The 144179-nt window shown below is 46.9% G+C and overlaps 4 protein-coding genes and 4 pseudogenes across 5 annotated transcripts; 2 read left to right on the forward strand and 6 right to left on the reverse strand.

Moving 5' to 3' along the window:
- Positions 1 to 20463: 20463 nt before the first annotated feature.
- LOC122462663 (olfactory receptor 11L1-like) lies at positions 20464 to 21485 on the reverse strand. Its single transcript, XM_043526812.1, has one exon. It carries the CDS (start codon positions 21483 to 21485, stop codon positions 20505 to 20507), a length of 981 nt encoding a protein of 326 aa, XP_043382747.1. The 3' UTR covers positions 20464 to 20504.
- Positions 21486 to 45854: 24369 nt separating this feature from the next.
- LOC102941433 (olfactory receptor 5V1) lies at positions 45855 to 53791 on the reverse strand. Of its 2 annotated transcripts, XM_043526813.1 has the most exons (2): positions 53768 to 53791; positions 45855 to 46757 (listed from the first exon to the last, which is right to left on the reverse strand). In XM_043526813.1, exon 2 carries the CDS (start codon positions 46719 to 46721, stop codon positions 45855 to 45857), a length of 867 nt encoding a protein of 288 aa, XP_043382748.1. In that variant the 5' UTR covers positions 46722 to 46757; positions 53768 to 53791. The 2 variants fall into 2 exon arrangements, with proteins under 2 accessions (XP_043382748.1, XP_027685532.2); XM_027829731.2 differs by lacking the exon at positions 53768 to 53791 and having other exon boundaries at positions 45855 to 46787.
- A 10777-nt stretch (positions 53792 to 64568) lies between these two features.
- On the reverse strand, positions 64569 to 65510 carry LOC102941206 (olfactory receptor 11L1). The gene has a single exon (XM_007067498.2). It carries the CDS (start codon positions 65508 to 65510, stop codon positions 64569 to 64571), a length of 942 nt encoding a protein of 313 aa, XP_007067560.2.
- Positions 65511 to 76071: 10561 nt separating this feature from the next.
- LOC102940983 lies at positions 76072 to 77164 on the reverse strand (annotated as a pseudogene).
- Positions 77165 to 88989: 11825 nt separating this feature from the next.
- Positions 88990 to 90026, reverse strand: LOC102940772 (annotated as a pseudogene).
- A 26392-nt stretch (positions 90027 to 116418) lies between these two features.
- LOC102940547 (olfactory receptor 1019) lies at positions 116419 to 117363 on the forward strand. The gene has a single exon (XM_007067497.4). It carries the CDS (start codon positions 116419 to 116421, stop codon positions 117361 to 117363), a length of 945 nt encoding a protein of 314 aa, XP_007067559.3.
- Positions 117364 to 134538: 17175 nt separating this feature from the next.
- LOC102940330 lies at positions 134539 to 135462 on the forward strand (annotated as a pseudogene).
- Positions 135463 to 137494: 2032 nt separating this feature from the next.
- On the reverse strand, positions 137495 to 139216 carry LOC102940107 (annotated as a pseudogene).
- Between the last annotated feature and the right edge of the window lie 4963 nt (positions 139217 to 144179).

Below are 144179 nucleotides of genomic sequence, written 5' to 3' on the forward strand. Positions count from 1 at the left end.
CCACCTCCTGCGAGAGGACCGCCCCAAGCCCAACGCCTGAGGCATCCGTCTGAACAATAAAGTCCCGATGAAAGTCAGGGCTGAAGAGTATTGGGTCACTACACAGCCGCTCTTTGATAGTTCGAAAGGCCGTCTCACACTCGTTGGACCAATGCACCCGGCGGGGACTGTCCTTGGTCAAGAGCTCCGTTAGCGGGGCCGTAATGCTTGCGAAGTGGGGTACAAACCACCAGTAATAACCAGCTAAGCCCAAAAATTGACGCACTTGCCTCTTCGTGGTCAGCACCGGACATTCCTGGAGTGTTTGGACCTTCCCGATGAGGGGGCGGACCTGTCCCCAGCCCAAGGTGTACCCCAGGTAAGTGGTTTCCTCCCACCTGATCCGGCATTTTTTTGGGTTGGCCGTAAGCCCAGCTGCGCGGAGGCCCGAGAGGACTGCCGCTACTTGGTTAAGATATTCCTCCCAGTTATTGCCATAGATGACCACATCGTCCAGGTAGGCCGCCGCGTATCTCGTATGTGGTTGCAACACCCGGTCCATCAACCGCTGGAAGGTTGCCGGGGCCCCATGTAGGCCAAAAGGCATCCGGGTGAACTGGTATAACCTGAAGGGATGGCAAACCCGGTCTTCTCCTTGGACCTGGGATCCAAGAGGATCTGCCAGTACCCTTTGGTGAGATCTAAAGTGGTGATATAACAGGCCTCCCTGAGCCGGTCGAGAGCTCATTGACACGGGGCGTCGGATAGGTGTCAAATTTTGAGATGGCGTTTACCCTCCGGAAGTCAATGCAAAACCGCCGGCTCCCATCAGGCTTCGGTATGAGGACGACGGGACTCCGCCACTCGCTCTGGGAGGGTTCAATAACCCCCAGTTCCAACATCTCCTGGACTTCCTCCCCTACGGCCTCCCGCATTCGCCTAGGCAATGGCCGGGTTGTCTCTCAGACCACCACCCCAGGTTCCGTCTGGATCACATGATGGGTGAGAGTAGTCTGCCCGGGTTTCGTGGTGAACGTCTTGGGGAACGCCCTCACTAGGCAGAGTGCCTGTTCTCGCTGCTCGACAGTGAGTGTCTCTGCTAGCTGGGGTTCACCATTATCCGACTCCTCGGGTGGTTGGGGCCCCAGTTCCGGTTTGGGGGGATATGGGGCCACTAGGAGCCCTTCCCGGTCCCGCCAAGGTTTTAAGAGGTTTACATGATAAATCTGCTTTTCCTTACGGCGACCGGGTTGCCGAATCTCATAAGTTACCGGCCCTACCTGGCGAAGGACCTCATACGGGCCCTGCCAGTGGGCAAACAGCTTTGATTCCTCTGAGGGGAGCAGGAGGAGTACTCAGTCCCCTGGCCCGAATGATCAAGCCTGGGGGCCCCAATCGTAGTGCTGCTCCTGGGCTCTTTGGGTGGTGCTTAAGTTCTCCCTCGCGAGCTCACCCGCCTGCGCCAGCCGCCCCTGCAGTTGTAAGACATATTGCAAAAGACCCTGTGTTGCGGACAGGTTGTGTTCCCAAGTCTCCCTCAAGAGGTCCAACACCCCGCGGGGTCGCCGCCCATAGAGGAGCTCGAATGGGGAGAACTTTGTGGATGCCTGTGGGACTTCTAGAATCGCCAGTAGTAACGGAGGGAGCAGCTGGTCCCACTGGCGGAGGTCCTGGGCGGGGAAACGCTGCAACATTCCCTTCAGGGTCTGGTTAAACCGCTCGACCAATCCGTCACTCTGGGGATGGTAGACCGAGGTCTGCAATTTCTTAATCCCCAATAGGGCGCATACCTGGCGGAACAGCTTAGACGTGAAGTTGGTCCCTTGGTCAGTGAGTCTCTCCCGTGGGAGGCCCACCCTTGCGAAGATCTTCACGAGCTCCACAGCAATAGTGCGGGCGGTGATACTTCTTAAGGGGATGGCCTCCGGGAAGCGGGTGGCGTAGTCCATCAGGACGAGGATGTATTGATGGCCCGCCTTGCTTTTTGGGAAAGGTCTGACCAGGTCCATTGCTACCCGCTCAAATGGCACACCTACGACTGGTAACGGCACCAGGGGGGCCATCCGTACCCCGGCCGGGGCTGCATGTTGGCAGTCCGGGCACGACGCACAATAATCCTTCACCTCTTGGTGGACACCGGGCCAGAAGAACCTGGCCAGGACCCTGGCCGCAGTTTTTTCTTGCCCTAAGTGGCCAGCAGCCGGGATGTCATGTGCAAGCTTCAGGACAGCCCGACGATGGATGCGGGGGAACACGAGTTGGGTTCGGACCCCTTGGGTCTGGGGGTCTCGGTCAAGGCGGTAGAGCCGCTCGTGGTTAAGTTCAAATCTGGGCCATTGGGTGGTGCGCTGCGCCTCCACGACCTCACCATCCACCCGGGCCAGCTGCTCATAGGCAAACCGGAGCGTAGGATCTTCCCTTTGATCTCGGCTAAAGTCCACCAGGTCAGGAGGGGGACCCGCCATTTCCAGGCCATCCGGCCCGGCGGTGGGACCTGGGTCAGCTCCAGGGTCGGAGGTCAAGTCAGGTCCTGTCTTCTTCTCAGGCGGGGCTCCCTCGAATGCGTCTTTAGTGGGTAGGGAGTGGAGCACCTCGACGAAGTCTGGCCAGTCACGGCCCAGGATCACTGGATAGGCGAGGGATGATGCTACCGCCACATTCATTAACTGAGTTACTCCGTGCACCGTGATGGGGACCCGCACCGTGGGGTACGATTTTACGTCTCCGTGGATGCACTGAATCCGTACTTCCCCACCGGTCCGCTTGGTGTCCGAGAAGAGCGCCTGGCGGACAAGGGTCTGCCCACAGCCCGAATCGACTAGACCCATCACGGGGACCCCGGCGACTTCCATGGGAACTGTCAGTTTGGCCACGGAGGGCAAACGGGCCCGTCGCTCCCCGGCGCATACCAGGCCAAAGTTGCAATCCATTGCAGGACAGCCCCGTTGCAGATGCCCATACTCGCCACATCGGAAACAAGGTCCTACCTCTGGGCGCGCCGGCCGCGTGGGGGCATCCGTGGGGCCGCAGAGTGGGCTAGGGCCTGGTGGTCGGGTTGAGCGTCCAGGGCCGGAGAGTGGTGTGGACTCGGGCCGTCGGGAAAACTCGGTCCTGCCGCCTTCTGGTCGTCGGGTACGGTGGGGTGTGTTGGTTTGGGAGGTGGGCCCCCTCCGTTCAGGTTTCTGTGCATTGGGTCCAGGATTTGGGGGGCCAGCAGCCGGTCCTATCGGGGCCTCAGCCTCGAGAAAGTCCTCCATAAGAGCAACGGCCGCGCTTAGACTTTGTGGCCGGTGTCGTAACACCCAAGCCCTCCCCTGGGGTGGGAGGATGTGCATGAATTGTTCGAGGATGACCTGTTCCGTCACCTCAGCTGCGGTTCGACGCTCGGGTTGGAGCCATCGGGTACCCGTGTCCTTCAGTTCCTGGGCCACAGCCCGGGGTCTGGCGCCCGGGGGGTAGACCTTTTCCCGAAACCGTCGCCGAAATGTTTCCGGGGTAATGTCGAAGGCATCCAAGATAGCGGCTTTCACTCGCGCATAAATGCGGGCCTCATCATCTGGGAGCCCACGGTAAGCCTTCTGAGCTAGCGCTGTCAGATATGGGGCAAGGAGTGTCGCCCATTGGTCAGGCGCCCACCCAGCCACTGAGGCAACCGCTCGAAGGTCACTAGGTAGGCTTCTGGGTCATCCTCAGGACCCATCTTGGCCAGACGGATCGGTGGGGCGGGCAGGGGCGGGATGGCTGCCCGCTCCGGTTGAACACCACCATGGCCCGGCCACAGGGTTGCAAGCTGCTGGAAGCACTGGGTTTTTTTGTTCCTGGTGCTGGGCCCCCAGGGTTTGAAGCAACTGCTGCTGGTGGGCGCCCAGCTGCTGCATGAGTTGGTGCTGCTGCTGTTGCTGGCTCTCAGCCAGGAACTTGATGAGCCTTTCTATCTCCATCTTTCCAATAGGGGAGCTTCAGAGGTCCCCTCGCACTAACCCCTTTCTGCAGGGGTAGGGATCGCCTGCCCGCATTCTCCACCACTTGTGACAGGTGTCGGTCAGTCCTCCGAGCCCCTAGGGGCGATGGAGAACAATGGTCTCCGTGGCCGGTCTCGGCCCCACCTCCCGGGCATTGGGGAATTAGCGGGGAGGTGCGCCGGCTGGAGTCAGTAGCGTGCCCCTCAGGCAGGGGAGCGCCGGCAAGGGTCAGTAGCGCGCCCCTCAGGCAGGGGAGCGCCAGCAAGAGTCAATAGCGCGCCCCTCAGGCAGCGGAGCGCCGGGGTAGGGGAACGCAGGCCCACCCAACTCCACTGCGTTCCAGCCCAGGGCCCTGACAGTGGCAGAAGGCGAAGGTCCCGCCACTGGGTCAGCGGGGCAATTCGCACCCACTGACCAAACACACCCACCCCACGGTGTAGTTGCACCCCTGGGCTACTTCCTACCCAGTCTCTCTCAGGCGGGTCGCTCCGGTCCCTCCATTTCCTCCAGGTATTCCACTGCGGGCAGCTCCGGAGCTTCCATCTCCTCCGGGTAATCTGCTGTGGGCAGCTCCGGTTCCTCCGGGTATTCCGCTGCGGGCCACCCCCCGCTCCCCCTCGGTCTCGGACTCACGCTGGCCTGGGCTGCAATCAGGCCCCTCCAGGTCCTCTGGGTATTCAGCGGCCGGCAGCCCTGGTTGCCACAGGCCTTCCCCCCGGTCAGGCTCCTCCTTGCCCAGGGCTTCGCCTGGGTCGGTAGCAGGATCGCGAGGGAGCAGCCAGCAGCCTGTGTCTGTCTCCCTCCCTGGTGCTCTCCTCACTGGGCAGAGGGCCCTGCCCTTTGTACTTCCTGTCCCACCCTTCCCCTTCCGGGGATTGGCGGAAGCTTGGCCTGGCCCCGCCCACTCAGGCTCAGAGGGTGGCTCTTTACCCTCTGGTTCGGAGGGGAGCCACCCTGGCCCCTACAGATGCATACTGTGGAAAGTGTAGAAGATCTTTTTATATACACACAAAGCATGAGAAAATACCTCCTCCCACTCCACTCTCCTGCTGGTAATAGCTTATCTAAAGTGATCACTCTCCTTGCAATGTGTATGATAATCAAGTTGGGCCATTTCCAGCACAAATCCAGGTTCTCTCACCCCCCGCCCCCTCACACACACACACAAACCCACCACACGATCCATCGTCTACAGCCAAGCTCTGCGATACAACCGCTTTTGCTCCAACCACTCAGACAGAGACAAACACCTACAAGATCTCTATCAAGCATTCTTACAACTACAATACCCACCTGCGGAAGTGAAGAAAGAGATCGATAGAGCCAGAAGAGTTCCCAGAAGTCACCTACTACAGGACAGGCCTAACAAAGAAAATAACAGAACGCCACTAGCCGTCACATTCAGCCCCCAACTAAAACCCCTCCAACGCATTATTAAGGATCTACAACCTATCCTGAAGGATGACCCAACACTCTCACAAATCTTGGGAGACAGGCCAGTCCTTGCCTACAGACAGCCCCCCAACCTGAAGCAAATACTCACCAGCAACCACATACCACACAACAGAACCACTAACCCAGGAACCTATCCTTGCAACAAAGCCCGTTGCCAACTGTGCCCACATATCTATTCAGGGGACACCATCACAGGGCCAAATCACATCAGCCACACTATCAGAGGCTCGTTCACCTGCACATCCACCAATGTGATATATGCCATCATGTGCCAGCAATGCCCCTCTGCCATGTACATTGGTCAAACTGGACAGTCTCTACGTAAAAGAATAAATGGACACAAATCAGATGTCAAGAATTATAACATTCATAAACAATTCAATGGGAGAAGTGGGAGAACACTTCAATCTCTCTGGTCACGCGATTACAGACATGAAAGGTGCTATATTACAACAAAAAAACTTCAAATCCAGACTCCAGCGAGAAACTGCTGAATTGGAATTCATTTGCAAATTGGATACAATTAACTTAGGCTTGAATAGAGACTGGGAGTGGCTAAGTCATTATGCAAGGTAACCTATTTCCCCTTGTTTTTTCCTAACCCCCCCCCCCCCCCCCAGACGTTCTTGTTAAACCCTGGATTTGTGCTGGAAATGGCCCACCTTGATTATCATACACATTGTAAGGAGAGTGGTCACTTTAGATAAGCTATTACCAGCAGGAGAGTGGGGTGGGGGGAGGTATTTTTTCATGCTTTGTGTGTATATAAGAAGATCTTCTACACTTTCCACAGTATGCATCCGATGAAGTGAGCTGTAGCTCACGAAAGCTTATGCGCAGATAAATTGTTTAGTCTCTAAGGTGCCACAAGTACTCCTTTTCTTTTAACTGAGTTATGTGCCCACTCCCCAGCAATTGAATTCCAATGACCATTGTGTATCTAAACCCTCTAGATAGTCTTGAAACTCTGAGTCAAAGGTCATAAAGTGTACAGCAATGGATCTAGTGTGTCCTTGTTCAAATGACTAACCCAAGATCTATGGACAACCAAACACCTATCTGAAGGTTTATTGGAAAGTGCTGCACTAGCTTTCTACCTAGGTGTTTAAATTCACCTAGCATGAATAGCATGATGACTGCTGGCAGTTAAGTGGGTTTATCGAATAATTGAGAGAAGGGGAAGGGCAGACCAGGGTAAAAATACTAAATGATGACATCATTAAGGTTTGTGTGGTAGGTATATGCAGATCTTACTGCTCCCTTGATAGAGAGAAGATGATATTATGTAGCTTTGGTGACCAGCCAGACACTGTAAGTATAGCAGGCTGTTGAAGGGAAACAATCATGAATAACTCATTGGTTGAAAATTACTCATCCAATCTACACAGGGATATAAAACAGCCAGACTGGATCAGACCACTCGTTCATCTAGACTCGTTCTTGTGACAGTGGCCAGTACCAGGATTTCAGAGGAAGGTGAAAGAAAATGTAAGAACATGCCCACTTCTAATGTAACATAATCCTTATCACTTTGGGGTTGGCTGATACCTGGAAGCAGGAATATCTCTTCTACATTTTTATCCTAAGAGAATAAATAAATAAATAAATAAATAAATAAATAAATAAATAAATGGTCTCCCAATCTTGCAGCCTATATTCGATTTTACTGAGTCTTCACTGAAGCTTCTCTCTCCTCTTTAAGCCAATGTAGATAAGAAAGATTCCTTGAATTAAAAGAGATGCAGGAACACTAGGATTTGGACCATATACAACATCTATCTATGACTGGAATTACAGAGACTTGGTGGCATAACTCACATGACTGGAGCACTGTCATGGATAGGTATAAACTGTTCAGGAAGGACATGCGAGGGAGTAAAGGTGGAGGACTTGTACTGTATGTAAGAGCGGTATGACTGCTAAGAGCTCCAGTATGAAACTGGAGAAAAGCCTGTTGAGAGTCTTTGGATTAAGTTTAGAGGCAAGAGAAATGAGGGTGATGTCGTGGTGGGAGTCTGCTATAGACCACCAGACCAGGAGGTTGAGGTACACAAGGCTTTCTTTGGACACCTAACTGAAGTTTCCAGATCACAGGCCCTGGTTCTCATGGGGGACTTCAATCACCCTGACATCTGCTGGGAGAGCAATACAGCAGTGCACAGACAATCCAGGAAGTTTCTGCAGAGTGTTGGGGACAACTTCCTGGTGCAAGTGCTGGAGGAACCCCACCTAGGGGCCATGCTTCTCTTCACCTGCTGCTCACAAACAGGGAAGAATTCGTAGGGGAAGTAGAAGTGGGTGGCAACCTGGGCAGCAGTGACCATGAGATGGTTGAGTTCAGGATCCTGACAAAAGGAAGAAAGAAAAGTAGCAAAATACAGACCCTGGACTTCAGAAAAGCAGCCACTGACTCCCTCAGGGAACTGATGGGCAGGATCCTCTGGGAGGCTAATATGAGGGGGAAAGGAGTCCAGGAGAGCTGGCTGTATTTTAAAGAAGCCTTTTTGAGGGTACAGGAACAAACCATACCGACGTACAGAAAGAATAGTAAATATGGCAGATGACCAGCTTGGCTTAACAGAGAAATCTCTGGTGAGCTTAAAAACAAAAAGGAAGCTTACAAGAAGTGGAAACTTGGACAGATGACTAGGGAGGAGTATAAAAATATTGCTTGAGCATGTAGGGGTGTAATCAGGAAGGTCGAAGCACAATTGGAGTTGCATCTATCAAGGCATGTGAAGGCTAAAAAGAAGGGTTTCTACAGGTATGTTAGCAACAAAAAGGTTAGGGAAAGTGTGGGACCCTTAATGAATGGGGGAGGCAATCAAGTGACTATTTAGAAAAGCTGGACTTCCACAAGTCCATGGGGCCGGATGCATTGCATCCGAGAGTGCTAAAGGAGTTAGCGGATGTGATTGCAGAGCCATTGGCCATTATCTTTGAAAACCCATGGCGGTCGGGGGAGGTCCCAGATGACTGGAAAAAGGCTAATGTAGTGCCCATCTTTAAAAAAGGGAAGAAGGAGGATCTGGGGAACTACAGGCCAATCAGCCTCACCTCAGTCCTTGGAAAAATCATGGAGCAAGTCCTCAAGGAATCAATTCTGAAGCACTTACAGGAGAGGAAAGTGATCAGGAACAGTCAGCATGGATTCACCAAGGGCAAGTCATGCCTGACTAATCTAATTGCCTTCTATGATGAGATAACTGGCTCTGTCGATGAAGGGAAAGCAGTGGACGTGTTATTCCTTGACTTTAGCAAAGCTTTTGACAATGTCTCCCACAGTATTCTTGCCAGCAAGTTAAAGAAGTATGGGCTGGATGAATGGACTATGAGGTGGATAGAAAGCTGGCTAGATTGTCGGGCTCAATGGGTAGTGATCAATGGCTCCATGTCTAGTTGGCAGCCGGTATCAAGTGGAGTGCCCCAAGGGTCGGTCCTGGGGCCGGTTTTGTTCAATATCTTCATAAATGATCTGGAGGATGGTGTGGATTGCACCCTCAGCAAGTGTGCAGATGACACTAAACTGGGAGGAGAGGTAGATACGCAGGAGGGTAGGGATAGGATACAGAGGGACCTAGACAAATTGGAGGACTGGGCCAAAAGAAATCTGATGAGGTTCAACAAGGACAAGTGCAGAGTCCTGCTCTTAGGACAGAAGAATCCAATGCATCGCTACAGACTAGGGACCGAATGGCTCGGCAGCAGTTCTGCAGAAAAGGACCTAGGGGTTACAGTGGACGAGAAGTTGGACATGAGTCAACAGTGTGCTCTTGTTGCCAAGAAGGTCAATGGTATTTTGGGATGTATAAGTAGGGGCATTGCCAGCAGATCGAGGGATGTGATAGTTCCCCTCTATTCGACACCGGTGAGGCCTCATCTGGAGTACTGTGTCCAGTTTTGGGCCCCACACTACAAGAAGGATGTGGAAAAATTGGAAAGAGTCCAGCGGAGGGCAACAAAAATGATTAGGGGACTGGAACACATGAGTTATGAGGAGAGGCTGAGGGAACTGGGATTGTTTAGTCTGCGGAAGAGAAGAATGAGGGGGGATTTGATAGCTGCTTTCAACTACCTGAAAGGGAGTTCTAAAGAGGATGGCTCTAGACTGTTCTCAGTGGTAGCTGATGACAGAACAAGGAGTAATGGTCTCAAGTTGCAGTGGGGGAGGTTTAGGTTGGATATTAGGAAAAACTTTTTCACTAGGAGGGTGGTGAAACACTGGAATGCGTTACCTAGGGAGGTGGTGGAATCTCTTTCCTTAGAAGTTTTTAAGGTCAGGCTTGACAAAGCCCTGGCTGGGATGATTTAGTTGGGGATTAGTCCTGCTTTGAGCAGGGGGTTGGACTAGATGACCTCCTGAGGTCCCTTCCAACCCTGATATTCTATGATTCTATGATCTGCTGAACTGGGCAGCACAGTATAGGGAGGAGGTGAGCAGCCCTCAGTGGTGAAAGAACAGGTTAAAGACTATTTAGAAAAGCTGGACATGGACAAGTCCATGGGGCCAGATGCAATGCATTCGAGGGTGCTGAGGGAGTTGGCTGATGTGATTGCAGAGCCATTGACCATTATCTTTGAAAACTTGTGGTGATCGGGAGAGGTCCCGGACCATTGGAAAAAGGTAAATATAGTGTCCATCTTTAAAAAAAGTGAAGAAGGAGAATTCAGGGAACTACAGACCGATCAGCCTCACCTCCGTCCCCGGAAAAATCATGAAGCAGGTCCTCAAAGAATCCATTTTGAAGCACTTGGAGAAGAGGAAGGTGATCAGGAACAGTAAACATGGATTCACCAAGGGCAAGTCATGCCTGACCCATCTGATTGCCTTATATGATAACTGGCTCTGTGGATATGGAGAAAGTGGTGGAAGTGATATACCTTGACTTTAGCAAAGCTTTTGATATGGTCTCCCACAGTATTCTTGCCAGCAAGTTAAAAAAGTATGGATTGGATAAATGGACTATAAGGTGGATAGAAAGCTGGCTAGATCTTTGGGCTAAATGGGTAGTAATCAACAGCTTGGTGTCTAGTTGGAAGCCGGTATCAAGCGGAGCTTTTATTCAACATCTTCATTAATTATCTGGATGATGGGATGGATTGCATCCTCAGCAAGTTCGTGGATGACACTAAGCTGGGAGGAGAGGTAGATACGCTGGAGGGTAGAGAGAGGGTCCAGAGTGACCTAGACAAATTGGAGGATTGGGCCAAAAGAAATCTGATGAGGTTCAATAAGGATAAATTCAGAGTCCTGCACTTAGGACAGAAGAATCCCATGCACTGCTACAGGCTAGGGACCAACTGGTTAAGCTGCAGTTCTGCAGAAAAGGACTTGAGGATTATAGTGGACAAGAAGCTGGATATGTATGAGTCAACAGTGTGCCCTTGTTGCCAAGAAGGCTAACGGCATATTGAGCTGCATTAGTAAGAACATTGACAGCAGATCGAGGGAAATTATTCCCCTCTATTTGGCACTGGTGAGGCCACATCTGGATTATTGTGTCCAGTTCTGGGCCCCCCACTACAGAAAGGATGTGGACAAATTGGAGAGTCCAGCGGAGGGCAACAAAAATGATTAGGGGGCTGGGGCACATGACTTATGAGGAGAGGCTGAGGGAACTGGGATTATTTAGTCTGCAGAAGAGAAGAGTGAGGGAGGATTTAACAACAGCCTTCAATTTCCTGAAGGGGGATTCCAAAGAGGATGGCTCTAAACTGTTCTCAGTGATGGCAGATGACAGAAGAAGAAGCAAGGGTCTCAAGTTGCAGTGGGGGAGGTCTACTTTGGATATTAGGAAAAACTATTTCAATAGGAAGATGGTGAAGCACTGGCATGGGTTACCTAGGGAGGTGGTGGAATCTCCATCCTTAAAGGTTTAAGACCCTGTCATAAATGTACACAGGGCAGCTGTACTGAATTGCCTTACCTGTAAGGGGTTAATCAATTCAATTAACCTAGTTGGCACCTGACCAGAAGGATGAATGGGGAAAGAAAATTCTTTCAGATCTGGGGGGGGGGGGGGGGGAAGGTTTTGTTTGTGCTCTCTTTGTTTGTTCCCTCTCTGAACAGAGAGAGGGTTCAGGCAGGAAAAACATTTCCTAAAAACATACCTGAAATGAGCATCTAAGATTATAAAAATTGTAAGTAATGCATGGAAATGCATGAGATTATCTTTTGTTTTAGCTTGTGAATTTTCCCTATGCTAAGAGGTAATTTCATTCCTATTTTGTAAATGGGAAGCAGAGTCAGAGGGGAATCCTCTGTGTTTTAAATCTTTTTATTTACCCTGTAAAGTTACCTTCCATGCTGATTTTGCAGATGCCATTCTTTTACTTTTTAAAAAAATAAAATTCTTCTTTTGAGAACCTGATTAATTTTCAGTGTTCTAAAAACCAAGGGGTTTGGTCTGTGGTCACACTGTATATTATTCTCAAGCCTCCCCAGGAAAGGGAGTGAAGGGACTTAGGGGAATATTTTGGGGAAACAGGGACTCCAACTGCCCCTTTTTCCTGAATTTTTGTCTAAATCACTTGATGGTGAGAGAAAGTGTATAGTTGTGGAAAAGATATATAGATAAAGCATAGTAAGTTCTTGCCACTATTATTTGTGCATGTCAATTTTTTTGTTGTAAGTGATCAAGAAGAGAGACGGAAGAATGAATTTGATTTGATTTTTTTATGGAGTACCATTCACAGCATGGAGATCATGGCAAAAATAAATAGGGATGTTTGAACTTACCAGTCCCATGAACCGCACAAGTTCTGAGCCTGGTTCTGCTACCTTTAGTCATGGTGAGAGGTCTCATCTGCTCTAAGTGATCCCACTGCCGTTTGGCGGCCATTCTTTGAAATACTGGCCTCTTACCTTTAACACCGGGGACAACTAAAGAGTGGGGCAATTTGACAGATGAGTTGGTTGATTCCCCAGCACTGTAAAACCTGCAATCAAGACTGGGTGTCTCTCTGAATGATATGCTCTACCACAGCAACACACTTTTTGGACTAGATGCAGGAATTATTGGGTGGAATTCCAGGACTTGTGATGTGCCGGACGTCACAAGTGTCTCTTGAAGCATCAAAAATCCATGTAACCTCCACTTTCCCCACTCCATATGCAAAACAGGAAAATGATAAGAACACTACATTTCTAAAGTCCTTTGAAATCAATAGTAGCAAAAATTAGCCATAAAACTGTTAGATACTATCAATGAACTAATGGTTTCTTTCATAATTATGTATGGTAATGTTTTCAAAAGCTCCCATTTTACCTACAGTTCCTGTTATTGCTAAGGGGATTTAATAAATACTGGGTGAACTTGTTATGCATTAATTTAAACCGAGTCAAAAATGATGGCTTTGAAAGTATGACAAAATCTGCCTTGCTTTTAGGGGAGCCTGGGAAAAAGGGAGCAGAGGAAGATTTTTTGTGATAGTCTGGGGACTAGAGAACCACAACATCTGTCTGTTTCCAACAGCCTCAGGAAAGAATCTCCTTTCTACAATGACAGCTGGGTCCTGTCTATACACTAGTACCATGGACACTAAACTTTCAAAGTAGATGTTACTCTCCGTCTCGCTCACTTTAAATTTTTCATTCAGCCTCAATCTCTCCTTGCTTTTCCAACCTATGGCTTTTATCTCTCAGCATTCCTCATTTCTCCCTGTCTTTATGCATTCATTTTTCATTGTCTCATTAACTCCTTTTCCCCCCAAAACTATATTTTTTCTCTACTTTTACTCATCCCCCAGCATTAGTTCCAGCCACTAACATTATACAGGTTTCAGAGTAACAGCCGTGTTAGTCTGTATTCGTAAAAAGAAAAGGAGTACTTGTGGCACCTTAGAGACTAACCAGTTTATTTGAGCATGAGCTTTCGTGAGCTACAGCTCACTTCATCGGATGCTGTAGCTCACGAAAGCTCATGCTCAAATAAACTGGTTAGTCTCTAAGGTGCCACAAGTACTCCTTTTCTTTTAACATTATACAATAGCTTTTGTTAAACATTCAAACCCATGATTTTGGCATAAATTAAAATTAAGGACACAGTGAGTTATCCCTATTGTTAAAAGTTTAACCCACTACAAGAACCTTTTTTTTTTTATAGAAAATCAAAAATTTCCGGCTTAATAATAGTACTTGTTTTTTACAGCACTTTTAATCCATTGATCTCAATGGACATTACAAAATTGGGTATGATTTTATATGAGTATTTATGTCTTTCATGGATGTTTGTTAGGATATAGATATTCAGGTCTGTCTGTAAAGGCCTATACTCTAAAAATTTAGGTGTATTCTTATCACTTGGCTAGTTATAGAGGTATAAAAGAAAGAATCAAAATCACTGTCTGCCAGTGTAAGGTCCTTCTCTTACTGTGACAGTCTGAGGCTCTGTTCTTAGGCTAAGGCCTTTGGCTAAGCAGCAGAGGCAGCCATAAGCTGGGAAGCGACCGGTCACATCCTCACATTCCAAACCAGTCACATTGAAATCAGGTGCTCTTGGGCTGTTAGGAATACAATCCTGTCCTGATAGTGCCTATCACCTCCAGAGAAAGGGAAGTGCCTAGAAAATGTAAAAGGAAACTTAGTTTGATAGCATCCTGTCTGGCAAGAACTCACTTATCAATAGCTGGGATGTGAAATCCTCACTTCTGTATTGTTTTGTCATTAGAGTTCCCACTTTGCTATTGTTTGTCTGTATAATCTCTGTCTGGTTCTGTGATTGTTTCTGTCTGCTGTATAATTAATTTTGCTGGGTGTAAACTAATTAAGGTGGTGGGATATAATTGGTTACATAATCATGTTACAATATGTTAGGATTGGTTAGTTAAATTTCAGGAACATGATTGGTTAAGCTATAGCAAAGCAGAACTCAAGTTTTACTATACAGTCTACAGTCAATCAGGAAGTAGCAGGGTGGGGGTGGGCATGCGGGTGGAGGAAATGGGAACAGGGAATGGGGGTAAGGAAATTGGAATCATGTTTTGCTAAAAGAGGAAATGGGAACAGGGAATGGAGGTAAGGAAATTGGAATCATGTTTGGCTTAGGGCAGGAATGGGAACAGGGACACAGGTGTAAGGCTCTGTGGTGTCAGAGCTGGGAAGGAGGACACTAAGGAAGGAAACTGGAATCATGCTTGCTGGAAGTTCACCCCAATAAACATCGAATTGTTTGCACCTTTGGACTTCGGATATTGTTGCTCTCTGTTCATGTGAGAAGGACCAGGGAAGTGAGTGGGTGAAGGAATGTTTTTTCTGTTTCGTATGTGTAAACACCCAAAGCACAGACATGCTCAAAATAACATATATACACAAACACACTCAAATGTACAAGCACACCATCATGCACACTCACAAATGAATATGTACAAAGAAAAACAAAATGCATACCTTCAGAAAGTGAAACACATGCACAAACACATGTCGTGGGCCGATCCTCAGGTGGAGTAAATCTCTGTAGCTCCACTGACTTTCTCCAGCTGGGGATTTGTCTCTCATTGTTTTGTTTTGTGTGTTTGTGTTTATGCATCTACGTGCAGTGTGCTTGTGTTTGTGAGGTGTGGGTCTTAGGAGTAGGTGTTTGTGTTTACAGAAGATTTACACAGAAGTAGCCATGAAATGCAAATCCAAGCTCAAATCTCACCACACCAAAATACTGGATGGTGTGTTTCACTGATCCATTGACCTTCAGTACTCTTGTGTGTAGTGTGGATTACTCCGAGGTCTGACCTTCCAGACTATAGTCGGGTAACATTCCAAAGCCTGGATCTGGGACTTGAGTGCCTCCTAATGGAAGACAGAACTGGGCTCCAAACAACTTATACTTCAAACATCTCTCTGTCTATGTTCTTATACCATAACGTTGGCACAAAGCACCTTGGAGCATGTATCAGAGCAACACCAGTAGAAAAACCAAACAAAGAGAGTTTTGCAAGGAGCATTTGATTTTAAACAAAAATCTAAGCAAAAATAAAATGTCAGTAAAACAGTCTTAGAATCATAGAATCATAGAATATCAGGGTTGGAAGGGACCCCAGAAGGTCATCTAGTCCAACCCCCTGCTCAAAGCAGGACCAAGTCCCAGTTAAATCATCCCAGCCAGGGCTTTGTCAAGCCTGACCTTAAAAACCTGTAAGGAAGGAGATTCTACCACCTCCCTAGGTAATGCATTCCAGTGTTTCACCACCCTCTTAGTGAAAAAGTTTTTCCTAATATCCAATCTAAACCTCCCCCATTGCAACTTGAGACCATTATTCCTCGTTCTGTCATCTGCTACCATTGAGAACAGTCTAGAGCCATCCTCTTTGGAACCCCCTTTCAGGTAGTTGAAAGCAGCTATCAAATCCCCCCTCATTCTTCTCTTCTGCAGACTAAACAATCCCAGCTCCCTCAGCCTCTCCTCATAAGTCATGTGCTCTAGACCCCTAATCATTTTTGTTGCCCTTCGCTGGACTCTTTCCAATTTATCCACATCCTTCTTGTAGTGTGGGGCCCAAAACTGGACACAGTACTCCAGATGAGGCCTCACCAGTGTCGAATAGAGGGGAACGATCACGTCCCTCGATCTGCTCGCTATGCCCCTACTTATACATCCCAAAATGCCATTGGCCTTCTTGGCAACAAGGGCACACTGCTGACTCATATCCAGCTTCCCGTCCACTGTCACCCCTAGGTCCTTTTCCGCAGAACTGCTGCCTAGCCATTCGGTCCCTAGTCTGTAGCGGTGCATTGGGTTCTTCCGTCCTAAGTGCAGGACCCTGCACTTATCCTTATTGAACCTCATCAGATTTCTTTTGGCCCAATCCTCCAATTTGTCTAGGTCCTTCTGTATCCTATCCCTCCCCTCCAGCGTATCTACCACTCCTCCCAGTTTAGTATCATCCGCAAATTTGCTGAGAGTGCAATCCACACCATCCTCCAGATCATTTATGAAGATATTGAACAAAACCGGCCCCAGGACCGACCCCTGGGGCACTCCACTTGACACCGGCTGCCAACTAGACATGGAGCCATTGATCACTACCCGTTGAGCCCGACAATCTAGCCAGCTTTCTACCCACCTTGTAGTGCATTCATCCAGCCCATACTTCCTTAACTTGCTGACAAGAATGCTGTGGGAGACCGTGTCAAAAGCTTTGCTAAAGTCAAGAAACAATACATCCACTGCTTTCCCTTCATCCACAGAACCAGTAATCTCATCATAAAAGGCGATTAGATTAGTCAGGCATGACCTTCCCTTGGTGAATCCATGCTGACTGTTCCTGATCACTTTCCTCTCCTCTAAGTGCTTCAGGATTGATTCTTTGAGGACCTGCTCCATGATTTTTCCAGGGACTGAGGTGAGGCTGACTGGCCTGTAGTTCCCAGGATCCTCCTTCTTCCCTTTTTTAAAGATGGGCACTACATTAGCCTTTTTCCAGTCATCCGGGACTTCCCCCGTTCGCCACGAGTTTTCAAAGATAATGGCCAAGGGCTCTGCAATCACAGCCGCCAATTCCTTCAGCACTCTCGGATGCAATTCGTCCGGCCCCATGGACTTGTGCACGTCCAGCTTTTCTAAGTAGTCCCTAACCACCTCTATCTCTACAGAGGGCTGGCCATCTCTTCCCCATTTTGTGATGCCCAGCGCAGCAGTCTGGGAGCTGACCTTGTTAGTGAAAACAGAGGCAAAAAAAGCATTGAGCACATTAGCTTTTTCCACATCCTCTGTCACTAGCTTGCCTCCCTCATTCAGTAAGGGGCCCACACTTTCCTTGGCTTTCTTCTTGTTGCCAACATACCTGAAGAAACCCTTCTTGTTACTCTTGACATCTCTTGCTAGCTGCAGCTCCAGGTGCGATTTGGCCCTCCTGATATCTTTCCTACATGTCTTGGGTGTTAATAATTCCTGAGATGATCAACAGCATTCAGATTAAGGATGGGTGAGAATTTTACAAATTTTGATGAGAAGCAACAGATTTTATTTCAAATGATTTTTTTTAAATGAGAGATACAAGGTGGGTGAGCTCTCCAGCTACACAGCACTCTTCTTCTTGTCTGCAAAAAGCAATCAAAGTGTCCCAATTTGTAACCTCTTTTGTCCAATGCCTGCAGAGGTGTTTTAATTGTCCACTTCACTCTAACTAGTTTCCTGCAATACGGTAACCCCTTACCTTTATCAGTCTGTCCCACCTTGTATTTAGCTGGGACACTCTGATTACTTTGTCCAGACCTGAAAGAAGAGCTCTTTTTAGCTCCAGAGCTCATCTATTCCATTGAAGTTGGTTCCATACAAGCTATTGCCTCACCCACCTTCTCTCATTCATATCCTGGGACCAACCTGGTTACAGCACCACTGCAAGCAACACTTTTATATATATATATATATATAAAACACTTGGTGCCCTTCCTATCTTCCCTACTTAATTTCAAATTCATCTGTTCAAGTGTTTTATACTTTGAAAAATACTGACATATTGTCCTGATATAGAATCACAGAATCATAGGACTGGAAGGGAGCTCGAGAGGTCGTCTAGTCCAGTCCCCTGCACTCATGGCAGGACTAAGTATTATCTAGACCCATCCCTGACAGGGGTTTGTCCAACCTGCTCTTAAAAGTCTCCAGTGATGGAGATTCCACAACCTCCCTAGGCAATTTATTCCAGTGCTTAACCACCCTGACAGTTAGGAAGTTTTTCCTAATGTCCAACCTGAACCTCCCTTGCTGCAATTTAAGTCCATTGCTTCTTGTCCTGGCCTCAGAGGCTAAGAATTTTCTCCATCCTCCATGTAACAACCTTTTATGTACTTGAATGATTATTAGTTAAGGTATATAAACATATCCCTGAGTGGCGTAGTTAAGCCAATCTGAGTCCTCGTGCAGACAGTGCTAGGCAGAGGGAAGAATTCTTCCGTCAACAGAGCTCCCACCTCTCAGGGTTGGCGCAGGTAACATCTACACTGAAGAACTTCAGCAGCACAGCTACAGCACTGCAAATGTGCCACTGTGACATTCCAAGTGCAGACAAGCTCTAAGCCTCCCATCACCTCTCGGCAGTGGGAATATTATTATCACCTTCATCCTCATTTTTCAAGGGTAAACTGAGGCACACGGGGCCAGATATTTTGCAGGTATTTAGGCACCTCATGGTGTTTTCTAAAGCATCTAGGCACCTAATTGCCATTGAAATGCTTTTGAAATTCCCACTAGGTGCCTAAATATCTTTATAAACTGGGCCTGAAGTGACCTATTAAGGTAACACCGTGACTCTGTGCTGGAGATGAGAATTGACCCCAGAATCCATGATCCCCAATACACTGCACTCTTTACACGATCAGTTTTTTCCCTGCTTGTGACTCAAATAGTTAAGGTCACTGGATGTCCATAAACACATTAGTTACAGCTTGCAGTTAGGAAAACAATGCAACATGCATCACTCAAAGTTATTGCTGGGAGGCGATACCTGAGGACAGATTCCCAAAGGGATGTAGGTGTTTTGATATTGAGCTTGACAGCACCTAGATTGTAGGGATCTAGGAAATCACTGGGATCCCCAAAGCCTGGGTTAGGCGCCTCAGCTCCCTCTCCAATGAATGAGGAGAGATAGCTGCCTCAGAACGGGATTCACACTAGCCAGCATGCTAGGCAGGGAGCCATCTAACCTAGCCACTGGGAGATGCCAAGGAGGGGGCAGGGGGTGCCTCTGGATCAAGTGAAGTCCACTCTCCGTCGGAGGGGAGAAAGGAGTAGAGGAGGAACCCCCCCCCACCTCTGGGGTGGCTGTCCTAGCCAGAGGCCTGTGGGATATTCTGCTGTAGGTTTCCCTCTGTCTCGCTTGTTGAAGCTGCTCCACAGGCAGCAGGTTTTGTACGTGGGACAGCTCAGCCGTGCCCCTGCTGCCCTAGCAGTGCTACTACGGCTATACTGCTCTTTGTACTCCCACTAGGGGGCCACGCTCCCAGCTCAGATGGCAGATCCACCCAATGAGGATAACTTAGTCCAGGTGAAATCATGCACCAACAGGCCTTAATGGGGCCAGGATTTCACTCAGGATTCCCAGATGATACGTTCATAGACACATTAGAAAGAGAGAGAGAGAGATTGGCTACATGACAGATATATTTATTCATTTAAATTTATAATTGCAAATGACTTTTACAATAGTTAAAACATCTGCTTGCATACATAACTGTTTAAACTACGCAATATGGTATAATAATGGAGGAGAAGAGGATGGTCCAGCAGGGAGGTGTTCAGATATCATGGGTGTAGTACAAGACCCTGGATGGACTGAGAGAGAGAGTCACTATCTATGAAAGGATAGTGGATAGATTATAGTGGCAAACAATAGACTGACAGACAATCGAATAGAAACAAGGCCAGATTTTTAAAGAAATTTAGGAACTGATGGGATTTCCAAATACACCTAGGCATCTAACACTAAGGATTTGTCTTCACTATGGGGCTAAATTGGCGGTGCTGTGATTGATGCAGCGGTGTTGATTTAGCGGGTCTGGTGAAGATGCGATAAGTCGCTGGGAAAGCGCTCTCCCGTCAACTTCAGTATATGACTTCAATGAGAGGCGGAAGCTATGTCGATAAGAGAGCCTCTCCCACCAACATAGAGCAGGGTAGACACTTCGGCGAGTCGATGTAAACTATGTCGACTTAAGTTACGCAAGTTATGTAACATACATCAACTTACCCTGTACAGTAGACAAGGCCTAATTAAAATCTATGACTTTTAGGCACCGAAGTGCTTTTGAATACCCCACTATTTGCCTAAATACCTTTAAAGATATGTCCCTTGGACACTGTAGAAAACAGGTTAGAAAGAGAGAGTGTGGGGGGGGGGGGGGCAGGGGGAATGTTTGCTTGGTGATAGATAGATAGATAGATAGATAGATAGATAGATAGATAGATAGATAGATAGATTTTTAATGCCAGATAATCATTTATGATCATCTAGTCTGGCTTCCTGCATATGAGAGAGAGTGAGAGAGAGAGAGAAAGCCTATAATAAAGTTAGTTAAGTTAAAAGGAATGAAACATGTTGACTTAGAGGAATACTTATTTAACATCACACACACACACGTACTCCCTGCCATACTCAGCTTCACCTTCCCCTCTATTACCAGCCCCTGTTAGGAATGTTCCCAGCCTTGGGCAGCAGTACACACCTTCCCATCACTGCTTTCCTCAGAGCTTCTTTAACCTCCTTGTTCCTCAGGCAGTATATAATGGGGTTGAGCATGGGCGTCACCACCGTGTAGAACATGGACACCAGCTTGTTGAAGTTGACTGAGTCTTTGGAGTAGCTGGAGGTCGGCCGCACATACATGAACATCAGGGTGCCAAAGAAGATGGTCACCACAGCCAAGTGGGAGCCGCAGGTAGAGAAAGCTTTCTGGCGCCCCGGGGCTGAAGGGATCTGCAGGATTGTCACGATGATGAGAACATACGAGACCACGATTAGAAGGAAGGAGCTGACGATGACACTGGTGGCCACAATGAAATTGACTGTCTCGGCCTTGCGGGGGTCCCTACAGGACAGTTTCAGCAAGGGTGGGGCATCGCAGAAGAAATGGTTGATCTCGTTGGGCCCACAGAATGGCAGCTTGCAGAGGGAGACCAGAGGTGGAACATTGACAACAAAGGCACCTACCCAAGAGCATATGGCCAGACGAACACAAACCCTGTTGTTCATGAGGATCGGGTAGCGCAGCGGGTTGCAGATGGCTAAGTAGCGATCATAGGCCATGATGGCCAGGATGAAGCACTCAGCAGTACCCAAGGTGATGAGGAAGTACAGCTGGGCAAGGCAACCGGCATATGAGATGGACCTGTCTGTGGCCAGGAAGACCTGCAGCATCTTGGGAACAATGTTGGAGGTGTACCAGATCTCCAGGAAGGAGAAGTTGCTGAGGAAGAAGTACATGGGGGTGTGGAGGCGGAGCTCGAGACGTACTATCGTGATGATGACAATATGTCCAGACAAGGTCATGAGGTAGATGATCAAGCCCACAAAAAAGAGCAAGAGCTGCAGCTTCTGGAGGCTTGGGAAGCCCAGGATGATGAAGTGGGTTACAATTGTTGTGTTCCAAACCTCCATAGCCACATAGTGTCAGATCTTGGGGTTAATACAAAGAAAAATACACAATGTCTTACTAGAATTAAACACATGATTAATTAAAGTGGCAGGAAATTGGGGTGGATAGATAGAGAGAGAGAGAGGGGAGGAGGAGGAGGAAGAGAGCCTTATAAGCCCTTGTATTAGAGGCCTGGTATGAGGCAGGACCTGCTTACAGAATTTGGCAAGAATAGGGCTGATATTGCAGAAATACATATTTCTAAGAAGTGCTAAGCACAGAGTACTTACACAAACACATTCCAATATTAAGTGGTACCAGAACATTCTGATATCAAGGATGGTACAAAAACATTCCCCCAGGAACACATTGACCCCTCCTAAAAGACAAGGTCAGGATAAAGTATGTAATAAAAATGTTTTAATTGAACCAACATGTATAAGGTGATGAGTAATAACTAGCCAGGTCAGGGGGCAGTAACTAATCTGATTGTTTTGTCCAGCCGAGGGGGGAATGGAAAGTTCCTCCATTCACTGAGCTGTGTCCATTGTCATGGGCATACATATCTTAGTATCCTCGTACAGTCTGCCAGGTGGTATTACTGTGCTTTGGAGACAATAAACCTGGCCTGGTGCTTTCATACCTTAACGAATCTTGTGGTCATTGGGCGGTTCACTCGACGTATGCTCTGCCAGCTGTCTGCACATAGCTGGGGCAGCACACAAAAAAACCCACACACACACAGCCAAACATCTAACAACAGAGAGAGAGAAAGAAAGAGAGGGGGGGCATGTAGATAGATAGATAGATTTGAAGCATTACACTCTTTCAGTTAGGTAATGGAAAGAATGGATATCACTCTGTAAAATCAAAACCAATCAACACATCTGATTCTTTATAATGAATACTTAGATAGACAGATTGCTGCAAACTTAATTTTGTATAAGACTAGAATTGGGCTTTTATCCACAACAGTGGTGATCTCATTTACTTCAGTGAAGCTATTCCTGATTTATAGCAGTGTAAATAAGAGCAGATTCATGTGCTCTGAATGATTGATAACAATTATATGAAGAACAATTCTGAATAACAAATCTACTCAAGAACATAGTTATCTGCTTGGAAAATAGGTCAAATTCTCTAAGGCATAAACTCTGCCCTCAGTATATCAGATAAATCTGGAGGAACACTATCCATTTCAGTGGAATTACTCCTACACTGGTTTGACTGTGGCTAGAATCTGATCCCACATCTTTCCCTGAAGTCCAGATTCTTTCTCTCACAGTACGTTTGAACTTGAGTAACCCATTGATTGCAGCTGAACTATTCACCGATGTCGGTACTACGGCGATGTGACTGAGTGCTGAGCCCCTTCAGCTGTATACCCCTGTAATTCTATTGAAATCCCCAGTGCAAAACTGCAATAGTGGAGTCCTGGATCAAGGTCTTTGTGACAGAGTTGGGATTGGGAACGTTTGTATTTGGAGATTTCATTTTCAGACACTTCTAATTTATGGGAAATCACAGTAAATATCTTTTTGTTATATCTTCTAACATTACATCCAACCATGTACAGTTCAGTTCTGCTTAGACACTGCAAAGGGGGAGAAAAGCACTAATAAAATCATGATCAGGAATTCAGGAATGCTTCATAGGATTGATTCCATTTTAATTACTCTGGTTTACTTTGGGACTGTCAAAGGAACCTCTCAATGAGATATCAGAGTAGCAGCCATGTTAGTCTGTATCCAGGGGTGAAAGTAAGTTAGAGGACTTACCTTTATGCTGGAGTCCGGAGCAGGGGGCGTAGCCTCAACCGGAAGAGGCGTGGCCTTAAATCCCCAGGCCCTTTAAATCTTGATTTAAAGGGCCAGGGCTCCATCTGTGGTAGTGGCAGCTGGGAGCCCGGGGCCCTTTAAATCACCCCCGAGCTACCAGCGGCAGAGGCGGCTGGGAGCCCCGGGGCTCAGGGGCGATTTAAAGGGCCCAGGGCTCCAGCTGCCGCTACCACAGTGGAGCCCCGGGCCCTTTAAATCACTGAGGAGCCCTGGGGGCTCCCGGCTGCCACCACTACCCCGGGGCTCTGGCAGAGCTTTAAAGGGCCTCGGGCTCCAATGTGGTAGCAGCTGCCAGAGCCCCGAGCCCTTTAAATCTCCACCTAAGCCCTGCTGCCCGAGCCCTGGGGTAGGGGTGGGGGGGGGCTCTGGCAGGGATTTAAAGGGCCCTGGGACTCCAGCCGCTGCTACCGCCCCGGCCCTTTAAATGCCCGCCGGAGCCCCACTGCCACTACCCCAGGGATTTGGCAGCAGGACTCCGGCAGGGATTTAAAGGGCCTGGGCAGTAGCAGTGGCTGGAGCTCCGGGGCCCTTTAAATCCCCACCGCAGCCCCGCCGCTGCTACGCCAGGGCTTTAAATTGCCCTCTCAGAAAGCTGGTCCTGGTACGGCGCACCGGCTCTTACCGGTACGCCATACCGGGGTGTACCGGCTTACTTTCACCTCTGACTGTATCCGCAAAAAGAAAAGGAGTACTTGTGGCACCTTAGAGACTAACAAATTTATTTGAGCATAAGCTTTCGTGAGCTACAGCTCACTTCATCGGATTCATGCAGTGGAAAATACAGTGGGGAGATTTTATATACACAGAGAACATGAAACAATGGGTGTTACATACACACTATAATGACAGAGATCAGGTAAGGTGAGCTTTTACCAGCAGGAGAGAAAAAAAAATCTTTTGTAGTGATAATCAAGGTGGGCCATTTCCAGCAGTTAACAAGAACTTGTGAGGAACAGTAGGGGGGGCAGGGAAATAAACATGGGGAAATAGTTTTACTTTGTGTAATGACACATCCACTCCCAGTCTTTATTCAAGCCTAATTTAATGGTGTCCAGTTTGCAAATTAATTCCAGTTCAGCAGTCTCTCCTTGGAGTCTGTTTTTGAAGCTTTTTCTCCTGCTGGTAATAGCTCACCTTACCTGATCACTCTCATTACAATGTGTATGGTAACACCCACTGTTTCATGTTCTCTGTGTATATAAAATCTCCCCACTGTATTTTCTACTACATGCATCTGATGAAGTGAGCTGTAGCTCATGAAAGCTTATGCTCAAATAAATTGGTTAGTCTCTAAGGTGCCACAAGTACTCCTTTTCTTTCAATGAGATTTCGGTGCCTAACTCACTGAAACTGCTTCAAAAATCCCAACCTTCATTGGCTGAAGGCAAATATTTTTAAAGTATTTAGGTACCTAGTGGGATTTTTAAAAAAAACCTTGGTGTCTAGCACCTGTCCTCTATGCCTTTGAAAATTAGGTCCCTAAATACCTTTTAAAAAGTAGCTATAAGTCTTATAGAGAGATAAAACACACATTGCACCACAGTTCAGATGAAACAGAACTAGAAATATCAAAAAGCAGAGTTGTTAATTTAAATACCCAGGCACGCCTTTTGTAGGTGTTGTGCAGATTTCCTTTGAGGATGAGCAACAATGGGCTGAAAATGGAGTGATCCCTTTATGAAAAGTGTTCCCCCACAGGCGATGTGGTGGTTTTGTCTTTTATCATTTTCCTGTGTGACTTCATCCAAGAGCTAGCAATTGCCTGGTTTCACCCACATAGTTTTTATTGGACATTTGATGCACCAGAGGAGTACACCACATGTTATGATAGGCATGTGTAGGACCCATGGATCTTGAAAGATGTGTTGTGTGGGCTGTTGAGCCTAGGAACCTACATTCATAACTCTACTTCACACTAAAAGCCATGGGATGAACAGAGACACTGGCTTTATGGCTCTTTACAACAATTTGTAGCACACCCCACTGCCTGCTACCCATTAATTGCCCTCTTTGGTTCAATTGGTCTCTTAAAGCTTGTGTGAATGCCTTACGTTTAACCATCTGTCCCACCTTGTATTTAGCTTGGAAACTCTAGTTACCTTCTCCAGACCTGAGGAAGAAGTCTGTAAAGCTTGAAAGCATGTCCTTTCCACCAAAAGAAGCTGGTCCAACCTCACCCACCTTCTGCCTCTCTAGAAGTTCTTTGACTCGCTCCAATATCAATATTCTTTAAAGCCTGGTCTACACAAAATTATAGGGCTAGTATAAGTATGTTGATTAGAAGTCTATTTTTTAACTAATACAGTCATAGCTGAACAGCCCCTAATATGGGTGCAGCTATACCAGAATAATGTTGATTGATACCAGTAAATCTTATTCCCCTTCCTGCATGGCTATAGCAGGTATACATACTATATATGTCATAAATATAAAGGGAAGGGTAAAGCCCTTTAAAATCCCTCCTGGCCAGAGGAAAAATCCTCTCACTTGTAAAGGGTTAAGAAGCTAGGATAACCTCGCTGGCACCTGACCACAATGACCAATGAGGAGAAAAGATACTTTCAAAAGCTGGGGGGAGGAAAAAACAAAGAGTCTGTCTGTGTGATGCTTTTGCCGGAGACAGAACAGGAATGGAGTCTTAGAACTTAGTAAGTAATCTAGCTAGATATGCGTTAGATTATGATTTCTTTAAATGGCTGAGAAATTAAGCTGTGCTGAATAGAATGGATATTCCTGTCTGTGTGTCTTTTTGTAACTTAAGGTTTTGCCTAGAGGGATTCCCTATGTTTTGAATCTAATTACCATGTAAGGTATTTACCGTCCTGATTTTACAGAGGTGATTTTTTTTATTGTTACTTCTTTTTTACTGTTACTTCTATTAAAATTCTTCTTTTCAAGACCGGAATGTTTTTTTTCATTGTTCTAAGATCCAAGGGTTTGGGTCTGTGGTCACCTATGCAAATTGGTGAGGATTTTTACCAAACCTTCCCAAGGAAGTGGGGTGCAAGGGTTGGGAGGATTTTGGGAGGAAAGATGTTTCCAAACAACACTTTCCTAATAAAATAAACCCAAATAAACATTTGGTGGTGGCAGTGGAAGTCCAAGGGCAAAAGGTAAAATAGTTTGTACCTTGCGTAAGTTTTAACCTAAGCTGGTAAAAGTAAGCTTAGGAGGTTTTCATGCAGGTCCCCACATCTGTACCCTAGAGTTCAGAGTGGGGAAGGAACCATGACAATATGCAATAATGGTGTAAGCACATTTATTCTGCTATAACTGCATCCACACTTGGAGTTGAACTGCTCTAATTATACCGGTGTAGACAAAGTCTAATTTTGCCATTCAAATCAAAAGGAAACTGTCCATTTACTTCAATGGCCACTGGATTGAACCAAAGAAGAAGGCATCTAAGAAATAAGGTCCAGTGAACACTTACGCTTTCCACAATTTCTACAAATCAGCTATCTTGCTGCAGTGTGGTCTGTCTCCCAAAGATGCACCTAAATAATAAATAAATAATAATTCAAAGACAATGAGGAGTTTTAACATCAAGAAGCATGTAATAACATCAGGAATTGATCAGAAAGGTTAGGAAAAACTCTTGCATTCTCACAATGGTGAACTTAAGAGAGAATCAATGGATATCACTTTGCCTCACTTAGAATGACAGCATGCAGGCATGATTTAAGTGGAGCAACTGAATACTTACTTTTTCGACAATTTAACAGATCAGATATTTTGAGGCAGTGTTTTATGTCTCACAAAGATACACCTATAAAAATAGCTCAGAGCAAGGAATTTCTTCAAGAAACATGCAATATCATCAGTAACAAATTAGACAGTTTAGGGGGAAAAAACATGTATCCACACAATGTTGAATTTCAGAGCTAATTAAGCAGGAGGCTTAAGAGATGATTACAGACCTTGCTACACCTAACTCGAAGTGACAGAAATGGGGAGCATAAAACACTTTTTCTTCTAACTTCCCCTTGGGTCCCTCGTCCCTAAAGAACCATCCAATCATCATAGGATGAGCTCACCAAACAGTTAATTAGCTGTAAAACCAGTTGAGAACACAGAGGGGCGGATTCTGAGCTCAGTTGCTCTGTGAAGACCCAGTCCAGTGTCTGCTGAAACCAAAGCTCGTCTGTCCATTTAAATCAATGGGTGTTGGAACAGCCCCAAAGTCAAGAATAGCTGTGCTAATCTCACTGTAATTACTCCGGATTTATGCAAGTGTGCAAGAGCTCACTAGGGCTTGGGGGATGGCAACTAAGGGCCAGATTTTTTTCTCACTTACAGTGATTCAATATCACTATTGATCTTAGTGGAGAAGCTCCTGATTTACAATGGGGTAAGTGAGAGGGGAATGAGACATCATGGTATTCTCCTGATAGATTTCTGCCACCTGGGCTGACTTGTGGACCTTTTCCCACAGTCAAACAAACCATCTTGGAGTAGGAAACCTGTGCAGAGACTGGTGGGATGTCATCTCAGATACCCTGATACTTTCACAGGGTTTAGAGCTTTCTCTTCCCCCCGAGGATGATGTATGAGCTAATGGGAATGAAGGCAGAGGTGGGATCTGTCCTTGTGTGAAGGGGCATGTTAGTGGATGTGAGCATGGAGACCTTCCATCCAATAAACTTACCAATACACTACGGCTTAGTTCCAATGTATGTATTATGTTCCTAAAAGCTCATGCTTCATGGTTTCAGCCAGCCATCTGCAGGGGTCAGGAAGGGATTTTATTTTTTAGTCTCCTTCCTTTGAAACATCAGGGATGGCCAAGGGCTGGAGATGGGACATTGGATGGAGAAAGCCAGGGCTCTGAGATCGCACCGAGCATTCTCTCACCCAGGTGCTGGGCTGGCTGGTTCTTGCTCACGTGCTCTGGGTCTAACTTTTGGCTTTTGACACAGTCCCACATGATATTCTCATAAGTAATCTTGAGAAAGGTGGTCTTGGGATAGATAAGTGGATAGATAATTGGTTAAAAAACTGTAAACAAAGAGAAGCTATTAATGGAATTGTGTCAGATTGGAGGGAGGTCTCAAGTGGGGTTCCACAGGGATCTGTTCTGGGTCCGGTGTTCTTTACCATCTTTATTAATGACCAGGATGTAGGAATAGAGAATATACTGATCAAATTTGCATATGACACAAAGCTGGTGGGGAAGGGTGCAAACACTTTGGAGGATAGAGCTAAAATTCAGAGGGATCTTGGTAAATTGTAGAACTGGCCTCTAGACAACAAAATGAAATTTAACAAAGACAAGTGTAAGGTGCTGCACTTAGGGAAGAAAAAAACAAATGCCCAAATACAGACTGGGGGGTAACTGGCTTGGCAGCAGCACTGCTGAGAAGGATCTAAGAGCTGTGGTGCATCACAACCTCAAAACAAGTCAGCACTGTGATGCTGTTCCAAAAAGAGGAAATGCAATTTTGGGTTGCATTAACAGAGTCCTAGCATGCAAGTTATGGGAGGTGATAGTACCGCTTTACTTGGTGCTTGCTAGGCCTCAGCTGGAGCACTCTGCCCAGTTTTGGTCACGAATGTAGAGAAAGGATGTAGAGAAACTGGAAAGGATCCAGAGGCGAGTGACAAAGATGATCAAAGGGATGGAATGCAAGCCATATGAGCAAAGGCTGAAGGAACTGTATGTTTAGTTTGGAAAAGAGGAGAGTAAGGGTGGACATGATAGCAGTCTTCAAATACTTGAAAGGCTGCCATAAAAAGATGGAGAAAAGTTGTTCTCTCTTGATACAGAGGGCAGGACAAACGGCAATGGGTTCAAACTACAGCATAGCAGGTTTAGATTAAATCTCAGGAAAAATTTCCGAACTGTAAGAACAGGAGGACAATGGAACAGACACCTAGGGAGGTCATGGAAGCTCCTTCACTGGAGGTTTTCAAAAGAATGCTGGACAGCTGCCTGTCTTGGATTGTTTAGAGACAACAAATCCTCCATCTTGATTTTGTGGATATGTCTACACTGCAATAAAAGACTTGTGACAAGTCTGCGGCTGGCTCAGGTGAGCTGGCTCAGGCTCCTAGAGCTCAGGCTGCAGGGCAATGAAATAGCGGTGTAGCTGTTAGGGTGGGGGATGGAGCCAGGGCTGTGAGACCCACATGACTGGGGAGGGGAAAGGGGCAGATACACTGTATAAGGAACAATATGCGGAAGCAAAGGGGAAAAGATAGGAAGAAGCAGTTATACTGTATAAGGGGTGGCTATACTGTATAATGGGCACTTGGGGACAGCAGAGGGTGGGGATGGGGAAGGGGCGGCTATACTGTATAATGGGCACTAGGGGGCAGCAGAGGCTGGGGATGGGGAAGGGGTGGCCATACTGTATCATGGGCACTAGGGGGCAGCAGAGGGTGGGAATGGGGAAGTGGTGGCCATACTGTATCATGGGCACTAGGGGCAGCAGAGGGCGGGGGCGGGGAAGGGACGGCTATACTGTATCATGGGCACTAGGGGGCAGCAGAGGGTGGGGGCGGGGAAGGGGCGGCTATACTGTATCATGGGCACTAGGGGCAGCAGAGGGCGGGGGAGGGGAAGTGGCGGCTATACTGTATCATGGGCACTAGGGGGCAGCAGAGGGTGGGGGTGGGGAAGGGGAAACTATACTGTATAATGGGCACTCAGGGCATCAGAGGGTGGGGTCGGGAAGGGGTGACTATACTGTATAATGAGCATTAGGGGGAGGCAGCAGAGGGTGGGGGTGCTCCTCTAATTTCACCTTGCAATATTTCCCTAAGAACAGTATTATCATAGTTTCATTATTTCAGCATTACCATCCATGTTTTCAGCCACTGCTCTTTGGTCAAAATGATTCTATTCAGTTCAATGGAGCTACACCAGACTGCATTAGCCAGCTCAGTATGATTAACATCTAATTAATGCCCAGGAGGCTTTGAGTCTGTAAGTCTCAGGAGCTGGTCATATATTTTCACATCAGCCACCCATAGAGGCTACTTATCCCTTGAGTGCCTCACTTTCCTTTGGGAGGAAGGTGGAGATGGAGGAGGGACAGTCAAGGGATGGTCATAAACGGTGTCAAGGAATTGAATCCTTCAGTTCCTGCCATTGTTAGCACAGAGCAGTGTAAATCGCTATTGGCAGAGGCGATGACCAGCCTCAGAACAGCTAAGAGTAGTTACTGTCAAGAGAATTAATTATTCCAAAAGCATAGCCATTCACTACCGTGAATGAAAAATCTCCCGGTGTATTTTGCTGAGCTGTTTGCCCTGCATTTGTGAGTGTGGCCAGGGCAAGAGACATTCCTGGACCTGGCATGGTCCCTGGTCATTGGCCCAATGTTCACATCGGCCCTGGTGCTGAGGCCTCATTGACTTCAATGGGAGCTGCAGCTGATAAACTGGAGAAGAAGGGCATGAATAATTCCCTGGGGGGAGCAGAACCTTTCCCTTCCCACGGTACTCCCGAGACATTTCATGTAAAGCAACAAAGATGATGCAATGTCCTTTAGCTGTCGCCAGTCAACACTTCCCTGCTGAGTTGCTGTACTTTGTGTCTCTAAAAAACAGCAGATAATCCCCTCCCTGCTCTTCTGGGCCTATTTGGCATCCAGAGATTGTGTCCGTTTGTCTTTGAAATGACCATATCTGTACTTGCTTCAACCTAAACACTACAATCGTGTCTCACTGGTGTGGTTAATATTGCCTTGGGTTCCATCACACAGGACCACAAAGTGCTTTAGCAATGCATCAAACTGAATGTGAAATAGAAATGTACTTAGTGGTCTCTGGAACCAAACCCTGAAATGCAGCTACCTCTTACAGGCAAAGATAGGATTGCCAATTTGGGTTGGACATATTCCTGGAGGTTTCACCCCATGGCAAGATCTTTAAATTAAAGGAGAGGCGGAGGGAACTGGACTTATTTGGTCTGCAGAAAAGAGTGAGGGGGGATTTGATAGAAGCCTTCAACTACCTGAAGGGGGGGTTCCAAAGAGGATGGAGCTTGGCTGTTCTCAGTGGTGGCAGATGACAGAAAAAGGAACAGTGGTCTCAAGTTGCAGTGGGGGAGGTGTAGGTTGGATATTAGGAAACACTATTGCACTAGGAGGGTGGTGAAGCACTGGAATGGGTTACCTAGGGAGATGGTGGAATCTCCTTCCTTAGAGGTTTTTAAGGCCTGGCTTGACAAAGCCCTGGCTGGATTGATTTAGTTGGGATTGGTCCTGCTTTGAGCAGGGGATTGGACTAGAGGACCTCCTGAGATCTCTTCCAACGCTAATATTCTATGATTCTATGATTAATCTTTAATTCCTGGAGACTCCAGGACAATGCTGGAGGGTTGGCAACCCTCGGCAAACCAACACAACACTATTAAAAAGATGATGAAGGCAGGAAGGTGAGAATACCTGATGCAAAATGGGAACTCTGTCTACGTCTACACCGAACACGTGTGGCTGGCCCAACTCAGCTGACTCAGGCTTGTGGAGTTTAGACTAGGGAGCTGTAAAATTTCTGTGTAGACGTTCGGGTTCTGGGATGTCTACAAATTGAGAGGGTCCCAGAGCCCAGGCTCCAACCCCAGCCCAAACCTACATCACAGTTTTTAGCCCCCCCAAGCCAGGCCCTGGGAGCCTGAGTCAGCTGACCCAGGCCAGCTGTGATTATTCTGCAGGGCTTTTATTCCAGTGTAGACATACCGTGTGTGTACATGCGCACACGCACATATGCACCACTGCAGCCCCCTGCTGGAAGAAACTATTACAAAATACTGCCACTAGCCAGTGCACACCACTACACCTGTGAACAGCACAACAGAAAACTTGGTGGCAATAGATGGTTTTGCATTATGGTATTGCATCTAAGCCATATAACTTCCACCAGAAATAGCACTGTGACAGCACGGACCAGTGTGTTCCAAACTGAACCCTCCGCCCCTGTTCCCTACAGTGCTGCACTGCCTGGAATGGTGCTGGGACACTGACTTCAGCATGCCCCAAGACAGGAGAGTGCCCCCAACTAAGCCCCCACCCCACTCCCTTCACCTCAGAATCCCCTCACACAGCCCAGGGCGTGGGATCACCACTGACTCCAGAGGAGAGCTCCACCGAACCACACAAATGCTCCAAGCTCTGCAGAGCCCCCAACTGCCTCACTAGGTGGGCATGGACCCCACTTCCTGTAGCGCAGCACCCCCTGGTGGCACACGGGATCATCTGGGGCCAATGCTGACTCTAACGATGGAGTAGGTCCTGGATTTGCAAAGGTTTGTAGGCCGCTGACTTCCATTTAAATCAATGGAAATTTTAGGGACTTAGGGACTTTTGAAACCCTCACTATGAATCTATCTTCTTCTTTAGGCCCTTAGAGCTGTGGTCCCCAACCTTTCTTGTGGGAATAGCATATTGCTATTCCCAGAAGACTGTGGCAGGTGCCGGACACCCCATCGCCGAAATGCCACCGCCAAAAGGCGGCAGCGGCAAGAAGAGTCACCACCGAAATGCCGCTGAGGAACGGCGGCGGGGTGTCCTGCGGGCGCACAAAAATACCCCGGCAGGTGCCTTGGTAGGCACAGTGTTGGGACCCCTGCCTTAGAGTGTGATATCAAAAGCACCTATTTGATTTAGGAGCAAAAGTCTCATTGGCTTGTGTTCCAATATGTCTTTGGCTCTATTGAAAACCCTACCCTAAAATCCATATTTAGACCTCTGGGCTAAGACTTTCATTGGAGCCTAGAGGAGTTAGCTGTCCAACGGAGTATGGATGCCCAACTTCATTAGACCCCTTTGAAAATCACAGCCCAAAATAATTGCCCTGATTTTCAGAGGTGCTGAACCCCCAACAACTCTCACTGATTTAATGGCAGCCCTCAGAGACATGCATCTCCTCTGAAAATCAGAACTATCCCATGCCATGACTTCATGAGGTCTGACTCTCTTCCATACACTCCCTTGCCTTTGGTGGAGGTACCCTGCGTTTATACCATTGGAACTAGGGGAAGAATTAATTTGGCTCAGTTATGTCTGTCTGATATGTTCAAAGGAGACTTAAGCAACCAACTTCCACTGAAATTCAGTGGGATTTGGGCACCTAACTCCCTTAGTCTTCTTTCAAAAACCCACCCTTTCTTCTCAGTTACACCAGTGAACATCCATAGGCGCACCTCTGACTGAAGCTCCGGGGTCAGCTGTGCATAGCTCTCAAATGGGTAGCCCTCCTCATCATGAAACACTATCCCCAGGCCCAGTCATGCCAGCTCTGCAAAAAGATCCTCTCCCCCCAATCCATGTTGGTTTCCTGTGCCAAGCAATGGTGCTGAACACTGTGTAGGTGACCCAGGAACTGGTCCACTTGTTCCAAAAGCATTGGTCAGTCCATGCTGGCTGACAGCAATTCAAAAATGGTGCAAGCTCATCCAGAAAGGAAGAATGGGACAGAGACAGTGGGGGTAGGGGGGAAAGGAATGCACCTGACTTCCCACAGTTCACAGCAAATGCAGTTCCACGATGCACGTGGATCAGCAGCAAAGCAAAAGACCATGGGATACCCTTGGAGAATGCTACACTCTCAGTTTTGGGCAAACTGCTGCCATGTGTTCTCACAATGTAGACTGAAAATGGAACAGGTGTCCACGTGCATGCGACTGGGGCAACTCGTATTTTGTGTATTACCTGAAGCTCATCAAAAAGCTTTGGATTAACACCTCCCCCATGGTGTAGACACACCTTCAGTCTGGGTGGCCAAGGTCACGATTTGGTCCCGACTCCTGTCTCTGTCTAGAAGAGGGTTCCTCAGAGATAATCAAGGGGAATGGAGCAGATGCTGAGTTCAGATACGCTGGTGTCAATCTAGAGTGACCATATCCCTTTAGTTGGGCCCGGAGTCTGATCCTCTTATTCAGATAGTATCATAGAATATCAGGGTTGGAAGGGACCTCAGGAGGTCATCTAGTCCAATCCCCTGCTCAAAGCAGGACCGATCCCCGATTAAATCATCCCAGCCAGGGCTTTGTCAAGCCTGACCTTAAAAACTTCTAAGGAAGGTGTCATAAATATAAAGGGAAGGGTAAACCCCTTCAAAATCCCTCCTGGCCAGAGGAAAAATCCTCTCACCTGTAAAGGGTTAAGAAGCTAAAGGTAACCTCACTGGCACCTAACCAAAATGACCAATGAGGAGACAAGATACTTTCAAAAGCTGGGAGGAGGGAGAGAAACAAAGGGTCTGTGTCTGTCTGTATGCTGCTTTTGCCAGGGATGGAACAGGAATGGAGTCTTAGAACTTTTAGTAAGTAATCTAGCTAGGTATGTGTTAGATTATGATTTCTTTAAATGGCTGAGAAAAGAACTGTGCTGAATAGAATGACTATTTCTGTCTGTGTGTCTTTTTTGTAACTTAAGGTTTTGCCTCGAGGGATTCTCTATGTTTTGAATCTAATTATCCTGTAAGGTATCTACCATCCTGATTTTACAGAGGTGATTACTTTACTTCTATTTCTATTAAAAGTCTTCTTGTAAGAAAACTGAATGCTTTTTCATTGTTCTCAGATCCAAGGGTTTGGGTCTGTGGTCACCTATGCAAATTGGTGAGGATTTTTACCAAACCTTTCCCAGGAACTGGGGTGCAAGGGTTGGGAGGATTTTGGGGGGTAAGACGTGTCCAAACTACGTTTCCCAGTAAACCCAGTTAGAGTTTGGTGGTGGCAGTGGATATTCCAAGGACAAAGGATAAAATTAATTTGTACCTTGGGGAAGTTTTAACCTAAGCTGGTAAAAGTAAGCTTAGGAGGTTTTCATGCAGGTCCCCACATCTGTACCCTAGAGTTCAGAGTGGGGGAGGAACCTTGACAGAAGGAGATTCCACCACCTCCCTAGGTAACGCATTCCAGTGTTTCACCAACCTCCTATGAAAAAGATATTCCTAATATCCAACCTAAATCTCCCCCACTGCAACTTGAGACCATTACTCCTTGTTCTGTCATCTGCTACCACTGAGAACAGTCTAGAGCCATCCTCTTTGGAACCCCCTTTCAGGTAGTTGAAAGCAGCTATCAAATCCCCCCTCATTCTTCTCTTCCGCAGACTAAACAAGCCCAGTTCCCTCAGCCTCTCCTCATAACTCATGTGTTCCAGTCCCCTAATCATTTTTGTTGCCCTCCGCTGGACTCTTTCCAATTTTTCCACATCCTTCTTGTAGTGTGGGGCCCAAAACTGCACACAGTACTCCAGATGAGGCCTCACCAGTGTCGAATAGAGGGGAATGATCACATCCCTCGATCTGCTGGCAATGCCCCTACTTATATATCCCAAAATGCCATTGGCCTTCTTGGCAACAAGGGCACACTATTGACTCATATCCAACTTCTTGTCCACTGTAACCCCTAGATCCTTTTCTGCAGAACTGCTGCCGAGTCATTCAGTCCCTAGTCTGTAGCGATGCATGGGATTCTTCCGTCCTAAGTGCAGGACTTTGCACTTGTCCTTGTTGAACCTCAGATTTCTATTGGCCCAATCCTCTCATTTGTCTTGGTCCCTCTGTATCCTATCCCTACCCTCCAGCGTATCTACCTCTCCTCCCAGTTTAGTGTCATCTGCACGCTTGCTGAGGGTGCAATCCACACCATCCTCCAGATCATTTATGAAGATATTGAACAAAACCGGCCCCAGGACCGACCCTTGGGGCACTCCACTTGATACCAGCTGCCAACTAGACATGGAGCCATTGATCACTACCCATTGAGCCCAACAATCTAGCCAGCTTTCTATCCACCTCATAGTCCATTCATCCAGCCCATACTACTTTAACTTGCTGGCAAGAATACTGTGGGAGATAGTGTCAAAAGCTTTGCTAAAGTCAAGGAACAACATGTCCACTGCTTTCCCTTCATCCACAGAGCCAGTTATCTCATCATAGAAGGCAGTTAGATTAGTCAGGCATGATTTGCCTTTGGTGAATCCATGCTGACTGTTCCTGATCACTTTCCTCTCCTCTAAGTGCTTCAGAATTGATTCCTTGAGGACCTGCTCCAAGATTTTTCCAGGGACTGAGGTGAGGCTGACTGGCCTGTAGTTCCCAGGATCCTCCTTCTTCCCTTTTTTAAAGATGGGCACTACATTAGCCTTTTTCCAGTCGTCCGGGACTTCCCCCGATCGCCATGAGTTTTCAAAGATAATGGCCAATGGCTCTGCAATCACATCCTCCAATTCCTTTAGCACTCTCGGATGCAACGCATCTGGTCCCATGGACTTGTGCATGTCCAGCTTTTCTAAATAGTCCCAAACCACTTCTTTCTCCACAGAGGGCTGGTCACCTCCTCCCCATGCTGTGCTGCCCAGTGCAGTAGTCTGGGAGTTGACCTTGTTCATGAAGACAGAGGCAAAAAAAGCATTGAGTACATTAGCTTTTTCCACATCCTCTGTCACTACATTGCCGCCCTCATTCAGTAAGGGGCCCACACTTTCCTTGACTTTCTTCTTCTTGCTAACAGACCTGAAGAAACCCTTCTGGTTACTCTTAACATCTCTTGCTAGCTGCAACTCCAGGTGTGATTTGGCCTTCCTGATTTCACTCCTGCATCCCCGAGCAACATTTTTATACTCATCCCTGGTCATTTGTCCAATCTTCCACTTCTTGTAAGCTTCTTTTTTCTGTTTAAAATCAGCAAGGATTTCACTGTTAAGCCAAGCTGGTCGCCTGCCATATTTACTATTCTTTCTACACATCGGGATGGTTTGTCCCTGTAACCTCAATAAGGATTCTTTAAAATACAGCCAGCTCTCCTGGACTCCTTTCCCCCTTATGTTATTCTCCCAGGGGATCTTGCCCATCAGTTCCCTGAGGGAGTCAAAGTCTGCTTTTCTGAAGTCCAGGGTCCGTATTTTGCTGCTTTCCTTTCTTCCTTGTGTCAGGATTCTGAACTCGACCATCTCATGGTCACTGCCTCCCAGGTTCCCATCCACTTTTGCTTCCCCTACTAATTCTTCCTGGTTTGTGAGCAGCAGGTAAAGAAGAGCTCTGCCCCTAGTTGGTTCCTCCAGCACTTGCACCAGGAAATTGTCCCCTACACTTTCCAAAAACTTCCTGGATTGTCTCTGCACTGCTGTATTGCTCTCCCAGCAGATATCAGGGTGATTGAAGTCTCCCATGAGAACCAGGGCCTGTGATCTAGTAGCTTCTGCGAGTTGCCGGAAGAAAGCCTCGTCCACCTCATCCCCCTGGTCCGGTGGTCTATAGTAGACTCCGACCACAACGTCACCCTTGTTGCTCACACTTCTAATCCAGAGACACTCAGGTTTTTCTGCAGTTTCATACTTGAGCTCTGAACACTCATACTGATCTCTTACATACAGTGCAACTCCCCCCCCCGGCTTTTTCTGCCCTGCCTGTCCTTCCTGAACAGCTTACATCCATCCATGACGGTACTCCAGTCATGTGAGTTATCCCACCAAGTCTCCGTTATTCCAATCACATCATAATTCCTTGACTTTGCCAGGACTTCCAGTTCTCCCTGCTTGTTTCCTAGGCTTCGTGCCTTTCTGTATAGGCACTTGAGATAACCCGCTGATCGTCCCTCTTTCTCAGTATGAGGCAGGAGCCCTCCCCTCTCACGTGCTCCTGCTCGTGCTTCCTCCTGGTATCCCACTTCCCCACTTACCTCAGGGCTTTGGTCTCCTTTCCCCGGTGAACCTAGTTTAAAGCCTTCCTCACTACGTTAGCCAGCCTGCTTGTGAAGATGCTCTTCCCTCTCTTCGTTAGGTGGAGCCCGTCTCTGCCTAGTACGCCTCCTTCTTGGAACACCATCCCATGGTCAAAGAATCCAGATAGCATAATCCCTTACTCTGCAAGTAGCACTTCGGGCGGGTTTTGCAATTCACTTTGCATAGGAAAATTGGAATCTGTCCCATTGAAATCAAAGGCATTCCCTGCAGAGCAGGGTGCTACCCAGTGGGAGTAAATGGAGCAGAATCTGGATGCTGACTTCAGGCTTGGCTTCTCTAAGGAATCTAAGGGAGTTTGGTGCTCAGATCCCATTGAATTTCAGTACATTCTTCTCAAAACCCCAGGTCAGCTCCCAGACTGCTGCGCTGGGCATCACAACATGGGGAGTAGATGGCCAGCCCTCTGTGGAGAAAGAGGTGGTTAGGGACTATTTAGAAAAGCTGGACGTGCACAAGTCCATGGGGCCGGACGAGTTGCATCCGAGAGTGCTAAAGGAATTGGCGAATGTGATTGCAGAGCCATTGGCCATTATCTCTGAAAACTCGTGGTGAACGGGGGAAGTCCCAGATGACTGGAAAAAGGCTAATGTAGTGCCCATCTTTAAAAAAGGGAAGAAGGAGGATCCTGGGAACTACAGGCCAGTCAGCCTCACCTCAGTCCCCGGAAAAATCATGGAGCAGGTCCTCAAAGAATCAATTCTGAAGCACTTACACGAGAGGAAAGTGATCAGGAACAGTCAGCATGGATTCACCAAGGGCAAGTCATGCCTGACTAATCTAATCGCCTTCTATGATGAGATAACTGGTTCTGTGGATGAAGGGAAAGCAGTGGACGTATTGTTTCTTGACTTTAGCAAAGCTTTTGACACGGTCTCCCACAGTATTCTTGTCAGCAAGTTAAAGAAGTATGGGCTGGATGAATGCACTATAAGGTGGGTAGAAAGTTGGCTAGATTGTCGGGCTCAACGGGTAGTGATCAATGGCTCCATGTCTAGTTGGCAGCCGGTGTCAAGTGGAGTGCCCCAGGGGTCGGTCCTGGGGCCGGTTTTGTTCAATATCTTCATAAATGATCTGGAGGATGGTGTGGATTGCACTCTCAGCAAATTTGAGGATGATACTAAACTGGGAGGAGTGGTAGATATGCTGGAGGGCAGGGATAGGATACAGAGGGACCTAGACAAATTGGAGGATTGGGCCAAAAGAAACCTGATGAGGTTCAGTAAGGATAAGTGCAGAGTCCTGCACTTAGGACGGAAGAACCCAATGCACAGCTACAGACTAGGGACCGAATGGCTAGGCAGCAGTTCTGCGGAAAAGGACCTAGGGGTTACAGTGGACGAGAAGCTGGATATGAGTCAGCAGTGTGCCCTTGTTGCCAAGAAGGCCAATGGCATTTTGGGATGTATAAGTAGGGGCATAGCGAGCAGATCGAGGGACGAGATCGTTCCCCTCTATTCGACATTGGTGAGGCCTCATCTGGAGTACTGTATCCAGTTTTGGGCCCCACACTACAAGAAGGACGTGGATAAATTGGAGAGAGTCCAGCGAAGGGCAACAAAAATGATTAGGGGTCTGGAACACATGACTTATGAGGAGAGGCTGAGGGAACTGGGATTGTTTAGTCTGCAGAAGAGAAGAATGAGGGGGGATTTGATAGCTGCTTTCAACTACCTGAGAGGTGGTTCCAGAGAGGATGGTTCTAGACTATTCTCAATGGTAGACGAGGACAGGACAAGGAGTAATGGTCTCAAGTTGCAGTGGGGGAGGTTTAGGTTGAATATTAGGAAAAACTTTTTCACTAGGAGGGTGATGAAACACTGGAATGCGTTACCTAGGGAGGTGGTAGAATCTCCTTCCTTGGAAGTTTTTAAGGTCAGGCTTGACAAAGCCCTGGCTGGGATGATTTGATTGGGGATTGGTCCTGCTTTGAGCAGGGGGTTGGACTAGATGACCTCCTCAGGTCCCTTCCAACCCTGATATTCTATGATTCTATGATTCTATGTCATGGTGGGTATCTGCTATAAACCACCAGACCAGGAGGACGAGGTACAGGATGATTTCTTTGGACAACAGAAGTTTCCAGATCATAGGCCCTGGTTCTCATGGGGGACTTCAATTACCCTGATATCTCTTGGGAGAGCAATACAGTGGTGCACAGACAATCCAGGAAGTTTTTGGAGAGTATTGGGGACAACTTCCTGGTGCAAGTGCTGGAGAAACTAACTAGGGGCCATGCTCCTCTTGACCTGCTGCTCACAAACAGGGAAAAATTCATAGGGAAAGTAAAAGTGGGTAGCAACCTGGGCAGCAGTGACCATGAGATGGTCAAGTTCAGGATCCTGACAAAAGGAAGAAAGGAGAGCAGCAAAATCCGGACCCTGGACTTCAGAAAAGCAGACTTTGATTCCCTTAGGGAACTGATGGGCAGGATCCCCTGGGAGGCTAATATGGGTGGGAAAGGAGTCCAGGAGAGCTGGATTGGATGAATGGACTATAAGGTAGATAGAAAGCTAGCTAGATCACTGGGCTCAATGGGCAGTGATCAATGGCTCGATATCTAGTTGGCAGCCGGTATCAAGCGGCGTGCTGCAGGGGTCAGTCCTGGAGCCGGTTTTGTTCAACATTTTCATTAATGATCTGGATGATGGAATGGACTGCACCCTCAGCAAGTTCGCGGATGACACTAAACTGGGGGGAGAGGTAGATATGCCCCGAGGGTAGGGATAGGGTACAGAGTGTCCTAGACAAATTGGAGGATTGGGCCAAAAGTAATCTGATGAGATTCAACAAGGACAAGTGCAGAATTCTGCACTTAAGACGGAAGAATCCCATGCAGTGCTACAGGCTGGGGACTGACTGGCTAAGCGGAGGTTCTGCAGAAAAGGACATGGGGATTACAGTGGATGAGAAGCTGTATATGAGTCAACGGTGTGCCCTTGTTGTCAAGAAGGCTAACGGCATATTGGGCTGCATTAGTAGGAGCCTTGCCAGCAGATCGAGGGAAGTAATTATTCCCCTCTATTCGGCACTGGTGAGACCACAACTGGAATATTGCGTCCAGTTTTGGGTCCCCCACTTCAGAAAGGACGTGGACAAATTGGAGAGGACAGGTCAGCAGAGGGCAACAAAAATGATTAGGGAACTGGGGCACATGACTTATGGGGAAAGAGTGAGGCAACTAGCCTGATTTAGTCTGCAGAAGAGAAGAGTGTGAAGGAAAATTTGGTAGGCCTTAACTTTGGACAAGCTTGTTAGGCCTTGACCTTTGGCCAGGCTTGTTTCTGTGGATAAGGGCCAAGAGTGGAAAGTCCCCAAGCAGAATAATTTGTAATAGTGAAAGCTTATGAAATATATAACTGCAACAGTTGTGTTAGAAAGGTCACAGACTGCAAAAGAACAGACAGTGAATAACAGGAGGGGCCTAGTGGGGGAGATGCTTGTTTTTGCTTTTGGCCTGCATTGATTTTCTAATGTAATCCTAATAAGGTGATATATTGCTAAATAAGGAAGTGTGTGTAATTAATTGTGGTTTTGAGCTATATAAGCTTCTGTATTCCTTTTGGAAGGGTCGACAGCTGGGCAGGCTGTTGTCCCCTGAATGCTTGCATGCTTGTAATAAAATGGGCCTCTGGCTTGTTCTGATCCAAACACAACACGTGGTCGATTTTTCCACCCCAAGAGTGAGGGAGGATTTGATAGCAGCCTTCATCTACCTGAAGGGGGGCTTCAAAGAGGCTGTTCTCAGTGGTGGCGGATGACAGAATGAGGAGTAATGGTCTCAAGTTGCAGTGTGGGAGGTCCAGGTTGGATATTAGGAAAAACTATTTCACTAGGAGGCTGATGAAGCACTGGAATGGGTTACCTTGGGAAGTGGTGGAATCTCCATCCTTAGAGGTTTTTAAGGCCCATCTTGACAAAGCCCTGGCTGGGATGATTTAGTTGGGGTTGGTCCTGCTTTGAGCAGGGGGTTGGACTAGATGACCTCCCGAGGTCCCTTCCAACCCTGATATTCTATGATTCTATGAGTTATCCACAATGACTCCAAAATCTCTTTCTTGAGCGGTAACAGCTAATTTAGACCCCATCATTTAATATGTTCTAGTTGGGATTGTGTTTTCCAATGTGCATTACTTTGCATTTATTAACACTGAATTTCATCTGATATTTTCTTGCCCAGCTCGACTTCAATGGAAATAAACTAATAGCCACCAGATGGAGATCTGGCCCCATATTTCCATAGGCCCAGATCCAGAAAGGTTCCGAACCCCCAGATTTAGTTGCCTACGGGCCAAATTTTTTTTAAGTATTTAGGCACCGAGGCCTAATCCGCTTGACAACAAGAGAAGGGTTCTTTTCTGTGGATCACAAACAGAGATAGGGCATCTCCCTCCTGCCCCAATGTGGGCACTAAACAATTGTGAGTGGGCTTGGGTTTAGCTAGCAGACACCTTGTGTGTCATCGGCATCTTGGTGGAAGTGGTTCAGACCATGTGGATCTTCAGCCTGCCCTTCTGTGGCTCCAACCACATCCACCACTTCTTCTGCGACATCCCACCAGTGGTGAAGATGGTATTCACAGACACCTCCAAGATTGAGACTGTTTTCTTGGTCATGTCAGGGCTGTTCATCATGAGCCCTTTGCTGCTGATAATCCTGTCCTACGTCTGCATTATCACCACCATCCTGAAGCTGCCGTTGGCAGAGGGAAGGTAGAAATCCTCCTCCACCTGCTCCTCCCACTTCATGGTGGTAACTTTGTTTGATGGAACGGCCCTTATTGCCTATCTGAGGCCCATGTCCAGCTACAGCCCAAAGAGTGACCCAAATGATTTCCCTCATGTACACAGTTGTGACACCAGTGTTGAACCCCATAATATACACTCTGAGGAACAAAGAGGTGAAAGAAGCCTTTTGAAAAATGGTATAGAAAAGCATCTTTTCATACAGCTGGAGAAATTTGAGAAAGAAAAGTAGAGTTAGTCAGAATGCGAGAAATCCACTAGCATTTTATGGACCTCCCTCCCTCCTCCTGCAGCTCTCATTTATTCATTGACATTTTGCTATGGGAGGGTGATGTGTTCTGTAGGAAAACGAGTAGGGAAAATTGTGTTTTAAAAATCTACTTTTCTAATCTAAATTTTAATGAATTTTTTTTTACCAAACTTCTGAAATTCAAAATCTTTTGACCAGATTGGAAGTTGGTTGAAAAAGAAATGAGAATATTTAGTCAAAGTGCTGTCTCCAAATTATATCTTCCAAATTTGAAATGTTAGAGGAAAAAATATGCATATGTGGTTGAAAATGAGAAGTGTTTCAGAACATCTCCACTTTGTGTGGGGGTGTAAACCTAGCAATTTTCATCAATATTTCAACAGTGTAAACATTCCTACCAGGTCTACGGTACAATCCATTAGGCTTCCTCTGTTCCTGCTCTATCACTCTGTGCAACATTTTTTGGCTGTCTCTTGAATGTATTTCCCCAGACCTCCCTCTGACCTAAGTCTAAGGACTTGTGAATGACTTTCTATCTAATACTCTGATAGAACTTTACAAGCCTAAATTACTTGTGCCACATCACGGTTCTGTGAGGTAGATCTTAATTTCCATCATGTTCTCTGCAAGTGCATATGTCTATGCTAGCAGATCTGATTTTAGCATCAGGATGACATCATAGATTCCTTGATTTTAAAGCCATGGGAGACCATTATGGTCATCTAGTCTAACCTCCTGCCTAGCACAGGCCAGAGAATTCTGTTCAGTCCTGCATCAAGTATGCACCAAATATACTGTTTATTAGACATGTAAAATAATGAATACTCTTAAATACAAACTTCTATAAATACTCTTCTATAAACTACTTGAGGGTCTGAGTAACACAATATTGCACTAAATAACTATGTATACTGTACATATTTGTATAATAATTATCTGTGTCTATTCTGATGTAGAGACACTCTTTTGAGTGCTTGTCTACCTATGTCCCCACCTACACATAACAAACACCACATTTAAAACCTCTGTACCTCGCTGAGCATTCATGTGTATCCCTAAAATGAATCCATAAGCAGCTTAAAACATACACCCACATAAACAAACTGAGATGAATTGATTGTCTCAATTTTTGCCCCATCCCTAAATGGCCCCCTCAAGGATTGAACTCACAACCCTGGGTTTAACCAGGCCAATGCTCAAACCACCGAGCTATGACTCTTTCTATTACTAGACATTCCAACCAGCTAGGTGGAGGCAGAATTATTAGTCTAGCTGAAATTCTAACTGGAAAAAGAGATTTACAGTAAAACCTCAAAGCTACAAACACAAGAGTTCCGGACTTACCAGTCAACCGCCCCGGACACCATGTGGAACAAGAAGTAATCACTCACTCACACTCACTCACTCACACTCACACACACACACACGCAAATACTTTACTGCCTCGGGGCTTCAGCGGGCGGGGGCGGGTGGGGCTAGCGCCGCAGGGCGCGGGCTCCGGGGAGGAGGGACCCAGCCCGCAGGGCTTGAGATCCGGGAGCGCGGGGGCTCAGGTCTCCAGCCCCGCAGGAGGCGCCGGTGCTGGGCACTTGAGCTGGGAGGGGAGCGCCGGTTTCAGCCCCGGGCGGTCCCCAGGCTCAAGCCCCGAGCCCTGGAGCGGCCCCAGCTCTGCTTCAGCCCCGCGGCTCCGCTCCCAGCTTTGCTCAGCGGACACGATACTTTGTCTTGAGAAGTGTGGTCGCCGCAGGCGTTGCTGGTGGCCAGGGCTCCGGAAGGGAAGGCGTGCGGTCCGCGCCGCCGGGCCAGCGCCGCCAGCGCCCCGCGTTCTGCAGCCCGGCCGCGGCGGGGAGAGGCGCAGCGCTGCGCCCCTGGAGCGGGCGGCGCAGAGCCCGAGCCTGGCAGGGGCGCGCGCAGTGAGACCGGGGAACCAGTGGGAGCTTCAGCCAGCCCTGAACCCGTGAGCAAGCCAAGACCCTGGCGGCCTCTAGCCTGGGCTGGGCACCTGCCTCGCTACCCTCCCGGCAGTGGGGGTTAAACAAACGTTGCTCTTTTGCTCAAGCTTTGAGATACCTCCCGGGGTCACGGCCAGATGAAAACGCTGGCAGTTATGTGCTGCTGCCTCCAAAGTCCAAATTCGGAACCGACAGTCTGAGGCCCCGATTCTGAACTGAGCGAGGGCCGGTTTACGCGCGTCAGAAGCCCCCGCGTGCGGGAGCCGCGCAGGGCCGTTGTGTACGGACAGTGCAAGCTGCCAGATTTCTTTTCTGATTTTTATCTATTTAATTTTTCCCAGATGCAGGAAATTACGGGAGGGTTCGACTACAGGGCAGGTCGGAAGATAATTATTTATTGACACTAGACATTGATTTCAAAAACTTTAAGCTTTAGAAGAGTTAAAACAGACATTGTCAACATCACTTGTCAAAACATACAAAGTAAACATCCTTAAATCAAACTCACGTTCTCCATCAGCCTTTTTCTTACATTGCCTATCTATAAATTACAATGGTTATCAATGAAAATATTTTTGTCAGTTTGTGTGTGTACGGTGAAATCCACGTTTCCTGACATTTACCAATAAAAATCCAATCCTCCCAAATTTAGCTATAACGTCTTTGTGTTTCCATGCGATGCACTCGACATTCCTTAGAACTTGCCATGCCTGTGTACAGAAAAGAGAGAGTAAAAAATGAAAAAAAAAATTAAAAACCCAGATATAGTATCATGTTCCCAAATGAATAAGAATTGAATCAATGCTGTTTGTGGGTTCATACTATAAATTATTTGCAAATATTTGGATGATGATGGTGAAGAAGAAGAAGCAGCAGTAACAACAGGAGAAGAAGAGGCAAATAATATTCATTCACATCCTATGTATCATGTATTTCAAAGCTACTTTCACATCCTTGTTTCGCAATGTATAAATAATCGGGTTTAACATTGGTGTTAAGACGCTATATAATACGGAGATCAGTCTGGCGCTATCTGGTGTGTATCTTGAACTGGGTCTCAGGTAGGAGAAGATAGAGCTGCCATAGTACAGAAGGACCACAGTCAGGTGGGACGAGCAGGTGGAGTATGCCTTCCTCTTCCCTTTGGAAGAAGGCATCTTCAGTATAGTTGAGATGATGTAAGTGTATGATAGAAGGATGCAGGCAAAGGGGGTCCAGGCTATGAAGAGGCCAATGCAGAGCAACAGGAGTTTGTTGAGAGAGGTGTCCCCACATGACAGCTCCAGCAGTGGCGGGATATCACAGTAGAAGTAGAAGTAATCAATACGGTTGTCTCCACAGAAGGGTAACCAGAAGGTGAAGACTGTGTGTATTGCAGAGTTAAGGAAGCCAGTTACCCAGGAGGCAGCTGCCAGCTGGAGGCAAATGCTTTTGTTGACAATCAGTGTGTAACACAGCGGGTTACAGATGGCAACATAGCGGTCAAAGGCCATGGCTGCCAGCAGGAGGCACTCGGTGCCCATGAAGGAGAAGAAGAAGTAAAGTTGCAGCGCACAGCCCTTGTAGGAGATGTTGCTCCTCTCAGAGAGGAGATGAACCAGCATCTGGGGGATGGTGGTGGTGGTAGAACAGATGTCCAGAAAGGCCAGGTTCCCAAGAAAGAAATACATGGGAGTGTGGAGTCTCTGGTCCACCAAAACAAGGATGATGATGCAGGTGTTCCCAAATAGGGTAAAGAGGTAAGTAAACAAAAACCCACTGAAGAGTGAGGGTTGCATCTCCCGGAGGCTGGAAAATCCCAAGATGATGAACTCCTCCAACACAGTTTGATTTCTTCTCTCCATGCTTCAACATTCAATGGTGTTACTGCCAAGAAATGGTTATAACATTTTAAGAGTAATCTTGTTATATGATATGCAATTGTTCCACTTGAAAACATTAATGTACCTGAGAGATTTTGGGGGGGATAAAGTCATTACAGAATATGATGCCAAGTATCAGAGGGTAGCAGTGTTAGTCTGTATCCACAAAAACAACAAGGAATCCAACAACAAGGAGTCCAACCTTCCACACAAACTTCCACATGGCTGGACTTTACAAAAACGAGACAAAGCCATTTACAATGCACAATTTACTTCTCTACAGAGGAAGAAGGACAGTAAACTATCTAAACTCCTACATGTCACAGGGGGCTACAACAGTGGTACCCTTAACTCACCCAACAATATTGTTAATCTATCCAACTACACACTTAGCCCGACAGAAGAGTCTGTCCTATCTCCGGGACTCTCTTTCTGCTCCACCATTCCCACACACGATACAGTTCTGCAGTGATCTGGAAGCCTACTTTCACCATCTCCGACTCAAGGAATATTTTCAACACACCACTGAACAGAGCACTGACCCACAGGAACCCTTCTACCAACACTACAAGAAGAAAAATTCTGCATGGAATTCTCCTGATAGTCGAAAAGACAGACTGGACTTCGACACAGAGTGCTTCCACAGATATGCACAGGCTGAAAATGTGAACAAACAGCATCACTTGCCTCATAACCTCAGCTGTACAGAACTCAACGCCATCCACAGCCTCAAAAACAACTCTTACATTATAATCAAAGGGGCTGACAAAGGAGGTGCTGTAGTCATCATGAACAGATCGGATTATGAGCACAAAGCTGCCAGGCAACTCTCCAACACCATATTCTAAAGGCCACTATCCTCCGATCCCACTGAGGGTTACCAAAAGAAACTACACCATCTGCTCAAGAAACTCCCTGCTATAAGCACAGGAACAAATCTACACAGACACACCCCTAGAGCCCCAACCAGGGGTATTCTATCTGCTACCCAAGATCCATAAATCTGGAAATCCTGGATGCCCCATTATCTCAGGAATTGACACTCTTAGAGCAGGATTATCTGGCTATTTGTACTCTCTCCTCAGACCCTATGCTACCAGCACTCCTAGCTCTCTTCGAGACACCACTGACTTCCTGAGGAAACTACAATGCATTGTTTCAGAGAAACAGCCGTGTTAGTCTGTATTCGCAAAAAGAAAAGGAGTACTTGTGGCACCTTAGAGACTAACCAATTTATTTGAGCATAAGCTTTCGTGAGCTACAGCTCACTTCATCCGAGCTTCATCACGAAAGCTTATGCTCAGATAAATTGGTTAGTCTCTAAGGTGCCACAAGTACTCCTTTTCTTTTTACAATGCATTGGTGATCTTCCTGAAAACACCATGGATGTAGAAGCTCTTTACACCACTATTCCACAAGAGGATGGACTACAAGCTGTCAGGAACAGTATCCCTGACAAGGCCACGGCACACCTGGTGGCTGAGCTTTGTGACTTTGTCCTCACCCTCAACCATTTCAGATTTGGGGACAATTTATACCTTCGAATCAGCAGCACTGCTGTGGGTACCCACATGGCCCCACAGTATGCCAACATTTTTATGGCTCACTTAGAACAACGCTTCCTCAGCTCTCATCCCCTAGCATCCCTCCTCTACTTGTGCTATATTGTTGACATCTTCATCATATGGACCCACAGGAAGGAGGCTTTTGAAGAATTCCACCTGGATTTCAACAATTTCCACCCCACCATCAACCTAGCCTGGACCAGTCCGCACAAGAAAGCTACTTCCTGGACACTATAGTGCAAATAAGCGATGGTCACATAAACACCACTCTATACTGGAAACCTACTGACCACTATACTTACCTACATGTCTCTAGCTTCCATCCAGGACACATCACACGATCCATTGTCTACAGCCAAGCCCTCAGATACAACCGCGTTTGCTCCAATTCCTCAGACAGAGACAAACAGCTGCAAGATCTTTATCAAGCATTCTTAAAACTACAATACCCACCTGGGGAAGTGAGGAAACAGATTGACAGAGCAAGACAGGTACCTAGAAGTCACTTACTACAGAAGAGGCCCAACAAGGAAAATAACAGAATACCACTGGCCATCACATACAGCCCCCAGCTAAAACCTCTACAGCACATCTTCAACGATCTACAACCTATCACAGAAAACGGTCCCTCACTCTCACAGATCTGGAGAGGCAGGCCAGTCCTCACTTACAGATAGCCCCCCAACCTGAAACAAATACTCACCAGCAACTACCCACCACACCACAGAAACACTAACCCAGGAACCAATCCCTGTAACAAACCCCGTTGCCTTCTCTGTCCCCATATCTACTCTAGCGACACCATCAGAGGACCCAACCACATCAGCCACCCCACCAGGGGCTCATTCACCTGCACATCTACTAAATGTGATATATGTCATCATGTGCCAGCAATGCCCCTCTGCCATGTACATTGGCCAAACAGGAGAGTCTCTATGTAAAAGAATAAATGGACACAAATCAGACATCAGGAACGGTAACATACAAAAGCCAATAGGAGAACACTTCAATCTCCCTGGACTTTCAATAACAAATTTAAAAGTAGCCATCCTTCAACAAAAAAACTTCAAAAACAGACTTCAAATAGAAACTGCAGAGCTACAATTCATTTGCAAACTTAACACCATTAATTTGGGCTTGAATAGGGACTGGGAGTGGCTGGCTCACTACAAAAGCAATTTTCCCTCTCTTGGTATTGACATTTTCTCATCAGTTATTGGGTGTGGACCACATTCACCCTGACTGAATTGGCCTTGTAAACACTGGTTCTCCACTTGTAAGGAGAACCCTTCTGTTCATGTGCCAGTATATTTATGCCTGTATCTGTAATTTCCACTCCATGCATCTGAAGAAGTGGGTTTTTTTACCCATGAAAGCTTATGCCCAAATAAATCTGTTAGTCTTTAAGGTGCCACCAGACTCCTCATTGTTTTTACAGAATATGAGTCACTCAGATACATTGGTGATGAAACTTGTATATTAATACCTGGAACTTATAGAGTGCCTTTCATCTAATCTCACAAAGTACATTCCAAAAGAGGTAGGAGACATCATCCCCATTTTACCAATGGGAAAACTAAGGCACAAAGAAGTGACCTGACATAACCAAGCTCACAGAGCAGGCCTGGCATCCCTTCCACGAGGACACACTGCTCTCCACTGCCTTTATCAAACTCAGTGGCAATCCTTGAATAGGATTCAGTGGGCTTTGTATCAGGCCACTGATAACCATATAGAGAGACAGGAAGAAAGAACAAGTAATATAATAGTGTGACGTTCCCCTCTGGTGTTATCTGGACCGGTGATCTGCTAGGTCACTCCAGTCCTTGACTCTGGGAGCCAGCCTTACCCTGCTCTGCTGTGAGAACCCCCCCCACACACACACACACACTCCTGGGCTGTTCACGCACAGCCCCTGGCATGTAAGCCACTCCCAGCTACTTGCAACTGAATGACACCAGCCAATATCTCCAGCCCCAGACACAACCCTAGGAACCTCTGTCTTGCAGTGTCCAGTTCTGCCCGCTGGGCGCTGCAAGCTTATATGAATTCATCAATTTAACAAAAAGAAAAGGAGCACTAGTGGCACCTTAGAGACTAACCAATTTATTTGAGCATGAGCTTTCGTGTCCGATGTAGTGAGCTGTAGCTCACGAAAGCTTATGCTCAAATAAATTGGTTAGTCTCTAAGGTGCCACTAGTACTCCTTTTCTTTTTGCGAATACAGACAAACACTGCTGCTACTCTGAAACCTGTCAATTTAACAAAGAAATTGATATGTACTAGGCTTGTTATCCCAAGGGGAGTCTCTGACATGCTTCAAAGCAAATGCACTGCTTCAGGTAGAATAAACAAACACATTTATTAACTATGAAAGATAGATTTTAAGAGATTATAAATCAAAGCATAACAAGTCAGATTTGGTCAAATGGAATAAAAAACAAAACACATTCTAAGCTGATCTTAACACTTTCAATGCCCTTAAAAACTTGGATGCTTCTCACCACATGCTGGTTGGTTGCTCTTCAGTCAGTCTCTCCCCTTTGATCAGCTCTTCAGTCGCTTGGTGGTGATGTCTGTAGATGGAGGTGCAAGAGAGAGGAAGAGCATGGCAAACGTCTCCCCCTTTTATCATGTTCTTTCTTCCCTCTTGGATTTGCCCCCACCCACCCTTCAGAGTCAGGCGAGCATTACCTCATCGCAGTCCAAAACTGACCAAAGGAAGGGGGGTGTTTCACTCGAGAGTCCAACAGATCCTTTGTTGTTGCCTAGACCAGTGTCCTTTGTTCCTGTGAAGCTGCGCTGGGTTTGTCCCATACATGCGCTGATGAGGTGTGAACTACCCCTCTGATTCTGGAGAGTTTTTACCTCGTTTGATTTAAGCCATGAGGACACATTCTCAGCCTCATAACTATATACGTGAAATTACAACCTATAGCATTACTATGACATTACTATAACATTATTATAACAACCATGCTCAGTGCATCACGAGCCTTCTGAAGACACCCGACATGACAAACTTTGCATTGGATACCCACACAATCATATTATAAGGATGAACGTGGGGGTGCTGGGTATTCCCCCAAGGTACAGAACGTCACAACTAGATAGATAAGATTAGATTAGATTAAAAGTGCAGTGTACCGTGTATGCTTGAGTAGGGTTTGTGTGTTTGTAAATTTTTGTGTGATTGTATTATTACTGTGGGTGCAGTGTTTGTTGTGTAGGGTGCATGGAAAATTATGTTTTATTTGACAAAATGTGTACTTTGGTGTGTATCTGTTTACAAAATGTGCACTTCCTTGTTAATTTTTTGTTGTTGTTATGCAACTGGTCAGGCCACAAATTTCTATTTATGTTGCATAATTTTCATTTACACTGAATCAAATTATCAAGGTACCTAGTGCAGTTGAGAACAGAATTTATTCCATTGTATCCACACAGATGCAAGCACAAAATACATAAAAATACACATATACACACACAACAAACCTAGAGAGTGACATCTACACAAAACCCACATTCTCAGGGAAGCCCTTTTAGGCACACAAAAAAAATCCCACTCAAACACATTCTCCATACAGAGACTCAAATAGAAACACACAAGTACAGAGATGTTCAAGTAGATACATTTACAACAGAAAACCCAGCAGACTCACAAATGGAGCCAGGACCAGTGTAGCTGCACTTACACCAACTATGGATCTGGTCCATCAAATTCAACAGAGCTACACGGATTTACGTGAGCTGGGGTTCTGCCCCATTATATTCCTTTACCCATTAGCAAATACCACTAGACTTATTAGAACATTATGGGTAGGACTGGTTGAAAAATGTTCACTGACCCTTTAAAAAAAAATAATGAAAAACTGGATTTTCAAAAACAGTGAAAATATTCATGGGAAGTATCTGCTTTCCTGTAATTGTTTTGATTTTTCACGGGGATGGGGGCTACTAATTTCCAGAGGCTTTAAGCAAAAAAATGCTCATTTTTTTTCAGTTTTTGGCTGAAAATATTGAAACTGGTTTGGGTGCTCCCTGCAAGAATGGGCAGGAGCCATTAAAACCACAGGCTCTGGACTTCTCTTTTCATGGTCCTGAAGCGGAAGCTGCTACGCAGCTCTCGGCAATGGTCCCCTCTCTCTGAGTAACTCAACACACATAAAAAGCCTGCAGCACCGAGCGTCAGAGCCTGGGTCTACTGATTCGGGATGACGGAGCTCACGTTGCAGGATTAAAAACATCAGTGTAGAAGTTCCCGCTCCGGCAGGGGCCCAGGCTTGGAAACCCAGAGTGGGTGGGAGGGTACAGCCCAATAATGTCTATATTGTCCTATTCCCCTCTTAGTGCGAGCCCTGCATTCCCCAGTCAGATGTCCCGGGCTCTGAGACTTGGTGCCAGGGGGGATTATTTGCTGGGTAGCTGTACCCTCTGTGGCTACGTGGGCAGACAGGGTGAAACATCCAATCCATTCTCGGGAACAGACAAACCTCACCTGTGGCACAGCCAGGCACACTATTAATAATTAGGGCTGCAGATTTATCATGGCATTTTTTATCCAGAATCACAGGGTGGCAGTCACGGTAAATTTGCTAAAAGCCAGGGATTTAGTGGCAGCTCCGGGAGGTGGCACCGAGCACCCGGAGCAGTGCCTGGCACCCAGCCCTGACCCCAGCCCTGTGCAGAGGGGAGGTCTGCATCAGCCGGCTCTACCTCTTGCTCTGCTCTGTGCCTGTTTCTATGCTAGCCAGCCCCTTCCCCAGCCTGCTTTGGCTCCTGCCTCAGCCGGCTGACTGGCAATTCTGACACCCTGGCCCACGCTCGCCTCAGGAACATCAGCAGCTGCTGTGTCTGCTCCAGAGGGGCAGCCGGGCCACACCTGAGAGGTGCTGCGACCCCGCGCACTTGGTCACAATGCCTGGAGGGGGGAGCTGAGCCCCGCCCAGGGGGACTGGAGTCGCAGGACCCCCCACTGCTGGGTGAGTCACGGACACACACAAAAAAGTCACAAAGAAATGGGAAAAGAACCTTGGCTCTGACTTCTTTCCTGCTGTGACAGCCTTCAACCCTGTGAATAATGTTTAATGAGCACCCCCACATTTGTCCCCACTTCCCTGCCTCATACAGTGCCATTCCATTAGTGAGAATGAGATCCCAGAGTGCTGAGAGGCAAAGCACTAGCCAAACCAACAACCAACAACCCAGAGTTACCTTGGCAGCGTGACATGATGCATAGTATCTTTGATAAGACCAAGAAAAAATGAAGGACAATTCTGTAGGTTAGATACATAAGAGTAAGTTAGAGTGAGTGATTAGATGTGTGTGAGAGAGAGAGAGAATTCTGGAGACAATTTAGATGTTGATGGCTCCAGAAAATGAACTTGGGGCCATAACAGTAACAAAGGAAAACGCCCCAGACTGTCTTGTACTTGCCTTCCCACTTGTGATCCACTGCATTGTTTCTGAAACCCATTTACCAACAGAAGAGAAGCTTTTCTGCTAGAGGATCTCAGATCTTGATCCTTTCTGTATTGTTCAGTGACCGCTGGGATAAATTCCCCAGGGTTGTCTCTGAATAAGGGTGCCCAGGAGAATTAGTAATTGCATTCTGTCTGTAAACACTTTGATCAATGAAATCAACTCAGCAACGCAGAAACAACCATTCAATTCAGAGATGGCCTAGTCCAGATTGCAAGGCCAATTGTACGTGTTGATCAAAGTGAAGAATATTCTTCATCACTGTTAAGCTGTATTTGTTGCAATAAAGGCCTGAGCCCTTAGAGCCTGGACAATTTACCTAAGTTCCTCAGGTACAAGTACGTGTGATAAGGATGTAACATTTGTATTTATAGATTTCAAGAACAAATATAATTGATTGCTAAGCCAAAAGCTTTTAGCAATTCCTGTTAGTGAAATCAACAGCATAGCTCTTGTTGGAACTGGTGTGAGGTCTGACTAGGCTGTAATGGGATACTGTGTCCACTTCATCATGACCAAACCATCACGCTGGGAACTAATTGCCCTACCTTGTTGGCACTCTCAGGATAGAGCTGAGAACTCACTGGACCATGGGTAGTTCTTAACTCCCCTCTCAGCCCTAGAGTGACTTCTTAAGGACAGAGTTGAGGCAGATTGGCAGGGAGTGGGTGTAGGGAAATTCACAGAGCCCTTGCCATGCTGATTGTGGTCTCCAGAAAGCCAAGGGAAGAATCCTACAGAGAAATCAGCTCTTTCCACTTTGAATTTCTAAATCTCCAGTTCAATTCTATCCCCTGGCAGGAGTGACTCCAGTTTGTTACCACCTGGTGGCTGTCTGGTGTCTCTTGTGAATTGCATACAGTGGGTCTCAGACCAGCTGCCAGTGGACAAGTCTCCATGTGTAAAATGTATTCACCAACAGCCTTGGAATTCATTTGCAAACCTCTTGCTCCATTCATAACAGTGGCCAAAGGCTAGTGGCAAAGTTCACTCCAGTGCCATTCCCACTGAGTGTGACTTTCAGTGTGAACTGGACAATCCTTCGAATATCCCAGCCTAAACCTGCAAAGGCCTCGCGTGTACTTGATGCTGAAGGGTCATGGACCTTGAGCTACCCTGGGACACCTGGATGCAGGCTCCCCAAAGCAGGGATGAGGCAGAATGGCGGGACACTGTGTTGGAACTGTCACTACTTCAGCCTTAGCCTGAGATCTTTGATGGGTCACAGGACAAATTCTGTTCTCATGTGTAGAGCTGTGCTTGTTGGATTAGGGTTTTCTTCCATTGGATCTTGGCAATTGACAAAGTTATGATGCTGACTGGAATGGTCTCAGCCTTTAGAGCCAGTCTTTTCTTGCCTGTGATTTTTGCCAATCGTGATTATTAAGTAGAGCTGGTAAAAGAATAACAAAACCTCTGATTTATAAACTTGTTTTTGAATAACATAGTAAGGACACTTCTCTAATGATTGGAGAGAAGGCTGTTCCAAGACGATTGACTGTTTAGAGCAGGTAGCTGAGCATCAGTTTTTCTGGGTTCAATTCCTCTCTCGGGGAGAGGAGTGGGTGTAGCAGTTAAAGTGTGTGGGGCAGTTGGGAGTCAAGATTCTGAGGTAAAAGGGCACATCAGGGAGCTGGTTCAACGCACCTGTGAATGTTGTAATCTATCTCCACCTTCCTGTGGAGATCAACGGTCTTCTTTAATTGACAGCTCTTCAGGGAAGGGATCATATTCTCAAATATACCCTTGTTGTGGCCATATCATAGAATCATAGGGTTGGAAGGGACCTCAGGAGGTCATCTAGTCCAACCCCCTGCTCAAAGCAGGAACGATCCCTAATTAAATCATCCCAGCCAGGGCTTTGTCAAGCCTGACCTTAAAAACTTCTAAGGAAGGAGATTCCACCACCTCCCTAAGGTAACGCATTCCAGTGTTTCACCACCCTCGTAGTTAAATTTTTTTTCCTGATATCCAACTTAAATCTCCCCCACTGCAACTTGAGACCATTACTCCTTGTTCTGTCATCTGCTACCATTGAGAACAGTCTAGAGCCATCCTCTTTGGAACCCCCTTTCAGGTAGTTGAAAGCAGCTATCAAATCCCGCCTCATTCTTCTCTTCCGTAGACTAAACATCCCCAGTTCCCTCAGCCTCTCCTCAGTCCCCTAATCATTTTTGTTGCCCTCCACTGGACTCTTTCCAATTTTTCCACATCCTTCTTGTAGTGTGGGGCCCAAAACTGGACACAGTACTCCAGATGAGGCCTCACTAGTGTCGAATAGAGGGGAATGATTACGTCCCTCGATCTGCTGGCAATGACCCTACTTATACACCCCAAAATGCCATTGGCCTTCTTGGCAACAAGGGCACACTGTTGACTCATATCCAGCTTCTCATCCACTGTCACCCCTAGGTCCTTCTCTGCAGAACTGCTGCCTAGCCATTCGGTCCCTAGTCTGTAGCGGTGCATTGGATTCTTCCGTCCTAAGTGCAGGACTCTGCACTTGTCCTTGTTAAACCTCATCAGATTTCTTTTGGCCCAATCCTCCAATTTGTCTAGGTCCCTCTGTATCCTATCCCTACCCTCCAGTGTATCTACCTCTTCTCCCAGTTTAGTGTCATCTGCAAACTTGCTGAGGGTGCAATCCACACCATCCTCCAGATCATTTATGAAGATATTGAACAAAACCGGCCCCAGGACCGACCCTTGGGGCACTCCACTTGATACCAGCTGCCAGCTAGACATGGAGCCATTGATCACTACCCGTTGAGCCCGACAATCTAACCAACTTTCTACCCACCTTGTAGTGCATCCATCCAGCCCATACTTCTTTAACTTGCTGACAAGAATACTGTGGGAGACCGTGTCAAAAGCTTTGCTAAAGTCAAGGAACAACACGTCCACTGCTTTCCCTTCATCCACAGAACCAGTTATCTCATCATAGAAGGCAATTAGATTAGTCTGGCTTGACTTGCCCTTGGTGAATCCATGCTGACTGTTCCTGATCACTTTCCTCTCCTCTAAGTGCTTTAGAATTGATTCCTTGAGGACCTGCTCCATGATTTTTCCAGGGACTGAGGTGAGGCTGACTGGCCTGTAGTTCCCAGGATCCTCCTTCTTCCCTTTTTTAAAGATGGGCATTACATTAGCCTTTTTCCAGTCGTCCGGGACTTCCCCCGATCGCCATGAGTTTTCAAAGATAATGGCCAATGGCTCTGCAATCACATCCTCCAATTCCTTTAGCACTCTCGGATGCAACGCATCTGGCCCCATGGACTTGTGCATTTCCAGCTTTTCTAAATAGTCCAGAACAACTTCTTTCTCCACAGAGGGCTGGTCACCTCCTCCCCATGCTGTGCTGCCCAGTGCAGTAGTCTGGGAGCTGACCTTGTTCGTGAAGACAGAGACAAAAAAAGCATTGAGTACATTAGCTTTTTCCACATCCTTTGTCACTAGGTTGCCGCCCTCATTCAGTAAGGGGCCCACACTTTCCTTGACTTTCTTCTTCTTGCTAACATACCTGAAGAAACCCTTCTGGTTACTCTTAACATCTCTTGCTAGCTGCAACTCCAGGTGTGATTTGGCCTTCCTGATTTCACTCCTGCATCCCCGAGCAATATTTTTATACTCATCCCTGGTCATTTGTCCAATCTTCCACTTCTTGTAAGCTTCTTTTTTCTGTTTAAAATCAGCAAGGATTTCACTGTTAAGTCAAGCTGGTCGCCTGCCATATTTACTATTCTTTCTACACGTCGGGATGGTTTGTCCCTGTAACCTCAATAAGGATTCTTTAAAATACAGCCAGCTCTCCTGGACTCCTTTCCCACTCGTGTTATTCTCCCAGGGGATCTTGCCCATCAGTTCCCTGAGGGAGTCAAAGTCTGCTTTTCTGAAGTCCAGGTTCCGTATTCTGCTGCTTTCCTTTCTTCCTTGTGTCAGGATCCTGAACTCGACCATCTCATGGTCACTGCCTCCCAGGTTCCCATCCACTTTTGCTTCCCCTACTAATTCTTTCTGGTTTGTGAGCAGCAGGTGAAGAAGAGCTCTGCCCCTAGTTGGTTCCTCCAGCACTTGCACCAGGAAATTGTCCCCTACATTTTCCAAAAACTTCCTGGATTGTCTGTGCACCGCTGTATTGCTCTCCCAGCAGATATCAGGGTGATTGAAGTCTCCCATGAGAACCAGGGCATGCGATCTAATAATTTCTGCGAGTTGCCAGAAGAAAGCCTCATCCACCTCATCCCCCTGGTCTGGTGGTCTATAGCAGACTCCCACCACGACATCACCCTTGTTGCTCACAGTTCTAAACTTAATCCAGAGACTCTCAGGTTTTTCTGCCACAATGCTCCAAAGTTGCTCCTGAATTATAAATAATGACTATGAAACACACAACAGTTATATAGGTAGGAAGAGCTGATATCTCTGCAGGATGCTGTCCTTGGCTTTCTGGAGGTCACACATAGCATGGCAATGGCTCTGTAATTTACCTACACCCACTCCCTGCCAGTGTGCCTCACCTCTGTCCTTAAGAAATCACTCTAGGGCTGAGAGGGGAGGTAAGAACTACCCATGGTCCAGTGAGTTCTCAGCTCCATCCTAAGAGTGCCAACAAGGTGGAGCAATTAGTTCCTAGTGTGCTGGGGTGGTGATGACATGGACACAGTATCCCATTACTGACACCATCCCTGCTCCACTATGATGTCTGCTGTTGCTGTCACTGACAGTTATTGCTAAAAGCTTTTGGCCTAGGCATCAGAGTCAAGAAAGAGAGACAGAGGGTCAGGAGCTGTAGTGGGAAAGCTGTAATTTGGTGCCCAGAGAGAACAGGGACCACCAAGGCTGGATTATGTCTAGAATCATAGAATCATAGAATATCAGGGTTGGAAGGGACCTCAGGAGGTCATCTAGTCCAACCCCCTGCTCAAAGCAGGACCAATCCCCAATCAAACCATCCCAGCCAGGGCTTTGTCAAGCCTGACCTTAAAAACTTCTAAGGAAGGAGATTCTACCACCTCCCTAGGTAACGCATTCCAGTGTTTCACCACCCTCCTAGTGAAAAAGTTTTTCCTAATATCCAACCTAAACCTCCCCCACTGCAACTTGAGACCATTACTCCTTGTCCTGTCCTCTTCTACCACTGAGAATAGTCTAGAACCATCCTCTCTGGAACCACCTCTCAGGTAGTTGAAAGCAGCTATCAAATCCCCCCTCATTCTTCTCTTCTGCAGACTAAACAATCCCAGTTCCCTCAGCCTCTCCTCATAAGTCATGTGTTCCAGACCCCTAATCATTTTTGTTGCCCTTCGCTGGACTCTCTCCAATTTATCCAGTCTACCTAGCTACTGGCAGGGAATGCCAACTGTAGGAAAGATAATGGTTTATAGGTATTTTAAATCTGCTTTTCTAAGCTTTGGGCACCGTTTGGACAAATCCTCCTGCTTCTGTCTCACTGCAAACTCTTCCTAGCCTCAGGCCTCCAAAGGGGAACTCCAGCCAAGTCAAAGGACATCTGGACCTGCCAGGTAGCCCAGCTGGTGCCCAGGGAGGAGTAACCCAAAGTCCCAGTCAGAGCGGTAGGATTGTGGGGTTCCCACCCCAGAGAGAAGTAGAGGCATGAGTCAACCACATGAAAGGGGTGTGCTCAAGGGACTGGAGAAGGGTTTCAGAAGGGAGTAGCCAACTGAGGACGCTCCCAGAAGAGCAGATAAGTTTTAAAGTCTGGGCTGTATTTTATTACAGCCACATGTTAGGAAAGATGTGGGCAAACAGGAGATAGTCCAGAGGAAAGCAACAAAAAATGCTTAAAAGTTTAGAAAGTCTGACCTATGAGAAAAGAGAAAAAAACTGGGAAAGTTTAGTCCTGAGAAAGGAAGACTGAGGGGGAACTTGATAACAGTCTTCAAACACATTGTTATAAAGAGGACAGGAATCAGTTGTTCTTCATGCCCACAGAAGGTAGGACAAGAAACAATGGGCTTAATCTGCAGCAAGGGAGATTCAGGTTAGATATGAGGAAAAACTCTTTTACTCTCAGGGTAGTTAAGCTCTGGAACAGGCTTCCAAAGGAGGTTGTAGAATCTCCATCACTGGAGGTTTTTAAGAACAGGTTGGGCAAACCCGTGCCAGGATTGGTCTAGTTTTACTTGGTCCTGCCTCAGCACAGTGGCTGGAGTTGATGACTTCTTGAGGTCCCTTCCAGCCTGACATTTCAATGATTATAATTGTCATCCCATAAGGCCAAGCTCCTGATGTTCTGATGCAATTTAGTGAGGTGAAATTCCCATTGACTTCATAGGCTTGGATTTTCCACAAAAAGCTCCTTTCTGAACCAGCCCTAGTAAAGGGACCAAGCACTAGTATCTAACATTGATACATCATACGGTCACACTGGGCATAATTCTTCAGTCACATGTTGGTGTGAGTCCTCTGACATCACTGGAATTATTCAAGATTTGCACGGCAATGAGTATCAATCCTTCTTTGTTTTGTGTTGTTTGTCACCATAATAATTCTTGACCAGATTTAACCTAAAGCAAAGACATCATTTCCTGAAGTGAAGAGGTGCTGAAGGCTCTCCAGGAGGGCACAGCTGGACCTCTCAATTGTCCTCCAGAGACTCCGCTTTAATTCTGAAGAGTAAGGACTAGGGTCACAAGGAGAAATAAGGGGTTTCAACACTCGGGGTCTGATTGCCTCAGTTTCAGATGCTCTGCTGCCTTGTGGAGCTCACACCCCCAAATTAGGAACCCAGGGACAGACTCACAAAACAACTTGGGTGTGGTGAGGCTGAGCATCACCATACTTAGCTTTTAGGAAGCTGGAGAATCACTGGGGCTCACAAAGTGAGAGTCTGGTGCCTTAGCTCCCTATGCAACGGGTGAGAGATTGGCGCTACGAATGTGACTCACAAAAGGCAGCCCACTAGGTGGGAAGATGCCACAGGGAGGTGGCAAGGAGAGGGGAGTCCTCTTTTGTAGACAGGTTCCTAATCCCATTGGCAGGGAGGCACCTCCCTCTGCTTGAGATTCTCAGCTGCCAACCGTCCCTTGGTGTTAGGCACCTACATCATTTTGGAGGGGGTGAAAAGCAATCCCTCCTAACGTTTAGCCCAGTGGTTAGCGTATTTACTTGAGATGTGGGAGACTCCTAGTTCAAGTCCCTCCACCCCGACAATCCCTGAGTGGGAGGGCAGATTTGAACAGATCTTTTAGATTCATAGACTGTAAGGCCAGAAGGGATCATCGAGATCATCTCGTCTGTCTTCCTGCATATTGCAGGCCGCAGAATCTTACCCACCCACTGCTGTAATACACCCCTCACTTCTGGCTGAGTTTATGACATCCTCACTGTGATGGGTTGGATCACAGAAACCCCTTTTGGACTGTCATCTGATGTGCCTAGACTACTTATGAGCCCATTTTCCCTGCCAGCTTGGGACTTCAGTACTTTGCCTTGTTTGAGCCAGACACGCTTGCCTGCTGCAAACACAGATCCAAGTCTGAACCACGTCCCCCACAAGCTGCAGGCTTAACTGAAAACAGTTTAAGAAGTGCTCCTGTCTCTAGCATTCAGATACCCAGCTCCCAATGGGATCCAAACCCCAAATAAATCCGTTTTATCCTGTATAAAGCTTATACTGGCTAAACTTATAAATTGTTCACCCTCTATAACGCTGATAGAGAGATATGCACAGCTGTTTGCCCCCTCCCCAGGTATTAATACTTACTCTGGGTTAATTAATAAGTAAAAAGTGATTTTATTAAATACAGAAAAGGAGGATTTAAGTGATTCCAATTAATAACAGATAGAATGAAGTGGATTACCAAGCAAAATAAAATAAAACACACAAGTCTAAGCCTAATACAGTAAGAAAACTGAATACAGGTAAAATCTCATCCTCAGAGATGTTTCAATAAGCTTCTTTCACAGACTGGACTCCTTCCTAGTCTAAGCCCAATCCTTTCCCCTGGTACAGTCCTTGTTCTAGCTCAGGTGGTAGCTAGGGGATTTCTCATGACTGGAGCCCCCTTTGTTCTTTTCCACCCCCTTATATATCTTTTGCACAAGGCAGGAATCCTTTGTCCCTCTGGGTTCCCACCCCTCCTTCTCAATGGAAAAGCACCAAGTTAAAGATGGATTCCAGTTCAGGTGACATGATCACATGTCACTGTAAGACTTCATTACCCACTTGCCAGCACACAGGTGTACAGGAAGTCTTACAAGTAAACAGAGCCATTTACAACCAGTTGTCCTGGTTAATGGGAGCCATTAAGATTCCAAACCACCATTAATGGCCCACACTTTGCATAATTACATTAGGACCTCAGAGTTATATTTCATATTTCTAGTTTCAGATACAAGAATGATACATACAAATAGGATGACCACACTCTGTAGATTATAAGCTTTGTAATGATGCCTTATAAGAGACCTTTTGCATGAAGCATATTCCAGTTACATTATATTCACACTTATTAGCATATTTTCATAGAATCCTATGGAGGGCAACAACAATGAGGAGTCTTGTGGCACCTTAAAGTCTAACACATTTATTAGAGCATAAGTTTTTGTGGGCTATGACCCATTTCTTCAGATGTATGGAGTGAAAATTATAGTAGGCAGGCATAAATATACAGCACAAGAAAGGATGCCTTTCAAAGTGGGGGGTCAATGATTCAATCAGGGTGGATGTGTCCCATTCCCAACGGTTGAAAAGAAGGTGTGAATGTCAACAGAGTAAAAAGTACTTTTTGTAGTGCTAACGAGATGGATGGCCCATACTCAACAGTTGATGGGAGATTACTTCTTTTAGTAACCCAGCCGTTCCCAGTCTTTATTCAGGCCTAATTTGATGGTGTCAAGTTTGCAAATGAATTCCAGCTCTGCAGTTTCTCATTGAAGTCTGTTTTTGAAGTTTTTTTGTTGAAGAATGGCCACTTTTAAGTCTGAAATCGAGTGTCCAGGGAGGTTAAAATGCTCTCCCACTGGTTTTTGAATGTTAGAATTTTTGACATCTGCTTTGTGTCCATTTATTCTTTTGCGTAGAGACTGTCCAGTTTGGCCAATGTACATGGCAGAGGGGCATTGCAACGTCACACTCACATCATGATTTACAGAGAGTTATAGAGAGAATATAAGTTATAGAGAGAATCCACCTTTTACTCTAGTTTAAACCTGCAAATGGTCCATATCCTAAGCTGCAGAGAAATGTGACCCCCCCACACACACCAAAAAAAGTCTCTGCCAATATGACCTGGGGGAAAATTCCTTCCCAACCCCAAATATAGCAATCAGTTGGACCCTGAGCATGTGGGTGAGACCAACCAGCCAAAGAATACTCTGTAGTAACTCAGAGCCCTCCCTATCTAGTGTCCCATCACGGGCTGTTTGGCAGATTTTCTACTAATAGCCTCAGATATGTCATGCCATTGTAGGCAGTCCCAACAGACCATACCCTCCATAAACTTATTATGCTCAGTCTTGAGGCCAGTTAGGATTTCTGCCCCCACTGCTCCCCATGTGTGGCTATTCCAGAACGTCACTTCTCTGATGGTTAGAATTGTCTACCTATCAGGTAAGTGTCATGGCCACTGGGATCTGAGTTATTCTGGTGCAGGTCTCCCTCTGTCTCACTAGGTGAAATCATCTACTGTGGAGAGATCATTTAAAAAGGCATTGGAGCAGGAAAATCAGAATATTTTTGCAAAATCAAAATTTTCCTATGGAAGATTTAAGTTTAAGATTTAAGTTTTCCAGAAACTTCATTTTCCATCGATAAGTAGTTTGATGGAAAATTACCAATCAGCTGCAGACACAGTATCTGGAATTATAGATCTTCTTAAATAGGAGGGGTGAAAATCTAGCCCGATTGAAATCAACTGCAAAACTCCTGTTGACATCAGTGAATCCAGGATTTTACCCTACGTGGCTGTTGTAGAAATCAGCTTCTACCAGAAGTACAAACAGATAAGCCCCCACACATCTTGAGTTCCAGCCTTGCCTGCATTGTTGTTTACCAGGAGTCACACCATGTCTGGAACTGCATACCATCCACAGAGCCAACCAGTGATTGAATAACATTGTTTTGCATTCATCAAATACTTCTGCCCCCTTTTGAATCAAAAAGTATCTAGTTACATTTTGGGACCCTGGAGACGTTATAGCTGGAAGTAGAATTGCTTCAGTCTGGTATTTTCCTTGATGCAATCTTGTTTATTTACAAGGAAGGTACAAAGTCCTACTTCTCTGAATGCAGGAGAAAACAAGAACAACAAAAAAAGCCAGTTTCTTAGCTTACAGCCTCAAACCTCTTTAGTCAACACCAACCCAAAAACTTTCTCTTTCTAGCTTTTCCCAGGGTCTCAATAGGCTCACGGGCTACTGCTTGGCTTTCTTGCTTTTTTGCCTCTGCCTCTCTTTCTGTTCCTGTATGTTATGAGTTTCTGTGTGTTCTGCATTCCCCTCCCCCTCCCCCCTGGACTCTTTCCCCTCCACACACACATACACACAATACACAAACAATACTCAGCATCAACCCTCCATTCACTCAGTCCAAACTCCTGGGCAGGATCACAACCTCCTTTTGCCTTAGGTGGGAGGCTTCTGATGAACTCATCCTAACTGAAGGGTGCTTCCCACCCAACCTCAGAGAGATTTGTGATTGATGTAGTTCCTGGTACCCCTCCACATAATGAAGCCACCCGGGGAAAGTTCTTCCTTAGACCCTAAATAATCCTAAGGTTGTCATTGGTTTCCTCAGTGCCTCCTTCACCATGTTGTTCCGTAGGGTGTATATTATGGGGTTCAGCAGTGGGGTGAGGACACAGTAGAAGAATGACACCACCTTGTCCATGTCAGAGGACTCCATCACAGGCGGCCGGGCATACATAGAAAGGGCTGAGCCATAGAATATGCCTGTGACCGCAATGTGGGCACCACAGGTGGTCAGAGCTTTCTGGAGACCACTCTCTGAAGGCATCCGCCATGCTGTCCATATGACACAGCTGTAGGAACCGGCGGTGAGGAGGAAGGAGCTCCCGGCTATGGCCCATGTCAGGGTGAAGCACATGAGCTTGCTGAGATGCGTGTCTGAGCAGGAGAGCTTGGCCAGGGGGACAAAGTCACAGAAGAAGTGATCAATCTCATTGGGTCCACAGAACGACAGCCTGGACACGGCCACGGTGAGGATGGAGGAGGCCAGGAAGCCAGACACCCAAGCAACCACCGACAGCTTGAGGCACAAGATGTTGCACATGATGGTGGAGTAGCGCAAGGGGTGGCAGATGGCCAAGTAGCGGTCATACGCCATCACCGCTAGGAGGAAGAACTCAGTGGAACCCATGGAGAAGAAGAAAAACATCTGGGTTATGCATCCATGGACGGAGATTGACCTGTTCCCCAACAGAAGCCCAGCCAGCATCTTGGGCACCGTCACTGAGGTGTACCAGATCTCCAGGAAAGAGAGGTTGCTGAGTAACACGTACATAGGGCAGTGGAGGCTTGGACAACTCCTGACTATGGCAATGATGGAAGTGTTGGTGGCAATTGTCAGGAGGTAGATGATCAGGAACATCACAAAGAGGATCCACTGCAGCTCCGGGAATGCAGAGAAACCCATGAGAATGAACTCAGTCACTTCAGTTTGGTTAGCCCCTTCCATGGTGCTTGCAGCCGTTTGATCCACGGGAGAAAAAATACATATGTTAATATGAGGATTTCCAGAGCAGAGCCAAATCCTGAGAGGCACTGAGATAGATAGATAGATAGATAGATAGATAATGAGTCTGAGCGCTCTGACTGGCTTTGTTTTTTGACAATTGCCCTCACAAAAGTCATTATATAGGACGTTAAAAATCTAATTGCATGTGCTCTTTAGTAGATCAATAAATTAATGAAGAGCTAAAATTTCTAATGCTCTGTGAGAATCTGGTACCTTAGATTTACCCTGCATGCACTCTAGATACTTCTTCTTGTGTCAAATTAATGCCCTCCAATTAAATACCAGCTCATTGTCACCAGTATGATTGTCAATGTCTCTGCTATCTCTTCACTCAGGAATGGGGTTTGGAGTTGCAAAGCAGCACTTGAGCTTCTCCGCATGCCTGAAGCCTGTCTGTCCCAAACTGGGACATTTATAATGAGTGTAGGACACATCCAGGGAATGCACTGGGAATCTGAGAACTGAGGGATGTATCTGCTGTTGCTCTACCTAATTACAATATGATGTGTGCATTTTCCCCAGCTCCTACTTTACCTCAGAGATGGATGAGTCTGCCACAGCCAGAGCTAATAGCCTTTGGGATTTTAGCTCAGCCCAGAGGGGTTCAGAACCCAGAGGTCCTGGGTTCACTGTGCCCACCAGACCCGAGACCCTCGCGTAATATGTGGCAAAGCGAACAAGGGTTTAAGCTGTGATGTGGGTTCCCCAGCCCCACTTCTCAGTGCCACAGGAAAGAAGGGGGATTCTAGCCTACTTGTGCAGCTTTTAATTATACTGGGGCAGATGCAGGTGGATGGTCCATTGGGAAAAGCTGCAAGGCAAGAGGCTGGGATTCTGTCCCCACACGTGTCCAGTTGCTTTCCTGGATGACCTTAGGCAAATCACGTCAGGCGAGATTTTCAGACATATGGATTCATAGATGCCAAGGCCAGAAGGGACCAATGTGATCATCTAGTCTGATCTTCTGTACAACCCAAGCCAGAGCACTGCCCCCAGATGATTCCAGTCTTCATTTAACAATTATCCATGATGGAGAATCCACCAGAACACTTGGTAAACTGTCCCAATGTTTAATTACTATCCCCATTAAAAATGTAGGAATTTGTCTACCTTCAACTTCCAGACATTTTGGTGCCCAAAGATACATACAGGTGTCTAGTGGGATTTTCCAGCTGCCTTCACTGATTAGCCACCTAACTCCCATTGAAATCACATGTATGCCCACCATACATGGCAGTGCCAAACACAGGAACAAACCTCACCCCCCCCAGACACCTAAACAGCTCTGCCATATACCCAAGCAGATACACCCTACAAATCCAGCACCCATCTCCATCTATGTCCAACACACACCCCACTCCCCAAAGGCCTGGTCTAAACTTAGAAGTTAGGATGTCATAGCTACATCAGTTGGGGGCGTGAAAAAAACACACCCGTGACTGACATGCTATGCAGACCTAACTCAGGCAGCTACGCTGATGCAAGACTGTTTCTGTCAACGTAGCAAGTGGTGTTCCTTCACTGATGGAAAAACCCCTTACACTGGTGTCAACTGCATCTATTCTGTGGGTTTACACTAGCATAGCTACACAAATGTAGCTGTGCCAGAATAATCTGTCTTGTAGACACAGCCTCAGTCTGAATTCTTCCAAGCCTGTTTGTGTTTGCTACTCATGGCACTAACTGAACTATTTATTAATTAATATTTCTCATTTTAAATATATTTCTGGGTCTTTTATGTAACACAGACACGTTCATTTGCCAATGCACCCTATTCCTCCCCCCCCCCCCCCACACACACACTCACTCTTCCAACCCACATGCCCAAATCTAACCTACCTATACAAACATGGACACACAAATATCTCACCCATACAAAGTCATACACACACAAATGTGTAACACACAAGTCCATCTATCTTCTAAGGACACAGACAAAAGTATTATGCACAAAACTCACTGTCTCTCTCTCACACACACACACACACATACACACACACATATTTATTAGACAAAACCACATCTGTAAAAATTAAACAAAGCTTTCAAATACACAAAATAACCTGCAAACTTGCTTCTTCTTCAGTCTCTGTTCTTTGTTAAATAAACTTCTTCGTGCTTTTACTGTAAATATATCCAGGTGCGGTGTGTTGAGCAGAGCATGAATCTGAGGTAAGTGGGCACTGTCCCTTTGGGACTCACGGAGCTGTGAATTTGGGGAGTGTGCACTGGAAAAGGGGTTGGAGGCTAGGAGGGCTTGTGGGTTGGCAAATGCCTATCACTAGCCCGTGAAGGGAGAGCAATGTCTGCGGAGGCCCTGCGTTGCTAGAGGCTGCTGGGGTCACACAGTTGACCCCAGCAAGTACAGGCAAGCCTTCTTCACACTCAAGGCAGGTGGTAGCCAGGTGCCTCGCAATCCTGGAAACCCCTGGGAAGTGTGACACACACAGTAACCAGTCACACCAAATTCCTACACACTAAAGTCATTCATACCCATGCACACACTCCAGTGTGACTGCTAATATGACCAAGAACTGCCAGACAGGACACGCAGTAGAGAAGAGAAATGGAATTTTCTTTGTATAAAAGTAACAGACTCTGAGGTTGCTCTTGTTGAAGTCAACAGGAGTTTTGCTTTTCATTTTTGTGGGAACAGGGCTGGGCCCATGGACTGTTCTGGAAGATGGCCTTTTGTGTAACACTACAATGAGAACACTCCAAATAGAATCCCAATCTTAAACTTCCTTTAAAAAAAAATATCTGTGTGGCAAATTGCCAGCACTACTATGATGGGTCTCACGCTTTCTCTTCTTCTGGGCGTGGGGGCGGGGATTCAGGGCGCCATTTCTTGCCCCTGAACTGGGGTATTAACTGCCCCACTAGTGTCCTAGAGAAGGGGAGTGGAGAGGGGGGGACCCAGGCCTGCCCTCTACTCCGGGTCCCAGGCCAGGGCCCTAGGGGTAGCGGTAAAACACTTGAACTAGCAGTTCCTTCCCCTGGGCTACTCCCCTCTCCTTCCCTTCAGCTTGTGGGGCTTCCTGCCCTCCCGCTGCACAAACCACATGTCCCTTTACCTAGGGTCTTTGTCTTCTTAGCCCACCACAGCACTTCTCCAAACTCTCCTCTGCTTCCCTCCAAACTGCTGTCTGCTCCAACACCAATCCACTCTGCTTCAACTCCTCCTCTTGATTGAAGCAGGGGGGGGTTTTATCAGGTGACTGACTTCAGGTGCTCTAATTGGCTTCACGTGCTTTAATTGGCTTCAGGTGCTTTAATTAATTGATAGCAAACTTTCTTCCCTCTACAGGGAATAAGGCTCCCTTCTAACCCTCTCCTGCTGCCCTCTGGCCATGCTGTATCACATATCCCCGCCCCCCCCACTCAACACCATGGGGTTGGGCTACTTGGGACGCGAGGCAGTGCTGTCGTGATAGGTCATCAGCGTTGCCGTGTTGGCTTCCAGCCCTATGCTGTACCTGGAAATGGAAGGGCTGCAGGGATAGGAACCACCTAGTCATTCTTGTGTTCTTCTCCTTGTTTCTGTGCATCCACTGGAGTGGGGCATGGCCTGTCACGAGGGTAAACTGCCGCCCCAGTAGGTAGTAGCGGAGAGTCTCCATAGCCCATTTTACTGCCAGACATTCCTTTTCAACGATGGCGTTCTTTTGTTCCCTGGGGAGGAGTTTCCAGCTGAGGTACAAGATCGGGTGTTCCTCCTCCCCTACCATCTGCAAAAGGACGGCTCTTAGCCCTACCTCTGAGACATCTGTTTGTAGGATGAATTCCTTCTCGAAGTCTGGGGCTATGAGTACTGGAAGGCAGCAAAGGGTGGTCCTTAAATCTGCAAATGCTCATTCTGCCACATCAGTCCATTTTACTATCTCGGGGCCCCGAGCCTTGTGGCGAAATGAGGGATGAAGCTCATATAGTATCCTACTATCCCTAGAAAAGCTCTGACCTGCTTTTTGCGGACTGGTCGAGGCCAACCTTGTATTGCCTCCACTTTGTTCCTTTGGGGTTTCACCAAACGTCTCCCTACTATGTACCTGAGGTATGTGGCCTCAGCTAGTCCTATCACGCACTTGAGAGGATTGGCAGTGAGGCTGGCCTTCCGCAGGGCGTCTAGCACCGCTTCTACTTTTCTTAGGTGCGTTTCCCAGTCAGGGCTATGGATAACTATGTCGTCTAGATAGGCGGTGGTATACTTGGCATGGAGTCGCATCAATTTGTCCATAGGTTGTTGGAATGTTGCAGGGGCCCCATGGAGTCCAAAAGGGAGGACAGCGTATTGGAACAGGCCATCGGGTGTAGAGAAGGCAATTTTTTCCTTGGCATTCTTGGCCAGGGAAATTTGCCAATATCCTTTGGTCAGGTCCAGAGTGGTTAGGTATCAGGCCTTGCCTAACTGATCAACTAGCTCGTCAATGCGTGGTATCGGATATGCATCGAATTGGGATACTTCATTCAACTTCTGGAAGTCGTTGCAAAATCTCAGGCTGCTGTTAGGATGTAGATATTCAGGCCTGTCTGTAAAGGCCTATACTCTAAGAATTTAGGTGTATTCTTATCATTTAGCTAGGTATAGAGGTATAAAAGAAAGAAACAAAATCACTGTCTGCCGGTGTAAGGTCCTTCTTTTACTGTGACAGTCTGAGGCCCTGTTCTTAGGCTAAGGCCTCTGGCTAAGCAGCAGAGGCAGCCATAAGCTGCGAAGCGAACGGTCACATCCTCACGTTCCAAACCCGTCACATTGAAATCAGGTGCTACTGGCCTGTTAGGAATACAATCCTGTCCTGATAATGCCCATCGCCTCCAGAGAAAGGAAAGTGCCTAGAAGATGTAAAAGGAAACTTAGTTTGATAACATCCTGTCTGGAAAGAACTCACTTATCAATAGCTGGGATGTGAAATCCTCACTTCTGTATTGTTTTGTCATTATAGTTCCCACTTCGCTATTCTTTGTCTGTATAATCTCTGTCTGGTTCTGTGATTGTTCCTGTCTGCTGTATAATTAATTTTGCTGGGTGTAAACTAATTGAGGTGGTGGGATATAATTGGTTAAATAATCATGTTACAATATGTTAGGCTTGGTTAGTTAAATTTCAGTAAAATGATTGGTTAAGGTATAGCAAAGCAGAACTCAAGTTTTACTATATAGTCTGCAATCAATCAGAAAGTGTGTATGTGGGGGGTGGGAGAATGGGAACAGGGAATGGGGGTGGGGAAATTGGAATCATGTTTAGCTAAGGGCAGGAATGGGAACAGGGCCACAGGTAAGACTCTGTGGTATCAGAGCTGGGAAGGGGGACACTGAGGAAGGAAACTGGAATCATGCTTGCTGGAAGTTCACCCCAATAAACATTTAATTGTTTGCACCTTTGGACTTCGGGTATTGTTGCTCTCTGTTCATGTGAGAAGGACCAGGGAAGTAAGTGGGTGAAGGAATAAGCCCCTTAACAGGTGCCGTCAGGCTTGGGGACTAGGATGATAGGGCTGGACCACTGGCTGTGGGATTCTTCAATAACCCCAAGTTCCAGCATCTTCTTCACTTCTGTCCTAATTTCTTCCCTTTTAGCTTCCGGTATTCGGTATGGTCTTATCGTCACCCTTACTCCAGGACTGGTAATAATATGATGTTGGATCAGTGTCGTACTGCCCGGCTGTGTACAGAACACATCCTGGTTTAGTTGGATCATATCAATGACTTCTGTTCGTTGTTCTGGAGTTAACTCAGGAGATATCTTCACCTGCCCCTGTTGGTCGTCTGTCTGGGGTGGAGCTCCCCGAATGACCAGGCACATCTCTCGGTCACGCCAGGGCTTCAGTAAATTGATGTGGTAGATTTGCTCTGGCCTTCGGCGGTCTGGCTGTCTGACCTTATAGTCCACCTCCCCAATGGCTTCCACTATCTCATGTGGTCCATGCCAGCTGGCCAGGAGTTTGCTTTCTGCTGTCGGCACTAGCACCATCACCCGTTCCCCCGCTGAAATCTCTGTACTTTCGCCCAACAGTTGTAATATTTCCGCTGGGCCTCTTGTGCTTTTTCCAAATGTTCTCATACTATAGGGGTTACTCGAATTATTCGCTCTCTCATCTGTGTCACATGCTCAATGACATTCTTTCCTGGGTCGGGTTGTTCTTCCCAATCTTCCTTGGCAATATCTAATATTCTGCGTGGGTGGCGTCCGTATAGTAGTTCAAAGGGAGAGAAACCAGTGAACGTCTGGGGGACTTCCCGTATAGCAAACATTAGATACGGTAGAAGGGTATCCCAGTCTTTTCCGTCCTGTGCTACCACCTTCCAGATCATACTTTTAATGGTACGGTTAAACCACTCGACCAGTCCATTTGTTTGTGGATGGTAGATTGAGGTCTGTATGGCCTGGATGCTGAGCAGGGTACATAAGTCTTTCATTAATTTTGACATGAACAGGGGTCCTTGGTCTGTCAGGATCTCCTTAGGGATGCCCACTCTGGCAAAAACCTGGAGTAGTTCTTTTGCTATTATCTTGGATGTGGGGTTTCTTAAAGGAATGGCTTCTGGATATCGCGTGGCATAGTCAAAGATGATTAGTACATTTCGGTGGCCCCATGCTGATCTTTCCAGTGGGCCCACTATGTCCATGGCTATCCTCTCAAAAGGGACTTCAATAATAGGCAACGGTACTAATGGGGCCCGCAAGTGAGGTCGGGGGCTATGCAATTGGCATTCAGGGCAAGAGGCACAATAGCGCTGGACCTCTGCACATATTCCTGGCCAATAAAACCTTCTGAGGACTCTATTCAGTGTCTTGTCTACTCCTAGATGTCCCCCAAATAGATGACTGTGAGCTAACTCTAGTACTGCCCTTGTGTGTTTCCGTGGGACTAAGAGTTACTCCACTCCTTCCCCTCGTATTTGTGCTATCCTGTACAACAGATCGCTTTTGAGCACATAATATGGCCTTGGACCTTTGGTCTTTCCCTCCACGGGTACACCATTTACTTCCACTAACTCCTCCCTTACATTTGCATATAGCGGGTCATTGGCTTGGTCCTGCCCAAAATTCTCATGTGTGGTACTGACCTGACCTAATTCCAAGAGGTCTGTTTCTACTCCGCCCCCTGGGTTGCCCTACTTGGGCTGGGAATCCCCTCCGAGTCCTCACTGGCCTGAATTATCTCCTGGCCTCCTGAACGGGTTCACCTATCAACAAGGGAGGTTTTCTGGTTCTCTGCTAGAATCCTCGTCCCTAATCTTTTATCTGCCCTCCTTTCCCGCCTAGACTTTCAGGGTTTTCCGGGGAATGAGAATAACTCTGGGGCAAATTCGTCAAACATTGGGGTGAGGCTATCTGTAGGTGCCTCCGTCTCAGCCCGGGGGGTTGCTACCCTCCCCTGGCTCTATTGGTGGGAGTAAGCTCTCAAACCCGGGGAAGTCCCTACCAATTAAGACAGGGTAGGGGAGCCTGGGGACTACCCCTGCAGTCACCCTGGTAGTATTCCCCCGGATCTCAATCCGTACTGGGATTGTGGGGTAGAAATTTACGGTGCCATGAACGCACATTACCCCTGTGTTTTTGGCCCAGGTTAGTTGGTCTTGCCCCACCAACTTCCCCGAGACCAGCGTGACAGCACTCCCAGAATCTACTAATGCTATGATCTCAATACTATTCATTTTTACTGATCTTGTATACCCATGCGAGGTCATTGTGACCCCTACCAGGCCGATTAGGCCACATTGCTCCCCGTGATCTCCCAGATTACATTGCATAGGCTCTTCCCTGTTGGGGCATTGGGCTGCTATATGCCCCAATTCTCCACACTCGTAACACTGCCCCCTTATTCCAGTTGCCACCCTCTGCCTGGGGCTATTTGGCTGGCTCACCCAGCCCTCTCTTCCCAAACCCCCAGGTCCCTTCTTGGCCTCGGGCCATTCCTCGATGTCTTTCCTTCCAGTTATGGTTCTGGAGTTCTTGACAGTCCGGGTCCTTGAGTTTGGGACTGGCTTCCTGGTTTACTGTGTCTCACCCCCTGTGGTCTGGAACAGTTCGCGGGCTGCCAGCTGTCTTTCCACGAGGGAGACCAACTCATCATAGGTGGAGGGGTCATTCTGGCCAACCCAAGCCCCAAGGCCTGGTGGTAGCCCCCTCATATACTGGTCCAGTACCAGGAGCTCCATCATCTTCTCAGAGCTGAGGTCCTCAGAGCACAGCCATTTCCAGGTCAGGTGGATCAGGTCAAATAATTGCGATCGGGGTGTCTTGTCCTCTGTATACTGCCACTCATGGAACCTCTGGGCTCGCAACACCGTTGTTACTCCGGATCTGGCCAGGATCTCTGCCTTCAGCTGGGGGTAATCTGCTGCAGTCTCCGCGGCCATATCGTAGTAGACCTTCTGGGCCTCCCCACACAGAAATGGGGCAAGGATATCAGACCACTGATCTCGGGGCCAGGCATCCCTCAGGGCTGCTCTTTCAAAAGACAGAAGGTATGCCTCCACATCATCCTCCCGTGTCATTTTCTGTAGGCAGTGGCTGGCCCGTATGGTCCGGGTCCCATCGTAGTTGTGGTTCAGCTCCATAAGGGCCTTCATCTGGTTCACCAACTCTTGGAGCAGGGCTCGGTCCTGGGCAGCCTGACTCATCAGCAGATGATTAGTCTCCTGCTGCATCCGAGTTGCCTCCTGTTGGGCGGTTGCTTGGACCTGGGTAGCCTCCTGCTGGGCTGTGGTGGCTTGTATTAGGGTCTTGACCATGTCGTCCATCTTAGGGATGGGAGGGTTTTGGCTAACCCTGGTTAAAATCCTCAGCGTGTAGATCCCACCCCTAACACCATGTGTGGCAAATTGCCGGCACTACTATGATGGGTCTCACGCTTTCTCTTCTTGGGGGGTTCAGGGCACCGTTTCTTGCCCCTGAACTGGGGTATTAACTGCCCCACTAGTGTCCTAGAGGAGGGGAGTGGAGAGGGAGGGACCCGAGCCCACCCTCTACTCCGAGTCCCAGCCCAGGGGCTCTAGGGGTAGCGGTAAACCATTTGAACTAGCGGTTCCTTCCCCTGGGCTGGGAATCGATCCCAACACACTCAATCTAACCAGGTGAGTTATTACTCTACAAATGAGCACTGAAATCTGTGGGCCAGATTCTGTGTCCTGGCTGGGCTCTCCTTGGCCGAGATGAGCATATGTGACCTTGAGCCTCCAATGTTCCAGTCTCTGCCTGGATGGGGATTTGTGTTGGTCAGAAGGGGGTGTTCACAGGTCCCTATCCTATAGAGAATAGCCTATTTAGCCTAAAGCGGAAAAAAAGTATTATAATTCCACTTGTTTTATTGCTTGTCCAGGATGGGAGTTCAGCTAACTTAGTGACTATCTCACAGGACTGGCAATCAAAAGCAAAGGGTTATATTCTTGAGGCTTCTGGGAAGTCACTTCACAACCTTCTGTCTCAGTTTCCCCCATCTGTCAAGTGACGTGAATGTTATTTATCAATGTTTGTAAAGTGTTTTTAGATGGTTATATGGAAATTGCTATCTATGGACTAAGTATTATTAACAAAAGACCTTGCAAGAGATATTAGAGAGACAAAGTGGGTGAGGCAATATCCTTTATTGGACCTACTTCTGTGGGCGAGACAGATAAGGGTGTGGTTTACATTATAGCATTAGGTCAACACAAGGTAGCTTTTGTTGACCTAACTATGGAAGCGTCTACTCTTAAATTTCGCTCCCGGCTGACTTAACTGACCCACTACATTGAATTAACAACTCCACCTCCATGAGCAGCGTAGAGTCAAAGTCGATGTAGTTAGGTTGATGCACCATCAGTGTAGACACTGCATTGCTTATGTCGACTATTACTGCCTTTCAGGAGCTATTCCACAATGCTGCACATAGCAGTACAATCAATACAAGCACTCCTGCTGAGGACGCGCACCAACTATACAAGGATCAAAGTTTAAACACACACTAGTGATGTAATTACTGTGGCAAAAGTATGCCGACATAAGTTAGGTCAACTTAATTTGGTAATATAATATAGACATGGCCAAGCTTTTGAGCTACACAGAGCTCTTCCTTGGGTCTGAGAAAGGTACTCAGAGTGTCACAGCTAAATACAAGATCAAACAGATAGTTTAGAATAAGTAGTTAGCACATATTCTAAGATATTGTTTAAGGCGAAATGGCCCATTAACACAACACTGCATATTGCAAGAGATACATAGATAGATAGATAGATAGATAGATAGATAGATAGATAGATAGATAGATAGATAGATAGTCAGGCTTGACAATTAAGGTCTGGCTTGACAAAACGCTGGCTGGGATGATTTAGTTGGGGATTGGTCCTGCTTTGAGCAGGGGGGTGGACTAGATGACCTCCTGAGGTCCCTTCCAACCCTGATATTTTATGATTCTATGATAGATAGATAGATAATTGGTTTTCTTGGAGGGAAAGGATGGTTTCTATCATCCTATTACTCTTGTTTAATTTCCACTTCTTTTCCACTCACAAAACCCATTCAGAAGTGAAGATGATTCCTTTAGAAGTTCACGCTTCTCTTCAAGATGGCCCTCAGGGCATCTTTAATCTGTTCATGCTGAAGATGAAGGGGCTTATGGCAGGCTGTTCCTCAGGCTGAAGATGAAAGGGTTACTGAGAGGCGTCACCACCGTGTTGAGCAGGGCCACCAGATTGTTGAGCAAGGCATCGCTTCCCGGAGGCTGGACATACATGAAGATGCAGCTGCTGTAGCCCAGGGTGATGATGATGAAGTGGAAGGAGCAGGTGGAGAAGGCCTGGTTGCGTCCTCTGGGGGATGTTATCCTGAGGATGGTGGCAACAATGTAGGTGTAGGACACCACCATAAGGATCAAGGATCCCAACAGGATGGCAGAGGAAGCCATGAAACTCACCAGCTCCACAAAACTCATATCCGCACAGGACAGCTTGACCAAGGCCATGTCATTGCAAAAGAAGTGGTCAATGCGGTTGGCACTTCAGAAGGGCAGGGTGATGACCTGGATGGTGGGGATGATGGGGGACAGGAAACCTGCTGCCCATTACCCCCAAACCAAGCTGGAGGCAGAGCTGAGAATTCATGAATGTGGTGTAGCACAGTGGGTCACAGATGGCCACGTAGCAGTCATAGGACATGGCGGCCAGCAAGGCAAACTTGCTTCAGCCCAGAAAGAAGTAGAAGTAGCATTGAGCAATGCAAGCCAGGTAGGAGATGGCCCTGTTACCCCTCAGGAAGCTGGCTATCATCTTGGGTAGGACGGAAGATGTAATAAGGATCTCCAAGTGACAGTTTTCAGAGGAAGAAGTTTATGGGGCTGTAGAGGTGATGCTTTAAGAGGATGATGGCGATGATCATGATATTGCCAGATAAGATCAGCAGGTAAGAGGCCAGGAAGCCAACAGCAATGAGGCATTTCCAGATGATGTGGGTAGAGGAAGCCCACGAAGATTAATTCAGGCACGGTGGTTTGGTTCTGCTTGGTTACATAGGAGCTTTCTGTGTTGGGGCAGAGGGAAGATGGTGGGAATAGGGAACAATGTGTTAGATGAACAGGAGAAAAGAAAAGAAGAAAAACAGAAGAGTAGGGAAGAGGAAAGAAAGTGGAAGAGAGAAAATTTTAGACAAAAAATTTTAAAAGAGCAAAGCTGGATGGAATTGTTTCCCTGTGGAAATGTTCAATTCTTTTGAGGGTGTGAGGGAGAGAGGAAATTTTATTTCCTCAATGAAAAGTCAAAAATTTTCCACAGACAGCAGACACTTACCACATTTTTTTATGTTAGTTGAAAACCCAATTTTTTGTCAAAAACCAGTTTTGATAGAAAAGTTTGGACTAGACTTAAAAATAAGGAAAGAAAGAAAAATAGTAACTGAAGTTACTAGATCACAGGCCCTGATTCTCATGGGAGACTTCAATCACCCTGATAACTCCTGGGAGAGCAATACATCGGTGCACAGACAATCCAGGAAGTTTCTGGAAAGGGTAGGGGACAATTTCCTGGTGCAAGTGCTGGAGGAACCAACTAGGGGCAGAGCTCTTCTTGACCTGCTGCTCACAAACCGGGAAGAATTAGTAGGGGAAGCTAAAGTGGATGGGAACCTGGGAGGCAGTGACCATGAGATGGTCAAGTTCAGGATCCTGACACAGGGAAGAAAGGAGAGCAGCAGAATATGGACCCTGGACTTCAGAAAAGGAGAGTTTGACTCCCTCAAGGAACTGATGGGCAAGATCCCCTGGGAGAATAACATGATGGGGAAAGGACTATAAGGTGGCTAGAAAGTTGGCTAGATTGTCGGGCTCAACGGGTAGTGATCAATGGCTCCATGTCTAGTTGGCAGCCGGTATCAAGTGGAGTGCCCCAAGGGTCGGTCCTGGGGCCAGTTTTGTTCAATATCTTCATAAATGATCTGGAGGATGGTGTGGATTGCACCCTCAGCAAGTTTGCGGATGACACTAAACTGGGAGGAGTGGTAGATACACTGGAGGGTAGGGATAGGATACAGAGGGACCTAGACAAATTGGAGGATTGGGCCAAAAGAAATCAGATGAGGTTCAACAAGGACAAGTGCAGAGTCCTGCACTTAGGACGGAAGAATCCAATGCACCGCTACAGACTAGGGACCGAATGGCTAGGCAGCAGTTCTGCAGAGAAGGACCTAGGGGTGACAGTGGACGAGAAGCTGGATATGAGTCAACAGTGTGCCCTTGTTGCCAAGAAGCAATGGCATTTTGGAATGTATACGTAGGGGCATTGCCAGCAGATCGAGGGACGTGATCATTCCCCTCTATTCGACATTGGTGAGGCCTCATCTGGAGTACTGTGTGCAGTTTTGGACCCACACTACAAGAAGGATGTGGAAAAATTGGAAAGAGTCCAGCGGAGGGCAAGAAAAATGATTAGGGACTGGAACACATGAGTTATGAGGAGAGGCTGAGGGAACTGGGCTTGTTTAGTCTGCGGAAGAGAAGAATGAGGGGGGATTTGATAGCTGCTTTCAACTACCTGAAAGGGGGTTCCAAAGAGGATGGCTCTAGACTGTTCTCAGTGGTAGCAGATGATAGAACAAGGAGTAATGGTCTCAAGTTGCAGTGCGGGAGGTTTAGGTTGGATCTTAGGAAAAACTTTTTCACTAGGAGGGTGGTGAAACACTGGAATGCGTTACCTAGGGAGGTGGTGGAATCTCCTTCCTTAGAAGTTTTTAAGGTCAGGCTTGACAAAGCCCTGGCTGGGATGATTTAGTTGGGGATTGGTCCTGCTTTGAGCAGGGGGTTGGACTAGATGACCTCGAGAGGTCCCTTCCAACCCTGATATTCTATGATTCTACGATTCTATGAAAGTAAAAGTTAAAAACAGGAATACAGAAAAAAGTAAAGGATATGAGAGGGTGAAAATGAAAGGAGAGAAATGAAGAAAGAGAATAAAAAGGAAAGAAGGAAAAAGAAAGCAAAAAAGTAAAGAACAAAATTAAGAGAAAAAGAAAAGAAATTAGAAAAGAGGAAAATAGAAAAAGGAGAAATAAAACAAGGAGAAAAGGAACAGAGAGAAAAAATAAACATCAAAGGTAGGAACCAAAAAACAAAGTAAAAGGAAGGAAAGAAAAGAAAACAAGGAAAAAAAATTATGAGCGCAAGCAGAGTCAGGATGAGCTCTACCCTGACAGCTGGTGGCGAGTCATGGTGGGTTGTGGAAAAGAACTTCAGGGGCTGATCTCATTTGCATAGACACACCCACCCCACCTAGCTGGTCACTTTGGCTGCTGTAGGAGCCCCAGTTTCTCTGTTATTGGGGCAGGAATAAACTGTTATTATCCTGATTATGTGAATCAAGGACAGTGGAACTGTACTTGGCCTTTTGTTATGCTGGAGAGACTCACCATCAACTAAGCAGCACTCACTAGGCAAGGGTCATGGGTTCCAAAACCCAGTGAATGAAGAGAGGTTGGGGTTAGGTATTGATGTCTAGTGGTATGGGTCTGTTTGTGAGGGCTTTATGTGCTAATTGCACTTCTTTCTACTGTAGAATATTAGAGCTAACTTTGATTCTATTAGGAGTCTACTTGCAGGTTGTTGAGCTGAAGTTGTTTTGGGCCAATGGTACACCAGCAGTGAGGCTCTCCTACTACAAGCTGAAGTTACAAAAGAGCTAAACTTACTAAGAGCTGAAATCACTGAGTGTTGTGTTAAGTAGCAGGGGAGCCTGAAGATATGGTGTGGAACAGTTTGCGGGATGGCTGGCAGAGCAGAGTGGCTTTTGGAGCAGAGCAGTTTGCGGGATGGCTGGAGCAGCTCATGGGATGGCTGGCAGAGCAGAGTGGCTGGTGGAGTTGAGCAGTTTGTGGGTGCTGGAGCAGCTCATGGGGGCGGCTGGCAGAGCGGAGCGGAAAGATTTGTGGAACAGCTGGTGGAGCAGAGCCCCATGGAGAGGTGGAGCGATCGGCTTTGGACCATGTAAGGTGCCCCTTAAATCCCCCCCCCCCCCGCCCATTTCCACCCAGGTTGGGAGGTAAAACTCTGCAGATAAACTTTCAAACTCTGGGGCTGCACTGACCAGGGACAGAGACCTTTGGGTTGTTGGACTTTTGGGACTTTGGGTGATTTTGGGTTGCTGGACTCAAGAACCAAAAGGAAAGGACACAGCCCAATTTGCTTGGGATGGGTTTTTTGCTCATGGGTTGTGTTATGAATCCTGTTGGTGGTGTTTCCCCAACATAATGCCACATTGTTTCTCTCCGTTATTAAAAGGCTTTTGCTACACTCAGACTCTGTGCTTGCGAGAGGGGAAGTATTGCCTCTTGGAGGCGCCCAGCGGGGGTGGTATATATTTGTCCCAGGTCACTGGGTGGGGGCTCGAGCCAGTTTTGCATTGTGTTATTGGAATGGAACCCCTATATACTGAACCCGGCCCTTGTTGCTGCCAACTCTGATGGGCAGAAGGGTTACATGAGTGAAAAAAGAAAGGAGAGAAAAGAGAGGAAATGAAAAGATAAGAAAAAAAGGTGATTAAAAAGGAGATAATATTTTTAAAAAGGGAAAAAGGGAAAAAAACAAAAGGAAATAAATAACCGGAAGTAGTGCATGTGGGTGGGGGGGACAGCTACTTACATTAGTCTGGGTCTGTGATGCTAGGAAGATGCCATAAAGACAAGCCAGATAGGCACAGATTGAGGCATGTGCTGCAATCATCCCCAACCCCTGTAAGACAAATTCTTCTGGAGTAATTTTTAAATTCTAGTCCCAGCTCTTTTGGATTAAATACTAAAGTAATTTGTTCTGAACTGCTTCAAAGACTGACAAGAAATAATCTCTGATTTTTCCCTTCATGTCAAACTACGAGAAGCTGTCAAACAGCACCTGCAATGTCCGGATCTTTTGACTTGTCTGACGGGCATTGTCACATCTCAACAACTTGTCCTTTTATATGTTGATTCTAGTTCTCCTGGTCTGATGAATAACCCCCCTGCCCTTCTCTGTGAAGTAGGTCTGCCTTGACTGGGTGAGGCTGAGTAGTGAAAATGATCGCAGGTACCCCAGAGGATCAACTATTGGAGAGTCCCAGATCCACTTTCTGAGATGTACGTGGAAAGAGGAAAAAACATGACACTCGCTTTCCAAGAAATGCTAACTAAGTTACCATCTGTGACCAACTACAGGCACCTTTCAGAATGTTTTAGTCTTTGCCCATATGTCATAGGCTCACTTGTGATGCCAGAGATCTCTAATGTGCCATCTAATTCATTGCATGTGACTCCAACCATTTAATTATTGTGTTCCTTACACTTCTTGGTAAGCAGTGTAGTCCAGTGGGTTATGCACTGGTCTGTGCAGCAGGAGATCCTCACTTCTAATGATCTCTATGTCGCTTGCTCAGGGCAGGTCCTTTAGCACTAAGCCCCCGAACCACAAAATGCCTAACTCCTGTTGTGACCATTGGGCCATTAATTGTTGCCCACTTGCGAGTTAACTAAGGAGAGTAGGCCTGTCAAGGTTCCTTCCCCACTCTGAACTCTAGGGTACAGATGTGGGGACCTGCATGAAAAACCCCCTAAGCTTATTTTTACCAGCTTAGGTTAAAACTTCCCCAAGGTACAAACTATTTTACCTTTTGCCCTTGGACTTTATTGCTGCCACGACCAAGCATCTAACAAATATATAACAGGGAAAGAGCCAACTTGGAAATGTCTTTCCCCCCCCCAGAATCCTCCCAAACCCTACACCCCCTTTCCTGGGGAAGGCTTGATAAAAATCCTCACCAATTTGCATAGGTGAACACAGACCCAAACCCTTGGATCTTAGGAACAATGAAAAAGCAATCAAGTTCTTAAAAGAAGAATTTTAATTGAAGAAAAAGTAAAAGAATCACCTCTGTAAAATCAGGATGGTAAATACCTTACAGGGTAATCAGATTCAAAACATAGAGAATCCCTCTAGGCAAAACCTTAAGTTACAAAAAGGCACAAAAACAGGAATATCCATTCCATTCAGCACAACTTATTTTATCAGCCATTTAAACAAAACAGAATTTAACGCATATCTAACTAGATTGCTTATTAGCCCTTTACAGGAGTTCTGACCTGCATTCCTGCTCTGGTCCTGGCAAAAGCAGCACACAGACCGAGAGAACCTTTGTTTCTCGCCCCCTCCAGCTTTGAAAGTATCTTGTCTCCTCATTGGTCATTTTGGTCAGGTGCCAGCGAGGTTATCCTAGCTTCTTAACCCTTTACAGGTGAAAGGATTTTTCCTCTGGCCAGGAGGGATTTTAAAGGTGTTTACCCTTCCCTTTATATTTATGACAAGGCCAAGTTGTTTTCACTAATAAATGTGATAAACAGGTTAAGTCCCAGTCACCACCTCAGATGAAACAGGATTGAATTTAACAGTAACAGCTCCTGCCCATCTGAACTCAGTTCACTTTCCCCCCAAGGACAGTTAGGACCATCTTTGATGCCCTCTAAGATGCGGTCCCATGAGGGTTGTTTTCCTTTCTAAAACTCTCTCTGGCTAAAGAGACAGGGAACAAGGGATGTGGCTGAAACAAAAACCTTGTCTAATACCTTACATTTCAGATGCTGTAACTGCTCTTTCTTATTTTCTTTGTCTTTAATAAAAGGTTAAAAGGATTTTTAATGATGTGTTTGCCATAGGAACTAAGCAGGCTGATGCATGTGCATACCAAACTCTGAACCTTGTTTAACACTGTTTGATGTTGGACAGTGATTGGGTGATGCTAACACCTTTGGGCCCATGTATTCCATCTAAATTAAACCAATGCTACTATTTTAGACACCTAAGTTCAAAATTTAGGCACCACTGAGCTCCTCAAAGCCCACACTTAGCTGTTGCCAAGCCCTATAAGTGCCTTAATTCTCTCAATGCCAAAAGTTTTGCTGCAAACGTCCCCTAAGTACCTATGTTTCTGCCATGATGCATGTGAACCACAGCCTCACTAGAGGTGTTTGGTTGCCTGTCTCAAATCTAAGCCCCAGCCAGAACCTCAAACCAGACAAACATTGACATGACTGCACTTCTTTCTCCTGTGGAACCTGACCTGATAAATGGGCTCTGAACACACCTAAATCCACATAAGATAGCGTAGGGTACTGTGAGGATTTCCCTCATATCTAAGCTGGAAAGGAATAGATTTTTATCCATAAATATCAGTTAACGGTGATTTCACCAAACACACAATATGACGAAAAAATGTTTCCATCGCTAATCAAAATTGACTGATAGGCAAGGTAAGCAAAATGCTACCTGAGCACTGATTAGAGTTTGATTTAAGGATATTGATTTTGTATATCATGTTGCCAATTTGTGTTGTAACATTTTATAAAGCTTTAACTTTCTGAATCCCAGCATCTTTCCTCATTAAATAATTATCTGATCCCCTCCCTCATAATTTCCTGCAACTGTGAAAATTTAAATCGATAAACATTGAGGGGGAAATAAAGCTTAAAACCTGTGATTTTGCACAACTGTGAAAACTAAAAAAAAATAAAAAAGCTTAAAAATAAGCATCAATAATATCTGCCAAAACAAATTTTTTTAAATTGAATTCTGCCAACCCTACTCATAACTTGTATGTTAGGGCACATAACAGTGGTTAGGACACACTCGGGGGCCAAGGATTCCTAACCTCTTATTTTTGGTTTTCACTGTGCGGCTAAGGCCCAGATCCACAAAGAGACTACAGCATTGCAATGTGTCTTAAGACCTAACTTTAAGACACCTGGCAACCAGTGGAATCAACAAATCCTGAGTCACGCATCTAAGCTCTCTATGCAAGGAATGGGGAGAGAGGGACACCTAAGAATGGGATCCACAAAAGCCAGCATGCTGGGTGGGGAGCTGCCTAAATTAGCCAAAGGCATATGCCAATGACAGGGATGTGTCTTAAAACCAACCGTCTCGGGAAGTTCAGCTCCTAAATCTGGGCTGGAGGGAGACACCTAGCTCTGCTTAGAATTTTCTGCTGTGAACCATCTCCTGGAGTTAGGGGCCAATGTCATTTTTTTCAAGACATGCCCAGGGAGAAGAAGCCCACCGGGTAATGCACTCACCTGGGACGTTAAAGACCTGGGTTCAATGTCACCCTCTACCCAATGTGGAGAGCAATTCTGAACAAGGGCATCCCATATCCCAGGTGAGCACCCTAATGACTGAGCTAAAGGTTACAATGGAGTTCCTCCTCCTGCCCTCTGCCATTTTGTGTGGCGTTGGGCTACTTCAGAACACTCTACTAGATCAGGCCCTGCAGGTGAGATCAACTAAGAATTGCCACTATGAATGACAATGGATAATTAATGGGCCAGGGACAGGGGCATGAGGATGACTCTAAAGCCAGGTATTTGGAGCATTCACCTAGGATGTAGGAGAGGTAAATTCATGTTCCTGTTTGTTATTTATACATAGTGGAGCAGCTTCAACAGTAAAGCCTTAGAGAGAACTCTGCACCAGACCACCCCATAATCCAATGACTAGGGGTCTATTCTGCATCATAGAATCATAGAATATCAGTGTTGGAAGGGACCTCAGGAGGTCATCTAGTCCAACCCTCTCCTCAAAGCAGGACCAAACCCCAACTAAATCATCCCAGCCAGGGCTTTGTCAAGCCTGACCTTAAAAACTTCAAAGGAAGGAGAATCCACCACCTCCCTAGGTAACGCATTCCAGTGTTTCACCACCCTCCTAATGAAAAAGATTTTCCTAATATCCAACCTAAACCTCCCCCACTGCAACTTGAGACCATAACTCCTTGTTGTATCATCTGCTTCCACTGAGAACAGTCTAGATCAATGCTCTTTGGAACCCCCTTTCAGGTAGTTGAAAGCAGCTACCAAATCCCCCCTCATTCTTCTTTTCTGCAGACTAAATAATCCCAGTTCCCTCAGCCTCTCCTCATAAATTATGTGTTCCAGTCCCCTAATCATTTTTGTTGCCCTCTGCTGGACTCTTTCCAATTTTTCCTCATCCGTCTTGTAGTGTGGGGCCCAAAACTGGACACAGTACTCCAGATGAGGCCTCACCAATGTCGAATAGAGGGGAATGATCATGTCCCTTGATCTGCTGGCAATGCTCCTACTTATACAGCCTGTTAGGGGGCTTATTCCTTCACCCACTTACTTCCCTGGTCCTTCTCGCATGAACAAAGAGCAACAATACCCGAAGTCCAAAGGTACAAACAATTAAATGTTTATTGGGTGAACTTCCAGCAAGCATGATTCCAGTTTCCTTCCTTAGTGTCCCCCTTCCCAGCTCTGACACCATAGAGCCTTACTTGTGGCCCTGTTCCCATCCCTGCCCTTAGCTAAACATGATTCCAATTTCCCCACCCCCATTCCCTGTTCCCATTCTCCCCCCCCCCCCCCCCGCCCCCACACACACATACACACTTCCTGATTGACTGCAGACCATATAGTTAAACTTGAGTTAGGCTTAGCTATACCTTAACCAATCATTTTACTGAAATTTAACTAACCAAGCCTAACATATTGTAACATGATTATTTAACCAATTATATCCCACCACCTCAATTAGTTTACACCCAGCAAAATTAATTATACAGCAGACAGGAACAATCACAGAACCAGACAGAGATTATACAGACAAAGAATAGCGAAGTGGGAACTATAATGACAAAACAATACAGAAGTGAGGATTTCACATCCCAGTTATTGATAAGTGAGTTCTTTCCAGACAGGATGTTATCAAACAAAGTTTCTTTTTGCATCTTCTAGGCACTTCCCTTTCTCTGGAGGCAATAGGCATTATCAGGACAGGATTGTATCCTAACAGCCGAATAGCACCTTATTTCAATGTGACTAGTTTGGAATGTGAGGATGTTACCGTTCGCTTCCCAGCTTATGGCTGCCTCTGCTGCTTAGCCAAAGGCCTTAGCCTAAGAACAGGGCCTCAGACTGTCACAGTAAGAGAAGGCCCTTACACCAGCAGACAGTGAATTTGATTCTTTCTTTTATATCTCTATACCTAGCCAAGTGATAAGAATACACCTAAATTCTTAGAGTATAGGCCTTTACAGACAGGCCTGAATATATATATCCTAACACAGCCCAAAATGTTGTTAGCCTTCTTGGCAACAAGGGCACACTGTTGACTCATATCCAGTTTCTAATGCACTGTAATCCCCAGGTCCTTTTCTGCAGAACTGCTGCCTAGCCACTCGGTCCCTAGTCTGTAGCAGTGCATGGGATTCTTGATACAGACTGCCAACTAGACATTGAGCCATTGATCACTACCCGTTGACCCCAACGATCTAGCCAGCTTTCTATCCAGCTTCTAGTCCATTCATCCAGCCCATACTTCTTTAACTTGCTGGCAAGAGTACTGTGGGAGACCATATCTAAAGCTTTGCCTCATAGTGCAGACAACCCAGCTTCATGGATCTTCTCCATATCAGGCAGAGTGGGGAACTGCTGGGTTGTCTGTATCACCTGAACCAAAAGCATTTCTTGTGGTTAACAGCCACTGGTAAAGCAATAGATCATGACAGATAGGCAGGAAAAGGTTAGGACCAGCTAACCTTTTCCAGCTAACCTTCTCCGGCGGCATAGGCAGGTCATGATCGATTTCTCCTATGATGTTCCAACTACCCCCTTACATGGTAGTGTATTTATACATACATATCCATGTTACATATTCATGATATTTCTTGCAATTTGCATAAAGCATTTCACAGGTTCCAATTCATATAAAAAACACACATGATATTAGTCTTTTCATTGGTTAATTGTTATTAACCCATAGATGGTGACCACTTCCTTTACTGGCTACTTTTAGTGCAGAATTGTTTTTCTCTACTATACTTTCCGTAGCTCTACTTTCCTGTTTACCTTAACTTCCCTGGTCTTGTGGTCACCAGTATGGGTGGGGCCCTCTTGCACACACAGTGTTATTGGTTATATAGCAGCAATGTACACATTTTATCTTGGATACATTTTGAAGATTTCACACAAATTTAGAAACTTCTCATCACAGAAAGGCTAAAAGGAGGCCCCCTTCTCCCACAACTCCCATGATATTTCGTGGATCCTTTCCTTTAGTCAAAATGACTGAAATCAAAGTAAAATTTGTCTAGTTTGATTGAAATGAAATGTTTCACTTCAGCATTACTAAAACATTTTGATTTTTTTTTTCAGTTTGCTCAAAACTATTTGGTCAATGTGACACACATGTTTGAACAGTTTGAACAGTTGACACCAAAACTGAATTTTTTTGGGTGAATAAACTCAGTGCTATTTGCAAGAGGTCAGTCTGTTGGTTCCGTAGAATTATTTTGTTTCATAAAACTGGCCATACTGGGATAGACCAACGGTCTATCAAGACCACTATCCTGTCTTCCAAGAGCACCTAGTGCCAGATGCTTCAGAAGAACAGAACAGGGCAATTTTCAAGTGATCCATCCCCTGTCATCCAGTCCCAGCATCTGGCAGTCGAAGGCTTAGATCATCTGTAAGCGTCAGCCATCAGGAGATAATGACAGATAATAAGTGTCCAAGCTGGGTTTATAGAATGTAGGAATAGGTCTGTGTTCTGTTCCTAACTCCTCCCTTGATTGTGTGAACTAAGAGATTTGGACTCTACATGTTACATCAGGGAGGCCTATTAGTTTGCATTCCTGGGTAAAGCTGGGCAATTTTTTTCTGATGAATATTTTTTTTGTCAAAAAAATGCAGTTTCAGGTCAACCAAAACTATTTATGAATCAAGGTCAAATTTTGGTGAGTAGTTTTGGCTGCAAAAAAAATTTCATGTTCACATTTTCTAAATGCAACATTTTGAATTTTTTTCAAATGACATTTTTAGATGGTTAGTTAGATTTATTAAAAAACAAACAAAATGCAACACACACCCCCCCCCCCCGAACAAAATGAAACAAACAACATAACAATAATAATTTTGGTCAAATGAATTATTTTATTTGACCAAAACAAAAATTAAACGTTTCATTTCAGATTAACCAAAATGTTTTGGTTTTGGTTTAGTCCAATTATATTTTTTTTTCCATTTGGGTAAGAAAAGAAATCCATTTCTGGTTGACACGATTTTATTTTTATTTTTCCATAGTTTTTGGGTTGGCCACTGAACCAAAAAAATCAATGAGTTAGTCAGCTCTACTTTTGGCTTCTATTCCCAGCTCAGGGATTAAAGTGGGATTTAGTGGTTAAAGCAAGGGGGCACTGAGTGTCAGGACTCCTGGCTTCTATTTCCGGCTCTGGCAGGAAGAAAGTCTAATTGTTTAGAGTAGTGGACTGGGAGTGAAGACTCCTGGGTTCTCTTTCTGACTCACTGTATGACTTGGAGCAAATCGACTCACCTTTCTGTGCCTCAGTTTACACATCTGTAGAGTGCTGATTATAGAGAGGATCACTTTCACACAAGGGATATACTGTGACCAAATAAATGATGCATACATTGTATTTTCCTTTTTAAATGCAGAACATTTTATTTTATATATTCTGATTGGAATTTTTTTTATATTTTTCCCTTCTAAAGGCAGCTTCTTCTGCATTACTGACATGAAAGGAGTGATTTTAAAAAAAAAGAAAGAAAGAAAACTTTTATTTTATTCATACTGGTATATTTTTTCATATTTCCCTCCTAAAATACCCACTTCTTCTGCACTGGTCACAGAAAATGATCAACATCTTCAGCACTGTTTTTGTTTCTAGCTGAGATGCTGTAAGTCCCATATTGGTGGACCAGTGGAATGCTGCTACTGTGGGGCACTCACAAATCACGTGTCAGTTTATAACTCAGCCATCAAGTACTGCAAACACAAGGAGCAGCTAAACGACACAATGGGAAGCTTTGAAAAACAAAACTTCTTGGGAAATACTGAGCATCCTCAAGGACTGCAGTGGGAGTTGTGGGTGCTCAGCCAATTCCGGGAGGTTGTCTGCACCCCAAACAATCACGCCTATGGGCAGCTTGCATTGTGAAGCAGAAGTACTAGGTAATACCAATCCTCAATACTTCTGCACTCTCTCCTTCTTAGCCCAGCTCAGAATGTGTATTTGATGAGCCCCAGGCACTTGGCGATTGAGTATCTCAATGCCTCCTTGACCTTCTGGTTCCTGAGGCTGAATATGAGTCGGTTGAGCATGGGGGGTCACTGCAGTGGTCATCAGAGAGACGACCTTGTTGAGGTTCATGGAGATGGCTTGTGAGGGCCTGACGTAGATGAAGATGGAGGTGCCGTAGCCGATGGTGACCACAATGAAATGAGAGCGTAGGTGGAGAAAGCTTTCTGCCTGCCCTTGGCAGATGGGATCTGGCCGATGGTGCAGATAATATAAGTATAGGAGATGACTGTCAGCAGCAGGGAGCCTAGAAACACAGGCAGTGAGATGATGGAGTCAATGAATTCCACCAGACGGACGTCAACACAGGCAAGGTGCAACAAGGGGGCGCTGTCACAGAAGAAATGGTTGATGATGTTGGGGCCACAGTAGGGCAATCCAAGTTTGATCATGGTAGGACCAAGATAGAGAAGAATCCCCCCATCCATGACCCCACCACCAACCAGACGCAGACCTTTCCATTCATGATGGTGCTGTAGCTCAGTGGATAACATATGGCCATGTACCGATCATAAGATATCATGGCCAACAGGACATACCCAGCAGGAAATAGAAGTAGGATTGAGCCATGCACCCATAAAAGGAGATGGTCTTCCTCTCCGATAGGAAGTTCTCCAGCATTTTTGGGACCACAGTCATAGTGATGAGGATTTCAATGATGGACAGGTTGCAGAGGAAGAAATACATGGGTGACTGCAGGCAGTAGTCAGTGCATATTAAGGTGATGATGATGGAGTTCCCAATCATCGCCACCACAAGGATGATGAAGAATAGCATGACAAGGACAATCACCACCTCGCGGGGGCTGGGGAAACCTATCAGAATGAATTCAGTCACAAGTGTCCTGTTCCTTGCTTCCATACGTGCTACGACCCTTACCTAGACAGAGAACAATAAAATAATGAAACCAACACATTTTCAAGTGTTATTGAGAACTTTACTCAGAATTGCAGTGGGAAACATGAGGTTTAATTAATAGATAACAGTAAATAATAATAGATAAGATGCAGGAGAGGATGGAGAAGAAAATGATGAAGAAGAAGATGAAGATGAAGAACAAGAATATAAAGAAGAAGAAGAAGAAGAGCCTCTAAAACAAGATTGGATCATTGGGATTGATACATGAATCACTTGGTGAGGTTCTTTGGTCTGTGTTATGCAGGAGGTCAGATTAGGTGATCCCTATGGTCTCATCTGGCTTTGAAATCTATGAATTTATCAAAAAGAAGACGACAACAACGAAGACAGAGAAGCAGAAGTTAATGACGATACAAAATAACTAAATCACAAAAGTGGAACGAGGCATATTTTTATTTTTTTTTCTCCCAAGCATATGATGATCTGATCTGAACACGTAGGCTGATATTTTCAAAGCAGGCTAAAATTAATTGGAATTGGCCATCTAAATCTGCTATGTACTGTGACAAAGTTCCTCCTCTACCTTGGTGGGTCTTGCGCTTATTGGCCTATTTGCTCGCCTTGGAGCTTCACGGCAGCCCTCAGTTTGGCCGTTTTCGTGAACCCACAGTCCAGGTCAACTCCTCCTGTGTCTGACCAGGAGTTGGGAGGTTTGGGAGGAACCTGGGCCCGCCCTCTACTCCGGGTTCCAGCCCAGGGCCCTGTGGAATGCAGTTGTCTAGAGTGCCTCCTGAAACAGTTGTGCGACAGCTACAACTCCCTGGGCTACTTCCCCATGGCCTCCTCCCAACACCTTCTTTATGCTCACCATAGGACCTTCCTCCTCGTGTCTGATAGTGCTTGTACTCCTCAGTCCTCCAACAGTCCACGTTCTCACTCTCTTGCTCCCAGCTCCTTACACACGCACCACAAACTGAATTGAGCTCCTTTTTAAACCCAGGTGCCCTGATTATCCTGCCTTAATTGATTCTAGCAGCTTCTTGAGTGGCTGTAGGTGTTCTAATCAGCCTGTCTGGCTTAATTGTGTCCAGAAGGTTCCTGATTGTTCTGGAACCTTCCCTGTTGGAGGACGGACCGTCCCTAGCTCGCTCCTTAGCTATCTGCTTTCTATTCTTTCCTAAAGCCCCCTGGCCTGGATTTTTCTTACTTTCGGACCTTGCATAGTTCCCCCCGAACGGGCCGGATGCTTTTTGTGTTTTTTTTTCTTTTGTTTTGGTTTGGTTTCTGCCGCTTTTTGCTTTTGTCTGAGTGCTGATAGGCTGCCATCTTACAGCCGGCACCACTCCCCCCCCTCGCCTGCTTTCGGGTGCAGCTATTTGTTCCAGCTGAAACCCCCGGAGGAGGGGGGGAAGATTGCCGATTTTGCTATCCGGAGGGGGGAGTGGAAGCCCCCAGACCCAGCCGTTTTGCTGGCGGCTCGGACTTTATTTCTTATCTTTAACATTCTTAGCATGCCGGAAGCCTTGGAACACAGCCAACATGGCCGGAGAAGAAGATTTCAGAAGACAGGAGAAATAATTTACGGAAGTTACAAGTCATCGGGAAGGGGCCATAAGACTGAGTAATTTTTTGAATTCTATTCTCATGGGGGGGAGTTTGACTGTGTTTTAATTGCGTTTGTGGTGGCACAGGGAGTGTGGCACAGAGCCGCCTTCCGATCCATCGGTGCCCCCCCACCCCCCCCACTGTTACTACAACTGTCACGGCCCCCCGTCATTCGTCCCTGCTGGCAACCTGCCATCTGCCCTCGGATCCAGCTGTTTGCTTTGGACTTTGCCTTTCGGACCGGACATAACAGCTGACCAAACGAGACTCTTTGGACAAACGTGCGTGGGTCTACACGCCCCCGTCCCCGGATTGCTTATTTTACGGCTTGCCCCTATTATTGGATTCCTTTTTGTTTTTCCCCCCCTCCCTGTCCAACCCTTTTGGCATTCCCCCCCTCCCGCCTGCAGCCTAGCAGGGAGGAGTGGTTAATTCGCTTTCCCCTCCCCCTTCCTCCTTTCGGTGTCTCCCCGTCTCTCCCTGCTCACAATGGCGGGGAATGAGAGGGGCGAGGCCCCTTTAGCAAATTTAGTTGTTTCTCCCCCTCCCCGCCCAACCCCCAACCTCCCCCCCCGCACCACGATTGTTAAAATACTTGCCACCGCCCCCGCTGGGGCACCGGCAGCAGGAGGCACCAGAGTGATTACTGCCGCTGCTGCGCCCACTGCCCCTTCAGGTTCTAAGAACCCCCCGCCAGCTGGCCACAAAGGCCAGGGTGGGCAGAAAGGAAAGGGCCCCGCTAAAACATCTGGGCCCTCCATGGCAGGGGCTGCCCCCACAGCCGTGGCCTCGTCATCGACCGCGGCGCCCCTCCCCGCAGTTCCCTCCACCAGCTCTGCGAGTGCCTCTCCCCCGGGCCCCAGGACGTATGCCCGGGCGGTGGCAGGCTCCCCCTTGCCTGCCGCCTCGTCATCTCGCCCACCCACTGCCTCCGCTACCATCACCAGCAGCCGGGGCCCTTTCCCCATCTTGACCAGGAAGCACGGTGTCCGTTGCCTCCTGGTGCCCACCTCGCCCCACATGGAGACATACGTGCAGGCGTTGGCGAGGGTGGTAGGACCCACGGCTATTGTGGCGGCCTCCAAGATGTATGGGAAGGTCGTTTTTTTCTTAGCTACGGAGGCTGCAGCCCAGGAGGCGGTGGAGAGGGGCCTGGCGGTGGGGGGGGTGTTCGTCCCCCTAGAGCCGCTAGAAGACCTGGGCGTTCGCCTCGTCCTCACCTCCGTTCCTCCCTTTTTACCCTGCCCTGTTACCCGCTCTCTCCGCCCTGGGGAAACTTACCTCTGTCATCAGCCCTCTCCCGTTGAGCTGCAAGGACCCCACCCTCCGTCACGTCCTTTCGTTCCGCCGGCAAGTGCAGCTTCTACCGCCGGCGGGGGTGCGTGACGGGGAGGCGCTTGAGGGGTCCTTCCTAGTCCCCTACCAGGGAGCCCGCTATTGGGTCTTTTACTCCACAGGAGAGGCCCGGTGCTACCTCTGCTGCTCAGTGGGGCATGTCAGCAGAGACTGCCCTTTGGCCCGGGGGGGGAGGGGCACCCGAGACCCCCGAGACCGGCAGGACATCGGCCCCGTTGTTGCCGATGCCCCTGGCTGCCCGGCACCTGAAACCAACCCTCCTCCTACTCACTCCATCGCTGCTCCCGTCCGGGCCCAGGAGACTCCTTCCCTACAACGCCCGGGCGAGCAAGGGAGTCCCACCCTTGCTATTTCCACTTCGGCAGAGCCTATGGAGGAGGGTGCGACAAAGATATTATCGGGCATAGGAGAGGGCCCGCCCCAAGGAGAACCCCCCCTCCTCATGCTGCCTCACCGCTACCCCCCTGAACCATTGCCTCCGCCCCCCGACACGACCCCTGCTAACCAGCCCCCAGACGACGCTATGGAGGGCTGGAACCTAGTCCAGGGGAAACGAGGCAAGCGGAAGGCTCGAGCTCCGCTGCATTCATCCGACGCGGAAGGCCCCCGGAAGACCAGGAAGGGAGGCACTGATATCGAGCCCTCCACTGCGACCACGAGTGAGATCCATCCGCTGGTGTAGGGAGGGGAAGACAGACTGGCTTTGGAGGGCAGAACCTCCCCTCCACGGGAGACCCTCCCCTCCGAGACCCCTGAGGACGCCCCTTCTGCCCGGATGCCATCCGAACCCCCAACGAACCCCGAGGTGACCGCTGAGGCGGGCCCTAGAGGAGAGGCCCCCGGGGTAGCAGGCGTTGGCCTCTCCTCCATGTACGCGGAGATTGAGGCCCTAGATTTGACCCCGGTCACCCAGGGAGAGGATGATCTACTCCCGGCTGGCCTCGAGCTGGGCAACCTCACCCCAGCCCCCCTTTCCCCATGCTCCCTTCCCCTGATTGCCTTCCTGGGCGAGCACCCTGCAGAAGGTGGTCCACCACCTGATGCCATGGCCGCCAAGACCACCACGGAGCCAGCGCCTAGCATTACTGGGAGCCCCTTCCCTTAACCCTCGACTCTGCTCAGGAGGCACCTTCCTTTAGCTGCTTGCCTCCTGAATCCCAGAGCCTTACCTCTGCCCCTGCCCCCTCCCCTGCCCCCGCCCAGTTTACCCCCTCCTGCAATGCTATTGCCGCCCCTGGGGTCGTTTTTTTCCCGCCTTTTGCAGATTCCCCCAGGGAGCAGTCTTTGCACTTTCCAGTCGCGACCCATTAGGAGTTGCAATTTTTCCTCCGCCATCCCCTTCCACTCCAAGGCATGAAATGGATTTAATAACCCCAGCCTGTCAGACGCCCCGTCGGTGGTCCGCACCCTGCCTACCCGCCTTAGCGGAGCACGAGGCTGTATTAAGAGCCCCACCAGGGAATACTCCGGGAACCGTAACCCCACCCCCCCATGAGCTGCGGCATGCACTACGGAAGTTCTTAGAACACACCCGTGGTGCCCGCAATAGGGTACAGCTAGCTCTTCAGCTCTGGGGGGACTTTGATCAAATTTTTCAGGCCACAAGGGCCCTTATAAAGGAGGGCAGAGGGCAAGGCAGGCACGGAGCTGCGGCCTACGAGCGGGCCCGCGGCTTCCGAAGCGATCTACTCATCTACGGGATGGGTCACGGGTTGCTGCGCAACCCGCCGGGGGCCACGAACACCCCCGCCACTGAGAAACCCCCACCCCCCCAGCCCTCCGCATGATGCCTTTCATTATTGCAACCTTGAATACCAGGGGCTGTAGGATGGCTCTCCGCAGGTCCCAGGTGCTCTCTTACCTTCGGGAAGGGGGGTACTCTGTAGTTTTCCTGCAGGAGACCCATACGGACCCGACCGTTGAGGACAGGTGGCGGCTGGAGTGGGGGGACGGGGTCTACTTTAGCCACTTCGCGACTTGGCAAGCTGGAGTGGCGACCCTGTTCTCCCCCACCCTACGGCCCGAGGTGCTAGGGGTCACAGAGGTCGTGCCGGGCCACCTGCTGCACCTTCGAGTCTGTATGGAGGGGCTCGTGGTCAACCTTGTTAATATCTATGCCCCGCAAATGAGCCCAAATTGGCCACAATTTTACCAGCAGGTGTCCGACTTTCTCGGCACCCTAGATTCGCACGAGTGCCTGGTCCTGGGAGGGGACTTTAACACCACCCTCGAGGAACAGGACCGCTCAGGGGCTGAGCCGAGCCCAGCCGCCGCGAACATCCTCCGGGAAATAGTTGAATATCACTCCCTAGTGGACGTCTGGCGTGACCATCACCCAGATGACACCTCCACGTTCACTTTTGTTCGGGTGGAGGCCCATCGGTCACACCACTCTCGTTTGGACCGTATTTACTTATCCCGTTTCCATCTTTCACAGGCTCACTCCTCCACCATTCGGCCGGCCCCTTTTTCTGACCATCATTTAGTTACTATAACGGTCTCCCTCCATGCAGAGAGACCGGGACCGGCCTATTGGCACTTTAATAATAGCCTGTTGGAGGACGAGAGCTTTGTGACGTCCTTCCGGGAGTTTTGGCTGGCCTGGCGAGAGCAGTGGCGTGCCTTTCCCTCGGTGCGGCGATGGTGGGATATAGGGAAGGTATGCGCCAAGCTCTTCTGCCGCGACTACACTCGGGGCACCAGCCGAAGGAGAAATGCGGCGATAGAGCAGTTGGAACGGGAGGTCTTGGAGCTGGAGAGGCGCCTGGCCTCCGACACCGAGGATCCGTCCCTCTGCGGAGCGTGCCGGGAGGAGCGGGAGGAGCTTCGGGCCCTCAAGGACCACCGGGCCCGAGGTGCCTTCGTCCGGTCCCGCATCCGCCTCCTTCGGGAGATGGACCGCGGCTCCCGCTTCTTCTATGCCCTGGAGAAAACGAGGGGGGCCAAGAAACACGTCACCTGCCTTCTAGCAGAAGACGGCACCCCCCTCACGGATCCGGAGGAGATGTGTGGGAGGGCCCGCGACTTCTACACAAGTCTTTTCTCCCCGGATCCGACCGATCCTGGCGCTTGCAGGGTGCTCTGGGAGGAACTCCCCACGGTCAGCGTGGGCGACCGAGACCGGCTAAAGCTGCCTCTCACCTTGGCCGAGTTCTCGGAAGCCCTCCGCCGCATGCCCACCAATAAATCTCCGGGCATGGACGGGCTGACCGTGGAGTTTTACCGTGCGTTCTGGGACATCCTCGGCCCAGACCTAGTCACTGTCCGGGCTGAGTCTTTGCAGGGCGGGGTCCTCCCTCTGTCGTGCAGGCGAGCGGTGCTCGCCTTGCTGCTGAAGAAGGGGGACCTCCGCGATTTACGAAACTGGCGTCCCGTCTCACTCCTTAGCACGGATTATAAAATAGTAGAGAAAGCAATTTCGCTGCGGCTAGGGTCCGTGATGGCGGACGTGATCCATCCAGACCAGACCTATACTGTCCCAGGTCGCTGCATTTTTGACAACCTATTTCTAGTCCGAGACCTTTTGGAACTCGGGCGGAGAGATGGTCTGTCGTTCGCCCTCCTGTCTCTTGATCAGGAGAAGGCGTTTGATAGAGTAGACCATGGGTACCTCCTGAGCACTCTGCAGGCGTTTGGATTCGGACCTCAGTTTGTGAGTTTTCTCCGGGTGCTGTATGCCTCCGCGGAGTGTTGGTTAGGCTCAACTGGACCCTGACCGAACCGGTCAGCTTCGGGCGAGGAGTGCGACAGGGGTGCCTCCTCTCGGGCCAGCTGTACACTCTTGCGATCGAGCCTTTCCTCTGTCTCCTCCGCAGGAGGTTGACTGGGTTGGTGCTGCGGGAGCCGGAGCTGCGGCTGGTCCTGTCGGCGTACACCGATGACGTACTTCTCGTGGTCCAGGACCCGGGCGACCTGGCGCGAGTGGAGGCATGCCAGGCCATCTATTCGGCAGCCTCCTCTGCCCGAGTCAACTGGGTCAAGAGCTCTGGCTTGGCGGTGGGGGACTGGCGGCAGGCAAGCTCCCTCCCACCCGCGCTTCAGACCATCCGGTGGAGCGCGGGTCCTCTGCTCTATCTCGGCGTTTACCTTTCCGCCACGCACCCTTCCCCGCCGGAGAACTGGCAAAATTTAGAGGACGGGGTGATAGAGCGGATCCGGAAATGGACGAGGCTACTCCGATGTCTCTCCCTCCGAGGGAGAGCACTGGTGCTTAACCAACTAGTCCTGTCCACGCTCTGGTACCGGCTCAACACCCTGGTTCCGGCCCCGGGTTTCCTGACCCACCTCCGGAGATTGATTCTGGAGTTCTTTTGGTCAGGAATGCACTGGGCCCCTGTTGGGGTTCTTCATCTACCCCTGAAGGAAGGAGGGCAGGGCCTGAAGTGTCTGCACACTCAGGTCCGTGTCTTCCGCCTCCAGGCCCTGCAGAGGCTCCTTTATAGTGCAGGTAGTTCGACGTGGAGCATATTGGCGCACACCTTCCTGCGCCGCTTCCAAGGGCTCTGATACGACCGGCAGCTCTTTTATCTTTGTCCGAGAGGTTTTCTGCGAGACCTCTCTGGGCTGCCGGTCTTCTACCAGGACCTCCTCCGGACCTGGAAACTGTTTTCAACGACCAGGTCCGTGGCAGCCACCATGGGAGCGGATCTCCTCGCGGAGCCCCTGCTACACAACCCCCAGCTCCGTGTGCAGGTGGCGGAGTCCCGCTTGGTGCGCCAGAGTTTGGTCCTGGCAGAAGTCACAAGAGTTGGAGACCTCCTGGACTACGACCAGGGAGACTGGCTGGATCCCCTGACGCTCGCTCGGCGCATGGGGCTCTCCAGACCTCGTACCCCCTGGCGCGTACTTCAGGAGGTGAAGGCCGCCTTGACGCCCACTGCTCGGGCTTATCTCACCCGAGCCCTGCGTGAGGGCGCACCCCGCCCACCCTCTACCCCAGGCCCGCTGGATCTTTCAGTTGGGCCCTTACCCCATAGATCCCAACAAACCCCTCACCCTTTCACTGCGAGCCGGCTGCATGAAGTGCAGCCAGTCAGCTTCCAAATCGCGCCACGGAAATATCTATACACGCTCACGCTTCACACCCTTCACGCCCACACCCTGGTGTCCCGCCCCGATACAAAGTGGCGGGACCTCCTGCCACCTTTGGAGGGTGAGCAACCCCGGTGGGCCAGCCTGTATTCCACCTTGACCCCGAGGCCCGTTGGGGACATTAGTTGGCGGTTCCTTCACGGAGTTGTGAGCCCGGGCATCCCAGATACTTGACGCGGTTCACTCCCATCCCAGATACTTGCCCTTTTTGCAACGTGAGGGAAACCCTGGCGCACGTATATTAGAGTGTGCCAGGCTGCAGCGCCTTTTCCAGCTCCTCACGAATATTTTATTACGCTTTTGGCTACACTTTTCCCCTCACCTTTTTATTTACACACTCCCCATCCGTGGCCCCACAAAGTCGCGGGATCTCCTGGTTAACCTCCTCCTAGCCCTAGCTAAAACAACCATCTATAAAACCAGAGAGAGGAGGTTGGCCACTGAAGTGTCCTGCGACTGTAAGACCGTTTTCTGATCCTCAGTACATTCACCTATCCAGGCAGAGTTCCTCTGGGTGGTGTCCATCTACTCCCTTTATGCCTTCAAGGAGCGGTGGGCACTGTCCGAGGTTCTCTGCTCGGTGACCCCGTCCGGTTCCCTCCGTTTGACCTTTTGATTGAGGGGAAGAGCGAGAGACCCCAGCCCCAGCCGTTGCCGCTGTGGATACCATCATCACTGTCATCTAGGAGGGGTCCTATAATACGTGGGTGTACGTCCCCCCACCCCCAAACCGCCCACCCCGCAGCCGTGCCCATCTTGTCGGGCACTCTCAGGAGAGGAATGATCAGTGACACTGGGCGTGGCACTAGGTAACTCAAGGGGGTGGAAGACCATGAGTGTCAAGGAAGCCCCCCCGCTCTAGGCCACCAGGTAACTCAGGAGGGTGGAAGACCACGAGTGTCGAGGAAGCCCCCCTCTCTGGGCCCAGGCTAGCCTGAACACTTCTCCCTCCTGAAGGCTGCTGTGTTATACCTTGCGTTTGCTTTTGTTTTGTTGCATAGTTTTGTTTTATCCTTTTTGGTGATTCTTTGTAAGTGTTACACAAATAAATAAATAAACAAATAAACAAATAAAACTCTTTTCTGCTTCAAAAAAAAAATCACTCTCCTATAGCCCCCTGGCCTGGGCTTTTCTTACTTTTTGCCCCTGCTTCAGCTTCCCCCCCCCCCCCCCCCGCCCCCAGCCGGGCCAGACGCTTTTTCTTCGTTTTGTTTTTTTTTGCTGTTTTTCTGCTGCTGTTCGAGTGCTGGTCGGCTGCCAGCTAGCTGCCAGCCCCCCCCACTCCTGCCCTTGGACGCTGCTACTGCTCCACCTGAAACCCCCAGAGGGGGGTGGACTGCCGACCCTCTCCCCGGAGGAGGGGAGTGGAAGCCCCCAGACCCAACCATTTTGCTGTTTGTTTCTGGACCCGTATCGGGCCGAGAAGAATCTTATCCCCAAAATGGAGAAGAGTCAGAACCTTAGACACATTTCTATGGACAAACTATTTTATGTCAAAGATGCTGAGATAGGTGTTGGGAAGCAGGATAAAGCGAGAAGAGACGCAAAGGGAAGAGAAGAGACATTTTTACACCTCTACAAAAAGAATATAAAGTAGTTGCCAGAGATTACTATAAGTAAGAAAGGAATTTGGATTTGGTACCATTTTACACCCAGTTTGCATTTATCATGCAACAATTCTTAACATATGGTGTAAGGCATGGGAAAATCAGATCTATTGATAGCATTTATTGAATGGCATGTTTGTGTATTAGGCATTATTTTACACTACTTAATAAAAGAGTGACCTAAATTGCGGTTTTTGTACAGAATCTGACAGAAGTGGCTTTTCTAGTCTCTTACATGAGAAATGTGATATGTCCGTGTTTCTTAGATTTTTAAGATCTACAAGGCTTAGAAAGGGTTTTGCTCTATGTTTTATGAAGCATCATGTAGGTTTGTGGTATGAAATAAAAGAAACTGAATAACAGTGGGGCTGATATTTCTATGTGGTGTAATTCCTCATTCAACAGGGCTGAATCCCCTCTCACTCAGCCTGGTGTAAATAAGGTCAACAGAAGTCAAGGGATAAAGGCAACTCTGCAGTCCCACTGCCTGCCGTGGTTCTATAAGTTAGAAGCTGGCCAAGTAAATGAAAATTGCTTGGCAATGCAAGAGCCAGAAGATGATCTGTCTCTCGTCAGTGCATTGATTCAGGAGGATGACCAGAATGAAAAGTCACACAAACTTGGCACTGTCCCTTCAGTTAGCAGATCTGAGTCTGATAAGCATGGGGGGAAGTGGGGGAGCAGTGATGCAAAGGAGGAAGTTGTTGGTTTAGCCAGGGAATGCAATATAATTCCTAGTTCGGTATGACGATGCAACAGTCAGGTAAAACTCCTGGGTTTACGTCTCTCTTTACAAGGTGGAATTTCCTGGACAACATACCAAACTCATGGTCCAATTCTCCATGCACTGCACCTTCTGTTCTCATTTACAGCAGAGCAAAATGTGTGCAAAATGCTACAAAAGCAGAATGTCAGTGAGAATCTGGGGTTTCTATTCCCGGGTTTGTCATGGGCCTGCTGTGTGGCCTTGTGACAGTTCCTTCCCCTCTCTGTACCTGTCTTTCTCCTCTCAACCTTTCTTTGTCATTTCTATTTAGACTGTAAGATCTTTAGGTGGGCACTGGCTTTCCCTATATGTATGTGAAGTGCATAGCACAGTGGGACTTCATTTTTGTTTGGCGTTTCCAGGGGAAAAAATTATTATTGTTGTTGTTGTTGTACACCCATTTTGCACAAGAATAAATGGCAAAACAAGTTACAAGGCAACAGAGAAGCAAGCCCTATACAAAAACGCCTTGATGTGACCCCATACAAATAACACCAGAAAGCTGTGAAATACACAAAATACAACAATCAGAAATACTCACTTCATCTCCCACACATCATCATCAAGGAGCTGTGTCTGGGTCTATTGTCCTTTCTCAAAGGAGAGAGGTCCCATCCAGCCTATATGGACTCCAGAATGCAGAGTTCTCTTCTTTCAGGACATCTTCAGCTAACAACAGCTGCGCTCTTCCTGCCTATACCCAGACCGTGGGCTTCCGTACAGATTTTCCAAGCTTGGAAATTTGTGTGAGAGACAACTTCGTTGTAGGAGTTATGGAACCACTGAGAGTAGACTCACTAATTCAACTGTTCACTACTGTACTGACAAAAACCCAAATCTTAACCTCAGCAGTATGTACTGGCAGGATGCGCCAATTTGGCTGCCAGTGAGAACCTCCTAATAGCATAATCTGCTTCAGTATCCAGCCACCATTTGGCCAACATGACAAGATCATGGGTTCCAGCGGAAAGATATTTGAAGCATCGGTGCTGAGCAAGAATAATTTGTGTGCTGCTTGAAATTATCTCCCCTGGCAGCAAAGAAGCATGTGGGAAATAGCCAGTTCTTTTCTGGCTCACGATATGTATTTTTAGCCAACTGATTAGTATGTTCCATAACATTATCCTCTGGGGCCCAGTTATAAACATTTCTCCTGGTGGAATGAGAAAAAAAAGTTTCCAAAATACTATTACAAAAAATATCTAAGAACTGATATTTAGCAGTATTGATCATCCACAGCAGATTAGATAGATAGAGAGATAGATAGAGAGATAGCAAGCACATTTCTTCTAGACTCCAATACCAGCATGGGCAGGCTCCTTTCCCTAAATTCATCAGTCATGTCTCCAATCATTATCATTCACCTTGGCTTGAGGAGTCATTTTGGCCTGGATCAAACTGGGGTTCAGCCATTGACAACTAAGGCCTGATCCATATTACAAAGTTAGGTCAACATAATCCAAATTGCATCAACCTATTCTAATTTGTCTCTGGTTGACATAAGCACCCCATTACAGTGACACAGTGAAATCACCTCCCCAAACGGTGTTGAGTCTTGGTCAACCTACTAAGGTGGATGCAGTGCAAGTGTAGACACTGTGTGACCCAATAAGTTCTCCAGCAGCTGTCCCACAATGCCCCATTCCATGGTCTTAATTGTGAACTCCACTATCCAGGGGTCACAGAGACTGGAAGCCACACACCAGTAGAAAACACCCAGCGTATTTTTGAAATGCCTTTTCCTGATCACCCAGTTTGGCAAGCACACCTAGGAGCTTTCCCGTGGCATGTATATACCTCTGTGAAATCAGCAATGAGCAATAGGTACCAGTTCTAATAGACTGAGCATTGGGATGGGACTCACACATCTGGCTCCTCCTGGGCACTCAAGGACAAGCTGTTAGCTAAATCACAAATTCAGCCTTCTGTCTATCTACTCCTATGGTTCTCAGCACCATATGACCCCTCCTAATTGTGAATGGATGGTACCCTCAAAACACCCATGTGAAATAGGGAACTATTACTCTAGTCTTACAATGGAGAACTGAGGGATAGAGAGATTAAGTGACTTCCTCAGGCTACCCAGGCTGTCTAAGGAGGCACAAAGAATTGAATGCAGGTCTCATGAATACAGGGCCAGTGCCCTATGCAGTAGATGATGGCAAGCCCTGGATTCTGTGAGCCTTAAGGTCTTGTCTACACTTACATTTTATAGTTCTCTAACTTTCTGGTGCTGGGGGGTGAAAAATCACCCCCTGAATGCAGCAATTCTGAGCGCTTTAAAGCGCTAGTGTAGACAGACTCCGAGCTAATCCCCTTGTTCAGGTGGATCACCAGGAGTGCTGGGAGAACCCTCTCTCCCAGCGCTCGCCCGTGACCACACTCGCACTTCAGAGCGCTGCCGGAGGAGCGTTCCCGTGACAGCGCTGTGAAGTTTCCAGTGTAGCCATGCCCTAAATTGTTTGTTTGTTTTGTTTTGGTGATTGAAAAGTCAAAAAAGCTTTGAGCTTGAAACTAACAGATGCATTGGTCATGTCAAAGTAAAGTGTTTCGTTCTGTATCAACCTGAAAAAAAAGTTGGTTAGACTTTCAGGCATGTTGCAGAAAGCAAAGTAAAAGGTTCAGAGAAGGGCTACTAGGATGATCCGAGGAATGGAAAACCTGTCTTATGAAAGGAGACTCAAGGAGCTTGGCTTGTTTAGCCGAACCAAAAGAAGGTTGAGGGGAGATATGATTGCTCTCTATAAATATATGAGAGGGATCAATACCGGAGAGGGAGAGGAATTATTTAAGCTCAGTACCAATGTGGACACAAGAACAAATGGATATAAACTGGCCATCGGGAAGTTTAGACTTGAAATTAGACGAAGGTTTCTAACCATCAGAGGAGTGAAGTTTTGGAATAGCCTTCCAAGGGAAGCAGTGGCGGCAAAAGACCTATCTGCCTTTAAGATTAAACTCGATAAGTTTATGGAGGAGATGGTATGATGGGATAACATGATTTTGGCAATTAATTGATCTTTAACTATTCATGGTAAATAGGCTCAATGGCCTGTGATGGGATGTTAGATGGGATGGGATCTGAGTTACTACAGAAAATTCTTTCCTGGGTATCTGTCTGGTGAATCTTGCCCATATGCTCAGGGTTCAGCTGATCGCCATATTTGGGGTCAGGAAGGAATTTTCCTCCGGGGCAGATTGGAAGAGGCCCTGGAGGTTTTTTGCCTTCCTCTGTAGCATGGGGCACGGGTCACTTGCTAGAGGATTCTCTGCTCCTTGAAGTCTTTAAAGTATGATTTGAGGACTTCAATAGCTCAGACATAGGTGAAAGGTTTTTTGCAAGAGTGGGTGGGTGAGATTCTGTGGCCTGCATTGTGCAGAAGGTCGGACTAGATGATCATAATGGTCCCTTTTGACCTTAATATCTATGAATCTATGAATCTATAAAAGATTCCCCAAACCCGAGAAGGTGAACACCATCGTGGTAGGGATAAGCTTCACCCAGTGGTCACGGCATTCACCAAAGAAACCTTGATTCATCCCTCTCCCCAGTCCCCACCTGATGATGATAAAGTAACTGAATGTTGGACTAAGAACATAAGAACGGTCATACTGAATCAGACCAAAGATCCATCTAGCCCAGTATCCTGTCTTCCAACAGCGGCTAATGCCAGGTGCCCTGGAGGGAATGAACAGAACAGGTAATCACCAAGTGATCCATTCTCTGTCTCCCATTCCCAGGTTCTGGCAAACAGAGGCTAGTGACACCATCCCTGCTAATAGCCATTGATGGACCTATGCGCCATCATGAACTTATCTAGTTCTTTTCTGAACCCTGTTACAGTCTTGGCCTTCATAACATCCTCAGGCAATGAGTACCACAGTACCACCTTTTGTTTGTTTTAAACCTGCTGCCTATTAATTTCATTGGGTGACCCCCTAGATCTTGTGTTATGAGAAGGAGTAAATAACACTTTCTTATTTATTTATGTTCTTATTCTGTATGTTTTCCCCCATTACGGAAAAACACCTCTGACACTGGGCTTTGGGATCATCTGGGTTGAGTTCTTCTCAGTCTTTCCTCTAGAAGCTGTTCAACTTTTTATATAAATAATTAAACAGCTAATAAAGCAGCACCTTGAGTTTGGGTCTCCCACATCTCAGGTGACCACCCTACTGATCACGCAATAGAGCAATACTCACTGTCGCCCAGGCCAGAGGGTATATATTGTAATGCATAGTGGTAATTCACAGTCATTCACGATGATTCTGGAGAGTCATTAGTTCAGGGAAAGAGAGTGAGGCATCCTTCCAGCACTCTGTCCATCTTAAACACTGGCATCCTCTTACCCTTAAACCTCTCCCCTCCAACTCCCCTCTACAACCGCGTCCCTTTTACATTCGGCCTTCAGTGATCCTCTGTACCCTTCGCATCCGCCCTTGCTGATCACCGTGCAGCCCCCATCCCGCCCCTTCACTCTGTGTCACCTCTGTTGAATACCATTCCTTTATTATTTTTATATTTCAGTTGACTTCATTCATTATAGACAGGTGTAACTGGTCTGAAATGCATTGACAGTGAGTTTTTTTAAAGTTATTACTGTCAGACCCAGCTTACAGCTATTTTCTCAGGGCTGTGTTAGTTCAGGAGATCTTACAGGTCTATAGATAGTTATCACGCATTTTGTGAACTGAAAATCTAATTCTGATACACAGGGAGTGTAGAACTGTTCAGGAAGAAGTGCCCAGTTTTCCCTAATATTTTTCAGTGGAGAACAGCCTCATTAGTACTTAAATTTTGAAAATACAGAACTCGTTGGGAAAGAAAAAGAATCACAATATTCTTTGGAAATTTACAAAAATATTTTTATTTTGAAACTTTTTAAAGAACTGTGTATTTCTCATCGAGTAAAATTTCCATAAATGTTTCCTTTTTATCTAAATGTCTTTCTGTCTTTTTTTCTTAGGGAGAAAAAAGAGGTAAATGTGAAAAAAAAAATCTAAATATATTTAGAAAAGTTATTTACTCTTTTATTTTTCTTTAAATTAGAGATCTGGAAAATGTGCGGAGGGATTTTTTTAAAAGTTATTTATCTATTATGAATAAAAATGCCAGTTTAAAAAATAACAACGAAAACAGAAACATCTTTGCATCCTCTCTTTATAATTGTATTTTTAATCAGAATTAGCAGAAAAGGTAACCAAAAACAAGTCTAGTTTAACCTGTGACATTAGAGATAGAAATGTCCTGTAAGAAAATTAAAACCAATTCCTTGTAATGGAAGCCATGTAGTAAGACATGTCCATTTCCACCAGTTCTGGCCCATTTACCCTCGTGGAGCCATGTCTGATTTACACTGATGGTTGGTTTGGGTTTTTTTTACTTAGATGGAGGTGTCACACTGCCTAGGGTGGCTCATGACTGTAAGAGTGCACATCAGGGCAGACTGTCCAAAACAGGGCAGATTCCTCAAACCGGTGGGATGCTCTGTAATTAGATTTCACAAAGCTGGTAACAACTGTGAATTCCTGGGTATGAAGTTTAAGAAATGTATCCAAATGAACTGAGTGAGACAAGGTGGGTGCTGTAATATCTGTTATTGGACCAGCTTCCATTGGTAAAAGAGACTAGCTTTTTAGCTCAGCAAAGTTTCTCTCTTTCACCAACAAAAGTTGATCCAATTAAAGATATAACCTCACCCACCTTGTCTCGCCCATAACCTGGGACTGACAGGGCTACAACACCACCGCACACATCCAAATGAAAGCAAAAGTTTCATTTTAGTTTGAAAGTTTTCTCATGCAACATCACAAATTTTCATCAAAAATGACATTTTCCCATCAAATCTTTTGATTCCAGCAAAACCTCTTTTTTTTACCTTGACATTTCTTTCGACAGAAGAAAATTTTGATTCAAAATGAAAGAAAAAAAATAATTTGTCTTGAAATTTTCTGATGACAGATGAAATCAATAAACAAGTAAAAAAATAGATTTTTCCCACTCATGTTTACTGCCAAACGCTGCAGGGAGATGGATTTCATTTCTGCCCTGCTTTGGACATCTTCCGTGACCATGGGTAACTCACCCCATCCCTCAGTCTGGGATTTTCAAGAGAGAGGAAGCTAGGTGCCCAATTCCCATAGAATTTTGCTGGGAGTTTGATGTCTGAGCCCCCAGGATGCTTTGAATATTCCAGCCTCAGTTCTTCTGTGTGAAGTAAGCTGATTTTAAACAATTATGGATCTTAGGGCTAGATTCCCAATAGTACTCTGACTTTTAGACCTGTAAAAATCTCTCCGATTCACCAAAACTGAATTTGGTGTGCAGGCTCCCTATCCGATGGGGAGAGGTAGAATCACAGAATATCAGGGTTGGAAGAGACCTCAGGAGGTCATCTAGTCCAAGCCCCTGCTCAAAGCAGGACCAACCCCAACTAAATCATCCCAGCCAGGGCTTTGTCAACCCTGATCTTAAAAACCTCTAAGGAAGGAGATTCCACCACCTCCCTAGGTAACCCCTTCCAGTGCTTCACCACCCCCCTAGTGAAATAGTTTTTCCTAATATCCAGCCTAGACCTCCCGCACTGCAACTTGAGACCATTACTCCTTGTTCTGTCATCTGTTAAAATAAGACACAAGGCCCCAGTTTGATTTGAACTCATGACTATTGGTTTATAAGACCAGTACTCTAATCCCTGAGCCATGGAGCCAATCTTGTTAGTGCCTACAAATGGGATTCACAGAAGTCAACAGGATGAACAGCTCCCTGCCTATGCTTATGATGGGATGTGCCTCAGGGAGGGGTGTGTGCTAAAGATGTTACTACAAGAAGTAGCTTGTAGCTCTTCTTTTAGGGCTGGGTTAATTAGGAGGTCATACAGGAGTATAAATAGATATAACTCATTTTTGGATCTGAAAATCCAATTTTGATACACATAGAGGGTAGGTCTTTTCAGAAAGCAGTGCCCATTTTTAGCTAAATATTTTTCACCGAGGAGCAGTCTCTTTAGTACATTGAAAATATAGAACTTGTTGGGAAAGAAAAAAATCACAATATTTTTGAAAAGTTACAAAAATATTTTTATTTTAATTTTTTTGAAAAAGAACTGTGTTTTCCTCTCATTGTAAAATTCCATAATTTTCTTTTATCTACATTTCCATTTCTTTCTTTCTTTCTTTCTTTGAAAAAAGGAGGAAATGTAGAAAAATTAAAAAACTAAATATAGTTAGGAAAGAAATTTTCCTTTTTTCTTGAAAATAAAAATCTGGAAAATATATGAAACTATTTTAAAATGTTATTTACATATTGTCAGTGAAAAGGACACGCTAAAAATATTCCAAGAAAAAATGTCTCCCTTCCCTATTGATAACTACACTTTTAGATTGGAATTAGCAGAAAAAGCTAATGAAGACGAGTTTAGTTTAATTTGTAAAAGTTAAGAGGCAGAAATGGAAATATTATGTAACAAAAATTTAAACCAATTCCTTGTGAAGATGAGATCTCAGTATTATTCAACCACTTTGCTATGAAGTTATATGGTAAATGCAGATAAGTGGTATATACATATAAGGGGAAAAAGAATGAGCCATAAAACACAAGAAAGTCTGTATTCCCCTATTGGAAATATCTATAGCGATTTCTTCACCACAATCAGTACATTAGTTATGATACATAGTTTATTGAAAAGACATTTTCTCAGAGAAGATATTGATTTTCATGGATTTCCAGGTCTATCCATAGCTAAAGGGGTTGGGTGTTGGTAAACCTGACCATTACTGGTAGAGCATTTAAGGAAGCCAAGGACTGTGTAAACATAGTGACTGGATTGCAGTTACCTTCTCACCCCTAGAGGTGATCCCACATTGGCAGATAAGTTTGTGTGGTGGTGGAGGAGAACTGCTCTGTCTTCTGAGCCCTTTTGCCCACCACTAAGAACCTGATATTCAGAAGTACTAAACACTCACAACTCCAACTTAATTCAATAGCAGATGCACATACTAAGCACTAGATTTTGTCAAAGAAAAAAAAGGCGTGCAGAAAAGTTTTCCTGCTGAAAAATACATGTTCATCAAAACCAATATTTTCCATGGAATAATGTCCTATTTTGGTTTTGCTGCAGGAGTTCATTTTCATTTTGAATCAATTTTGGGGGGAAAAACTGATTAAAAGTTTTTTTTAAAAAAATGAAAATGAAAAAAAGGTATGCGGCATTTTCAATCAAAATGAAATTAAAATATTCACTTGGCTTTTAAATGCCAATTCAAAACGGGAATGTTCAGTTTAAATCAATTTGAAACTTCCTGTGGGACAAATGAATTTGTTTCATTCAGAATTCCCAGCCATCTGTACTGATTAATACTCAATATCTGGCTCTTTTAATTTGGGACTTCAGGGCATCAACAACAACAAAATTAGGAGGCATCTCTCTCTGTCCCTTTCTCTGTTTCTCTCTGTCTCCCTCTCTCCCCCCATCCCCCCACCCAGGTGAGCATTTCCTGCAGAGGTAACAATGGAGAACCAGAACATATCTGTGACTGAATTCAACCTCCTGGGATTCCCTGGCACCCACAGCTTCCAAGGCCCCCTCTTCATAGCCTTTCTTAGCTCCTACATGGTCACCTTGATGGGCATCATGGCATTGGTCTGGGCTGACTATCGTTTCCTCACCTATATGTACCCCTTCACTGCCAACCTCTCCCTCCTAGATGTCCACCTCACCAGTACAGTCATGCCCCAGATGTTGGCCAACATGGTGAGTGAGAGGAACACCATTTCCTTCACCAGGCCTACTTCAACTTCATGGTGGGCTCTATGGAGTTTTTCCTCCTTGCTGTCATGTCCTTCGACCTCTACTTGGCCATCTGCTACCCACTGCAATATGCCACCCTCATCAGCACTCACGCCTGCTTACAGCTAGTGGCTGCCTCATGGATGTGCGGGTTCCTGGCCTTGCTTCTGCCCACCTTCCATATTGTGGCCCCAAGGTCATCAACCATTTCTTTTGCAACGTGATGCCACTGCTCAAGCTCTCCTGCTCTGGCACATGGACCATCAAGGTGGTGGAATTCTCTGTGTCAGCCTTGCTTCTCCTGGATTCTCTCCTAGTGACAGTGGTGTTCTACACCTTCATCATCACTACAGTGCTCAGGATCCCCTCTCTTAAAGACCGACAGAAGACCTTCTCCCCCGGCAGCTCACACATTATCGTGGGGATGCTCTTTTATGGGAGCTCCATCTTCATCTTGTCCAACGCAGGAAAAGCCACTCCTTGGACCTCAGCAAAGTGGCCAGCATACAGGACACCATGGTGACACCTTTACTGAACCCGTTCATCTGCAGCCTGAGGAACAAGAAGGTCAAAGACGCCTTGAGAGACTCCTTCAAGAGGAATCTGTATTCCATAAAGGAGCCCCACTGGGTTTCTAAAATGGGAAATTGTTTAAAAGGTGAGGTAAAATTTTCAAAATAAGAACATAAGAACTGCCAGACTGGGTCATACCAAAGGTCCATCTAGCCCAGTTTCTTGTCTTCCGACAGTGGCAAATGCCAGATGCCCCAGAGGGAATGGACAAAACAGGTAATCATCAAGTGATCCATCCCCTCTCTCCCATTCCCAGCTTCTGACAAACAGACATTAGGGACACCATCCCTGCCCATCCTGGCTAATAGTCATTGATGGACCTATCCTCCATAAATTAATCTAGTTCTTTTTTGAAACCTGTTATACTCTCGGCCTTCACAATATTCTCTGGCAAAGAGTTCCACATCTTGACTGCGTATTGTGTGAAGAAATATTTCCTTTTGTTTGTTTTAAACCTGCTGCCTATTAAAATCAACTAAATTACTTAGAAGCCAAAGTCCCATTTTTAAAAATATGTTTTAGTCACTCAGTGGGACACTCCCCAGAGTACAATTTGGACTGCTGGATGGCTGTGTCCCCTCAATACTCCAGCATGGGGCGCCTTTTACACTGCTTTGCTGTGTTGTCTTCCACTCCTGGCTAGTTCTCTCTCAGCCTCTAGTATGCAAAATCACTCCCAGCTATACTGCATGAGTGCTATAGCCAGTCACTTATGAATGACATACAGGGAGACAGCAGAAAATTCCCAGATCTTCCCCCAGAAATGTGCGTCTTCTACTGACCAGCACCCACTGGACTATACAAGCTCATATAAAGTCCACCAGTTCATCAATGGAAAATGATATGTACAAACCTTGTTATCTCAAGTGGAGATTCCTAACACATCAATCCAAACACATGCTAGTTTAGATAAAACAATAAAAGCAAGTTTACTAACTCTAGAAAGATAGGTTTTAAGTGATCACAAGTAATGACGCATAAAAGTCAGAATTGCTTACAAAGCAAATAAAAAGATAAAATGCAAGCTAAAGCCCTAACATAACAAGCTAAATGAACTTAAAAGCAAAAGGTTTAATCTCCCCATAAGCTTATAGAAGTCTGTATTGGCTGAAAAGCCTCCCAGCTAAAACTCCTTCCCCTTTTCAAAGATGTTTCCTTTGTCTTTCAAGCATTGAAACTGCTGTGCATAGGGATGGGGGGAGAGAGGTGATTTGTGGTGTGTGTGTCCTCCATTCTTATATCCTTCTCCCTTCTTTGAGGATTATCTCCAGCTGGCGTTCAGGTGACAGCCAGTCTGTTTCCATGGGACCTCTAGCTGTTTTCACTGCCAATATGTAAAGTTGTCACTCACACCCTTCTTTCTACCAAAGAATGGTCACGTAACTAAGTGATAGACCACTTGACTTTGTTGATACCTGTCTGGGGTGCCAGTATGTCTTTGTCCCTGAAAAACTGGTTTGGGCCAACCTTTCTAACTGTGGAACATGTTATAGCAGTGTTATAGAGTAGAGTCTTATAACTTTTCATACAATGTTGCCACACGTAGTTTACCAGGACAATAATGTTCAGCAGATTATGATTTTTCACTGATCTACAGCTGTGGGACAAGAAAAGCCCCCTATTATTCAGCACTTAGGCTGTAATTGGACAGCACGTTTGCATTTGTGAGAACGGGATCCCAGCCAGCCTTGGTTGGAGACGCTGCCCAAGGCTTGGGGTGGGATTCATCTAGGTCTGGTCTCCAGGATACGTGTATTGACTTTGTTTGACATGGAACCCTTCTGTTTCCATTGGCCTCAGTCACTAGCTCCTGAATCTTGACCTCTGACAATAAACGTCTGATTGTTTCCCCCACAACTAGCTCTCAGAGCTGCAGGATTGTCCAAAGAGCTGAGCTGAATCAGACAACCTGGGGTGTGCATGGTTCCCTGGGGACAGCAGCTATGGTGTTTCTGTGAGTGCCCCCTGGAAAAGGGGCTGGATGCTGCAGGGGAACACTCCAGCGGGGCTTGTAGAGTGGGGTGCACCTAATGCTAACCTGCCAGGAGGAGTGAGGGTTGGCAGAGCCCAGAGGTGGTTGTTTGGGTGGCCTTGGGGAGCTGGCACCCAGGTAGGTCTCCCTCTCATGGAAGACAAGGAGATTTCAAGGGGATTCACAGCCCTGGGCACCCCGAGAACTGTCCCAGCCAGTGTAGTTATCTCCCTTTGCGAAGAGGAATGAGCTCCACCTGCATAAGGCACCTCCATATTGGGACAGCTGCCCCCAGGCTGAGTTTGTGGGATGGATACAGAGCAGATGTAGGGCTGGGTGCTCTATTGGGCCCTGCTTGCCAGGTGTTTACCCTATAACTCTGCTGGGATGGATGGACAAACAAGCAGGAAGAGCGAGGGACAGTCCTGGGCAAACACTGGAAGGTGGGGAAGGGACCATGCCTGGACTGTTGGCTGGGAAGATCTGACCTCATCAGCCGACAGCCCAGGAAGGCAGCAGAACTGAAGGACTGGTAGGGATTTCCCCTACCAAGAAAGGGGTTTGGGGGAACCAGACTGACACACGGGGATCCACTGGGGGTATCTGAATAAGCCAGGCCTGCCTAGGTGCCCAACAAACCAGGGGAGGGCTTTGTCTGAGAGGGATAGCTCAGTGGTTTGAGCATTGGCCTGCTAAACCCAGAATTGTGAGTTCAATCCTTGAGGGGGCCATTTAGGGATCTGGGACAAAAATTGGGGATTGGTCCTGCTTTGAGCAGGGGGTTGGACTAGATGACCTCCTGAGGTCCCTTCCAACCCTGATATTCTATGAAACTGTGTGGTTTTAAACAGCTTTCTTGAAATGCTTTGTTCTTACTGTTAAAATCAATCAGACTGGGATAAGGAGGTTTCATGTGAGTCACTGAATTCACTGATCCCCGACTCCATCAGGGAAAAGCAGCAGGCCCCAAACCCAAGTCTGCTGGCTAAGCACAGTGAAATCACACCCCTAATAGACATTGTTACACCAGTGCAGAATCTGTATGGGGCCGAGAGACAGCAAGAGAAGTTGCTCAGTCTAGCTAGAGCAGGCCTTCTCAGAAACCATTTTTCCATGCAACATTTTGCAAGGAAATGAACAAATTTGGAAAATTTTCACTCCCTGCCCCTCACAGCTCCCCCCTCCCCCCCCCAAAAAAAATTAAAAATGCCATTTTCTTTATTTTTAAAAGAAACAGATATTGTCTTGGCTCCTTCAGAAAGACATTATTAGATTTGAAAAAATTCTTTTCAACTTTTTTCGTCAAGTAAAAAAAAGAAAAAAAGTGTAGAAAGTTCTGACAGTAGCATTCACTCTCAATTTATTTGACATTTTTGCACTTTAAAAAAGTGAGAAAAAGTGAAGGAAACAAAAAACAATTTTATTTCACTTTCTACTGTTTTCCCAATGTTTTTCAATGGGAAACAAATAAGTGAAAAGGATTTTGTTTTCTTACTTTCTCCAAATTTTTACCTTTTACTCTCTTATTTTCAAATAGTTTCTAATTGTCTGAATTTTCCTAATACTTTTGTGGTTTGAAACATTTTCAGAAAACTTAAAAAAATCTCAAATGACTTTTTTCATGATTTTTTTCATTTTTGATGAACTCCCATATTTCAAAAAAAATACTTTTAGTTAAAAATAAACCAGTTTATAGGAGAGAAAGTTTCTTTTTGCTGAACTGGCCTTAAACAGGCCAGCTGAAGTTTTTCAGAGCTGCCGAGTGGCTTTAGACACCCAATTCCCACTGGTTTTGGTGAAATGACCCTGATTCCCACCAATGGGCAGTCTGACCTTAGGAGTTGTGTACTGCCCTAGAGCAGGGCTAAGGCAGAGCTCAGCCCAGCGCTGCCTTGTGACCCTCCACAATGTGGAAAGTGGCTAACCATCAACCTCTGACATCTCAGGCTCCCCAGCTGAGGGTCTGCTCGTGTGAATTAGTTAAGGGCTGACACAAGCTCACTGCTTAACACCTGATTTTTCTCAGCACTCTAAAATCCACAAGCTGAATCACATTGCCTAGAAAATTGCCCTGTCTCCTTCGCATCTGAGCTAGGGTAAGTGGGGCAAACTTGGAGTGTCTTGGCCCAGAAGTTCCTGAGACACAACACCTGTAAACAGGGGACCTGAGAGTGAAACACTGCGGTTTTCTCTGGCTTGGCTATGGTTTGGTTTCAGATGGGCATTGATCCTGTGTCTTTTTCCTCATGGCCAAGGATGCTGATTGTACGAGGCAAATTGGCCTCCCCAGGGATGGCCTGCAGTGACGTCTGTAAGGCACAAAGGATGATTCCCCAGGAGATGGCTCTGCAATATCTGCCAATCCCAGCACCCCTCAGCTGGGCTGTGTCTCTCACTGGGCACAGAGCAGGGGCTGGGCTGTTGGTGGGAGAGGGGCAGGGAGGCGCTTGCTGCCCAAAGCTCTCATCAGGACAGGATGGCAGACGAGCTCTGGAGGGAGACAGTGAGGCAGGCACCAGGCGACAAGGCGATTCCTGCAGCGGATGGGCTGAGGATTGCAAGCTCATATCTCAGATCAATTTCCTGCCATAGGAAGGTATGTACCAGGCTGGCTCATCGGCCCCTCTAATCTGGCATTCCCTGCCCCCCCATCACACCCCAGGATCAATCAGGCCTGCTGTCCCCCTTGTCCCCCCACATTAGACCCCTGAGTCATCCAGGCTAGTCCGGGAACCCCCAGCTCTCTGCTGCACCAGAACAGACCCAGGGTCTGGACACTGCAGCCACGTCCCCCGCAGAGCTGCTCTGCGTACCTCAGACTAAGAGGGAGACTGCAAACCAAAACGCTTTTGTTAATTTTTTTCCAGCAGCTCAATATTGGAGCCATAGCCAGGGCAACGAGAGATGAAAGACCCAGGTACTGATGAGATATTTATGGGGAACGAGCAAACGACAAAGCAAAGGGAAACAACATCGAGAACATGAAGAACAGGCTTCTCTGTTGTGCCCTGTTATAATGTAGCTAGCGTTCAGAGGGGAGTGGGGTCCAATGAGGTGTGTTTCTAGCCCTGGCTCGGGGTTGGGCGGAGTGGGGAGTTTAGTGGTAGAGCCGGAGGGATGGGGAGCCAGGACTCCTGGGTTCTATCCCTGGCTCCAGGAGGGGAGTAGGATCTCATAGGTTAGAGTTGGAGGGCTGGGAATCAAGGCTCCCAGGTTCCATCCCTAGACAGAGCAGGGACTTGTAGCTGGGTTTACTCCACCCCAGGAAAGTGCCCCAACTCCCTGGCTGTTATGGCATCTCCTTGTCACCCAAAACTCCTCCCTGGAGGTGGAGAAACCTTCCCAGTGATAGTTTTTGTTGGAACCATTCCAATGCCAATAAACTGTTTGGTCTGGACAAAATGACATGTATGTTCACGGAAAAAAGTTTTGCCAATTTTTTTTTTACCAGTTCCATCTGGGCACGAGAGGCTGCATTTGTAACAATGTTTTGGTGCCAGGTCAGAGTTTCTAACACATCTAGGTGCCTAACTCACTTTGTTTTCTATGGTGCAGGTGTCTCGGAGGTTTGAAAATCCCATTAGATGCCCAAATGCCTTTGCAATCTGGCCTTTAAACATCTCTGCAGGTCTGGCCCTGAGTCACTGTGTGGCAGCACTGGGAATGCAGGCTCAGTCTCCTAAGGGTCCCGCCAGCTCTCTGCTGGTGGCCCCTGTTGTGTGAATGTAGGTGGACTAAATGGGCCAAGGTGCTAACAGAGCCCATCACTGTCCAGCACTAGACAGTGTGAAACAAGGGGCAGGGATTGGGACCCAGAGACCTCCCCCAGCTCGTGCCATGGCAAACATGCCGAAAACAGCCCTTAACCTTTGATTAACGCCACAGGAAAGGAGGGGAAAAGCCCAAATCTTTGAACTGTGAAGCATTAAATCCGGCTGTAGTTTGCACAACCCCCCTAGTTCCCTTTCCCTTGTGCTGGGACAGTCTGGGCAGGAAATCCGGCTTGTCTGCCAGTCTCTGAGATGGTATCTGTGCTGGTGATAATGAACCTCACGGGGGGAGAGAAGTGAGCTGAGACAGGCTGGAGCTGCTGTTGTCGGAACTGCTGTTGTTAAAGTCGATCCCGTTTCATCCCAGGTGGTGTTTGTGGTTCTCCGGAGCAGACAGGGGGTGACGATGTTATCTGGGTCCCTCTCTCTGGCCTGGATCAGGGATGGGGTGGGGAGCAGCCCTGATGGTGAATTTCACTCCAGTAGCCCCCATCTCTTCTTCCTCATTCCTGCCCCCCCCACCCCAAGTCTCTGTCGTGAAGGGCCCCGAAGGGAGTGGTAGGCAGAATGGTCCCTCCCTCACTGATTTGTCCCCCAGTTTCCAACACACAATTTAGGTTAACTGATTTCTGGCCCAACAGTCCTCTCGTTTCCCAGACATAAGCTTGTCACAGGCCTTGAGGGACACCCGGAGGCCTTTTGTTTGGGCCAATTCAATCTCCATCTCCCTTTCATACCCACTGCTGTTAGTGTAGGTTGCTGTGACCGTGTAGGGACTTTCCCTCACTCTTTACAGTTCAGCTCACAAGGAGGGTAAATGTCTCAGGCCAACTCTCACACCACTGACCTTCCTCTGCCTGCAGGGGATGGACCCCCTGGAGCCAATGGGGAGGGAGAACGACACCTCAGTGACCAAATTCATCCTCCTTGGTCTCTCCAGCAACCCAGCAGAGCAGCTCATCCTCTTTGGGGTCTTCACAGCCATCTACCTGGTGGCCCTGATGGGCAACATGCTCATCTTACTGCTGGTCAGCCTGGACTCCAGGCTCCACACACCTATGTACTTCTTTCTGGTCAACCTCTCGATGGTGGACATCGGCTACACCAGCTCCACCGTGCCCAAGATGCTGGCCAATTACCTGTCGCAGGACAAGTCCATCTCATGGGCCGGTTGCCTCTCCCAGATGTTCTTCTTCATCTCCTTTGGGGGGATCGAGTGCCTGCTACTGGGGGTCATGGCCTACGACCGCTACGTGGCCATCTGTCACCCGCTGCACTACGCTGCGTTCATGAGCCGGCGGGTGTGCGCCCTGCTGGCTGCAGCCGCCTGGGCCATGGGCTTGACCAACTCGGCCGTGCACTCATCCCTGATGTCCATCCTCTCCTTCTGCCGGAGCAACATCCTCCACCACTTCTTCTGCGACATTCCCCCACTCTTCCAGCTCTCCTGCTCTGACACCCAGACCAATCAGGCTGTCACTTTTGCCTTGGGGGGTGCCGTGATCCTGGGCTCCTTCCTGGGGACTCTGGTGTCCTATGTGTACATTGTGATGGCCGTTCTCAGGATCCGCACGAGGGAAGGGCGCCTCAAGGCCTTCTCCACCTGCGCCTCCCACCTGACTGTGGTCAGCCTCTACTTTGGCACCATTATTTTCACCTACATCCGCCCCAACTCCACCTACTCACAAGACCAGGATCGGGCACTGCCCGTGCTCTATGGCATTGTCACCCCCATGCTCAACCCCATCATCTACAGCCTGAGGAACAAGGATGTGAAAGGGGCGCTCCGAAAAGCCCTGGCTAGGAGCTAGGGAAGGCAGGTGCACTGGCTTGGGAGCCAGGACTCCTGGGTTCTCCCTCTGGTTCTGGGAGGGGAATGGAGTCTAGCTGGGAGAGCAGGGTGGCGGGAGTCAGGACTCCTGGGTTCCACACCCAGTTGCAAGGAAAACTTGGGGTGGGGGGTGTACATACAAGAGATTGTTTTTCCAATTGCCAAATCCAAAAGTTTTTTTCTGGTTTTCTCTGAACATTTTTCATTTTTCAGCAGTATTGTGTGTAACATTTTGGGGTTTCTGGCATAAAAGGTTTTTGTTTTTCTTTGCTGAAAACCTTTTAAAAAATGAAAAGAAGTCCAATTTCGGTTTTTAGACAAAACGTCAACAATTTCTGAGTCATTTTCCCATTAGGAGAAAGAGTGGGTAACAGAGTCATGAGAAACCCTCCTGCTCGTTCCTGCTTTGCTTGCTTGAAATTTGTACCTGGGAAACCGCAATCCAAAAGGCTTCAAAAGACACCATAATGGTGTATCCATCGTCTATATGTATCATCTGTTATGAAGCTGTTTTGTTAATTGCAGAAATCACAGAACTGGTTGAAAAATGCCAATTATTTTCACGTGAAATAAATAAATAAATAAAAGCTTTGTTTTGTAGAAAAAAATCCTACAAAAATATTTTTGGGTTTTTTTGTTTGGTTTGGTTTTTGCAACAAAAATAAACCCCCCAAAATATTTTTTTCAAAAACAGTTGTTTGTAATATTAAGTTATTAATTAAAACATCTAGTGTTTGATAAAAATCTTCAGTTTCAGAAAGCATTTTGGGTGAAATGTTTCAGTTTTTGGTAAAAGCATCTACTGTTTGGTAAAAATGCTCAGTTTCAAAAAACTGTTTTGGGTAAAATGTCTCAGGATATGGTCAAAACGATTGCTTTTAAAAACATTTATGATCAAAAATATTGTTTTTGAAAACAGTTGGTTAAACAGGCATTCTTTCAAAAAATTGAAAAACTTTCAGTCTCTGAGTTTTCAATGGAAAACTGGAAATTGTCCACAAAAATGACATTTTCCTGCAAACGTTCCTGATTTGGTCAAACACCCCTTTTGCTCCTTGGAAAAATGGTTGGGTGAAATATTTTTTGCCAAGAGAGGATCTAATGACCAATAATTATGGGTAGCTGACAATTGAGAATTGATTATTATTTCATCGTTAATTCATAGCCCCAGTGACCAGAGTAATGGACCAGAAACCGCATTGTGCCGGGTGCTGCACAGAATTGAAAGAAAGTTCCTGCCCCAAACAGCTGATTGTCTGTCCCGTCCAATGTCCGTGATGATTTTCTGGGTGGACCTATTGCAAGGTTCCTGTGACTGTAACTTTGGGAGGGTGGGGTGCCACTGGGTGCTTGCACATTAGTGACCCGTTAGGTGTGTGAGGCGATCCCTGTGGTGATAGCAATATTCCGGGGGGAGAATCCTGGCTGTGACTGCAGCAATGACTGATTTAGCTGGGGTGTTTTAGACCTTATGGTTGGATCCAATACTTCTTCTCCTAGATTCGTCTCTATCTCTGGTCCTTCCTTAATGTCAAACCCCAGAAACGAATGTTATAATTTTAACACGTGGAGCTGGGCTCAGTACAGGAGCCAAGGGGAAGGTTCTCTGGCCTAGGATATGCTGGAGGTCAGGCAGCATGTGCCGAATGTTCCCTCTTGGCCTTATAGTCTATGGGTCAGACCCCAGGTGGTGGGAATCAGCCATAGCCCCACTGGAATCAATGGGCCAGACCCCCAGCTGGTGTGACTCAGCCATAGCCCCATTGGAATCAATGGGACAGATCCCCAGCTGATGGGAATCAGCCATAGCCCCACTGGAATCAATGGTCCAGACCCCCAGCTGGTGTGACTCAGCCATAGCCCCATTGGAATCAATGGGACAGATCCCCAGCTGATGGGAATCAGCCATTGCCCCATTGGAATCAATGGGCCAGACCCCCAGCTGGTGTGAATCAGCCATAGCCCCACTGGGGTCAATTGGCCAGACCCCCAGCTGGTGTGAATCAGCCACAGCCCCACTGGGGTCAATTGGCCAGACCCCCAGCTGGTGTGAATCAGCCATAGCCCCACTGGGGTCAATTGGCCAGACCCCCAGCTGGTGTGAATCAGCCATAGCCCCACTGGGGTCAATTGGCCAGACCCCCAGTTGGTGGGAATTTGCTGTACCTCCACTGGGGTCAATGGACCCAATCAGTAGCTTGTGTGAGTCAGCAGTAGCTACACTGGAGTCAATGGGCCAGCTCCCCAGCTGCTGTAAATCGGTATCTCTTCGTTCGAGACAATGGGCCAGAATTAGGTCCCCAGGTTAGTGTTGTTCCTAGCTCCCTCATGCTCTATTGACACACCAAGATGTGACAAACCACAATCATTCTCCATTTTATTCCAGCTTTGTGTCACCAGATACGCCTGGCCAATGGGGTATGTCCTGTCCCACATTCCAATTGTCCTCTCGATTGGAAACCTGGTGGTCAGAGACGACACTTAGTCTTGTCTCACTGATGCCAGATTTGGTTTTCTTCCCATGGTTCCTATTTTATCTTCATATTTTTGTTGAATTAATAAAACTCTGGTGAGTCTTCTGGTCTGTTCTTTAGGCAGCCAAGCCAGGACAATCAGCACATGCAGACTGACTCTTGTGCAACTTTCTTGTCATCCCATTTCAACTTTCTCCTGCCCTTTCTTGTCATCCCATTTACACTTTGTAGTTTCAGACTCTTGTCAGATAACCCAAACCACACAAATCCCAAGACCTGACGTCCTGACAGCTCTTTCAGATGGGATGGAAAAGACAAAAACAAACAGGAGTCAAACATTAAATCCAGATTTGGAGTCACACAGCTACGTTCTAGGACCTTTGTAAACAGACTTGGAGCTTCATAGGTTTTATGGCTAGAGAGGACCTCCTGTCTGACCTGTATAGCACTGGCCATTAAATGGCCCCTGTTCCCCCTGTATTGAGCCACATAACTTGTGTTTGATTGAAACACGTTCCCAAAGGGCCTGCAGCCTGGACAGGCAGACATCAAGCAACAAAGAATTCTCTTGGGAATTGATTCCCATGGTTACTCACCCTCAGTGTTATAAAGTGACACCTAATTTCTCACTTGACTGTCTGGCTTGAACTTTCACCCATTGGTTCTTGTTCTTCCATTCTCTGCTCCATTCCAGAGCCCTTTACTGCCTGATGTTTTCTCCCCAGGAAGGTGCTTTTACCCTGCAATCAAGTCACCTCTCAATCTTCTGTTTGATCCGTTGAACATCTGGAGCTCATTAAGTCTCTTCTTGGAGGTATTTTCTCCAGTCCTCAGATCTGGAGAGGGTGCAGAGAAGAGCGATGACAATGATTACAGGATTAGAAAATATGCCTTATAGACTCCAGGAGCTCAATAAATTTAGCTTAAGAAAGAGAAGGGTAAGGGCTGACTTGATCCCAGTCTATAAATACTTACCTAGGGAACCAATATTTAATAATAGGCTCCAATCTAGCAGAGCAAGGTCTAACATGATCCAATGGCTGGAAGGTGAAGAGAGACAAATTCGGACCGGAAATAAGGCATATATTGTTAATGGTGAGAATAATTAGTCATTGAGACAATTTACCAAGGATCACGGTTGATTCTCCATCACTGATCATTTTTAAATCAAGATGGGATGTTTTTTTCTAAAAGCTCTGCTCTAGGAATTATTTGGGGGCAGTTCTCTGGCCAGTGTTATACAGGGGGTCAGACTAGATGGTCACAGTTATCTCTTCTGGCCTTGGAATCTATGAATCTATTAATATCTTTTATAGCTCTCCTCTGCAAATTTGTGTTTATTTCTGAGCACATGGAATTTTCTTGGACACTTTGGGTTCCTGGCATGTGTTGACAGAAGCAGAGATTGGCTAGGAATTCCTTTCACTGGTATATATTCATTTTTATGTCACAACATAAACATCCAAAAACTGATATGTTTATGAGAAATCATGGTCTCTAAGCATCATAGAATCATAGAATTGTTGGACTGGAAGGGACCTCGAGAGGTCATCTAGTCTAGTCGCCTGCACTCAGGGCAGGACTAAGTATTATCAAGACCATCCCTGACAGGTGTTTGTCTAATCTGCACTTAGAAATCTCCAATGATGGAGATTCCACAACCTCCCATGGCAATTTATTACAGTGCTTAACCATGGGCATGAACAGAACGGCAAGTGTCAACTAACTTCATAGAAGGTGAATACAAGTTTGTAATAACTTAGAATTATAATAATATATAACAGTAATTAGAGCAAGGTGAAATTTTTCACTTGAATAGTTTATTCACTGAAAAAATGCAGTTTGGGGCAACTGAAACTATTTGTGTATTTAGGTTGAATTTAATTAATAGTTTTGGCCAAATAGAAAAAAAATAATTGAAATGGTTCGTTTGGACAGTTCTTAAATGAAACCTTTCTACTTTTTGTGTCAGACTGACATTTCATTTATAAATTTAGCTAGATTTGTTTTTAAAAATAGAAATGGTAACAACCCCCTCCCCCCATGTAACTAAATGAAAAAAAAAGTTCCATTTCCATTGAACAAAACCCTTCATTCAGCCCCAAATGGATTGTTTTTCCGTTCTTTATTTCAAATAACTCACTTTCAACCTAAGTTGGGTACCAATTTTCTTTGACTTCTTTGAAACCCCACCCATGTCTGAGAGGTTCAAAGGGATTCAAATTAAAGTGAACAGGTATTCATATCTGACCTGGCCCCCAGGAAGCTTCCTCGATCAGAGGGATGGGGAACAGGTTAGGTGGGGCGGGCTATGATTTGGACCCAATGTTGGGATACTGGCTAACTCACAGGGGCAAGGAATAGAATCTGGAGTCTTTCCCCTCAAGGGACTCTAGTCCAGTATTGTGCCTCTGACTTTGACCAGTACCTGCTGGATGCCTCTAGCACACACAAGATGGGGAGAGGGGAGCACATCACAGCAGCCCCCTTTAACGAGTGCCTCAATGTATAACAACACTGCGAGCCAAGCAGAGACGTCCGGGGCCAGGCCTGGAGAAGCTTCATTGTGGGGAAGGGAGGAGACTGGAGCCCCCACTAGGGTAATTTATGCACCAAGGGATGGACTCTGCTGCTCGGTCCTGGCTTCTCCACCTCTGGATCTGCCCCACACACACTGCCACACTGACCTCACCTGAGCTCTGCCCACTCCCATCAGCTGGGGATCTGGCCCCATTGACTCCAAAAGGGCTTAGTCTCCATTATATAGATGGGGACACTGAGGCATGGAGAGCAGCAGTAACTGGTTAAAAGATAGGAAACAAAGGGTAGGAATAAATGGTCAGTTTTCAGAATGGAGAGAGGTAAATAGCGGTGTCCCCCACGCGTCTGTACTGGGACAAGTCCTATTCAACATATTCATAAATGATCTGGGAAAAGGGATTAACAGTGAGGTGGCAAAATTTGCAGATGATAAAAAATTACTCAAGATAGTTAAATCCCAGGCAGACTGTGAAGAGCTACAAAGGGATCTCACAAAATTGGGTGACTGGGCACAAAATGGCAGATGAAATTCAATGTTGAAAAATGGAAAGTAATTCACATTGGAAAACACAATCCTAACTAGACATATAAAATGATGGGGTATAAATTAGCTGTTACCACTCAAGAAAGAGATCTTGGAGTCATTGTTCTCTGAACACATCCACCCAATGTGCAGTGGCAGTCAAAAAAGCTAACAAGACATTGAGAATCGTTAGGAAAGGGATGGATAATAAGACAGAAAATACCATTTTGCTGCTATATAAATCCATGGTACGGCCACATCTTAAATACTGTGTGCAGATGTGGTCGCCCCATAGCAAAAAAGATATATTGGAATTGGAAAAGATTCAGAAAAGGGCAACAAAAATGATCAGGGGTATGGAACAGCTTCTGTATGAGGAGAGATTAATAAGACTGGGACTTTTCAGCGTGGAAAAGAGACTGCTAAGGGGGGGTATGATAGAGGTCTTTAAAATCATGACTGGGGTGGAGAAAGTAAATAGGGAAGTGTTATTTACTCCTTTTCATAACACAAGGACTAGGGATCACCAAATGAAATTAGTAGGCAGCAGGTTTAAAACAAACAAAAGGCAGTATTTCTTCACACAATGCACAGTCAAACTGTGGAACTCTTTGCTAGGGGATGTTGTGGAAGCCAAGACTATAACAGCATTCAAAAAAGAACTAGATAAGTTTATGGAGGATAAGTCAATCAATGGCTATTAGCCAGGATGGGCAGGGATGGTGTACCCAGCCTCTGTTTGCCAGAAGCTGGGAATGGGCGACAGGGGATGGATCACTTGATGATTACGTGTTCTGTTAATTTCCTCTGGGGAACCTGACATTGGTCACTGTCAGAAGACAGGATACTGGGCTAGATGTACCATTGGTCTGACCCTGTCTGGCCGTTCCTATGTTCACGTACTGCAGTGGTTTGCAGATGGCGACGTATCATGAAACTTCATGACAGGGAATAAGGCAAGCTCAGATGTAGCAAAGAAAACAAAGATAAAGTCTTGGGCAATGCATCCAGAGTAATAAGTTGATCTGCTGCTGGTTAGGAAATTGGCTGTGGATTTGGGGACTATGAGACATATGTGGCAAAGGTCTATGAAGGACAAGCTGACCAGGAAGAAGTTCATCAGAGAGTGAAGATGGTGTTCGTGAGCTACAACTGTGATGATAAGAAGATTCCCCACCAGGGCTGCTAGGTAAACAAAGTGCAAAATCTGAAGCTCCCGAACATCAGAGAATACCAGGAGAAGGAACTCGGTCATGGAGGTTCAACTGGACCTTTTCTCCCGAGGAACTCGTGTGACTCCTGTGGAGGGAAGGAGAGGGCGAAGGTTGGGATTCGAGTGGCAGAGGGAACAACCCTAGTGCAATGCTGCAGGCCCATGTTTACATGGTTAATTCACATTGATTGCCAATACAACAGAGAGATTGAATCAAAATGAAAGGCTGGATTCCCAGCTGGTTCAACTCAGCACCATTCCAGCGCGGTCAATGGGTCAGATTCCCAGCTGGTGTGAATTGGCAGGGTGCTATGGAGCTGCCAGTTGACAAGAGCTGAATGTCAGTGATGCCTGGTTATATGTTTGTTCCTATGTTGGAGCATCTCGTTGCATAACCCCACCTCTGATTTTCTTGCCCATGGAAGATTCTAGAGCTATGGCCTGTCTCTATCATCATTCCCAAATCCATGGCCAGTTCCCGCAGGCTTTGTTCTTATTTTGGATGGGTTTTCCAAATCTTTCTCCTCTTCTTCAGCAGAATTTGCCTCACTGACTGTCACAGTCAAATACAAATCTGTCTTTATGACAAAATTAGATTATTGCTAGGTCAAGGACTGGGCCTACCCCTTCTCAGCTTGGATGTGACTTCATCAGTGGTCCCCAAACTGTGGGGCATGGAGGAACAGTCAGGGGGGCATGGCAGGGCCTGGCCCAGCCCCCATGGTGGGGAGTAGAATGAGAGCTACCCAGCCCTGCTCTGCCCCCAGCCACAGCCCTGGCTTCCATCCCTAGCCCCATCCCCAGCCTTGGGCCCTGACCACAGCTCCAATCCCAGCCCCAGCCCCACCCCCAGCCTCAGCACCTGGCCATGACTCCACTCCTGGCCCTGTTCCCGGCCCTAGAACCTCCTCCAGCCCCTTCCCCTTTACCCGTCTGCCCCCCCGCCAAGCTGCAGCCCCGCTCCTGGCCCCAGTTCCGGGGGCGGGGGGCGGGCATGTAATGGGCCTTTACCACTTACACCAAGGTTACTAGGCTTGGCAGATGTTGATTTTTGTTCTTTTATAACTGTGACGGATGATATCAAGGTTTATTTTTCAGTATTTTTTCCACTTCGTATTTATTTAAATTTTCACAGTTGTAGGAAATTATGGGGACGGGGTCAGAAAATAGCTACTTAATGACCGGAGAAGTTGAGATTCAACAAGCTGAAGTTTTATCACCACTGAAACGCAAATGATCAACCTCACACGTCAAAAGAAAGTGGCTCTAAGAAATGCTCAGGCAGTACTTTTCTTACTTTGCCTACATTTTGATTCCTATTGATGGAAATATTTGTTCTAGGCTGGCATGTGTGAGGCACAACCCAAGTTTATTGGCATTTAACCAATTAAAAGCTGATCCTTCCAAGCCCACCTATAATACAATGACAGCAGATAAGTGACTTCCACCCGTGTTTACATCACTATTGAGCTTAGCCCCGAGTCTCTGGGCCAGAAACTCATCAGCATTACACTGCTGATTGATGTGAATGGAGATACTCTACGCTGGCACTGGTCCAGCTGAGCTGAGAAATCTGACCCTCACAGCTCTGCCCCCATTCCAGGGTGCTCTTAGCCAAATCTGGAACTTTGGCGGTGTTAGGTCGATGTAATTGGTCACTTACCTCAGTGGGAGCACCATTCTAGTGTAGACACTGACTGGCACTTACTAGGTCGATGTACACTGCCTTGCTTATGTCCGGGTGCACACACTCAGCTCGTGGAATCTGGCATAGCTCTATAGCACTCTGCCAATTTATGCCAGCCAGGGATCAGGCCCCACTGATTCCAGTAAAATGATAGCCACTTTACACACCAGATGGAGATCTGTCCCATTGATTGCAGCGATGCAATGGCTGATTTAGACTCCCTGGGGATCTGGGCCTTGGTAGCTGTTCAATCTCTCTGACATACCCACAACCAAAGGGAATTCCACATTTTAAAAAATAGCATGCAGAATTGGATCTGCAGCCAAAGGAGCCGTTTATCTTAGTGTTTTCTGCAGAAAGAAAGAATGTAAGTTGGACCATTCATCCCCATAGAGAGTGAAGATCAGCTACAGAAAACCTCCAATACACTGAGGTTCGCCATTAGAAGTTACACTGTAATTAATCCCCAAGGACAAGGAGCTAGGAAAGGGCAGATGGGTTGGGTACTTTTGACTCTTCTTCAAGTTCAGTTTCACAGACTAAAAAGATATGGATTGGACCCTGTGTAATGGACTAGATCCCCAGGTGGTGTAAATTGAGGTAGGTCCATGGATGTCAATGGGCCAAATCCCAGCAGGTGTAAATAGCCCTGGCTACTCAGAAGTCAATGGAACTGTATCAATTTACACCACTTCAGGATCTGGCTCTTAGTTTTCAGTCTTTGGCTCTGGGTACCTCTGAGTGACCAACCTCAGGCAGCCTGAGCTGTGGGCTCCTCTGGTGGCTGCATCCCAAGAGCTGCTGACGCAATGCAGGAGAAAAAACATCTCTGGGCCCCTCTCCCCAGAGGTCATTAAGTGGCATTAACGAAGCAACAGGCTGTTCCAGGAGACCTGAGGTTATGGAGGTTTATTTCTGCAACCTCCTGGGACCCCCTTTGAGCATCAGCCCTGCCTTGTTTTTAGCCAAGGGTCCTTCCAGGAATTCAGCCATTGTGTGAGATCCAGGGCAGGTGCTGCTCCCCATCTGCGGGGTTAAGGGAGACTAGGGCAGGTTGTCAGGGTGCTTTGCTCAGAGGTAAGATCAAAGCTGGGCTCATGGTCCTGGAGACCAGATTCAGCTATGTAACCCCAGAGCAGGGACATCCTGGGCTTTGTCAGCGTCTGAAGCCTGCACAAGCCAGGGTCAGTTCTAAATCTGGGAGGGGCATCAGTCCCAGTTAGTCCTTCACCTCTCAGCCAAGCCTGCCCAAGCTAGGGGAGCAGGGAGCCCCCATCTGTGGAGTGGATCCTGGTCTTCTAGGAACCTCAGAGAGACTCGGCAACTCAGGACATCGAGGGACTGGACAGGGCAATGGCAGCTGGATAATACAGTGATGGGTGCTAGATAGACAGACAGTTACTGTCCAAACAATTCTGATGCTTGAGAATTGAATACATCGCAAGCTGAGACAAATTCCACAAAGCCCAGTGCAGTAAGTTTGCTATTTCAGGTATAGATTTGGGGGGATTCATATACAGGGATTTTGAAGAACATAAATGTGAAATTACAATATGAACTCCTTTAGACTTTTAGTGTCAATTTAATGAAGACATCTGCTGCTGGCCAGAATTGTTTTCCCCCTCTGGAAAATTATGAATTTTCACCATAAACACTGAACATGACGTTTTTTCCCCATAGTTTTTGGAGAATTCAGCTGAAGACTTGAAATTTTAAGTTGAAAACTAAGGATTTCTTTCTTTTCAAGAATAATAAAAATTTTCCATGAAAGCAGACTGAGCACTGGTCTACACTACAAGTTTAGGTCAAATTTAGCAGCATTAGATCAACTTAACCCTGCACCCAGCACTAACAAAGCCATTTTTTTCTACTTAAAGGGCTCTTAAAATCAATTTCTGTACTCCTCCCCCGATGAGGGGATTAGCACAGAAATCGATCTTCCCAGGTCGAATTTGGGGTAGTGTGGGGTAGTGTGGTCTCAATTTGATGGTATTGGCCTCTGGGAGCTATCCCAGAGTGTTCCATTGTGACTGCTCTGGACAACGCTTTCAACTCAGATGCCCTGGCCAGGTAAACAGGAAAAGGCCCGCGAACTTTTCAATCTCATTTCCTGTTTGGCCAGCGTGGTGAGCTGCAGGTCAGTGCAGATCTCATCAGCAGAGGTGACCATGATCGAGTCCCAGAATCGCAAAAGAGCTGCAGCATGGACCGAACGGGAGGTACGGGATCTGATCGCTGTATGGGGAGATGAATCCGTGCTATCAGAACTCTGTTCTGTGACAGGGTCGAGCCAGATGGCTATAGGATAGTAATAGAAGGCAGATATATTAGCCCCAGGCTAAGTAGGTCCCTTTTCCCTGGGTAAGGTAACAGGGAAGGTTCCAGAACAATCATTGATGTAGTCCAGGGTGCTCTTTTAACTGACCTCGATGAGGTCAAGGGTGCCTGGGCAAACATGGGAGTGACTCAGCCAGGTCATTTCCTTTTTAAGTTTTGTCTCATGGCGATTCAGTCCTACCAGCAGTGCACTGTCTTTTAATCTTCAGCCAGCAGAAGACGATGGCCAGCAGTCATACTGCACCGTCTTCTGCCAAGCACCCAGGAGATGATGATGGCTAGCGGTCGTACTGCACAGTCTGCTGCCAGCAAGATGTATAAAGATAGATAAAGTGGATCAAAACAAGAAATAGACCAGATTTGTTTTGTATTCATTTTCTCTTCCCTCCCTCCGTGAAATCAACGGCCTGCTAAACCCAGTTTTGAGTTCTGGCCTTGAGGGGGCCATTCTGTTTCTCGCAAAGCCACCCCCTTTGTTGATTTTTAATTCCCTGTAAGCCAACCCTGTAAGCCATGTTGTCAGTCACGCCTCCCTCCGCCAGAGCAACGGCAAACAATCATTTCGCGCCCTTTTCCCTGGATTGCCCGAGCAGGAGCAGACGCCATAGCACACCAAGCATGGAGCCCGTTCAGCTCACCACAGCAATTATGAGCATTGTAAATACCTCGCGCATTATCATGCAGTGTATGCAGAACCAGCACCTGAAAAACCAGGCGAGGAGGCAACAGCAGCACGGTGATGAGGACATGAACACACTTTTCTCTAAAACCTTGTTCCCCCGCAGTTTGGAGATCATGGTGTTACTGGGGCAGGCTCATGCCATGGAACGCCGATTCTGGGCCTGGGAAACAAGCACAGACTGGTGGGACCGCATAGTGTTGCAGGTCTGGGATGATTCCCAGTGGCTCCAAAACTTTCGCACGAGTAAAGGCACTTTCATGGAATTTTGTGACTTGCTTTCCCCTGCCCTGAAGCGCAAGAATACCAAGATGAGAGCAGCCCTCACAGTTCACAAGTGAGTGGCAATAGCCCTGTGGAAGCATACAACGCCAGACAGCTACCGGTCAGTCGGGAATCAATTTGGAGTGGGCAAATCTCCTGTGGGGGTTGCAAGTAGCCAACGCAATCACTGAGCTGCTGCTATCAAAGGTAGTGACTCTGGGAAATGTGCAGGTCATAGTAGATGGCTTTGCTGCAATGGGATTACCTAACTGTGGTGGGGTTATAGACGGAATGCATATCCCTATCTTGGGACCGGACCACCAGGGCAGCCAGTACATAAACCGCAAGGGGTACTTTTCAATGGTGCTGCAAGCACTGGTGGATCACAAGGGACGTTTCAGCAACATCAACGTGGGATGGCCGGGAAAGGTTCATGACGCCCGCATATTCAGGAACTCTGGTCTGTTTAAATGGCTGCAGGAAGGGATTTACTTCCCAGACCAGAAAATAACTGTTGGGGATGTTGAAATGCCAATAATTATCCTTGGGGACCCAGCCTACCCCTTAATGTCGTGGCTCATGAAGCCATACACAGGCACCCTGGACAGTAGTCAGGAGCTGTTCAACTATAGGCTGAGCAAGTGCAGAATGGTGGTAGAGTTTGCATTTGGACATTTAAAGAGTCGCTGGCGCAGTTTACTGACTCACTCAGACCTCAACGAAACCAATATTCCCATTGTTATTGCCGCTTGTTGTGTGCTCCACAATCTCTGTGAGAGTAAGGGGGAGACGTTTATGGTGGGGTGGGAGGTTGATGCAAATTGCCTGGCTGCTGAATACGCACAGCCAGACACCAGGGTGGTTAGAAGAGCACAGCAGGAAGCGGTGCGAATCAGAGAAGCTTTGAAAACCAGTTTCATGACTGGCCAGGGTACTGTGTGACACTTCTGTTTGTTTCTCCTTGATGAAAACCCACCCCCTTGGTTGCCTCTAATTCCTTGTAAGCCACCCACCCTCCCACCCTCAATCAAAGCTTGCTTGCAAAGGAAATAAAGTCACTATCGTTTAAAAAACATGTATTCTTAATGTATTAATTGATTATAAAAACAGGGAGATAACTCACAAGGTAGCCCAGGTGGGGTGTGGGAGGAGGGTAGGAGGGAAGGAAAAGGCCATTTTAAAATTTGTTCAATGCCAGCCTTCTGTTGCTTGGGCTGTGTCAAGTTTCCTCCCCCACTCTGAACTCTAGGGTACAGAAGTGGGGACCTGCATGAAAACCTCCTAAGCTTACTTTTACCAGCTTAGGTTAAAACTTCCCCAAGGTACAAATTAATTTTATCCTTTGCCCTTGGAATATCCACTGCCACCACCAAACTCTAACTGGGTTTACTGGGAAACATAGTTTGGACACGTCTTTCCCCCCAAAATCCTCCCAACCCTTGCACCCCACTTCCTGGGAAAGGTTTGGTAAAAATCCTCACCAATTTGCATAGGTGACCACAGACCCAAACCCTTGGATCTGAGAACAATGAAAAAGCATTCAGTTTTCTTACAAGAAGACTTGTAATAGAAATAGAAGTAAATAGAAGTAAAGGAATCCCCTCTGTAAAATCAGGATGGTAGATACCTTACAGGGTAATTAGATTCAAAACATAGAGAATCCCTCTAGGCAAAACCTTAAGTTACACAAAAGACACACAGACAGGAATAGTCATTCTATTCAGCACAGTTCTTTTCTCAGCCATTTAAAGAAATCATAATCTAACACATACCTAGCTAGATTACTTACTAAAAGTTCTAAGACTCCATTCCTGTTCTATCCCCGACAAAAGCAGCATACTGACAGACACAGACCCTTTGTTTTTCTCCCTCCTCCCAGCTTTTGAAAGTATCTTGTCTCCTCATTGGTCATTTTGGTCAGGTGCCAGCAAGGTTACCTTTAGCTTCTTAACCCTTTACAGGTGAGAGGATTTTTCCTCTGGCCAGGAGGGATTTTAAAGGAGTTTACCCTTCCCTTTATATTTATGACAGGCTGTCCACTGGGGTGGAGTGGTTGGGTGCCCGGAGCCTCCCACCCCGCGCTCTTGGGCATCTGGGTGAGGAGGCTATGGAACTTGGGGAGGAGGGAGGGCAGTTAAGCAGGGGCTGCAGTGGCAGTCTGTGATCCTGCTGCCATCCATGAACCTCCACCAGATGCCGGAGCATGTCTGTTTGATCCCGCAGGAGCCCCAGAGTTGCCTCCTGCCTCCTCTGATCTTCCTGCCGCCACTTCTCCTCACGTTCGTCGGCCACCATCCTGTACTCTGCTATTGTGTCCCTCCACACATTCTGCTGAGCTCTGTCAGTGCCGGACGACTGCGTGAGCTCAGAGAACATGTCATCGCAAGCGTGTTTTTTTCGCCGGCTTATCTGAGATAGCCTCTGGGATGGAGGAGGGAGGCTTGAAACATTTTCAGCTGCTGGAGGAAAAAAACGGAGTGAAGTATTTAAAAAGATACATTTTACAGAACAATGGCTATACTCTTTCACGGTGAACAACACTATTCACATTACATAGCACATGTGATTTTGGTACAAGGTCGCATTTTGCATCTTATATTGAGTGCCTGCGGCTTTGGTGTTAGAGATCACACACGCAGGGCCGGGCGACAGAATTCAGCTTGCAGGCGGCCATGGTAAGACATAGCCTTTCAGCTTCTGCAACCTTCATAACAGCAGCCCCCTCCTTTCCCATACTAAGCAAAGCCCGTTGACAATTTACTGCTGCAGTTTTCCTGTTAACGTGCAGCAGCAGAAACCAAACTAACCTCCTCCCCACAATCCAATTCTCTGGGATGATCACTTTTCCCCTCCCCGCACCGTCTGGCTGGTATCAGGGAAGATCCCTGCTAGCCAAACGCGAACAGCTCAGCGCCAATGGTCCCCCTCCCCCTATTCCCCCCACCGTGTGGCTAACTGCAGGGAGGATTTATTTTCAGCCACAGGCAAACAGCCCAGTAGGAACGGCCACCTCTGAATGTCCCCTTAATCAAATTCCCCTATTTCAACCAGGTTACCATGAACAATATCACTCTCCTGAGGATAACACGGAAAGATAAAGAACGGATGTAGCTTGAATGCCAGCAAACACTGGGACCATACGCTGCCAGGCTTTGTCATGCAATGATACCAGATTACTTGCTCCAAGCATGGCGTGGTAAAGTGTCCTACCATGGAGGACGGAATAAGGCTGCTCTCCCCAGAAACCTTCTGCAAAGGCTTGTAGAGTACCTCCAGGAGAGTTTCATGGAGATGTCCCTGGAAGATTTCCGCTCCATCCCCAGACACGTTAACAGACTTTTCCAGTAGCAGTACTGGCCACGAATGCATCCCAAGTCCTCAGGGCTACTTAATCATTAAAAAACGCTTGTTTTTATAACATGTATTATATTTTAAAAGGTACACTCACCAGAGGTCCCTTCTCTGGCTTCGTTGGGTTGGGAGGGTATTTCAGGCAGGGTGATAAAAAGATCCTGGCTGTTGGGGAAAACGGTGTGTTGTGTGCTCTCCCCAAGCTCGTCATCCTCATCATCATCTTCCCCATCTGCAAAATCCTCAGCCATGACGGAGAGTATCCCATCCTTGGAGTCCACAGACAGGGGTGGGGTAGTGGTGGTGGCCCTCCCTAGAATTGCATGCAGCTCAGCATAGAAGTGGCATGTCTGGGACTCTGTCCCGGAGCGTCCATTTGATTCTTTGGTTTTCTGGTACACTTGTCTGAGCTCTTAAGTTTCATGAGGCACGGTGTTGCGTCCCTAATGTAGCCTCTGTCCCTCATGGCCTCTGAGATTTTTTGAAATGTTTTGGCATTTCGTCTTTTGGAACATAGTTCTGATAGCACGGATTCCACTCCCCATACAGAGATCAGATCCAGTACCTCCCGTTCGGTCCATGCTGGAGCTCTTTTACAATTCTGGGACTGCATGGTCACCTGTGCTGATGAGGTCTGCATGGTCACCTGTGCTGATGAGCTCACCTGGCCAAACAGGAAATGAGATTCAAAAGTTCCTGGGCTTTTCCTGTACACCTAGCCAGTGCATCTGAGTTCAGAGTGCTGTCCAGAGCGGTCACAATGGTGCACCTGGAAAAGAATGTGAACCAGTCACTCCTTGATCTGCACAAGCTGGCAACTGACACGAATGACCCTCATTTGTGTGACTTCACTAACCCTAATTCAAAACGGCGATGTCGATTTCAGAGCTAATCCTCTCGTTGGTGAGGAGTACAGAAATTGGTTTTAAGAGCCCTTTATGTCGAAAAAATGGATTCGTTGTGTGGATGGGTGCAGAGTTAATTCCGATTTAATGCTGCTAAATCCAATATAAACTCATAGTGTAGACCAGCCTAAGAGGGTGGTGAAGCACTGGAATGGGTTACCTAGGGAGGTGGTGGAATATCCACCATTAGAGGTTTTTAAGGCCCGGCTTGACAAAGCCTTGGCTGGGATGATTTAGTTGGTGTTGGTCCTCCTTTGAGCAGGGGATTAGACTAGATGATCTCCTGAGGTCTCTTCCAACCCTATGTTTCTATGATTCTATTATATGCATTCTTATTTCCATTTCAGCAGGGTAGCTGCCAGATGGCTGATAGCAAACAGAATTTGTTTGGTACAGACTAGTAATTTTAAATTCAGAGCATGAGTGGAACCAAGCAGCCAAAGCCTGTAGACCCTGCCATGGAGGACAGATGGACTTAGTGGAGGTCAAGAGGGCCAGAACCCAGACCTCTTGGTCTAGTACCATATCCAGTGTGCATTACACTGCTGCCAGATTCAGCAAACCTCCATGTTGTTCATAAAGAGAGACCACAGGCAGTGAAGGCGTTCAGCCAGGTTTATTGTCATCAAAGCATGGTCCTAGCGCCCTGTCAAACAGGTCACAGGGACACTAACATATAGAGGCCCATGACAAGGCTTAGTCAACATAGCAGGATGCTGTCCCCTCAGCCGCTACAAAAGTGCTCCTCCTATGACTTCTCCTTTTATACATGGATACAAACAAAATACATATCACACTCCAGATGTTGTTAGTTACCAACCCTACACCTGGTACCGGCTAGTTCGAACAAAATTTCCTCATCTGTTATCCTGTCATCCCTTCCTTATCGTTACAAGAGGTCAGTGTGTTCATTGTTCAATCTCTTGGGAATTCATGTAATTACTCAAGAACTCTGAGTGTTCCTGTACCATCCTCTCTGGTCAGGAGAATGCTTGCTTCATTAGCCAATACTTGGTGTGTTATTATTCTGCCAAGGCAAGGCCTACTTTGGTTAGCAGCCTTTTGTTCATACTGTTAGTGATGCCTAGGGCTCCAGCAAGGCCTACACTGGCTGCAATGGACCCTGACCACTGTTTTTGTCCTTCCAGCCACAGGCAGTAAGCAATGAACTGAGGAAGAAAATGTCCAACTGTACCACGGTGACCGAGTTCCTTCTCCTGGGATTCTCTGACGTTTGGGAGCTGCAGGTTTTGCACTTCTAGTGATGTACCTGGTAGCCCTGACAGGGAATTTCCTCATCATCACAGCCGTAGCCCTCAACCCCCACCTTCACACTCCCATGTACTTCTTCCTGATGAATATGTCCATCTGGACCTTGGCACCATCTCCACCATCGTCCCCAAGTCCATGGCCAACTCCCTCATGAGCACCAGATCCATTTTGTATTATGGATGCGTTGCCCAAGTCTTTCTTTTCCTTTTCTTCTCTACAACTGAGCTCCCTTTACTGACCATCATGGACTATGACCGGTACGTCGCCATCTGCCAACCACTCCACTATGAGACAGTGATGAACAGGAGAGCATGTGTCCGAATGGCAGCTGGCATCTGGATCAGTGGGGTTCTCAATTCTGCCCTGCACACTGGGAACACGTTTGCAATAATCTTCTGTGGAGACACTGAGATGGATCAGTTTTTCTGTGAAATCCCCCAGCTACTCAAGCTCACCTGCTATGACTCCTATCTCGGTGAAACTGGAGCTATTGTGGTTAGTGCGTGCTTTGCCTTAAGCTGTTTTGTCTTAATAGTTGTGTTGTATATTTTGATATTCAAAACTGTGCTGAGAATCCCCTCGGAGCAAGGCTGGCATAAAGCCTTCTCCACCTGCCTCCCTCACCTCACTGTGGTCTCCTTGTTTGTTTCCACTGCTAGTTTTGCCTACATTAAACCCACTTCCAACTCAATCTCAGGTCTGGATCTCCTGGTGGCTGTTCTCTATTCTGTGGTGCCTCCCATGATGAATCCCATCATCTACAGCATGAGGAATAAGAGATCAAAGCTGCACTGTGGAAAATGATCAGGTCAAGGCTATTCTCCAAAAAATAAATTGGCCGTTTTTCTCCCGTGACCATTGTCTCATTCCATGTTTCTTTATAAATATAATCAACTGATGACATTATTGTTTCCTTGAGAACATAACATGCAATCTGTTTATGCACATTGAGGTATTTACACTGGTAAGTATTTAGGAAAACTCATCTTAGGTCAATATAATTTATAATGATAATACACCTGTATAAATAAGATCAAAATCTACCTCCCTGTCCCCTTAAATATCTGTCTATCTAATCTATCTATCTCCATACACCCCAATCTATCATCCATCTATCTATCCCCATACATGCTATCTATCTATCGATCTATCGATCTATCTATCTATCTAGAAAAGCTGGACATGCACAAGTCCATAGGGCTGGAAGCAGTGCATCCAAGGGTGCTGAGGGAGTTGGCTGATGTGATTGCAGAGCCATTGCCCATTATCTTTGAAAACTCATGGCAATCGAGGGAGATCCCAGATGATTGGAAAAAAGCAAATATAGTGCCCATATTTAAAAAAGGGAAGAAGGAGAATCCGGGGAACTACAGACCAGTCAGCCTCACCTCAGTCCCTGGAAAAATCATGGAGCAGGTCCTCAAGGAATCCATTTTGAAGCACTTGGAGAAGAGGAAGGTGATCAGGAACAGTCCACATGGATTCACCAGGGCAAGTCATGCCTGGCCAACCTGATTGCCTTCTCTGATGAGAAAACTGGCTCTGTGGATATGGGGAAAGTGGTGGACTTGATTTCAGCAAACTTTTGATACGGTCTCCCACAATATTCTTGCCAGCAAGTTAAAGAAGTATGGATTGGATGAATGGACTATAAGGGGAATAGAAAGCTGGCTAGATCATCAGGATCAACGAGGAGTGATCAACAGCTTAACGTCTAGTTGGCAGCCGGTATCAAGCGGAGTGCCCCAGAGGTCAGTCCTGGGGCCAGTTTTATTCAATATCTTTATTAATGATCTGGAGAATGGTGTGGACTGCACCCTCAGCAAGTTTGCAGATGACATTAAACTGGGAGGAGTGGTAGATACGCTGGAGGGTAGGGATAGGATACAGAGGGACTTAGACAAATTAGAGGATTCGGCCAAAAGAAATCTGATGAGGTTCAACAAGGACAAGTGAAGAGTCCTGCACTTAGGATGGGAGAATCTCATGCACTGCTACTGACTAGGGACTGAGTGGCTAGGCAGCAGTTCTGCAGAAAAGGACCTGGGGATTACAGTGGATGAGAAGCTGGATATGAGTCAACAGTGTGCCTTCGTTGCCAAGAAGGATAACAGCATATTGGGCTCCATTAGTAGGAGCATTGCCAGCAGATAGAGAGAAGTGCTTGTTTCCCTCTATTCAGCACTGGTGAGGCCACATGTGGAGTATTGCGTCCAGTTTTGGGTCCTCCACTACAGAAAGGATCTGGACAAATTGGAGAGAGTCCAGTGGAGGGCAACAAAAATGATTTGGGGGCTGGGGCACATGACTTATGAGGAGAGGCTGAGGGAACTGGGATTATTTAGTCTGCAGAAGAGAAAAGTGAGGGGGGATTTGATAGCAGCCTTCAACTTCCTGAAGGGGGGTTCCAAAGAGGATGGATCTAGACTGTTCTCAGTGGTAGCAGATGACAGAACAAGGAGTAATGGTCTCAAGTTGCAGTGGGGGAGGTCTAGGTTGGATATCAGGAAATACTATTTCACTAGGAGGGTGGTGAAGCACTGGAATGGGTTCTCTAGGGAGGTGGTGGAATCTCCATCCTTTGAGGTTTTTAAAGCCCAGCTTGACAAAGCCTTGGCTGGTATGATTTAGTTGGTGTTGGTCCTGCTTTGAGCAGGGGGTTGGACTAGATGACCTCCTGAGGTCTCTTCAAACCCTAATCTTCTATGATTCTATGAGTCTATGAATTGCACTAGTGGAACTGAGATCAGAATCAGACCTGTTTTTGTGGAAACTGTTTGGTCCTGGAAATAATTGACATCAATAAGAAGATGCTAATTGAGCAAACTTTTATTAGAGGAATGCAGAAAATGAACTTTTGATGAATTACCTCCACCCAGTCAGTCACCTCAGGGCAGCTTTGATCTCCTTGTTCCTCAGGCTGTAGATAATTGGATTCATGATGGCCGGTAATACGGAATAGAGAACAGTCACCACGAGATCCAGACCTGATGTAGAGTGGAGGTGGGTTTCAGGTAGGCAAAGACACCAGTGCAAACAACCAAGGAGACTACAGTGAGGTGAGGGAGGCAGGTGGAGAAGGCTTTATGCTGGCCCTGCCCAGAGGGGATTCTCAGCACCGTGGTGAAGATCTGAATGTATGTCACAATATAAAAACAAAACAGCCTAAGATTAAACACGAACTAAAGGCAAGAACCCCAAATTCGCTCAGATAGGAATCAGCACAGGCTAGCTTGAGCAGCTGGTGGATTTCACAGAAGAACTGGCCCACCATGTTGCCACCACAGAAGGTCAATGCAAATGTGTTCCCAGTGTGTAGCATGGAGTAGAGAACCCCACTGATCCAGGCCCTGGCTGCCATTTGGACACAAGCTCCCCTGTTCATCACTCTCTCATAGAGCAGCGGTTGGCAGATGGCAACATATCCGTCATACGCAGTCAAGGTTCCTTCCCCACTCTGAACTCTAGGGTACAGATGTGGGGACCTGCATGAAAACCTCCTAAGCTTACTTGTACCAGCTTAGGCTGAAACTTCACCAAGGTACAAACTATTTTACCTTTTGCCCTTGGACTTCCACTGCACCACCAAACTTCTAACCGGGTTTAATTTTGAGAGAGCGTTGTTTGGAAACATCTTTCCCCCCAAAATCCTCACCAGAACCTTGCACCCCCCTTCCTGGAGATGGTTGGATAAAAATCCTCACCAATTTGCATAGGTGACCACAGACCCAAACCCTTGGATCTTAAGAACAATGAAAAAAGCATTCAGTTCTTGAAAAGAAACATCTTAATAGAAGAAACAGTAAAAAGAATCACCCCTGTAAAACCAGGATGGTAAATACCTTACAGGGTAATTAGATTCAAAACATAGAGAATCCCTCTAGGCAAAACCTTAAGTTACAAAAAGACACATAGACGGGAATATCCATTCTATTCAGCACAGCTTATTTTCTCAGCCATTTAAAGAAATCATAATCTAACACATATCTAGCTAGATTACTTACTAAATTCTAAGACTCCATTCCTGTTCTGTCCCCTGCAAAAGCATCACACAGACAGACCCTTTGTTTCTCCCTCCCTCCAGCTTTTGAAAGTATCTTGTCTCCTCATTGGTCGTTTTGGTCAGGTGCCAGAGAGGTTATCCTAGCTTCTTAACCCCTTAGAGGTTAAAGGGTTTTTCCTCTGTCCAGGAGGGATTTAAAGGTGTTTACCCTTCCCTTTATATTTATGACATATGCCATGATGGTGAGAAGGCAAAAATCTGCTGGCTTCAAGAAGAGGAGGAAAAAGACTTGGGGCAACGTATCCAGCATAGGAAATCAACCTGGTGTTCATGAGGGAATTGGCCATGGATCTGGGGACGGGGACAGAGATGGAGCCGAGGTCCAGGATGGCCAGATTCATTAGGAAGAAGTACCTGGGGGAGCGAAGGTAGTGATCACAGGCTATGGCCATGAAGATAAGAAGATTCCCCATCAGGGATGCCAGGTAAATCCCTAGAAACACCACAAAGTGCAGAATCTGCAGCTTCCGAAAGTCAGAGAATCCCAGGAGAAGGAACTTGGTCATGGTGGTTCGGTTGGACATTTTATTTCTCATGACATTATGTGATGGCTGCGGAGGGGGATATGAGCAAGAGGATTAGATCAGTAAAATAACTCTCCTCTTGTGAGAACCACCTTAATTTCCTTGAGTCAAATCCTGAGCTTGTGAAGATTGGCCTAACATGGGAATGGGGGGAGTGGGGGAGAACAGCCCACTGACTCCAGTGGAGTTACTCCTGGTTTACATTGGGGTGAGAGAAAATAGAATCAGAGCAATGGAACCCAATGGAGTTACTTCTGGTTTACACCAGGGTGAGGGACAGGAGAATTGGGCCCAATTGCTTTTGAGGTACTTGTATACCTCTGTTACCCAGAGGTGGGTGAGCTCTGGATAATGGTGTATAAATGGTACAATCCTCAGTGTGCTGAGGGGAATCTGGGAACTAATTGGCCAGATTCTGCTGTCAGGTGTATAAATGGCCACGAAATTATTCCCTAGTTATACTGCTCTAAATGGGAGCAGCACCTACCACAGAGGTGAATGAGCCCAGTCGCAATCATAGACTCGTCAGACTGGAAGGGACCGTGAGAGGTCGTCGAGTCTAGTCTCCTGCACCCAAGGCAGGACTAAGTATTATCTAGACCCTCCCTGACAGGTGTTTGTCTAACCTGCTCTTAAAAACCTCCAGTGACAGAGATTCCACAACCTCCCTAGGCAATTTATTCCAGTGCTTAACCACCCTGACAGGAAGTTTTTCTTAATTTCCAACCTAAACCGCCCTTGCTGCAATTTAAGCCCATTGCTTCTTGTCCTATCCTCAGAGGTTAAGGAGAACAACATTTCTCCCTCCTTCCTGTAACCACCTTTTATGTACTTGAAAACTGTTATCATGTCCCCCCTCAGTTTTGTCTTTTCCAGACTAAACAAACCCATTTTTTTCAATCTTCCTGCATAGCTCATGTTTTCTAGACCTTCAATCATTTTTGTTGTTCTCCTCCAGACTTTCCCCGGTTTGTCCACATCTTTCCTGAAATGTGGCACCCAGAACTGGACACAATACTCCAGTTAAGGCCTAATCAGTGTGGAGTAGAGCACAGGAATTACTTCTTGTGTCTTGCTTACTACACTCCTCCTAAGCCATCCCAGAATGATGTTTGGGTTTTCTGCAACAGTGTTACACTATTGACTTATATTTAGCTTGTGAGCCACAGATCCCTTTTCCAGTACTACTTCCTAGGCAGTCATTTTGCATTTTGTATGTGTGCAACTGATTGTTCCTTTCTAAATGGAATACTTTGCATTTGTCCTTATTGAATTTCATCCTATTTACTTCAAACCATTTCTCCAGTTTGTCCAGATCATTTTGAATTTAAATCCTATCCTCCAAAGATAGATAGATAGATAGATAGATAGATAGATAGATAGATAGATAGATAGATAGATAGATAGATAGATAGATAGATAGATAGATGTACCAAGAAACTAGTAGAGAGAGAAAAGTACAAACAAACAGATAAGGCATGCAGAAATAACAACAAACAAATGCATACAGAGGGAAAAGTGACAACCGGGTGTCATAAATATAAAGAAAACAGTAGCATAAAATCCCTCCTTGGCAGCTGTACTGAATCACTTTACCTGTAAGGGGTTAAGAAGTTCAAATCACCTAGTTGGCACCTGACCAGAAGGACCAATGAGGAAAGAAGATACTTTCAAAACTGGGCAGGGGAGATTTGTTTGTGGCTCTCTTTGTTTGTTCCCTCTCTGGATGGAGGGCGAGACCAAGCAGGTGCAACATCTCCTGAAAACAGACCTTGAATGATCCATCTAAAATCACAAAAATTGTAAGTAAGTCAAGGAAATGTGTTAGGTTATCTTTTGTTTTGGCTTGTGACTTTTCCTATGCTACAAAGGTAGTTTTATTCCTGTTTTTGTAACTGTGAAGCTGACTCCAGAAGGGAGTCCGCTGTGTTTTAAATCTTTTTAATACCCTGTAAAGTTACCTTCCATCCTGATTTTGCAGGTGTGATTCTTTTATTTTTTTCCTTATAATAAAGTTCTTCTTTTAAGAACCTTATTGATTTTAAGGAGTACTTTTGGCACCTTAGAGACTAACAAGTACTCCTTTTCTTTCTGTGGATACAGACTAACACGGCTGCTACTCTGAAACCTGATTGATTTTAGTGTCCTAAAGATAAAGGCTCTGGTCTGTACTCAGAATGCTAAGGCAATTAGTTGGTATATTATTCTCAAGCCTCCCCGGGAAAGGGGGTGAAGGGGCTTGGGGGGACATTTTGGAGGGATAGGGATTCGAAGTGACCTGCCCTTGAATTTTTGTGTAAATCACTTGGTGGTGGCAGCAATACTGCCCTAGGACAAGTAAAGGAATTTGTGCCTTGGGGAAGTTTTTAACCTAAGCTGGTGAATATAAGCTTAGGGGGGTCTTTCATATGAGTCCCCACATCTGTACCCCAGAGTTCAGAGTGGCAGGGGGGGCCCTGACACCACCTGATAGTGTTTGTCACAATTTTTGGACAATTTTCATTTACACTGCTGAATCCATTCTAAAACATGTGAGCATCAAACTGGTCAATTCCCCCACTACTCATAGGCAGGAATATTCTGCCCTCTCTTTCCTAAGCTAACTGCTTTGGGCTGCCTCAGTTTCCTATGCCTAAAGTGAGTTAAGAGTGAAACTCTGAAAAAATACATATCATCATTTACAATTTTGTCCTGAAAATGCCACTCTGTGACCTCCCAAATATATTTCACTGCAGGAGCAAACTTACAGTGCTGGGCTATGTGGAATCCTCCCAGAGTGAGATGTCTTTTCTCCTCCAGCTACAGACTGCGATTGGTTACCGCTCCCTCTCCAGCCCCAAACACAGCCCTCCATCAAACTGTCTAATGCCCCAGCATTGTATTAGGAGAGGCCGTTCCCCCTCCCAGGGAGGCTGGCCTGCTGGAAATACGCTGAGATCTGTGTTCTCTGCAGATGAGCTGCGTGTCGGTGATTTATTCACATCTGTTTTCTAAGGGCTGGTCGGACAAACTACCTGGAGCCCTGCACAGCCCAAAGCAGCAGCCTAGAAGGAACAGTTCATTTCTCTTGCCCTCTACTTCCCTGCAGAGTTTCCAGAACATAAAAGAATCACAATTACAATGAGGCAGCAGGGTCTAGAGGCAAGATTCTGAGGCAAACTCCAAATATAAATTCCTCCCACTGAGCTCTCGTTCCCCTGGACTTTTTTCCCAGTAAACCCAGGGGAAATTCAACTCACTCCAGCAATCCAGCCTGAATGTGTATTTTGTAGCTATGAAGAAAACAAAACTGACTGAAAACATCAAACCTGCTGAAGGGGGTTTGAACACTCAGTTCCCATTCATTGAAGCCCAGGTCTTGTAGGGCACGTCTACACTGCAAAGAAACCCCATTGTGCTACATCTCACAGCCTGGGTCAATTGATCCAGGCTCTCAGGGCTCTAGCTGAAGGGGGTGGCTAAAAATAGCAATGTAGACATTCCTGAGACCTCCTCCCTCGCCAGCTTTCAGATCCTGGACTCCAGTCCGAGCTGGAACATCTGCATGCTATTTTTGACCCCACAGCCCGAGCACTGGTCAGTTCACCCCAGCTCTGAGACTGGGCACAGTGGGTTTCTCTTTAGACGCCTTTGAAAATCTCCATCCACATGTGTTGATAGAGGAACTCTCAGTATTGTGACATGTCACATGTGCCCTCCAAAGGAAGCCACGCGATACTGGACCATGATGCAGAAACCAGGGGTGATACTGCGCTAGCCAGGGCAAGTCGAATGTCTGGTAAAATCAGGACATGTGGCAGGTTTAGGCAGCAAAGAACTTTTCAGTTGGATCCTTTTTTGGGGTCTCTGAGCTTTTGTGTGCCAGATCTTTTCAGTCACTGTGACAACCTCAGCCCAGGAGTCTAGCCAGTGCAGTGACTGGAGCTCAAGGTCTATCCCCCTCACTTGGTGTCTGTGTAAAAGGGGGTGCCCGGGAATCTGGGACTAAAGGCAGCAGGGATGTGCCCCCAGCTGAGCCCCTGAGGTGTCCAGAGATAATCAGGGGGTCCCTGGGTTCAGAGGCCAAACCTCCTCATGAGTTGGTTAAAACCTGCCCTGAAACAGAAGGGTCTGAGCCTGGTGAGAAAGTGAGGTGGGCACTGTCAAGAAAGAGAAGCAGGTCAGAACTCAGAACATGGACTAGTGCTTAGAAAACAGAGGGGACGTGAGTGAGGACTCCTGAGTTCTTTCCCCAGCTCTCGGAGGGCAGAGGGGTCTAGTGGTTAGTGCACAGGGGACTAGAAGCAGGATTCCTGGGTTCTATCACAGCTCCGGGATGTGGAGTGGGGTCTAGGGGTTGTAGCAGGGGAGTCTGGGAGCCAGGATTCCTGGGTTCTATCTCCAGCTCTGGGAGGGGAGGGGAGGGGAGTCTAGTGGTTGGGGCAGGGGAGGCTGGGAGCCAGGACTCTGGAGTTCTCATCATTACTGCCTTTGAGTCACCTTGTGCAAGTCACTTCTGCTGCTTGCCATGCCTCAGTGTCCCTCATCTATTCTCACCCTTTTAGAGTCAATGGGGGCAGATCCCCAGCAGGTAGGAATGGGCAGATCTCCACTGAGGTCAGTGTGTGGGGCAGATCCAGAGGTGGAGAAGCCAGCGGAAGCTGCAGCCAGGCCCCTGCAAGTGGAGTCCATCTCTTGGCTCAGAATGTTGTTATACACTGAGGTGCTCCTTAACGGTAGCTGCTGTAATGTCTTCTCCTCTCCCCGGCCTGTGCGTGTGGCAGGGACCCGCACTGCTGGGAAGGAGCCTGGGAGCTTCCCAAGGGTGACAGAGTTTGTGCTGGTTTGTGCTACCCCAGACCCCAGAGTTTGTGCTACCCCAGACCCTCAAAGTCCAGCTAAGCTTCTTCTTTCTCTTCTACATCATCATCCTCCCATCCAACTTCTTCATCCTCCTCACCAGGTGGGGTGGCCCCCACACCGG

The sequence above is a fragment of the Chelonia mydas genome, chromosome 13 (genome assembly GCF_015237465.2).
Source record: "Chelonia mydas isolate rCheMyd1 chromosome 13, rCheMyd1.pri.v2, whole genome shotgun sequence".
Classification (NCBI taxonomy): Eukaryota; Metazoa; Chordata; order Testudines; family Cheloniidae; genus Chelonia; species Chelonia mydas.

Excerpts from the sequence above, each read along its gene's own strand:
- LOC102940547 (XM_007067497.4), top strand. The coding sequence starts at position 116,419 with ATGGACCCCCTGGAGCCAATGGGGAGGGAGAACGACACCTCAGTGACC.
- LOC102941433 (XM_027829731.2), bottom strand. The coding sequence starts at position 46,787 with ATGGAGAGAAGAAATCAAACTGTGTTGGAGGAGTTCATCATCTTGGGA.
- LOC122462663 (XM_043526812.1), bottom strand. The coding sequence starts at position 21,485 with ATGGAGGTTTGGAACACAACAATTGTAACCCACTTCATCATCCTGGGC.
- LOC102941206 (XM_007067498.2), bottom strand. The coding sequence starts at position 65,510 with ATGGAAGGGGCTAACCAAACTGAAGTGACTGAGTTCATTCTCATGGGT.